The sequence below is a fragment of the Pseudonaja textilis genome, chromosome 3, assembly GCF_049901715.1.
Source record: "Pseudonaja textilis isolate UNSWEBS1 chromosome 3, rPseTex1.2, whole genome shotgun sequence".
Classification (NCBI taxonomy): Eukaryota; Metazoa; Chordata; class Lepidosauria; order Squamata; family Elapidae; genus Pseudonaja; species Pseudonaja textilis.
The window spans coordinates 16,898,450-17,042,628 of NC_141992.1; the positions used below are offsets into that span (position 1 = coordinate 16,898,450).

At 39.2% G+C, this 144,179-nt stretch overlaps 4 protein-coding genes across 9 annotated transcripts; 1 reads left to right on the plus strand and 3 right to left on the minus strand.

Moving 5' to 3' along the window:
• Nucleotides 1–3,901: 3,901 nt before the first annotated feature.
• Nucleotides 3,902–55,265, minus strand: CASS4 (Cas scaffold protein family member 4). Of its 3 annotated transcripts, none has more exons than XM_087928968.1 (7): nucleotides 54,986–55,265; nucleotides 21,940–22,365; nucleotides 16,516–16,620; nucleotides 12,288–12,437; nucleotides 9,348–10,679; nucleotides 7,384–7,452; nucleotides 3,902–4,557 (listed from the first exon to the last, which is right to left on the minus strand). In XM_087928968.1, exons 1-7 carry the CDS (start codon nucleotides 55,052–55,054, stop codon nucleotides 4,144–4,146), a joined length of 2,565 nt encoding a protein of 854 aa, XP_087785094.1. In that variant the 5' UTR covers nucleotides 55,055–55,265; the 3' UTR covers nucleotides 3,902–4,143. The 3 variants fall into 3 exon arrangements, with proteins under 3 accessions (XP_087785094.1, XP_087785095.1, XP_087785096.1); XM_087928969.1 differs by lacking the exon at nucleotides 54,986–55,265 and adding an exon at nucleotides 44,100–44,557; XM_087928970.1 differs by lacking the exon at nucleotides 7,384–7,452 and having other exon boundaries at nucleotides 54,986–55,226.
• A 4,339-nt stretch (nucleotides 55,266–59,604) lies between these two features.
• CSTF1 (cleavage stimulation factor subunit 1) lies at nucleotides 59,605–74,392 on the minus strand. Its single transcript, XM_026697466.2, has 8 exons — nucleotides 74,277–74,392; nucleotides 73,278–73,402; nucleotides 71,343–71,561; nucleotides 66,744–66,939; nucleotides 65,363–65,640; nucleotides 64,052–64,249; nucleotides 63,013–63,403; nucleotides 59,605–60,267 (listed from the first exon to the last, which is right to left on the minus strand). The coding sequence occupies exons 2-8, from the start codon at nucleotides 73,395–73,397 to the stop codon at nucleotides 60,008–60,010; spliced, it is 1,662 nt and encodes a 553-aa protein (XP_026553251.2). The 5' UTR covers nucleotides 73,398–73,402; nucleotides 74,277–74,392; the 3' UTR covers nucleotides 59,605–60,007.
• Nucleotides 74,393–74,596: 204 nt separating this feature from the next.
• On the plus strand, nucleotides 74,597–87,714 carry AURKA (aurora kinase A). Of its 3 annotated transcripts, none has more exons than XM_026697468.2 (9): nucleotides 74,597–74,901; nucleotides 76,428–76,480; nucleotides 77,528–77,783; nucleotides 80,325–80,430; nucleotides 80,927–81,118; nucleotides 81,697–81,835; nucleotides 85,098–85,246; nucleotides 86,339–86,513; nucleotides 86,862–87,714. In XM_026697468.2, the coding sequence occupies exons 2-9, from the start codon at nucleotides 76,430–76,432 to the stop codon at nucleotides 87,051–87,053; spliced, it is 1,260 nt and encodes a 419-aa protein (XP_026553253.1). In that variant the 5' UTR covers nucleotides 74,597–74,901; nucleotides 76,428–76,429; the 3' UTR covers nucleotides 87,054–87,714. The 3 variants fall into 3 exon arrangements, with proteins under 3 accessions (XP_026553253.1, XP_087785105.1, XP_087785104.1); XM_087928979.1 differs by having other exon boundaries at nucleotides 74,806–74,842; XM_087928978.1 differs by having other exon boundaries at nucleotides 74,877–74,960.
• Nucleotides 87,715–89,027: 1,313 nt separating this feature from the next.
• MIMS2 (mitochondrial inner membrane scaffold 2) lies at nucleotides 89,028–102,103 on the minus strand. 2 transcript variants are annotated; one of them, XM_026697469.2, is made up of 3 exons: nucleotides 101,300–102,103; nucleotides 92,561–92,733; nucleotides 89,028–89,696 (listed from the first exon to the last, which is right to left on the minus strand). In XM_026697469.2, exons 1-3 carry the CDS (start codon nucleotides 101,768–101,770, stop codon nucleotides 89,480–89,482), a joined length of 861 nt encoding a protein of 286 aa, XP_026553254.2. In that variant the 5' UTR covers nucleotides 101,771–102,103; the 3' UTR covers nucleotides 89,028–89,479. The 2 variants fall into 2 exon arrangements, with proteins under 2 accessions (XP_026553254.2, XP_026553255.2); XM_026697470.2 differs by having other exon boundaries at nucleotides 101,384–102,013.
• Between the last annotated feature and the right edge of the window lie 42,076 nt (nucleotides 102,104–144,179).

Consider the following 144,179-nt stretch of genomic DNA (forward strand, 5'->3'; position numbering starts at 1 on the left):
GATAGAACAGAAAAAAGAAATTGCCCGTAAGTATTTTGAAGAGTTATATAAAAAGGAAGAAGTTAACGAAGGTAGAATAAGAAACTATTTAGATGAAGTGAAGGATAAAGCAATTGGGGAAGAAATGGAAAAATTATTAAACAAAGACATTACTTGGTTTGAATTGAAATCAGCAATAGAGAACCAGAAAAACAATAAATCCCCAGGACCATATGGGATTCCAGGGGAGCTGTACAAGGCAATAGCAGAACAAATAGGACCTCTTATGGTGGAAGTTTTTGATGACATCTTATTGGCAGCCAGGATGCCGGACTCATGGAGGGGGGCATTGATTTCGCTGATCCCGAAGGAGGATTCGGATCCCCGATATATACATAATTATAGACCGATTTCACTGTTAAATACTGATTACAAAATATTCACTTCTATTATAGCAAGTAAACTAAAAAGAATGTTAAATGAGCATATATATGAAGATCAAAATGGATTTCCCCCGACCAGACAAATCAAGAACAACTTAAGAATAGTACTAGATGTCTTAGAATTTTACGAAGCCCACCCCAAAAAACAAATTGCACTTATGTTTTTAGATGCAGAGAAGGCCTTCAATAATTTAAATTGGCAATTTTTAATCCCAAAAATTTATAATATGAATTTAGGCACCAAATTTGAAAATAGTATAACAACCATTTATGATACACAACAAGCTAATATTATAATAAACGGGGAATATACCTGCCCAATAAAAATAGAAAAAGGAGTCAGACAGGGCTGCCCACTCTCACCCCTGCTCTTCATATTATCATTAGAAGCATTACTAATGCGAATTAGACAGAACCCAGACATAAAAGTATTAAAGGTTAAGAAAGAAGAATATAAGTTGCAAGCGTTTGCGGATGATATGATTTTTTTCATTGAGGAACCAATAGAAAGAGGACAAAAATTGATGAATGAATTAGAACAATCTGGAGCAATAGCAGGACTTAAAATTAATAGAAAGAAAACAAAATTAATGACTAAAAATTTAACAGAAAAACAGAAAATAGAACTAGAAGAAGTCATGGGAATACAAGTGATAAAGAAAGTTAAATACTTAGGAATATAGTTGACAGCACATTGTAAGACACTTAAGGAAAATAATTATGATAAATTGATGCAGCAGGTAAAGAAGGATTTAGAAACATGGGGCAAGCTGCAACTTTCATTATTAGGCAGGATTGCTGCCATTAAAATGAATATTCTTCCAAAATTCCTATATTTCAGACAATCCCAATCAAAGTACACAATTTTTTTTGAAGAACTTAATAAAATAACTGTAAAATTTATCTGGCAAGGGAAAAAAACTAGAATAAATGTAAAGGCAATGCAGGATATGAAGAGCAGGGGAGGGCTGGCACTTCCAAATGGGGAGTTGTATTATAGTGTAGCCTCTTTAATATGGTTGAAGGAATGGGTGAATTTAACCAGTAAAAGAATATTATTCTTAAAAGGCCATGACTTGCAAAGGGGATGGCATGCTTTTTTATGGGATGTATGGAAAACTAGCCAGAAATATTTTCACAGACACCTTATCAGTGATGCATTATTAACTAATTGGAAGAAAATACGGAAAAAACACTATTTAAAAATACCAATTTGGATTTCAACAATGGAGGCGATGATTCACCCAAATAATCTGGATATCACTAAAATGATTAAATATAAGGATCTATTGGATACACAAGGAAATTTGAAATTGCAGCAAGAACTTCAAGAGCGGGACTAAAGAGGGACTAAAAATTGATCAGAGGGCATATCTTCAAATTCAAAGTAGATATAAACAGGACAAGAAAGGGTTTGGAATTAACAATAAACTCCAGCAACTAGATAAAATTTTATTAGGATCAGGCAAAAAAAATATAACAAATTTTTATAATTATTTATTAGAAGTAGAATTAGAAGAAGAAATTGTAAAAGGGAACATGATAGCCTGGAGTAGGAATATAGGACGTAGCATCACCATAACAGAATGGGAAAAGGTCTGGGGTATAAATAATAAAATTACAAAATTGGTAGCATACAAAGAAAACGCCTATAAAATGTTTTATAGATGGCACCTTCTTCCTTCGAGATTAGCGAAGATGCACCCCAATATGAGTCCGAATTGCTGGAAATGCAAAAAAAAAGAGGGAATTTTTTTCCATATGTGGTGGTCCTGTACAGAAGCTCAAAAATATTGGCAGAAAATTAGAAATTGGCTGGAAGAAATGGCAGGAGAACAGATCGAATTCAAACCAGAGTCCTTTCTGTTAGGGATCTTTGATAAACAAATATAAAAAAGTGAAATATATAATAATATATATTTTGACAGCAGCCAGATTGGCTTTTGCACAATGTTGGAAGCAGCCTCGTGTTCCATCAGAGGAGATGATCATTCAAAAAATTTCAAGTTATGCAGAAATGGACAAATTAACTTTGGCATTAAAAAATAAAGACACTTCAATATACTACAACAGCTGGAACTGCTGGTACAAATGGATAGACCAAAGATAGACTTCACACTAAAAGGCAAAAGAGAATAGGATAAATCCATAGTAGTGATACACAGATATATGTAAGGATTAGGTGTGTGTATATGGCATAAAATAAGGATAAAAAAGAGGTCTTACAAACTGTTGAAGATGAGAATGTTTTTAATTGTTTTCTATTTTTTTCTTTCTATTTTCTTCTCCCTTCTTTTTCTCTCTTTCATTTATGTATGTGTTGTTGGTTTGTTTTAATTGTAAAATCAATAAAATTTATTTTTTAAAAAAGGAATAGTCATTTCATACTCAGAATATTCTGTGATGGAATATTTTTTTACAATTATGTGTTTAACCATTTCCAAGAAATTGTTTTTGTTATTAGGACTGAATATATAATAGAATATATACTTCTCCCTTGTATGCTTCACCTCATCTCTGTTTTTTTTTAAGTATATCTGATCTGTATCTCATTCCTGAAGTTGGACACCATAATGAGAAGGGGCTAATCATGATAATGATTCTGATCTTGGACTAAGCAACCTTACATGCACAAGGAATGATTAATTGTATCTAGTACCTTATTTTTAACATGTATACATACGCACAGACTCACTACACATGAGGCAGTCCCTTGTTGGTTGTAAGGGTCTGGAAGATTCCCTTTTACTTGTTGTTTGTTACTTTTCCTTTTTTTAAATCTCTCATTGTGTGATCACACAGAATGATGTCTTTTCTCCTATTTGTGAACTGTTTGTGAAATAGTTCCAGTTTGAACTGTAAGTAAAATGCATGTTTGTTGATATGAAGATAGTGTAATTCTTTAAAAAGAGTAATTATCTCAAGAAGGAAATGAGAAGGAAGAGAAATTAAAATAAATAACAGAGCTGAGACCAATCAGTCGAGACTGTTGAATAATTTCTATTCTTTACCATGCTTTTTGCTGGATAAATAATTCATACCATTACACCTGAAACCATGGTTAATCACAGTAGCATTTGCACCATTTTAAAGAGTCCATCAGAGTTTGTCCCACAAAGTGAATCATTGCAAGAATGGCTAGTAGCCTGAGCACTATTGGAACAGTTCATAACAAGCCCTCTGAATAGCCCTAATCTTGTCATATCAATTTACTGTCAGGTTTTTATTAAATGTATATATACTCACCACATCTCTATGGGTAGAATGCTACAGTACAGTTATCTTCAAGCAGACAGACACGCATGCTTTGTAATAATAAAAATCCTAACATGTCTAAAAATCGGACACAGTATGCCTCAACAGAATACACAATTTAAATGGAATTGTATAAACTGCACCTTGACCACAAGCTACCTGTGTTCAAGACTGATATCTGTATGGATGTTGAGGATAAATGTCAAGTTGGTACAAAGAGAAGCTTCTGCTCAGAAAATCTTTGTATCAGGATTATTGACAATGGGGAAAATTTAATCATGTTTAAATATTGAGAGAAGACACTTTTGCAGGCCTCTCGCTGGACATTGGCTGGAGTTGTATTAAGAGAAACAGAGAGGAGAGATGGCGTGTATCCCTACACACACACACACCCGCAACATGGATATACTTTATCCCATCCAAGCATTACGTCTAAATTTGTCTTTTGAATTGTTTCAGTGCTCCTTCATTCCATCGTATCTCGAAATTGCTGTGTGAATTGAGATAATTCATCGGCTTGATCCTGAAGTTCTTTAACTGCCTCAGGATTTGGATATTTCATTGCGGCATTTTTGGTTGCAATTGCCAGGTTTTTCAGCAAGCCACAAAACGTACTGCTGCCTCGCAAGACATCATTCCGGTTGGTCTTTTCAAGGGCTTCCTGACACAAGGTGTCCACCAACTTTTGACCTACCATAATGATTAGCTTGCTCTTGGTGATGAAGATTTCAGGAGTCCGATTATCACTAAGGGTTTTGTGGAAAACACCAATAGCTTTCTGAACAGCTCCAAAATACAGTCTGGAGAGGCTGGAGAGTATCATTCTGTTATCTGGATCTTGTTTGCTGAGAGTCCTTTCTTTCATTGTAGGTGGAGAACTCTAGAGAGAGAATGAAAACAAGAAAAAATGAGAGTTCCTACTATAAATGTTGTGTAGCTTTTTCCTGGAAATCCTTTCAGTGGTTGTGCTGGCTGTGGGAAGATCTTTTACTCTAGTATAAGGGCATCAAGATGAGAAAGGCTGTTTAAAATGCTTCCTCTCATCAGAAATATAAAGTACATGGAAATGCTGCAATTAAGAAGGTAGAAAAATGCCTTAGTGATAAGGCTATTTGTCCAACTAGTCCAGTGTGTTGGCAGCAGCTCTCCAAAATGTCAAGGAACTACCCCTTGCTTGTGTGGGAAGAAAAATTCAGGTCTAATTCTAAGCCAGGAGAAAGGCACTGGAGACAAAATGGAGGCCGGAGGCTGATTGGAAAGAGTGTCCATTTATTGATGAAGCACAACCACATTGGTTTGTGGTTCTGGGCAGCTGACAAAATGGAGTTGAAAGTGGGTAGCTTTTATATCTTCTTTTGGGCTTTGCACTTGAGCTTCCTGTTCCTGTGCAAGAATATGTCTTCTATTGGCTGTCATCAGATTCCCAGGGTGCCATGTAGGGGTTATGTAGGGGACATAGCTGACTCTAAAGCAGGGTTGTCAAACTCTCGCCCCGTGGGCCAGATGTGTCATGCCATGCCCATGCCCAGTTTAGCGAAGGGGAAAAAAGTCCTGATACATCACATGACGCCGCTGTGAAAACCTGAGTTAACATCCCTGCTGTATAGCCAAAGTACAAATCCTAGGTATTTGTCTGAGCTAAGTTTGGTTGAAGTTTGGACTGCTCTGAGGGTGATGCAATGAAGGGGCTTGTGTTCTGAAAGGGTGTTGGGTAATTCCTATTGTGGCTTAATGGCTTTCGTCCTGTTTTGGCTCTTGGGTGAGGGTATTTGCTTATTTATAGAGCTATCTAGATACTGGTCTTCTTTCAATAAGTTCTTTATCTCTTGTGGGCTATTAAGGAAAGTGGGGTTTGCTTTCCGCCTCTAAAAAACATGTATCTCCATTTCTCCCTTTGGGAAATATGATATTCCTCAAACTATTTCATTCTAAGGGTGGGTGGCTTCCCATACTTAAGTTTTTATTAAGTCTCTGTTGATGGAACATAGAAGCTTCTGCGTGCATAATGTGTGTTTTAACATAAAGATTATTTCCACAGTCTTTCCTTAAACCATGTAAAGCACATCTGATTGATTTCTTGCAGACCTCAGAATGTTGGGATTATTGAGATGAGAACACAAGGCACTGCAGATCTCAAAGCAGCCCAAATTTCCCTCATCTCTCTGCCATCCCAAAAGAGAATGACACCATCTGATAGAACCCTTCAATAGGCATATTTCTATCACTTGTAATGCACGCTTATTTAATGTTTGCAAAAGTAAAAATAAAGCTCTATCTGTAATGGAATGAAGCTATCTGATTCCCTCTCTGTGCTTCCTCTAATTGCAGAATCCCACTGAGAGCTTAATAAAACCAGTTTTACAGCCAGGGACTTTTCTCACCATCTGTAACTATAATTTTTGCTATGTTTGTAATGATCTGTTCCCAGGCTGATAAGGATTCAAGAGATGGCTGGGAAAGATGCCTGTGTGTTCTTAAGTTGTCTGGGAAATGGGCCAGCAGCCTGCTGATACAGTGAAGTTGTGAGTGAAAGAAGCTGAAGAAGACTCTGCACTAGCAAGATGAATGAGAAATTTAAGTTCTAACATTAAAGTAATCCAGTTGTTGGAATTTCTGTAATGGTATCCCTTTTCTCAATAAATCTCAATAAAAAAGAATTTGGTGGAAATCTTATTTTTAGCTACCAGAAGCCAGAGAGAAACTGTGGATTAAGTTTTGTATGTGTGATAACCTTGTTTACAACATGTAGACTTTTGAACTGGAATCCCTTGTAAGGGTACTTCTATACTGGCTCCAATTCAGCTCTGCTGAAGCAATCTTCCCTATGCAGTCTCCCATGCCACTCAAAAGGGAGAGGAAAAAACTGGAAAGCCTGAATGATCTTGCAAATAGAAAGCGGGAAATGGACAAAACTGCCAAATTTTTGTTTGGATACGTCCAAGTTTTTCCATTAAAGAGATGCATAAAGAGATTTACTGGAGCTCAGGAATTCCAGGAAGGGATAGAAGTAAAAATGACCTCCATTATGGATCACTTACAAGGTTTATAGAGCTTCACTTACAGACTACCCAGTGTTTTGCAATTAGGGTTACACCACAGCTGGGTGAAAATAAGTTGGTTCAGTTGCTAAATTCAGCCAGCAATGTAGAATCAGAGATCCTGTGTTGCTTTGGTCATACTCTCCTAAGTAGGACACCCCAGTATAGGTGGCTAAAATTCTGTTGCCGTTGAACTCAGATGTTACTGGCTTAACCCAGTGAGAATGCTTGTTTGAGCATGGGTGACATAGAATATATTATCAAAACACATTGATGTACAATATTGCATTCTATACTATTCAAAAACAAACAGCAGCATGACAAATGCTACACGAAGCAGCCTCTCTGTGGTTGAATTCAGATAGTTATCACACTATAGGCTGAGTGCATAAAGCAATTAGTCATTCCAGATGACTGTGGTGGGTTTAAAGGATTTTCAAAGTTTTTTACCATTCTTTTCCCAAATCAATGAGGGCCAAATGACAGACTGTAATCCTGTACCATGCCTATTCAAATGTAAGTACCAGTGAGTTCAATGAACAATTAGGAATACAAATAAACATGTCCACTGGCAGGTAGCTAATATGTCTTTTTGAAACAAAAATCTAATTTCCAAATTTTAGGTAATGATTAAATACTAATAATTTCACCGTTACAATATATTTTACCTTTAATTTAAATTCTTCATTTGTCTTTGTCTTGGACATTGGCTGTGTTTGTTCAATTTCTAATGGTTTCTGCAAAAGGGAAGACAGCTTTAATACTCAAAAAAATTAAAGGTTGGTCATCCTTAAACAGATAAAGATTATGGGTTATGATCCAAAACATTGGAAACGCTGCCCACTTCCTTTCCTAAGATTAGTCAGGTAAATTTTTAATTACTGTGGTTTGTTCTCAAGAACCTCAACAGTTTTTAACGGGGGGAAGGGGGGGCTGATATTTTCTGTGCATTTAAGAGTGACAAAATTCTCTGTCAACAAGGAAGTGACCCTAAGAAAATTTATGTAATTTCTTTGGCTGGGTTCCCCAACTACTCAGGTTCATCACCCTCCACCATCCCCTGCAGATTGGCTTTTCCATTCCCAAAGGGGCCTTGGAACTCTGGCAGATGGTGGGGTGGAAAAGAAGAGAAGCTATCCATGCTACTCTGGGTCCCACTCCAATTTGTTTTCAGGACACCTCAAGTAGCAAAGGCAACATTCATCTTAGTCATCAAGTCTATTGCTTCTCTGAGATTATGTTCCCAGTAGGACATCTAGAGAAGGGGTGGGATTCAACTGGTGTTACTACCGGTTTGGTACTTATGTTTTGCATGTAATACAACAAAAGCTGTGCCTCCTGGACAGCTGATAAGTGCCGTGCGTGGGTGCGCAGCATTTGAAAAAAGCCTTTTTTACTGATTTTTCAGCCTTAGCTGTGCCACGCAAAGCAGCTGAGGTTGAAAAAGCAGGAAATAAAGGTCAGGTAAGAGCCCGGACAGGTGGGTGGGCCAAACAGCAGCAGACACAGAACTGGTTCAGTGTCTGCTGCTCTTCAGAGCTACCAGTTCTACAGAGCCAGGCAGAACCGGTAGCATTCCACCCCTGATCTAGACACTGGTATTTGTGCAACTGTTGGTGTACTTGCATGGTCTTTGGCAATGCTTTAGAAGAGCCAAAATCAACATGTTGAATTGAATCCATAAACAATCCACATATTAAGATTGAACCGCTTTGCTTCTATCAAATCTTAATGCTTTTCAGCTTGGCAATGAACTGGTGGGAGGGAAGTGGGAAATGAAATGCCGAGAATGTATGCGGAGCTCATGAGAGCATGGAAACCATCAAGGTCACCACTGCAAGTGTTGGAGAAAAAGATGGACTGTTCCCATAACAAATGGACGTCTCATAATTGGACAACATGATCACCTAGGGGTAGGGAGAATGTCTTAACTAGACAAACATTTGCACAGGAAAAACCAGAGCTGGTTTTGTTTCTTCAGTACCAACTTGGTGTATCCAATAAAGTTTTACTTTTGGGAATGCAAAGCTCCCAAGAGTGTTTCCTTATTTTGGGTTCATTAATTGGACAGTTGACACCACGTACTACTGCAGCTGAAGAAACACTGCTAAAAATCAACTGTAAAGCTCAGCTATACAGTAAATTTCCCGGAACAATTTATTGGCCTTCCAAGCTATTGGTGTGGCCATGCTCAAACCGAGTACTTTCATAGTCTCAGAATACACAGAAGGGCTACAGGCAGATCAGCAATTTGTAATTGTCCTAGGCACTTAACCAGGTCCCATTACCATTACCTATTGCATTACTCCATCCCTAGCCATTGCAAGTATATGGATTCAGCCACCTTTTTTGTACCTTCAAGCTAATGCTGACTCCTGCCAAATGCCTGGACAAGTCCTTGCAGTTTTCTTGGCAAGGTTTTCAGAAGTGGCCTACTGTTACCTCCTTCCTGGGGTCGAGAAAGTGATTGGCCCAAGGTCACCCAGCTGGCTTTCTGCCTAAGGCAGGACTAGAACTCATGATCTCTCAGCTTCTAGTCTAGTGCCTTACCCTCTATACCAAACTGGGTCTCAACTACATATTAATTACATTAAAATATTGTTATTTGTATAGTAATTCCAACCGCACCAACCTGTAGATGAGTAGAGCACTCTTCAGGAACAGAAATACTTGTCTCTGTTGAATAGAGACCATTTTCTTTTGCTTTGTCCAAACTACTTATTAGAACAGAATTATTTTCTCCTTGCTTTTCATGATCAAATTTCTTCATTTTAAGCTCTACACCAGTTTTAGAATCCTTGCTATTTTTATCTTTGCAGCTCCTTTTGAAAAGCAGCTTCCCGTTAGCTATAATAATAGATGAAAATCTCTTAATGTCATCAGGAATGGTACGAGCCACCATAACAAACTGATCCAGATCATCTGGGTTATTCTGAGGTTTCTTAATAGCTAGAATCTCAAGTGACCACTTGCATTTGTTTAAGGCGTCTCTGGTTTGTACCAGAATCTGAAAGGAATCTGAGAGAACATTCAGCTGTTTTTTAATTCTTGCCTGAAGTTTACTGTCGGATCCCAAAACTGCATTTCTTTCAATTGTTTGAGCAAATTTCAAAAACTCCCCCAAAGAGACCTTTATGTGATCGATTGCTCGGTGGATTTCCTCAATGTTTCCTTCTAAATATTCTGGGTATCTCCACTTACTGCTCACAAAAATCATTAGACTTGCAATGGAACTGGATACGCCATGCTGCAGTTTAGTCAGGGTGTCTATAGCCAACTCAAGCTCCATAGTTGTCTCTTTTATGAGTTCTTCTGAAAATGTTGATGAAATTGAAGATGAAAAGGACTCAGTAGAAGAACTTGACAGTGTGGATATGGTGCTGGTCCTGCTATTTTCACTTGAAACAGACAGTCTATCTTGGTCCACATTGCATTCTGTGGATGATGGCAGAGGGATAATGTATGGGTTCTCTCCCATATTATAATTATGTTCTTTCTGTTGTGCCAAAGCAACAGGTATTCCTTTTGGAATGTCATAATGAGTCAATTTCTGGCTCTCCTTTTCAATCTTGGTAGACAAAACATTGGAAGGAACATCATAGTTGCTTGCTGGACGGTGCACAAATGTATCGCGGGTGGATGGTACATCATAAAGAGGAAGCTCCGGGCAAGTTAATTTCCTATGTATAGGTGGGATATTATATGATTTTGGATCTACTGATTTCCCTTTATTATTTATTGCAGATATTTGTGGGGTATCAGAATTGAACCTGCTTTGTGGTATATCATAAAGTGCATGACTCTGTGGGGCATGATTCTGAGAAGTTTGTATTAATTTGGCTTTATCTTGTGCCACAGGTACATCGTAGATCCATTCTGATTTCCAAAGATTTGGTAACGTTTTGTAATGCTTTTCTGCAGAATTAGGAATGGGTTTAGTTGATGGTGTTGGGATGACATATACCTGGAGAGGAGAACAAAGAACAATAGATTACTATTACTACTTCGTTTCTGTTCTCTTCTTCTGTAATATTTATATTCACATATATTGTAGAATAAAAAAATGGCACACTAATAATAAACCGACACATAAGAAATGTATAATACCTCAAGTATAGATAGCCCTCGACTTATGGCCACAATTGAATCCCAAATTTATGTTGCTAAGTAAGCCATTTGTTAAGTGAATTTGCCCCATTTTATGACATCTCTTGCCCCAGTTGTTAAGTGAACCACTGCAGTTTTTAAGTTAGTAACACAATTGTTAAGGGAATCTGGCTTCCCCATCGACTTCACTCATTAGAAGGTCACAAAAGTTGATTACATGACTCTGGGACACTGCAACCATCAGAAATACGAGTCAGTGCCCAAGTGACTGAATTTTGATCATGTGACATACAGATAATGCAATGGTCCTAAGTGTAAAAAATAGTCATACATCACTTTTTTTCAATGCTGTTGTAACTTCGAATGGTCACTAAATGAATTGTTGTAAGCCGAGGAGTTCCTGTAATCCTAAATTGGAGCAATTAGTAGTAGTATTCTCCCTCTTTGTTCATTGTGTGGAGGATCTCCCTGTACCAACCTCTATGTGATGGATTTGAACTCAAGAGAGAATTCTTGACTGCCAAAGTTTCTGTAACCTATATCCCATTATTTCACTTAAAAGTATGGTCAGGATTTTGACTTCTTCCAGGTCCATCCTGCTCACGGAGAACTAATAGGTATATCTTGTAGTTCCTGGTCAACAGCTAAGAATAGAAAAGTGCCAACCAATCATTGCTGAGTTATTGGCAAGTAAATGCTTCCTGCTCTTGACCTCTCAGTTTTGCACCTAAACATACCCATCCTAAAAAGTAACTACAGTGGATTGTTTCTACATAGCATGAAAACATTACTCCATTGCATTCAGATTGCCCTATTCTGGAATGGTTGCTTTTTGTTACTCAGGCATTACAGGATTAGATTGCTTGTTCAAGTATTCCCTTAGATGGCATCACAAATCTCAATGGAATTTAAGATTTTCACTCTTGCAGGAAACAAACGTTCCTTGTTGAAGATTTCATAGGGAAGAGAATTGTAGGATGTTAAACACTGAGTTGTGTGTTTATATGATCAGTGCGGAGTTAAGTTAATCAAATCTGCATCACTTCCTGGAAGAGCCCAAAGTCCAAAGAAAGTCCATATGCCACCATCTGTTTGCTTGTCTTTAAGATGAGAAGAGACTTCAAGTTTTGTTTTGAGAAAAACGGTTTTTTTTATCTTTTGTGTTATTGATGTTACACTTCACTTCTACAACCACAGTTGATGCTGTGATCAACTGGCACTAGGAAATGTTTGGATTTCCCAGACTTGATATAAATCCAAGCTTACACCCCAGAGTGTTGCAATTCAGATTTTAACTTCTTGCCCGTACTCCAAACTCTACCCCTTCAGAATTTGAAGAGCTACAATTACTATATAGATCTAAGTTCCCCATAGATGCCACAATATGCCACTTGAACAATTAACAGAGCTTTACATATCTCTATGATTCAGAACAACATGTTTATTTAAATATGATCCAACTTACATCTTCCACTGCAGAGTCTTGCCATGGGCAAGATCTTGGCTTTTCAGGGTTTGATGGGATATCGTAAAGTTGCTGCACCTTTTCTGGACACCATTCCATGAAAGGAAATGTTCTGGAGTCCTTTCTAGAAGACAGTGGAGTGGCAGGGTCCTAATGAAAGAGTTCAAAAAAAAATACGTTAAAAAAATATGTTACCACTAGCCATTTATTTATATGTTCCCTTTAGCTGATAAACAAAAGTTTCTTTGAATTAGCTCTCATTGGCATTCTTAGATGAATGCTGGGCCAAAGGAACGAGAGCATGGATAGCTACATCACCTACAAGAGTTTTCTCCAGCCTGACCTCTTCCTGATGGGTGAGTTTGCACATCTATCAGATCTAACCAGAGTTGAAAGCATCAAGTGATGAAAGATGATCCTATGTGGGACTTTTCCAAGCAAGTTAAGTTGGAACAGGATTTAGCAATCAAAGTATGAAGTTGACATTCACCAGGTAGTAACATAGGACAATTGGGGAGGTTAGAACTCAAGTAGGGGCTAATAATTGTGGCATTAATTTATTTCTATTTCACTTAACTATATTGCTTTGGGTCACTATGGAAACCTAAAATGTAAACCACTGTCATCAAATACAGTCAGAGCAGAAAGGCTGGCATAGAGGGACTAACCAGGGGCTACTGCCCTAGATACCACTTAAGCCTGGAAATAGCTTATTAGGGTCTGCTAAACTGTAGCTTAGAAGGTTAAACGAAGATTTAGTTTAGTGTTTACTTAAAATTTGGAATCAGAAATAAACAACACAGTGAAATATTAGCCTGCAAGATTGGCAGGTGGCGAATTGTCTCAATAATCTTGTTATACTGTACTTCACATTCCATGGTGGGTGAGTGGTGGGTTTTGTAGTTTAGTGAGCAACTTTGGAATTGTGTGAAAAGCATCATGTGAAGCATCTTTGTTCTAAAGTTAAGTAAAATCCAGCTCTTACTACAGTATATTTCAGGAAAATAACGTATTTAATCTTTAGGAGATTAAAAGTTTTCCCATTCCTAACTTAAAGAATGTGTACCAAAGACTCTTAATTCAGATATGCATGTCCAGTTATGGACTGGCACGTTTCAAGTTCCTCAATGTTCATCCTTTTGGAACTAAACATAAATGTGCGAACATACAAAAAATACCCGGATAAAAGCTAAATAGAGGTCTAAGCACATCTTAAGAAAAGAGCCCTGAGGCTTGCATGGCTCGTTAGTATATGACCGTCTTCTCTAACTTTGTCCCTTCCAGATACATGAACTGTACCTGTGTCATCTCCATCCATAATATAGGCTGGAGAAGGCTACTTAAAGATAAAAGGAGCTCTGTCACAGTGCACTGAAAGGATATGGGCACTAGATGGCAGAATATCTTTAAAAAAAAAACTTGAAGATTTAGATCCAAACAGATTTTGTAAGTAAAGTGTTCAAACTCTAAAATCAAAATATACAACTTTAAGAAGCTTGTCCAAAATTAGCTGAAATGTAACATGTTAACACGTGCTTCCCTGAAATAAGACCCTGTCTTTTTTTTTTTGACAGGAAAAAAGGCACCAGCTCTTATTTTCGGCGGATGTCATCCACTAAATAACCTCACTTGTGCACATCGCCCTCAGCCTCCATTCGCTGTCAGAGGTTTTCAGGAACTTCTCTGCAGCCGGCACGGCTTTCCTGAAGGCCTCTGCAGCCGATAACAGAGCTCCACATCGCCCCTAGCCTCCTTTTCGCTGTCAGAGGCTTTCAGGAACTTCTCTGCAGCCAGCACGGCTTTCCTGAAGGCCTCTGCAGCCGATAACAGAGCTCCAAATCGATCTGGACCTTTGTTATCAGATACAGAGGCATTCAGGAAAGCCTTGCCAGCTTACATGATATTAATTAAGAAAGTTGAAAGTGTAACTATGACTATGTATAAATATTGTAATCTGGAATTACGTTGCTCACGTGAAGAGATGTGTAGAAAAATAACAACACTTGGGGGGGGGAGAAAGCCTTGCCAGCTGCAACTATCCAAAGATAAGTAATAGGGTAGATCTACCTCTCATCCCCACCCTAGCTTAATTTTTACCTGTGCACTCTGGAGTGGGTGAGGTCTTAATTAATGCTTATTTTGGGGGGGTAGGGCACACATGTAAAAATCAAGCTAGGACTTACTTTTGGGGTAGGTTGTATTTTCAGAGAAACGGGGTATGTTACAGCACCAAAGATATCACAGGTTGTCATGAATAGGTATCCATGATCAAAACATAGAAAAACGGTTCCAGGAATTGGGTATGGCCAGTCTAGAGAAAAGAATGACTAGAGGGTGACATGATAGCATAATTCCGGTACTGAAGGGGTTGCCACAAAGAAAAGGGGCTCAACTTATTTTCCAAAGCATCAGAAGGCAAGAGAAGAAATAATGGATGGAAACTAAATCAAGGAGAGAAGCAACCTGGAATTAAGGAGAAACTTCCTAAAAGTGAGGTAAATAACCAGTGGAACAGCTTGCCTTCCGAAGTTGTGGGTACTTCATCACTGGAGGTTTTTAAGAAATGCCTGGAGAGCCACCTAACTGAAATGATATAGCCCAGGGTCTCCTGCTTGAACAGGGGGTTGGACTAGAATAGAGGTGTGAAACTCTTCGCATCACATTGCCGTCATGTGACATTTTGCAACATTTCCCCTTCACAGAGCTATGGTGGGTGTGACCTATGCATGATGCATCCGGCCCGTGGGCCGCCAGTTTGACACCCCAGACTAGAAGACCCCCAATGTCTCTTCCAGTTCTATTCTGATTGATGAATTGATCAGGCTACTTGTCCATAATATGTATCAGCTATTGTGGAGAGGCAGGAGTCTGTAAATTGTCATAAAGGCAGCAGTCTGTTGAATCCTGTAGCGTCATTTCCTTGTACTTGCTAGGGAACGGTGCTAGATATGCTTACACAATTTAGAAAGGACATATTCCAGTAAAAATAGGGTTGAGGTAGCAACCTACAGACAACCCAGGAAACAATTACACAGTAAGATTTGATTTCATGATTCTCATCTAAGAGTTTCAGCAATATTGAGCAAAACAATAGTTCAGACTAAAGAAGTAAGCAAGGAACAGGCTCGCACACCTTGGGGAATAGCAATAGCACTTAGACTTATATACCGCTCTGTAGTGCTTTACAGCACTTTCTGAGCAGTTTATAGAGTCAGCATATGGCTCCCAAAAGGCTCTTGATGTGAAGTTTTCCAGATGTTCAACATGGCATAGCTAGAGAAGAATCCCTGTGTCATTAGAATGAAGAAGCTTAACACTTAAACTGTGTCTAAATTGAATGGAAGGCTCTCAGGTCTGTATGCTAAACTAATAAAACAACTCAATAAATGGAAATAGGAAACTCTTGATACAGCCCTCTCTAATTGGTTTACAAAGCATATTTCTCCCCAAAATCTGGGTCCTCATTTTATCGACCTCAGAAGGATGGAAGGATGAGTAAACCTTGAGCCAGTGAGGATGGTGTAAGGCAGCCTTTATAGTGGCAGTAATAATGGTAGGGCTGAAGTGGTGCAGTTGCCTACAGGTGCAGCTCATGAGAATATATCTGCTGAAAAAAAGTCCACATTGGCGACAGGAAGGGCATCCAGCCAGTAAACACTCAGCTCCATTCAGCTGCCCAGACTTCATAATCTTGCAAGGGATTATGGGGGTCATTAAAAGAAGATGAATAAAACTAGGGCTGAAGTGAAAACCTGGGGCCTCTACTTCAGGCTCAGCCTTAGCAATGTTGCCAAGTGCCACTGTTCAGGATAGCCTAGATAGGGGGGACAGATAGAGAATTGGGTGGTTTTTTTTTGTTTTGTGTGTGTGTGTGAGAGAGAGAGAGAGAAATGTGTCTCTCTATGTGTGAGTGTGTGTCTGTCTGTCTCTCTGTCTGTGTGTGTGTGTGTGTGTGTGAGAGAGAGAGAGAGAGAGAGAGAGAGAATATGTGTCTGTCTGTCTGTGTGGGGTGGGGGGGGGAGATGCCAACATGCCAGCAGAGTCAAGTTAGGAATTTTCCAAATTTTAACACGCTGAGCTCAAAAAAGATTGCCATCCAGTTATAGAATAAATATAAATCGAAACCTACCCAATTTTTCAGATTTCCTCCATTTTCTTTTCTGATAAGTGACTTTAATACAACCTTGCCAATCAACCATCCGCTTGCCACGTCCACCATCATGCTCACCTGAGTCAGGAGGGATCCAGAATGCTGGGATGTTGGAATGTCGTAGACGTCATTTCTTTTCTCCAGAGCTGATGCCCATGCAGCTCTTGGAAGAGTGAAGAGGTGCTTGGGAGAAGAAGGGGGAAATTATGAAATCAAAATGACACCAATATTACCTCTGGACATATTATGAAATGTTGTTCATTCAAGTGATGCTGGATCAGTATTTGTTAACCAGTTAGTAAAAAGTTGTTTCTCCTACGGACAGCTATTAACCTTGAAAAATATGTGTTGTTTGCTCATGAAATTGCTGTTAATTTTTTAACTAACCTATTAATTGCTGGTGGATAAAACTAAGGACACACAAAGGAAGCAAAAAATCCTTTGTGATTATTGAATAGTGCTCAAATTAGAGAATTCAATCTAGTGAAAAAGTACCAATAATTTATGCTGCTTCATTTTTTCTGATCAGTCAAGGAAACTAGATAAACCTGAGATTTGTTTTACAATTAGGTTTGTTATTGATGGCTCAAGTTTGCTAGCTGTTTAGAGCAAAAACATAAAATCAATTTAAACTTTGTTAAAATTCAAATGATCAACAATTAAAGTCTCTATAAAATGATGCGTTGGAGTATTTTAAAAGGGTGGCTAATGGATCATTTTTATTAACTTTTGACCACAATTCAGCCCAGAATTTCTGTTGCTAAGTGGGATAATTATTAAGTGAGCTTTGCCCCATTTTGTGAACTTTCTTGCCACAGATATCAAGTGAATCAATGCAGTTGTTCAGTTAGTAACACACACACACACACACACATATGTATGTATGTATATAGTGTGTCTGTGTGCGTGTGTGTGTGTGTGTTTAATGATCTAAGTGCTAGAACCCACTGTAACTACATAGCCAAAAGGCATTAAGAGTTATTAACCTAATCCTGCATACCTTTTTCTCCGGTAATATGGCATTACTAACTACAGCATACAAAATATTTGCTAGACCAATACTTGAATACAGCTCATCAGTCTGGAACCTGCATTACATATCGGATATTAATACAGTCGAGAAAGTCCAGAAATATTTCATGAGAAGAGTTCTCCACTCCTCTACTCATAGCAGAATATCTGATGCCACCAGACTTGAAATTTTAGACCTCGACAACCTAGAACTATGATGCCTTCAGTCCAATCTAAGTGTATTACATAAAATTGTCTACTGCAATGTCCTACCTGTCAATGACTACTTCAGCTTCAACCACAATAATACAAGAGCACACAGATACAAATTCAAGGTAAACCACACCAAACTTGATTGAAGGAAATATGACTTCAGCAACAGAGTGGTCATTGTCTGGAATACTCTACCTGACTCTAGTTTCTTCCCCAAACCCCAAAAACTTTAACCTTAGACTGTCTACTATTGACCTCAACCCTTTCCTAAGAGGTTAACCATAAGCTCACCCAAGTGCCTACCATCCCTGTCCTATTGTTTCATTTTATTCGTATCCATTTCATGTATTCATAACCATGTTCATACTTATACCTGTTATTTAATATTTGCTTGACAAATAAAATACATAAAATAAATAAAAAATAAAATGTTAAGTGAATGTGGCTTCCCCCATTGACTTGGCTTAACAGAAGGTCGCAAAAGGGGATCATATGACCTCAGGATGCTGCAACAGACATAAATATGAATCAGTTGCTAAGCATCTGGATTTTGGTCATGTGACCATGGGGATGCTGCAATGGTCATAACTGTGGAAGACGATCATAAAGTGCAGCTTTCCAATACCACTGTAATTTTGAATGGTCACTAAAGGAACTATTGTAAGTTGAGGTCTACCTGTACACCAGATTTCTTAAATGACCTTTAGTAGGGTAGACATTCATAGAGAAAAAGGCATTTCTTTAACTAAGTGACATAAATAACCACTCATAGCCATCTTCCATGTTCAAAGTACAGTAGATCCATGCTTACTCGTGTAACTGTAGAAGTGCAGGTTTTACAATGAAAAAGACACAATTCCCAATTGAGTAAAGGTAAAAGTAAATGTATTCCGTGGGCAGTCGTTTCCAACTCTAGGGTGCGGTGCTATTTTTATTTGCAGGATCTAGCATGGTCCAAAGACATTTTCTATGGACATCAGAGGTGGTATTCAGCAGGTTCTGACCAGTTCTGGAGAACTGGTAGCAGAAATTTTGAGTAGTTTGGAGAACTGGCAAATACCACCTCTGACTGGCCCCACCTCCATCAATTCTCTGCCTCCCAAGTCCCAACTGATTGGCTGAGTCTTCTTTTATTGCCCTACACAGGAGAACGGAGCTGGAAAGCAGGTTAGTGGGGTGGGGAGGGAATGGGATTTTGCAGTAACCTTCCCCCAGGAGTGGGGAGGGATTGGAGATTTTGCAATATTCTTCCCCTGCCACGCCTACCAAGCCACGCCCACCAAATCACACCACACCCACCAAGCTATGCCCACAAAACCAGTAGTCAATTGTTTGAATCCCACCACTGGTGGACATGTGGCCAGCGTGACTATATGCCGAGGCACATGGAACACTGTTACCTTCCTACCGAAATGGTACCTATTTATCTACTTGCAATTTGCATGCTTTCGAACTGCTAGATGGGCAGGAGCTGGGGCAAGTAACAGAAGTAGATACTCATTAAAATGAATCTTTAGTCACTTTACCAATCTTTTTTAATTACAAAAAAAGGAAAGGAAGGAGAAATACAAATTTCTTGATTTTTAGTGTGCTCTTCCTTCTGCCCCATTCCAAATTAAAATTGAATGTGGGGAGATATTGAAGTTCTGAAACGTACTGTTGTTTGAGGATAACAATATCTATATAATTCAGTAATGCAGGAAAACCACAATAATCAGCCAAAAAAAACCTATCATGATGAAGATGGGAGGGGCAGTGACAAGAAAAATGATATAAAAATTGCAACACCGAGGAAAGAACCTTGGTCTAGACTAGCCTATCATTCATTTCATGAATGAACAGAGAGGTTTAAACCAAGATCTCCTTGAACCTATTCTAGTACTCTAATGAGTGTACGACTTTGGTATTAAATACTAGTGACTCTTCAAAGCTAGATTTTGAATAATTCTCAGATACTCCTCTTAAAATTTTGATTGGGCTAAGAAATCTGATTTAAACACATGCAAAGTTTACAATACACACTAGCACTTGCATTTCTTTCATCGCATATAAAAACAGATGCAAAGAAGATATCAAACATTTCATGCAAGGATCTGAAGAACAGATTAGATGTACAGATGTTAATTTTACAGGTGTTTAGTGGTTAAATTATAAAGAAGTGCATGGGTTTTTTGAGCACTGTGTTGTGAATTATCTGCTGCTTAGTAAAAAAAAATCAAAGAAGAAACACTAAGGATTGAGGCATATGCCAAATGTCATTTTAGACTCTAAAAGAGATGGATAGCAGTCTGGTTGGTTGTCAGCAACAGCTGATGCTACTACAGCTGACTCTGTGATTCTAGCCCACTGCTCTATTTCTGTTCCTGCACGAGCCAGGCATTTCACCACATGTGTTATTTAAGCATATGTGTTGTGGTGAAGAATTACCACAGGACATTTGTTCTCTGTGGAAACAACTGCAGTCATAAGCCAGATGTAGCCTGAAAAAACTTTTATGTTCACAGAATTAACATTGAAAGCTTGGTGGTTGTTTTTTTTTAAAAAACAACTTCTCTCACAGAACTGATAAAGCTAGTTATAATTACCATACTTTATCAGCCTTGTCAAGTGCTTAAGATTATGGACTTATCAGATCAGCCCCAAAAGGCCACCTAGCCTGCCATTCTACTTCCAATAGCGATTCAAAGAATACTTGAAAGCCAGGCTGATGACATTGTCACTCGAGGGTACCTGATTACAAGATGGGTGGTATACTACTACTGCTACTACTACTACTACTACTACTACTACTACTACTACTACTAATAATAATAATAACAACAATAATAACTACAATAATAAATTAATTATTATATATAAGCTTATATCCTCCAGCGCTACCTTAACAGTTCCTAGGTCCTTAATTAGGACTCAAGCTGTTGAGCTACCAACCAGCCCCAAAGGCTGTGAATCTCACCAAAGAATAACCACCATAATAAATAAAAAAAATTAAAAATTGTTAGGGCATTTCTTTTGTTCTTGGTTTGGTGTTTCCTGGTGTTCTTAAGTAATTTTTCATTGCAACTCTCATATCATTATATTGCCCAAAAAGTATATGGAGTTTATGGAAATTATATTCCAAAACATCTGGAAGAAATTGGTTTACATAATTCTGTGCTTTTTTTAAAACTCCCCAAGAACTCATAGCAGAGGGTACTCCAATTTCTGAATGTAGATATTAAATATTGGGCTCCCTTGATTTGAATTTCACAAAGATACTATCTAATATGTGAGGTGCTTCCTTTGTTATTATAAATTATTGCAAGAATTGTTATTATTGTAAACCAATTGTCCCCAGTTTGGCTTCTCCCTCTAGATTGAGCCTACCCCAGTTGGGAGGAGGGTTCAAGCAGACAATTAATTTGGATTCATGATGTAAACACAAGAAGTAAGGTCTGGCACACGCACACACTGACACATACCCTCATGCATTGGAGCCTTATCTAGTCTTTCTCAGGTGAAAGCTGCCAGTCTGTGAAGATTTCTCTATTATAGGCAGATAATAATAAAGTAGCTAGTTTGAACCCTACATTTGTGGGGCTGGCTATTTGCACCTGGCACCCAGACAACTACCGTAGTATGTCAGCCTTACCGACTAGGAATTTGGGAAAAACTAGTCCAAACAAAATTTGAAGAGTTCCAGGTTTTCAAGGGCGTTCCAAACTTATTGACTATAATTTTTACTGAATACTAAAGCAAATATTACTGATGTAACACAGAAACTGATTGTATTCTATTTATACTAACTTTAACCAGCTAAATTTATATTTAAATGTATATTAAATTTATATTAATAATTTTGTTTTTATTTTCCATTCTATCTAACTTTATTCATGCAACATTTTATTAATTTCTACAATTGATTCAACTATCATTAATTTTTGAAAAAACCCACCAATTTTCTGTAAAGTAGCTCAAAAAAAAATCAATGATCCATTGGAAATTATGAAGTAGTCTATCAGTGAACTGCAATTTCTGTATATAAGTAGATTGTTTATCTATCTAACATAGCCTTCTTCAAATTGGTGTCCTGTGGATATGTGGGAGCACAACTTCTTAGCCCTCCAAACTTCATGGGCAATGACAGTTAAAATTCAATATTTTTAATTCAAGCTATGTCTTTGTGTATTCTTATAAACTAATGGGAAACAGCTGGATAGTTAATGGAAAAGGAAGATTTAATCTATTTCCTCCTACTTTTATTACATTTTACATTTGACAGTTAGCATGCACCTTTACCAGATTTGATGAAGTCTCAGTCTTTTCACTGAACACCTTGGCAGCCAGAGCTGGTCCTTGGTACTCTTCTTGTGTTGACAATAATGAAGTAGAAGATGAAGATGACGGTGGATTAATCCAACCATCCATTTTTTCATAGACAGATAATGGCACAGAGGTTCCATGTACTGAAGGAACCTGGTAGGTAGTCCAAGGGTCGGTTGGCAGTCCTTGAAAATCTTGCTCAACGGAAGGAACCTGTGATGAAGTAAGAAGCTGGAGGCGATTGGCTGGTGCCAAGCCCTGCTTCCCATGAAGTGAACATTTCCACCAACCTTCACTCCCAAGGAGATTCTGTTCAACAACTATAAGGATGTCTCCTTTGCGAAAAGCCAGCTCATCTGGACACTCAGCTTTGTTGTCATATAAAGCCTTGGCCAAGGTATTCTGAAGAAAAACAAATTAAAAGTAAGGGAAGTTTCTTCTTCTCATAATTACTGCATTTATATTTAAGTCACAGTAAAGGTTTAAATGATACAGGGTTCAATTCCATATTGTTCTGGAAGTCCCCTATGCCCCATGATTTACTTAAAATTTAATCAACTAGCTTACATAAATTTTGGAGTTTCAAAGCTGATAATTATCATTCTTACTCAATCGCAGATACAAGGCTGATGGAGATGCTCTCACAAGTAAATGATCTTCTGTTACAAAAAAACACGTAGGCCTTTCTGTTTTAAAAGTACAGTAATGTCAATATTGTAATGTGTTTAAATAAATCTGTAGCACACACTGAGCCTGCACAACACATGTGATATGTGTGATCTATCAGATTTGGCCTGATCCACAAAGTTTTTTTTCAGCTGTGTTTTCTACTCCTATTTTTAAGAGGTAACTTCAAAGTATATGGAGATGTGAATATACATAAAAACGAATAGGCAATATCTGCATAAATCCTTAGGGATAATTTTGCATTATCCCATGTATAAATGTTTAAATCTAACTTTGTAAGAGATGCTCTAAAACAGGGGTGTCAAACTCAAGGCCCATGGGCTGCATCCAGCCCACTGGGTGCTTAGATCTGGCATGTGTGGCCACCCTGGAAACAGTGAAGGACTAGCCCATGGTGCCTCTGCCAATGAAAACGGAGCTTGGGAGGGCCGTGCACAGCCCTCCCAAGCTGTGTTTTCACTGGCAGAAAGTTACAAGAGGCCATTGCAGCCGAAAACAGAGATTGGGAGCCCATTTTTGCTGGCTGAGTGTTCTGGCCACCACAGGCTCCCCCAACACGAGTGATGTTGAGCTGGCCACGCCCACCCTGGCCCCACACCACAACCCCCCCAAAGTCAAACACAACCCTGAGGCGGCCTTCAGTGAAATCAAATTTGATACCCCTGCTCTAAAACCACATGTTTTCAGAGCCTTTGAGGCTTGCCAAATCTTGAGGCATATGCACAGTACCAGTTTGTAGAAGTGGTTCTTTTAGCTCAGTATTCTCTAGTTACCTGCATAAATGAGGAAATTTTTTCTTGGTTGGTTTCATACTGTCCATAAATACCTTGTCTTTCTTTTTAGGTGGGACCTTTTGAGAAGACCATGCCATTCAAAATAAAAGTTACTATGGCAATAAAAGAAACACAGGAAATGGAGACATTACCATCCAACATATCTGAAACTCATGTGGGAACCCCCAAAATTGATATAGATCAGACTCCCAGAAAGAAAGAAAAAAATATTAAGCTGTGAGAAATAGAATTTGTAACAGATAAAATTCATCAACCATATATAGATGTGAGAAATGAGTAATGGGAAATTACTATCATAGAATGTGAATGCCAATATATAACCTTTATTAGGTACTAAACTTAGTATTAAAATATACCAATGGGTAAACCAGTCAGCCTTCATACCTTTTCCACAAGGCTATTATGTCTTACCATTCTTAGGAAGTTTTCATGTGTATGTGTGATGACAACTCTAAGAAATGAATCAGGTGTGCAAGGTTACAGCTAGTTGAACAAGTTACACCTTACTCGTTTTTTCTAGAAACGTATGTATTCCTTGATTTAGAGAAAAACCTGTTCACTAGTTTTCAGTGTAATGAAAGAAATTTTATTTCTGAAATTGGTACAGTGTTGGTAGTGCAACCCTTACTTAGTTACCTCAGTTGTCAAAGAGCCCTCGTTTTCACTGAAAAGTTCTCTCTTGGTTTTCACCAGCTTTTTCCACTTTCATTGAATTCTATCAGAAAAGATCACGAAATAGCTCCTCCTCTGGGATTTTTTTTTTCAAAAGAAAAATATGGACATCTAGAAAGGCTTTAGAACAAGGGTCTTCAAACTTGGCAAGTTTAAGACTTGTGGACTTCAACTCCCAGAATTCCTGAGCTAAGATGACTGGAGGAGGAATTCTGGGAGTTAAAGTCCACAAGTCTTAAAGCTATCAAGTTTGAAGACCCTTGCTTTAGAAAAACAGAAAATATAAAACAGAAAAAAAATGTTGTGTATAGCAGGTGGAAAGCATTCCATCTCTGATGTTTGGTGTATAACAATTAAGTTAGATGTAATATTTCCTTGGGTTCTTCCTAGAAGATATTGTATTTTTATGTGTCATATCTGGCTGTCATTGAGAAAACTATCAATAGGAGTCTACAACAACTTGATGGCACTTAGTCAATTTCATGTCTTGTTTTTGAAGGAATGCTTATGCATATCCCTTCTTTGCTTTTCAGATAGAGAGGATAGCTCCAGGCTTCTTAACTGGGTGATTGAGAACTTCAGCAATGGAAAGATTACAAAGGACCAACCAGCCAAGTTTGTTTTCTATTGGAGACATCTTGCAATCTTGGTGGGCTATTGTAGAGCTAGAATGTCACCCTTGAGAAACAGTTGGAGAAATGTCCTTCCCCTGGAGAAATTCAAAGAAAGCTTCCAGCCAACCTTTTCCTCTCCACAAATTTGGGAGAAAATTTCAGATCTGCTACCTCCAGATTTTCTTTAGTCTGTGCTGTCCAAATGACAAGGCTGCCATAGACAGCAGGTGCTGATGGATGAGTCCTTTGAGCCAGCCAGCTGCTCTTAGGTTTTGCTGGGATTAAATAAGATTTAATTAGCAGACCGACTGGCTTCTATCAACAATAAAGAGAAGAAGATGGTCATCTTGCTATTGGCTTCACTCTGGGCCAGCTTAACCTATGAGTTATTTTTATTTTCAATTGGCAATGAAATCTACAATAACATAGTGGAAGATGTTGTTGACACAAGCAATAAAGTCAAGACTTTTTAATTTGGGATCTACTGTGGCAGCTCATGGCTGAAGGAATCACTGTTGATCTCTTTGGGAGCTGCATTTGGAATGGAAAGAATGCACTCTGCAGTTCACAATACTCAATGAAACCTTGAACCAATCTGATCAGCTCTGTATAATTATAAACCTAGGTCTGACTTCCCAACCTGAACTACTCATTGAGTTATCATGAAGATGATCTGACTTCGTTTCCCATCTTAAGCTTCAGATGTCTTTACTTAACAATATGAGCGCCTGCTCTCAAAAAAGATATGAACATGTACTAACCAGAATCATTGACTGGTGAAATGTGCTGTTTGCCACAAGTACTTATTAAAAATGTAAAAGCAAAACTTCAAAAACTGGTCAAGTTTATTTCATTTCCTCATCAAGTTTACTAAGTATTATTTCTTCCTAATCACAATATTTTCAAGAGCCATTACATCCATATCTTCCTGGGCTTTGAAAATTGAGGATGGAAATTCAAAATTTGGGGAACTCAAGCTTTCACCCATCCTTCCAGTTTATGGGCAAAAAAGAAAGGGTGGAAAGCAGAATTCGTGAAAAGATTTGAGTTCTTGCTCCATCATCAGCTTTTAATACGTCTTGACAGGAGAAGGACTGCAAAGAAAATGTCTAGCATAAGCATCTTGACTTAGAGTAGCAGGGCTTCAAATTCAAATCTCATGGGGATTAGAGATAAAGTAAAATAACAACTTCAAACCAAAATTTGATCGTTGTAAGAGGAAGTGAGAGTGTTGCTAAGTGGGAGCCTAATAACTTACTTAATGAAAAATCAGGAAGATCACTGACTCATAAAGTTCATGGCCTTGGCTGTCAATGCATTAATGCAGAGCCGAAGGGGGAAAAAGATGCACTTTAACTTTTAAGAAAGAATGCAAATATGCATTTATAGATGTAAGAGAGCGTTGATGGATATCGTAACTGAAAATTTATTAATAAGAATGGAAGCGATAGAAGGATAGTAATGGCACTATATATTAAAATATCTGCACCTATTTGGGTGCATTGAATGTGGTGTTATTGTTAACAAAATTAGATGTTTATTAAGCCAGCCCAAGGTTTGGGGGGGCTTTCTGTAACCCTGAACTTAGAATAACTTTATTGTCACTTTAAATGTACAGTAATCGGCATATGTTAAAATGAAATTTCATTGCATACAGCTCTCAAAGGTCACCATCTCTTAATATACACTACATAAACACGACAAAATAAATATGTATATATCTACACACCCACATATGTTATATGACATGGAGAAACAACACAGTCTAGTTCAGATGTATACATGTACATGGAGAGAAAAGCGAATCTTACAAGTTTACCAGACGGATGCCATAAGGGAACAAAGCTGTTCCAGAATCTGGTAGTCCTGCTAGAAATACTTGAAAACCTCCTCCCAGAACAACAGAAGCAGACCATAAAGTGGATGTGCGGGGTCTCTAACAATGCTTCGAGCTCTAAGAAAAGGATGAACTTAATTTTTGTTTAAGTAGATTAACAAGGACAGATGTACATTTATCCAACCAATCCTGACCTGAGGCTACTGGTGCCTTCTCATTCTGATATTTTTTTTCCAAGACATGCGGTTAGGTTTGAACAGAGTGTTCACAAGAATGGCAGAAACATGCTTTAAGCCCTGAGAAAGAGGACAGTATCAGGAAGAGATTCAAGCTGGCTCCTTTCTCATTCACTGTGGAGCAGGGCAGGGCGAGGCTGTGCTAAAATACAAAATGAAAGTTCTGTTATTGTAGCTATCTCAGTAAAGGAGGGGTGTCAAACTCAAGGACCGTGGGCTGGATCTGGACCATAGGACTGTCCTGGAAAATATAAGGAGCCGGCCCACGTCACTTTGGCCCGGTCTACCCAATGTGGCTTCAGCCCGGTCTATCAAGTGCAAAGAAAATGTCTAGCATAGTCATCTTGACTTAGAGTAGCAGGGCTTCAAATTGAATCTCATGGGAATTGGAGATGAAGAACCTAAAATAACAACTTCAAACCAAAATTTGATCGTTGTAAGAGGAAGTGAGAGTGTTGCTAAGTGGGAGCCTAATAACTTACTTAATGAAAAATCAGGAAGATCACTGACTCATAAAGTTCATGGCCTTGGCTGTCAATGCATTAATGCAGAGCCGAAGGGGAAAAAAGATGTACTTTAACTTTTAAGAAAGAATGCAAATATGCATTTATAGATGTAAGAGAGCGTTGATGGATATCGTAACTGAAAATTTATTAATAAGAATGGAAGCGATAGAAGGATAGTAATGGCACTATATATTAAAATATCTGCACCTATTTGGGTGCACCGAATATGGTGTTACTGTTAACAAAATTAGATGTTTATTAAGCCAGCCCAAGGTTTGGGGGGGCTTTCTATAACCCTGAACTTAGAATAACTTTATTGTCACTTTAAATGTACAGTAATTGGCATACGTTAAAATGAAATTTCATTGCATACAGCTCTTCAAAGGTCACCATCTCTTAATATACACTATATAAACACGACAAAATAAATATGCATATATCTACATACCCACATATCATATAACATGGAGAAACAACACATTCTAGTTCAAATGTATACATGTACATGGAGAGAAAAGCGAATCTTACAAGTTTACCAGACGGATGCCATAAGGGAACAAAGCTGTTCCAGAATCTGGTAGTCCTGCTAGAAATACTTGAAAAGCTCCTCCCAGAACAACAGAAACAGATCATAAAGTGGATGTGCGGAGTCTCTAACAATGCTTCGAGCTCTAAGAAAAGGATGAACTTAATTTTTGTTTAAGTAGATTAACAAGGACAGATGTACATTTATCCAACCAATTCTGACCTGAGCCTTCTTATTCTGATATTTTTTTTCTAAGACATGCGGTTAGGTTTGAACAGAGTGTTCACAAGAATGGCAGAAACATGCTTTAAGCCCTGAGAAAGAGGATAGTGCCAGGAAGAGATTCAAGCTGGCTCCTCTCTCATTCACTGTGGAGCAGGGTAGGGTGAGGCTGCGCTAAAATACAAAGTGAAAGTTCTGTTATTGTAGCCTATCTCAATAAAAGAGGGGTGTCAAACTCAAGGACCGTGGGCTGGATCTGGACCATAGGGCTGTCCTAGAAAATATAAGGAGCCGGCCCACGTCACTTTGGCCCGGTCTACCCAATGTGGCTTCAGCCCGGTCTTCCAAGTGCAAAGAAGAAACATGTCAGCAGTTTGGGGAGTGGTATCAAGCTGGCCACGCCCACCCAGTCAGCCACGCCCAGTAAGTGGTGACAAGCTGGCCTTACCCACCCAGTCGGCCACCCCCCACCCCCCTGAGATCAACTACAGCCCTGATGCGGCCCTCAACGAAATTGAGTTTGACACCCTTGAAATAAAGTATAGTTGTGGATTTCTTATGGAATTGGTATCTTGCTCTGGTCTATCTTCTAGGGCTGACACAGACTGAAAAAACAGGAGCTAGGAGACAAAGGCCATGGCAGGCAGCCTTTCCAATTCAATCAACAACAAACCCAGGCACTTTGAATAAACATCATGGAAACACATATTCCAGTTTCAAAAATAAGGGTGTGCATCAGTGAAAAACAACCTGCTTTGCTTGGAGTTTTCTTCAGTTTTCACTGGTTTGATAATAGCTTTTTGTGACTTACACTTTGACAGCCTCCTCTGGTGATATGGCTGAGCAAAACCTGCATCTTGATTTCCAGTATACTTGATTCTTTTTCCCATAAAGGAAATTGCTGCACATAATTTGCCTGTCTACCTACAAAGGATTGTCCAACGTAATCCATGCGAGTATTCCACCAGGATTAGAACTGCGTGCCTTCTTGAACTATTTGCCCTTTAGATATCTGTGGCAGAGGGTCATGACAAGAACATCAGTCCTAAAAGCAGTTCAAAGGGATACAACAGGACCTCGGGGCTCATCCAAATATTGTCCGCTCTCTTTTCCCCACAGAAGAATTAACAGGATATAAAGCATGGTATGACTTCTCAGAGGTTTGCTGAGGACAACTGGTTAGGGAATGTGGTATTGCTAGAACTTTTTATTGTTGCTGGGCCAAAGCCTAAGACAATAAAACATGTCAAAAGACTGAATATTGATGCAGAGAAGCAGAACATTGGAAGCAATGAAGCACTGCAGAGCTGCAACCAACCAGTTAATTGCACAACAATCAAAGCATTGGATTCATCATCCCCGTCCACCAAATTGATTCCTTCATGGTACAGAATCAAGGACTGAACACTTGGTATCCCGTCTGCTATCTCTATTCTGTAAGTTCTCAACTTAAAATCAAAAGTGGGATCAACATTTCTATTGCTAAACAAGGTTGTTAAGGGTGGGGGTCACACTCAGTTTTAAAACCATTTTTGCCCTGGTGGTTAAAACAAATCACTGCAATTGTTAAACCATCTGGGAAGGTCATAACTGAATGATCACATGAAGCCAGGACCCCGCATGCCATTTGCCAGGTGACCAAATTTTGATCATGTGACCATGGGAATATTGCCACAGACACTAGTGTGAGGGCTGTATTTCAAACAGTAACTAAATGAGTGGTTATAAATCAAGGACTACTGTAATGTTATACAGGATGCATAAAAGAGTTCAGGCTGTAGTATCCAAAAGCCATTCCGTCTGGGACAGTCCAAGCTAACTATCCACAGTATGGTTTCCAGTGTTTATGGGAAACTCTGTGGCTTTTGATAAAGGGGTGTGTGTGAATGTAAATAATGCAGATTCTTCCTGTAGTTCATCTCTTAGAAGAAAATATTTGCAGTTCAGTATGCTGTGCACTGATAGCATTACCTAGTTTGGTAATGAAAGTTCTGCAAAAAAGATCACCAACCTTGGAAAGCACCAAGAACCCCAGAGTTCATCTCTTCTTTGTACCTACCTCCCCGTTTTTGTCCACATTTGTCCCCCTTTTTGCCAGTTAACTATTTTATTTTTATGCTTGCTGATATTTAAGATATAAACATCAAATTATATTTTTTGCCAGCTCAGCTGAGTGGCATGTCTGCTTGCTCTGATCTGTGTGCTGCATATAAACTAAACTGGAAATTACTACCTACTTGCTCTTCCAATATCGCAGATTAGGAATGCCTGTCTTAGCGATTCTTAGCGGTTTGCAACCATTCTTAACTGCTTCCTCTACTGCTTCCTGGGGCAGTGAGATGGATGAGAGAGCTTGCTATAGATATAGGAGCTGCTGATTATGGCATCGTCTTTATGCCAATGTCCCCTTCCGAAATAAGAAAGTCTGTGTATATTAGGGCTGAATTCTAGGACTTTCTAAGAAAAATGTAGGGGAGCTTTCTACTAAACCAGTATTTAAATGAGATTAAAGCATCATGCAAGCTCTGTTGAGATAAGTAGCTTGCATCAGAAGCATACGGCTTATATTTTATCATCACATTTGCTGAATGGGAACAGCTGCTCTAGTGAATTAAGAGAAGAAATGCATTTGCCATCTCAGATTGTATCACTGTTCTGTTGTTAACATCCATTTCGTCTGCTGAGATGGCCCAGAAACAATGAGCTCCTTCTTCTCCCTGCTTGATCATCCTCTCCCTTTGCCTGTTGTAACAGCTGCCAGAGATGGACGACAAGCCTGTTGCCTCGTGGAACAATTATTTTAAACAAATTGAGATGTCCCAACAAATATGTCAGCCTAACGTTCTATTTTTCCAATTCCAAAAAAAAAAAAAAAAAGCCTTGATCTTCTATCCAAATAGCTCAATTGCTTTCTGACTAACCCTCCATGCACATTGCACCACGGAAATGAAAAGGTACATTTTTAATGTAAGAATTCATTTTTTACAAGGGTCAGGTGTTGTGTGAAGATATGACATTCTCTGGTTATTTGGATGGGTAATGAAATGTCTGCCAATGAAAAATCAAGCTTAGAGAATTTCTACAACCCCGCATGCCAATCCTGAGCTACATACAGAGGAGATAAGATAACTTTTATGGTCATTTTTTTTTTACCGTGAGCACACTGGCCACATTAAAAATGAATTCTGTTGCCGACTCTTAAGAGAAAGTATATATCTGCCCAAACACATACGTAACACACTTCTACACATGCTATATACATACATGAATATATACCTGCACCATACATATGGAATAGGATAGGATAGGATAGGATAGGATAGGATAGGATAGGATAGGATAGGATAGGATAGGATAGAATAGAATTCTTTGTTGGCCAAGTCTGATTGGACATGGAAGGAATTTGTCTTTGGTGCATATGTTCTCAGTGTACATAAAGGAAAATAAAATACATTCATCAAGAATCATAAGATGCAACACTTAGTGATAGTCACAGATTACTAATAAGCAATCAAGTCATACTAGGAAAGAAATAAAACAATATAAATTATAAAGATACAAGCAACATGGTTATAGTGATAAGTGGGAAGAGATAGGTACTAGGAAGGATGAGAGGAATAATGATAATACAGTCTTAGTAAATAAGTTGACAGTTTGTGGGAATTAGTTGTTTAACAGAGTGATTGCATTCGGATAAAACTGTCCTTATGTCTAATTGTTCTGGTGTGCAGTGCCCTATAGCATCATTTTGAGGGTAGAAGTTGAAACAATTTATGTCCAGGATGTGAGGGGTCCGTAGATATTTTCCCAGCCCTCTTTTTGACTCATGCAGTATACACTCCTCAATGGAAGGCAGGTTGGTAACAATGTTTTTTTTTCTGCAGTCCTAATTATCCGTTGAAGTCTGTGTCTGTCCTGTTGGGTTGCAGAACCAAACCAGACAGTTATAGAGATGCAGATGACAGACTCAATAATTCCTCTGTAGAACTGTATCAGCAGCTCCTTGGGCAGTTTGAGCTTTCTTTTTTTTTTGAGTTGGCGCAGAAAGAAACTTCTTTGTTGTGCTTTTTTGATGACATTTTTGATGTTAGGTGTCCAATTTAGGTCTTGAGATATGATAGAGCCTAGAAATTTGAAGGTCTCTACTGTTGATATGGTGTTGTCTAGTATTGTAAGAGATGGTTGTATAGGAGGGCTTCTCCTGAAATCTACCACTATTTCTACGGTATATATGTACATACATACATATATATGTACATACACACACACACATATCTGTCCATTTTGAACATGTAGTGGAAAGAGGAAATTTGAGAATTCACAAGGTTGATGCTACATGGAACAAAACCGAATCTGGATGTTCTGCTTTGGATACCATGAAGCCTCCTCCCAGAAGGAAACAAAGAAAACAGGTTATGAAAAGGATGTGCAGTGTCCCAGACAATCCTGTGGACTCTGCTGAAGCATCACTTAATATGCCATGTCCTGGACAGAAGGAAGTGAACTGCCAATTTCCTTTTCTGCCATCCTCACCACTCTTCACCGCCTTCACTGTCTGAAACAGTAATGCTTCCAAGCCAGACAGTAATGCAATATGACAGAATGCTCTCAATTGTCCCTCTATCGTAGGGGTGTCAAACTTGATGGAGCTGCAGGCCAGATCATGACGTATCATGACTTTTTTGCCTTTGTAGAGACAGGGCAGCTTTGGCCTGTGTGGGCCATATCAAGCCTGTGGGCCACCAGTTTGACAGGCCTGCTCTATAGAAAATGGTAAGGACAGGGGAAGGAAGATGAATTTTTCTCATGCAATGCATAAAATTCAGGTGTTTTCTTTCACTTTCCTATATTTTCTCTTTTTTTTTTTGGTCTAAATGATCCTGTATCCTGTAAACATTTTCTTTAATAAAAAAAATAACTAAAAGAATTTTTTTTTTTACAGAGATCATTGTTCCAGCATTTTTACTAAAGTTTTGAAAAGCTGTATTCAGTTATAGTCAGTTATAGTCACTGGAGTGTATAAAAACAATTTGGAGAAGCAGATGCCAAAAGGGAATGGGCATTTTATAAAAGGTTTTACTTAGGACAGACTTAAGACCTTGTTCCAGATATGCTCTCAATAGAAGTTAATAGCACCAGATCTCCGCAAGGCCAAATCATTATGCTGCCTGAAAAGACATTCAAGTTGGCTTTTCTCCCATTCCCCTTTCCATAAAACGAAACAAAAGAAAACACTGTGACAATTATACAGACCCCTCAACCACACCAATGACAATTGCAATCCAGAGATAGGACACACTGAATGCATCTTTACTACCTTCTCATTTTTCCAGATATTGCTTGTTTCCATCTCTTGTGACAACCAGTTTCTTTTACCTAACAGGTCTGGGATGAGTCATCTATTTCTGCCAGAGCATAATCTGTTTTCCCCTCATGCTCAGACTTCCTATCCAACACCAGCCTATTATCTTATGAAAATATAACTTCCTCCCTGCTGCCAGAGAGTTCAGTTTTTAGAATCTGCAAAAAACAGACCCATCGCTGAGTCCTGCAGGGAAAAAACAAAACTAGACTTATTAAGCTGTAAACCCGCTAGCTTATCGTGGTTGAATTCCTCTCTACCTGCAATGAATCCTGAATAGTTGATGCTTTGACTACCTACAAGGTTTCAACAACTGTAAGCATGGAAGGCAGAAGATTTGCCTTTTGAGCCATCATCCCCATCAACTGGCTGGGGAATTCTTCAAGTTGCCAAGGTTGAGAAACACTGCTGTGGACATTGGCATATTATCACCTTCTCCAATTCTCTCTCCAGCCAATTGCCGCCAGAAAATGCACTTGTGCTTACAGCTATTTAAAATAAATATGAAAGCCAACGTACATTCAAATGCTACAGAAAGCATTTAGATTCCACAGAAATATAGTGTCCTCTCAGCTTACTTTCTTTTTGGTAAATGACGCAACATGCATGCATACAGCTTGAATATGGATACATATTCATATGTACAGAATACAGCTGAAAATATAGATACTTGTCACTAAGCATTTTATTTGTTGTTTCTGTGGAATCCAGCATGAGAGTTTTCTTGCCTGAGGATTTAGTTAGAGAGAAAGTTATTGCTTGGGTGACTTTCTGGCATTTTACTCTTGGTCAGCTTTTCTACGGTTCTCTCAAACCCGTAGAAATCATGTTCATTGAATGAGCATTTCAAGAGTCTTCAAAAGTATCAAGGCAGAATTTGCTGCTTCAAGAGTGGTTGGGAGACCCACCAACTAAGATCACTCTAAATTAAATTAAATCATATGAAATGAAGAATTAAATGAAGGATTTATTTATTTAGCGTATGGCATGTGTTAGCCAGGGATTACTGAGGTGGCTGGCTGCCTCTATGAAAGGAATTTTTTCAGGTGGTGTTATTTTTACCCACAGGACACCTGAGTGCCAGTAGACTATCAGGGGAAGCTCCTTTCTTGTCCCTCCATGGTTTATTCGCTCATGGGAATTGAGCCGCCGAGCTGCCAGCCTCAGCGATGCGCAGGCCTAGCATCTTACCATGTGAGCCACTGCGGCCCCCTAAATGAAGGAAACTTCATAGCATATGCTGGAAAATGTTAAGTGCTGATTTTGTTGTTCTCTTGAAAAATCATCATTAAGATTCCTCCTCTAATAACCCTGGGAAAGGACTCAAACCGAGTCTATAAGAAAATATTTTAATAAAATATTCCATCAAGATAAAAGTAACAGGTTGTAATGACCTACTGGAGCCTTAAGACAGATGTCTATTGGATTCTCTTCTCAGAAATAATTAAGCATTAATGTTCTTCTTTCTAAAATCTTCATAAAATGATACAAGGAGTCTTTTCCCTTCCCTTCCTTTTCCTTCCCTTTCTGAAGTATCAATTAATCTAAGGGGTGGATTGATAGAGTCATGTTCAGAAGTAGCCAGGGCAACAAGGTACAGGTACAACTGACTGCTTGAAAAGCTTGAAAGGTGACTGACACTTTCATCCTGAGCATCTACTCATATCCATCCAAGCCTACTTTACCACACTGGAGATTAGTGAGGGTGACAGTGGTTTTTCTCACTGGCGAATGTTGATTGGGAAGAGAAGCAAAACCAGAAGGAACTACCAATGGCTGTCCTTAAATTACCCCCACAACAAAGCTGTAAGGGTAGAGTCAAAAGTCTGTAGAGATTCTCAGTCATCCAGGTCATGGTTGTCCCAAAGGTGCTTTTTCACGAAGCAACTGGACTTCCTTGTTTTTTCTTTGAAGGCATTTCACTTCTCACCTAAGAAGCTTTTTCAGCTCTGACAGGATAGTGGGGAATGGGAGGATTTATATTCCTTGCAGGCAACTGGTCATTTGCACCCTGTTAGAGGGTTGTTGAAGCACCTCCAAGTGTCTACAAGGAATATGAATCCTTCCATTCCCCACTATCCTGCTGAAGAAGCTTCTTGGATGAGAAGCGAAACATCTTCAAAAGAAAAAAAAGAAAGAAAGTCCAGTTGCCTCCTGGAAAAGCAACTTTGGGACAATGATAGGGTCACTCACAAGCCTTATTACCAGAGGTGTCAAAGACTACAAAGTCCAGCTGGTGGTTGTGAGAGTGCAACTGGAACTCCATCTGTTTTTAAATGTTTTGATTGCACTGATGTGGCCACCAATAACTTTTTTTTTACTGCATCCTGAGGACATCCCTGCTCATTCTGGGATAGATTAGAACTTGGTGGCTGGAGAAGTAGAAATTGCACAGATTGAATGAAGGCAAGCAGGAATGCCCACCAATATGGCTAGGAGAAAAAGTCCAAAACTGATGTTTGCAGGTCATGATATATGGAAAAATGTATACCATGCAATGCTTTTGTGCTTTGGTTAGAAGAACATTAATGGGAGCACAGAGGTGTTTTTACCACATTATCAGCGAAGCTTTTTTGTGGTGTACAGCTATCACACCTGTAAAGGAAATGGCAATGTTGTTGCATTCTGGAAAGGAAGACTTGGTTTCACAACCTACCTGTGGAACACAAACATCTTCCACATTGTCATTCTATTAATAAGAATGTCAAGTTAGGCCTTTTTTCTTCCTTCCTCTCCCTAACCCCATTTCCTATTCCGCTTGATAAAATGACTCATAAGAGGGTGACCAGAAAGAAGGAAGGCAAGAACAAGAAATAGGTTCATCCTTCGGAGTACAGATCTTCTGCAACAGACTGATTCAGCTGTGGAACACAATTAAGATGCAGCTTCAGCAATGTCATCTGTTTGGCAAAAGTTATTTAAAACCCACTTTTCTTTTCTGGTTTAAGCAGGATTAAGTCTGTTAATGCACAAATGGGGGCTAATTTCTGGGCTATATAGTAGACTTGAAAATCAAAGAAAAATTCCAGAGGAAGATCATTCCCTAATGCTCTCAAGAAAATTGTATGGATGTGTTTACCTAGTCACAAAGAGTTGAGCCAAACTTAAGGGTGTGTTTTGTCTTTCTTTATTCCCCTCCCCCTGGAAACAGGCAATAGACCATAAGAGGGGCTCCTATGGGCTCTCACCAGTATTCTTAATGTCCCTAGGCTTTGACCAAGCAAAGCAAATAATAATCAATAGAATGAAGGACATGGAGTTCCAAGAAGAACTAAATAGGTTGGCTCGCCACAGCAGGGATAGAATCAAACAGGGAGTGTGGGAATCAGCAAGATATCTAAATGATCTGATCTTCCCAAAACAAAGAATAGCATTCTTCAGAGCCAGATTTAATATTCTTCCATCAGCACTCCTTCAGGGCAGGTATAAGAAAACACCAGTAGCAGAACGGGTATGTATATGTGGTAAAGGAGAAGTTGAAGATATGTCACATGTTTTATTGTACTGTGAGATATACAGAGTTTATAGGTCATTGTATATTCTCCCCTTACTAGAAAGATTGCCAGGGAGGGCAGACAATTTTTATGTAGACTTTCTCCTCCAGGATTCAAACCCAGCTATTATGTGTGTAGTGGCAAAATTCTGTGTTGCTGCAATGTCTACTAGAAAAATATTGGTTACAGAATTATAGCTGTCAATTTGTGACAATTTTGGGAAATAGAACAATCTTTGGAAAATGATATTTACACATATACTTATTGGCTCTCCACTCATATAAACCAGGGAGTGCCCCTAACTGTATTTTCTTAACAGATGGTTTTTTACCCACTATTAATGTATTATGATGTGTGTGTGTGTGTGTGTGTGTGTGTGTGTATGTATGTGTGTGTATATATATATATATATATATATATATATATATATATATATATATATATATGTATATGTATATGTATATGTATATGTATATATGTATATATGTATATATATATATATATATATATATATATATATATATATATATATATATATATATATATATATATATATATATATATTAGTGATGTCTATTGCTGGTCTAAGTTATATTCTATTCTTCTTCTATTCTTGTCTTTCTTTAATCACAGACTATATATCTACTGATATATTCCTTGCTTACTTCCTCCCCCCTCCATCCCAAAACATGGAAATTGATTTGCAAAATTATAAATTAGGTCTTTAACCTCATCAACTGAAAGATGGTTTTATTTGTTATTTTGTATGTTATAAAAATCTTTTTAAAAAAACTTTTAGTTATTTAAAAGGTCCAATCAAATGGCTTTTTAAATGTTTCAAAGTATATAAAATACAACTGAACACAGATAGAATACTCTAACCTTACAGGTATATTTAATATAATGAACAGTTCTTATAAACTATTTAGTTATTAATGTATTCTATTAGTAAGTACAGTAAATTTCAAAATCATGCAGGAAATTGTGAACTTATTTTGCCTGTTATCATTGATTTTATCTACTATAATAATATAAAATCAGAAACAGGCCAGAATTGGAACAAAAAATTCATGCATATAAATCCTTTGGCTAGAATTATTACATCTAATTCCAAACATTTGAAATTCGAGTTTTCCAAAGAATTTTGAGTAGTCTAGGTTCAATGCTCAAGGAAAGCCACTATGAGCCAGCAATGTGCAGCAGCAGCAGCCAAAAAAGCCAATCCTGGGTTGTATAAACAGAGGCATAGTATCAAGATCCTGTGAGGTATTGGCACTGTTTTACAAACTCTAGTAAGACCAGGGGTGGGCTGCTACTGGTTTTCCCCGTTTTGGGTGAACCGGTAGATAACCAGTAGCTAATTTTATGGCTGGTTCAGCAAACCAGCAAATCCCACCCCTGGCTGGGCCTGCCCCTCCCAGGAGTCCCCACGTGGCCCATTTTGGATCCCAGGTAAGTACAGGACCTGTGCAGAGGCTCAGGGAGGGCAAAAAACAGGCTTCCCAGAGGCTCTGGAAGGCCAGAAATGGGCCCATTTTCAGACTCCAGATGGCCTCTGGAGTCTGGGAAAGCCATTTTTGCCCTTCCAGAGGCTCAAGAAAAGCCTCTGGAGCCCCAGGAGGGCAAAAAAAGGGCCTCTCAGAAGTTTGGGAAGATCAGAAATGGACCTGTTTCCGGCCCCCGGAGGGCCTCTGGAAGGTGGGGAGGGTGGAAACTAAACAAAGAGAGAAACGACCTGGAATTGAGGAGAAACTTCCTAACAGTGAGGACAATTAACCAGTGGAACAGCTTTGCCTTCAGACATTGTGAGTTCTTCATCACTGGAGGTTTTTAAGAAGAGACTGGATGGTCACCTGTCTGAACTGGTATAGGTCCTCCTGCTTGAGCAGGGGGCTGGACTAGAAGACCTCCAAGGTCTCTTCCAGATTCTATTCTATTCTATTCTATTCTATTCTATTCTATTCTATTCTATTCTATTCCATTCTACTTGTCCAGTGGTACCTTTTCAGATTGAGAAGCTTCAGAATGAACCAAAAACATGCATACAAACCAGTCATGGTAGCATCTTCTAGCAGTTCCAGTAACAAAGTTAGTAGAACAGGTATATTAAAGCATGAATCTTACTAATAGCATATCATATAACGCTTTAGAGTCATCCAGCCATTCCTGAGCCAAAATAACAATAACGAGAATAGATTTTCTGTCACCTCAAGAATATACTGGCTGAAGCTGCTATGGTCATTGGAGAGAAATGACCATCAATGAGAAATTAATTTAGAACATAGATATTTTATATCAGTTTAAAAACCTGAGTTGCGTAAGGAGAAAATAGGATTAGGGCAGGGGTGGGATGCAAATCTTTTTACTACTGGTTCTGTGGGCATGGCTCGGTGGGCATGGCCATGTGACTGGGTGGGTATGGCTTTTTTTGCAGCACCACCTCCCCACACTCATTTTTTTGCCTCCTGGGCCTCAGGGAAACCTCTTAGGAGGCCATTTTTGCTCCCAGGAGGCTTCCTTGAGGCCCAGGAGGCCGCAACACCCCCCTTCCCCCATGCTTTTTTTTTTTTTTGCCTCCTGGGCCTCAGGGAAGCCTCCTGGTCAAAGCAGTAAGGCAGTAAGGGGGATCCCAGCACAGCTGATTGTAGGAACAGCTGATTGTCGGGAGAAAAAAAAAAGAAATGCCGATTCAGCTGAACCGGTAGCTGTTTTTTTACTACCAGTTCAACTGAACAGTAACATTTTTTACTACTGGTTTGGCCGAACGGTAACATTTTTTACTACCGGTTTGCCTAAACTGGGCCGAACCAGTCGAATACCACCACTGGATTAGGGAACATGAAGAGTAGATTTCGGAACATAACTTAGAAAAATGGAGCTCAAAGATTAAAGAAAACGATTTCTGATAATTCCATACTATTTTGGGCCAATAAATATGGTATGTCCTTGAGTACTTCAGATCATTACAGAGACAGCTGGTGAGAGCTGGTGATTCCTACTTCAGCCTGGTGGTGTTTGTGTGTGTGTGTTGTGCCCACCCTGTCAGCTTTCCAAGTATTGACCCCATTTCAAATTAGAACTTCGAGGCAGAGTCTCAAAGAATTTTTTTTTAATTTCAGAGACATCATCTTGGCATTAACTAGTGGAAAGCCAACTCTGAATTTTCCCGGGATTTCCACCCCAAAATAACCAACAGTTTTCCACTTTTCCCCAAAACAATGAGTCCCATTATCCAATCCTGGCACTGGCTCAGTTGCCTGGTAACTCTTTCCCACACCTCCAGCCAGCTGGCAGTTGGAATGTCCTTGACCGAGGAATGAACTGGCTTGTTCCACTAAACAAATCCCTCCCTTCGAACATTCTTAATCAGAAAGCCTTCTTATTAGAGCACAGGGCATGTGAAATAATTCAACTACTGAACAACCCCCACAACACAAAACAAGGTGTTAGCTTAAACAATTTAAAAGGACCTTTTTTTAAAAAAAAGATGGTGGGAAACCATACAACAATTCAACCAGAAGTGTGAACTAGCATGATGTTAAGAATGTAGAGAGGGGTTTTTATTTAATCTGAAAGTCTTCTAACATTCCAAATGTTTATTTAATGGTTATGATCTCAGAAAGTTTGAAAAACCCTGGTAGAATTTGTTGGGTTATGTCCTCCATTACTACCTACTCCAATGACTGTGTTGACTTGGAACAGGGAAAACAAGAGGTGGAAGGACATTGGCAATGGGGGCAGCAAATTTCATACCAAAATAATTTCTGCTGATGAAGAATGGATGAATAACAGTACAACTCACTCCCAAGGAAAATCCCTAAATCTAATTACACCAAATAAAAACAGTATCTTAAATGCTTATTATGGCTTATTATGAGTTTCCTGACAAGTTTAGGAGTGACATAATAGCAGTGTTTCAATATCTCAGGAGCTGCCACAAAGAAGAGGGAGCCAAGCTATTCTCCAAAGCACCTGAAGGCAGGACAAGAAGCAATGGGTGGAAACTAATCAAGCAGAGAAGCAACCTAGAACTAACTGACAATCAGAATACTTAATCAGTGAAATGACTTGTCTCCAGAACTTGTAGGTGCTCCAGCACTGGAGGTTTTTAAGAAAAGAATGAACAACCATTTGTCTGAAAAGGTGTAGGGTCTTTTGCTTGAGCATGGCCACTAGAAGACCTCCAAGGTCCCTTCCAACTCTTTATTCTGTTATTCTGATTAATGCTTAATGATGATTGCTGTGTTTTGTACCTTCCTTTCTAACACATTTAGGTCCACAACTTCTCATGTAATCTTTTAAAAAGCAGTAAAAATAATAAAGTATTTTTCAAATAACTAAAATTAAAAAAGAAAACATAACTAGTGTGGCTCTGAGACCTAAAAATATGACTTCTTCCAACAGAGCTAAGATTATGATCTTCCAACAGAGCTAAGATTTTGCCTAGTTGACCAATTCAGAATGAGAATTTAGTGTAACTTCCTTAATTTTTTTCCCCCTGAAATAATAGTTGAAATATTCATTCAGCAAAAAGAGATTAGAGATAGGTCTCCTTGCTACTGTAATTAATACAATGTTTACAGGATTACTGTTAAAGTGACTGAATGCATCTTTTTGCCAAAAGAATTGGATGTAATGGGCTAATTTGAGAAAACTAAATGGGTTAGTATTAGAATAACAATGCTAATTAGATATTTTCTGAAATGCAACTCTATCTTGCCATCAAGATCTTATTTTGAAATACATATTGGGCTTTATCAAAAAAAAAAATGACTAAAGAGTCATTTGACTACACCGATTTGTTTTAGCTTTAGTGAGGAATCTAATCTCCTCCAATGTCACCAAAAAGAGAAGAGTATTACTATTAATTGAATGTAAAGCTTCTCAATAAAAGAAATTTCTCTTTCAATAGTGGAATTCAGATTAATACCATAGAATCAATTAGTGACCTGCATATCCGATCAGGGACTCTTTGTTCCTTCTGGGAAAGGCTGCAGATTTGTTTGAATTGTATAAAACACATGAGCCTATATTTGCCTAGGAATATATCACTGTTTGCTGAATTAAATATGCCTCCATGCATAAATAATATCATAGAGGATATATATCTGTGGCTAAAATTACCTTTGAGTGCTGTGGAGGCAATATAAATAAAATGAATAACAGTACCTAGAACTGATTTGTATTTTAATATGAATTCTGGTGTTACTAGAAATTTTATACAAGCAAATTGCTGAGAAAATGTTTGTGACAATCAAGGTTCCTTGATATTCTTTGCCAAACCGTAGTTTTAATCTATCAGATTTTCAACTTTATGACTGGAATGTTAGCAACCATTTTTGTGGAATGGGAATTTTTGTGAGTATCATTCTCTTTGGGCTTATTTACAGAACCATTGTCTGACCTCTTCCTGGGGTCAATTTATAGGGGTTGCCTTTCTCAGTCTTGAAAGCTGCTAGATATACTTGCACATTAATAGACTAGGAGACAAATTCTGAATTGAGCACAAATGAGAAATTGTAGTTGTAAATTAATGAAAATTTGGAGAAAGTGGGGAAATATTTATTGGGAGTTCTGTGTCAGCAAAACCAGTTATTATACCTTGAATTAACTGATTTATAATGCCCAGTTTAAGGCTTTTGAGATGATGTGTTCTGAATATGAATCATCTGCTGAACAGTATATACAATGAAATCATGTACTGATCAAACAATGTCTTGGATCTTTTGGCAAGTTTCAGAGACACCCCAAATTTAAGACATGTTATGTTTGAAGTAAAACCAACACTGAAATTTTACACCATTTTTTTTTAAACCAAACCAAAACAGGATGAAGGTTAATATTGGTAATACAAAATGTGAAGTGAGGTACTGGAATATCCAGTTTTGAAAAAAAGCAACTTATCTAAATTTTAAGGAATGGAAGATATACATCTTATGATTTAGAGATAAAGTTAGTTCAACAAAAAATCTTCTTCTGCATTTATTGTATTTATCAAAGATTGCTTTTAAAAAGTTGGACATCAGATTTCCTGCATTGGTATATTGCAAAAATAATTGAGGGAATATGGATTTAGTCATATCCTCCAATGGATCTTGTTTGGCTTTTGTTTGGCTTCCAATGATTACATGCCAATTTAACTTAAAAAGAGCAAAAAGATACAGTAATAATGAGAGATGTAAATATGATTATTTATCCCCTTAAATTATGGGACGCAAGATTTTATGAAGAACTCTTGTCTCTCCCAAACATGGGAATCAATAAGAATTACTCTATAAAGATTGGGGAAAAATTCCTCTTGAGGTTGAGTAGATTGAAGAGAGGTGTTCCTATCAATTTTTGAATTACTTTTATATTGCGAAAATGAGATGATAAAGCAATGTTTTTCTATCATCTGATTTAATAATATGGTATAAGAATCAAGGTAGCTTTAGAGTAATATTATACAGAACCTTTCCCCCCCACCCCCTTCACTTTCAGTTCATTTCAACTGCTGTTAGGTATTTCTTTACTGATGGCATAATCACACTGGTATCATTTATCCCTGTTATGTAGCTGTATTTCATCAATTAAAAAGGACATTTGGGATTGGTGCATTCTGCATAGAATCTATTTTATTTTTACAAGAGGGCAAATGAACAGCAGCCTTCTGCCCCACTTCCCGATACATAAGCTTGTTGCCTTTACAATGACTTCCAGAGGAAAGGTAGAGAACAATGGAAAACATTTATACTTCAACAATATTCACATCCACTAATAAGAGCATGCATTTAAGACAACTTCAAATGAGATCTCCCTTTCTCCTATACTGCTTATTCAGATTAACCCATCCAACAGATCAGACCTCCAGGTAAGGTGCACATGGAAGAATTGTTCTAGTGGTATAAATGTTGAGGCAGTTGATTACACTTATATGACTATCAATGAATATTTTCGGGAAGGCTTATCAATTCAATCAAGCAAAGCAAAAGGTGAAAAGTATAAAATACCGTAAGGAAAAACACTAAAGAATAAAAAAATGCAATCTAAATGGGTTCTTTTAATCCATGCTCTTTATGTCAAAATAAATGCATGTACACCCAAACGCGCATGTACCATAAACCTACAGATCGTCTCTAATGAATAAATAAAATAAATGCTTTTTAATAAAACACATCCAGAGCTGCAAGAAATGCCCAATACTCACATTGACTCTCATCTTGCTTGTATTACTTTGCACCACTGTCTCCCATCACTTCAAAGTCCATACTAAAACCTGCTTCCAGCAGTTTCTGCTGCAAGGCAGTGGAGCCAGGCACACCATTTAAAAGTCTTCTGGCGAGCCTCAGCTGTTTAATTCTGCCCTCCTTCTGCAGCACCAATAAGTCACTTATTTATTTATTTATTTTTCCTGAGTGAAATGAACAGCCTTCCTTGGGGTGGGCGGAGGGAGGAAGGATTGCGGGGTGGTGGTGGTGGTGTGGTGTGTCCAAATCACATCACCCACTGAAATTCTCCCCCAGGATTGCAACCGGCTCGCAGTTTTCTTTCATGCAGATGGAGGTCTCGCCAGGAGGTGCTTGGGGTCTCCAACATGGGAGGCTCCCACTCTAAGGCTCCGTAAGTGGGGGGTGCTAAAAGCCACACAGAAAGGCAGAACATGGCTAGGGAACAGGGTCTTGGAGCCGTACTTCAGAACAGCCTTTCTAACACTGCAGTCAAAGTTGCTGGTTTTCTGGTGGGTGTTTTTACTGCCTTTTTTTTCCCCCCAGCGCTGCTGCCCCAGGAGTTCCCATTCAAATTCCAAGTAGAGGCTGAATAAGAACATCTTTAAACAGGGCAGGGAGGTGGGGTGGAGAGAGAATATATATCAAAAGGAACAAAGCCATGACAGAGCCATTAAACAAAATACTTTTGCTGAGGCCTGCCTATTCAAATGGGCCATCTGTCCTGGGCTGGCATCTGATATGTAAATCACTTTTAAAAAAAAGAAAGAAAGAAAGAACCTCAGCCACATCATGTGGGCTGGAGGGACTTTCATAGATCTTTAGAAGAACTGGAAAGTCCTTTCATGATATCACCCATTTTCAAAAACACGACTGTCTGGGCAAGGAAAAAAGATCTCTCCTATGTAGGTTCCAAGCTGTGGATGATGATGATGATGATTCATGATAATGATAATGATGATAATGTTATTCATTCAGTCGTGTCTGACTCTTGGTGATTTTATGGACCAGGTCTTTCCACATTTTCTGATCTTGCACTATTTCTTTGAAGCTATGGGATGAACCTTCAAAGGGGGGCATTTGGGGTTCCCTTCTCCTGGTATTTGGGAAAAATTCCAAAACCACATCTCTTTCTCTTTTATTAATTGATATAATATTTTCTTGATACTGATTTTACATTTTAAAACACCTGTACGGCTCCCTAGCTAGAATAATGTGGCTCTGGTTGGCATATAACCTCTTTAGAATAGAATGGAATGGAATGGAATAGAACAGAACAGAACAGAACAGAACAGAACAGAACAGAATAGAATAGAATAGAATAGAATAGAATAGAATAGAATAGAATAGAATAGAATAACAGAGTTCAAAGGGACCTTGGAGGTGTTCTAGTCCAAGCCCCTGCCTAGGCAGGAAACGCTATACCACTTCAGACAAATGGTTATCTAACATCTTTTTAAAAACTTCCAGTGTTGGAACATTCACAACTTCTTGAGGCAAGTTGTTCCACTGATTAATTGTTCAAACTGTCAGGAAATTTCTCCTTACTTCTAGGTTGCTTCTCTCCTTGATTAGTTTCCATCCATTGCTTCTTGTCCTGCCTTCAGGTGCTTTGGAGAATAGTTTGACTCCCTCTTCTTTGTGGCAGCCCCTGAGATATTGGAACGCTGCAATCATGTCTCCCCTAGTCCTTCTTTTCATCAGACTAGACATACCCAGTTCCAACAACTGTTCTTTAGATGGTTTAGCCTCCTAATCATCTTTGTTGCTCTTCTCTGAATTCTTGCTAGAGTCTCCACATCTTTTTTACATCGTGCGACCAAAACTGAATGCAGTATTCCAACTGTGGCCTTACCAAGGCATTATAAAGTGGTATTTACACTTCATGTAATATTGATGTAATGATGTAAATTGATGTAATATTTTCTTGATACTGATTTTTCCTTTTAAAAAAATGGTATGGCTCCCTAACTAGAATAGTGTGACTCTGGTTGGCATATAACCTCTTTGGTTTCTTGACTTAAAGGACCCAAAACCTACAACCATTTGGTCTTGGTAGAGTTGAGCCATGTCCTGTTCTTCCTCATCTAGTTCTCCACAGCTTCCAAACTGTCATGCCCCTGTTGGAATCTGATTCCAAGCGGGAGGACTAGCAGCTGAAAGGGAGCCGGAGTGTGGCTCCGTTAGCTGTGGAAGAAACTGGGGAAGGGCACAGTCTGGCTGGGCAGAGCAGGGGAGAGGTAGAGCAAGACAAAGTGAACTCAGAAGAAGATCCAGGCCCACTCCCTCTTCATCCTAGGACATGCAGGGAGGAACAGAGAATGGAGCAATGTGAGTTGCATGGCTTATGGGGGAGGGAAGGGCCCTGATTCCCTTCATTAGCTGCAGCTGGGAACACAGTGTTTAAAAAGGGAGTTTGCACGCAGCAACTTGTTGAAAGCAAATTGTGACTTATCTTTTATGGTCGAGGCTTATCTGGGTTCCTGGTGTCTTCCCAACTGTGTGTGTTTTGTTGGCCTTTGAATTCTGCAATTCATTATCCTGCCGTGTCCAGTTAATTGTTGCAGCGTGGTTTGTGTGGATTTTTATTTACAGTTTATATGTACTTAGTTTTCAGACTGAATTTCTTCCACTTAAAGACTGTTCTGGGGAGAATTTTTTTCTCCAATTGAAGGTAACTGGACATTGGGGGCAAAGTTGGAGCTATTAAAGGGACTTTTCTTATGTGACTGTGTTGCCTTTGTGCCTCACCTCGGGTCATCATACAGACATTGGACAGAACCATGACAGCCTCATTTGATCACAAGAGCTAGAGAGATATAATTGAGCATCATCAGCATACCCTATCTTAGCAGCTTCTTATAGATGTTAAAAATAATCTTATTATACTAAGACTTCTACTAAGTCTTATAAATTTAGGGGAAAGATATAAAGGCGTCATACTCCAATCAGTGATTACAGGAGAAATTTTGCTTAATGAGAAAAGATAATAGACAGCTGGAAACAGGACAGACAAAGAATATAAGTATAATGATCTGAATTGAGATGAAATAAATAAAATAAAACTAAGAAAGTTAAAAGAGGGGAGAAGCTATATAGAAAATGTAGAATGGTAATAAGATATGGAATGGTATATAAAATGAACATGAATTTGAATTTGTGTCTGTATGAAGAGATGTAACCCGGGATCAAGCTGCTTTCAAAAAAGATGTTTTATGTTTTTATGTTTTATGTTTTGTTTGTTTATGTTTGTTTTTAAAAATCAATAAAAATTTTATTAAAATAATAATAATAATAATCTAGGAGAAGGTAAAGAAGGGGTCTATGGTTGGCCAGCTTCCCACTACCACAACTGACTAGAACTGGTCTAGAGGAAGGAGGAGAACCACCAGAACTAACACTACGTCTTTCTCTCCCAAACTCATGAGTCCATTTTCTGAACTCACTCAGCCTGCAAAGATACCATACTTGATGGAATGGAAGTCCACCAAGAGATTAAGAAGATCCACAATGGATGCATTGCCTTCATCTCGAATCTGTCTCCTCCAGCACAAAACAATGAAAAACCATCCCTTCTTATGGTTTCTGGCATTTTGCCTGTTGTGCATCTTTCCATCATAAAATTAGCAGGAATCTATTTTCAGTGGGAGTAGTCCTTTGCCATATCTTTCTTTCCTTTGGAAGAAAGACAGGGTTTGGACAAAGTGGAGGTGTTCTGGCTAGCACTCCTGCCCATGGACAAGAGAAGGCTTTAGGAACAGTAGAAAAAAATGTTGTTGAAAGTCTGCATGCTAGATTCCTTGACTCTTTGGACCAGGTTAAGTTTACAGGTGAAAGTTTCCCATTCCAGGAACAAAATGGTTCCAGAACAGGGAATGGCTGACAGCAGAATAATTACAGGTCACACATGTGTCTAGAAGAGTAGTGCTTTAGAACAGGGGTCTCCAATACCTAGGCACTCACGAGCTGTTCAGAATCGGGCTGTGGAATTGCTGGACAAGTGTGGGGGCACACGTGCGAATCCCCACTTCAGTGGGCAAGTGCATGCCCAGTGCTTGTGCAAATGGAGCTGTGCGCGTGCATGCATGTGCTTGCCTGCCACTTGTGTGGAACCATTCCCTGCCCCATTCACATTTTCAAAGAACCTGATTCCCGCTACAAAAGAACTCCCACCCCCACTTTTTCCAAGAAAGATATCAGCTAAGCTTAAAATGTTTGCAATGCTTAATTCCTATCCTTTCAAATTCAAGAAATGCGATTCTGTACTTCATGTCTTGCAAATCTACTCTAGAGGACTACTGTGATGATGAGAACAAGCAAAATGTCCGTGTGTACCATCTTGAACTACCAAAGTAAAAATGTAGCAGAAGTAATAGTGAGACTTGCAGCTCAAAATAACATAGGTAGCTTAATCTTTCAGTTTGGTCTAGTGCAGGGAATGTCAAACTCAAGGCCTGGGGGCTGGATCCAGCCCATGGGGTGCTTAGATCTGGCCTGAAGGACCAACCCGTGGTGCCTCTGCCAGTGAAAGCAGAGCCCAGGAGGGCCTCCATAGGCTCCCCCGACACAAGTAACATCAAGCTGGCTATACCCACCCTGACCACACCCATCCCAGCTCCCCCCACCCGAGGTCAAACACAACCCTGATGTGGCCCTCAGGGAGTTTGACACCCCTGGTCTAGTGGTTAAGGCACTAGGCTAGGAGACAGTGAGTTCTAATCCTGCCTTAGCCATGAAGTCCCATTTGCGTGACTTTGGGCTCCCTCTCTTAGTCCAACTTACCTCACAGCAGTGGTGGTATCCTACTGGTTCAGACCGGTTCTGCTGAACCAATAGTAAAACAAAGCCTCCCACCATCAGCTGGAGGAGGAAAAAAACCCCTCTGAAAATCAGCTGAGAGGACAAAGAAGAGGAAAGCACAGGATCGGCCCTTCCACCCACCCTCTGTGCTTTTCTCTTCTTTATCCTCTCAGCCGATTGGCGCTGCAGGCCTCAGCTGGTGTGGGGAAAGCTGTGTTTGCATGTTAGGTATGCGTGCATGTGAGCGCGATCCCCAAACTGGTACCGGAACAGGTATCCCACTGTTGCCTCACAAGGTTGTTGTGGGGAAATGAGGAGAAGAAAGGACTGTGAGTTAACTGCCTTGAAAATAATAAAAGCAGGGTCAAAAAAAAACCCTAAAAAAATATTGGAGTGCCAACATAATCAGCTTTCTGGGAAATCACAGATAGAAACCCAGAACTAGAAAAGGAGGTTCAAGCCAGCTTTGAATAAGCTAAGTTCCTGTGCTTCAAATGAGGAAACCATACCGAGCTCTCATAGTGGAAGAAGGCGACAAAAGAGGAAACATGGTAAAAGCACATAGCCTCTTGAAAGTGCTACACAGTTGTTACTTATATTTTCTATGGCCAATTCCCAAAATAAAATACTAAACAAATAAAAATGAGAAGTCTTCAAGGAAACCTTCGGAGTAGATGTAGCAGGAACTACTGTTGAATGGAAATAAAGAGAATCCTATCGCGTCTGATATGCAAACAAATATAGGTTCTGCAGTTAAGTGACTTAATAGGCATGAAGGACTAAACCCAGGTAAGGTTTAGGTTAAGGTTGTACAGATTGATTGTGTGCATACAGTTAGTCCTTTACTTGCAACCATAAGGGAGCCTGCCCTTTATGATTGTAAGTCGTGATGGTCGTAAAAGCAGGTCACCACATGATGGATCCAATTTTATGACCTTTTTTGCAGTGGTTGTTAAGGGAACCACCATGGTTTTTAAGTGAATTCATGATCGTTAAGCAAACCCATTGCTTGCTATAGGGCAAACTGGTTTCCAGAAAAAAAACACATAAATCATGGTGGTATGATTTACATGCAAATGGCTGTGAATGTGGACCAGCTGCTGAGCAGCCAGACTGTGGTTATTTGACTGGGGGGGGGGAGGGCAACAGTTAGTAAGTACCTTTTGTGGAATCTGTTGCAGGGGTGGGATTCTACCTGATCAGACCAGTTCTATAGAACTGGTTGTTATGATTCTGCCCAGATCGGAGCACCGGCAAATCACGCCACTGGCCCCGCTCCTCCCTTCCCCGCTTACTCACTCCAAACTTGCCTGCTAAGTTGCTATTTTTCCTTCCACCCCCAACCATCAGCTGTTTTGCTGTGCCAGGAGATTTAGATTACCTAGATAGCAGGAAATAGTTGGATTTCTTGCTTTTTAGCTAATCTAAAAGCAGAGCTGAACCTTCCTTAGGACTGAAGTTTCTATTTTTCAGTGCAGGTAGCAGACTGCAGAAAGATAGATCTCTAACTGAATCTGTGATTCTGTGAGCAACTCAATCTGCTTGCCTGCTTTGCCTGATTTTGGGTAAAAGTTGCTCTTTTTTATAGAAAATTCAATATTTACATACATGGTGTGTTGCGAGTTAATTTTTTGTTAACAAATTTTATGAGTTTGCTTGCAAGCAAATTTTATGTGACGCACTCAGGTAGCAGATTGCAGAAAAATAGATCTCTAAGTGAATCTGTGATTCTGTGAACAACTCAATCTGCCTGCCTGCTTTGCCTGATTTTGGGTAAAAGTTGCTCTTTTTTAATTAAAAAAAAACATTATTTACACATACAAGCCATGCCCAGCCAGTCACATGACCACCAAGCCACACCCAGTCAACAAGCCATGCCCACCCAGTCACATGACCACCAAGCCACACCCACAAATTAGGCCATGCCCACAGAACCGGTTATTCAGACATCTGAATCCCACCCCTGGTCTGTTGTTACCAGTCGTAAGTCCAAGACTACCTGTCATTATTCAGCTATAAAATCCATCATATTTTTTTTCTTTTTCCGACCCTATAATCCTTTAATTTGGGTTCAATCAGGCTGACTGAATAGAGCAGAGTGTTTACTGGCTGGGTGCCCTCCCTGATACCTATGTTGAGTTCACAGCAGATATTTTCTCTTTGCATCCTGATAAAGAAATATCTGCTGCTGCCTAGGATCGAACTCTCAACCTTCCAAGTGGGAGGCGAGTGTCTTCATCATTAGATCACCACACAACTCCATACATCATATAGGTTTACTTATGACAAATCAGCCTCCCAGTTAGAAAAAAAACATTTTAACAACTTACATACCTCGGCATCTCAGAAGAGCTTTTTCTAGAGCTAGATTCGAACAACTGGACTCCATGGTAAGACAAGGGAGGTTTCATGGAGTCCCAATGGGAGGAAGATTGTCCACCTGTGGAGCTCCAATCACTGAAAATACTGGACACATTCTTGTTGACTACACATTGTACTCTGCAGAAAGGGCCACTTATTTAGGCCCGTAATTTAAAAACTAAAAAATATTGGGAGGTATCTGGGAGAAATAATCTTACTTAATGCAGGGAACAAACCTGCCCATCATCAATAAGACCACAGTCTTCATTTCAAAGTGTTTTTTGCATTTCCAAGGTCATCTCAAAGAGGACAAAATACCATGATCAGATCAGAGTTAACCATAGGGGTGACAATCTGTTATGAAGTTTTGTTTTACCTATTTTCATTTTTGTATCAGTTTTATATATTTAATACAGTCAGTTGACTTAATTAGTAAAGTTTTCTTCTACCATATTTTACCTTCTACTACCATGTTTCTCATATAATAAGGCTGGGTCTTATTCTTTTTTGAGCCCCAAAAAAATGGCTAGGTCATCTTTTCGGGGGTGACTTAATTCCCCCCCCCTTGCATCTTCGGGCAGGTGGCGACAGCTTGGATGTTGACCTCGGCGTTGGTGGGGCAGTTCGTATCGGGGTCAACACAGGCAGCACTATATCCGGGTGTGCAACAAAAGTACTTCCTAACAGCAAGCCCCCCCACCATTCCCCCCCATTTCGCATGTTTTAATATAGGCCTTAATTTGGGGGGAGGGGCTTAATTTCATTTCATGCCTATAAAACATGCTGGGACTTCCTATTGGGGGAGGCCATATTGTTGGAGAAACACGGTATTTTATCTTGTATTATATTTTTTATTCTGCAGCTATTTTATCCAACTTCATTGGATTTTATCTCATTTTATTGTATTTCACTGTGGCTGATGTCTCAGGTTTCATATGGTCAATTGATTAATCAATTAAGTATATCATATCATATCATGGCTTACTAGATACATACTGTATTAAGGTTTACTGCCAGGTAAGTGGTTATAGGACTGCAGTCTTAAGCACCTAACACACTGTTCCTATTCTTTTCCCACAACAGCTGATCAGAAAAATATTGGACAGGTCACAAAAGTTGAAGAGGTATAAAACAAGCACCTTATTGTTACTAAGAGGTTTTCTGTCTCTAATACTGGACATAATATATAGGTATCGTCACTTGAGTAGGAGCAATTGATATTTTTACAGTATGCTATACTGGACAACCCTGTTACTAGTTAGTTCTTCCTTTGGAAAAAAAGTGGTGTAGTCTGATATAGGAGGCTTGGTGGCTCAGTAGTTAAGACGCTGAGTTTGTCAGCTGGAAAGCCAGCAGCCCAGGTATGAAAACCAAGTGCCACACGACAGGGTAAACTCCTGTCCTCGCTCCAGCTCCTGCCAACCTAGCGGTTCGAAACCATGCAAATGCAAGTAGATAGAACATTAAATTTTAAGCTGATCATATTTTTTTTACTTCAATGCTGGACAGTCTTATGATCAATAGTTGTATATATCATACATCGAAAGACAATTGTAGTGTCAACTTCGAACTGAACCTGGCAGAAGCCATTTTTTTATTCCTCAGTTGCCACACGGATGGGGGAGGGGGGAAGAGGATGAAATACGTTGCTAGACAAAACACATAACTTTCTGGTGGAAACCAAGGTAATCTCTACAGTTGGTGGATAGAGACAGGGAGGAGTGCCTGGAGGGCGTGTAAATTAACCTAATTGGTCAACATGACCTGTAACTTTTAGGGAGGGACTTATTTCCTATTTTAATTATACTGAAACCACAGGAAACATTTAGAGTTGGTTTTCCATTTGATTGTGCTGATATGATGTACCCAATAAAGAAGTTCCTAGAAGAAGGCCTCAGCCTCAGAGTTTTGATTTGCTTGGGTTCATTAGTCAGGATCATGACACGTAGTGGCAAATGAACTTCAATAATAAATCAATATTTTACTACCTAAACAAATAAACAGGATGACCATGAGCAGACAAAAAAACCCAGGGAGAATGGGAGAAACTCCAATTTCCCGCTGGACTCCCCAATGACTTTACTTGTGGAAAGCTATGTAATGGAAGATATGACTGATCTTGGGGAAAAGGGAAAAGAGATGCTGTCTAGGAAACAATCAGGCAAGAGAGGGAAAAGCCTGCAGTTGCATCAGGGAAAGAAACTTAGGAAGGGCCCATCCTAATGGAGTAAGCAGTTAAAAATGGAGGTGGGAAGTTTGTGGTTTCAGACTTGCAAGATTCTTTTAACAAAGCCTTACAATAAAGTAGAATTAGTTCATCTTGTTGTGTTAGTTGTCTGGGATACTGGGTGGATGAAGAAACTGGTAGGGAGCTACCATTAACTGAGCTATTGATTGGTTGACTGGTTGAGCTTTTATACCATGGAATAACACCTAGTCATATCTACCCCAGTCATTATAATATAAAACCATGGTTAGAAATCATGCACAAACTAGCCTCAGTTTCAGGAAACCCAACTGGATGCAGGAGTTCTATAGTTAGACAAGAGATCCAACACCAAGCTTTAACAAAACAAAAAGCTGATTTAGAAATTACTCCCGTATCAACCTTTGGATTCTAGCAATAGGTAATTCTGGTCATTTGTGTGAAATCCAACTCCTCAAAAGTCCTTTTCTTCAGCTGGGTATGCCCCAAAGTGTTTTGCCACACTCCGGTTTCATCAGGCAAGCGTCGTTCAGTCAAGTGGACTCATGAAATGTGATTTTGGAGAGTGCTACCTCTAGCAATGGCTCTGTGGTTAAAGACGCTGAACTTGTCAGCTGGACAACTGACAATCTGAGTTTCAGATCCAGGCGCTGCACAATGGGGTGAGCTTCCTTTCCTTGTCCCAGCTCCTGCCCACCTAGCAGTTTGAAAGCATGCAACTGTGAGTAGATGAATAGGTACCACTTCGGTAGGAAGATAACAAGTGTTCTGTGTGCCTTTGGCATATAGCCATGCCTGCCACATGACCACTGATAAAGTCTTTGAACAATGCTGTCTCTTTCAGCTAAGAAACAGCGGTGAGCACCATGCCCTAGAGTCGGATATGATTGGACAGGGAAACATTTGCCTCCAGCTTAAGACTTGATGAAGCCATGTCTCCTAAAACATCTAAATCAACATACAGTAGGATGGTGAGACTTAATTTATCTTCTGAGGATAACCTCCACAATAAAAACTTATCATCAGCTTAGAAGCATCTACATCATCCATTTAAAACATCCATACCAAACCAAACCAAACCAAACCAAACAATATCATCCTTTTCTTAACCATTCAAAAATACATAGTTATATCCTGTTTCCAGCTCAGGTCAGAATTTTATCATTATTAAGTTTTTAGTTCTCCATTGGTTCTTCAATAATATTTTAAATTTTTCCAAAATATCCTTATAATGTTTATAGTGCAAGCCTGTAAATAAGCATAGAAGTGCTATAGAAGAATTTTAGTGCCTGTGGATTTATAGATAAACCACTCTAATTATGTCCAACAAAACTTACTGAAAGTTTAAGTTCCCTTAAACTGTTGTCATATAGACACGCTTCTCTAGAATTAAGTCCCAGTGATCTCTATGATTTTTTGGATATCTGTAGAAGACTGGAACACCACCTCTCTTAACTCACGTTTCAAAGATTTCTGCTATCAAAATCCCCCTGAATTTACCTTTGCAAATGTACCGAATCCAATGTTTCTATCCATAGTTGTAAGAGATACCACTTCCTGAATCATCATCAATCATCAAAGCAGGACAGCAGAGTTTTGCAAGAAGGCTGAGGTCAGAAGTGTTTTGAGAAAAAGGATCTGAAATCATATCCCTCTAACGGCGTCCCGGTTGGGGGAATTTCTATCTCTTTCAGCTAAGTTGAACACCATCAGTGGAAGACGATCCAAACAGAGGTGGGAGTCTAATTTTAAAATGAGTTGAATTCTCATGACTGATTGCAGCTTTATTTCAAATAACCACACACAGGAAAAAAAAAAACTTTTTTGCTTTTGCTTCATCTTCCTGTAGTTCCTATTTTAGACAAGTAGGAAGAACTGTAAGGCTTGCTAGCTGTAAACATATTGCACGAAGCCGTTTGTTTGCTTTCCTAGTGGGAATAATGCTTTTAAGAACCATCAAGATGAAATGTCATTGATATTGCCGATCCAGCTCTGAAATTATCCAAAGCTGTATTAAGACTTGAAAGATGGAGTTTAAGATTTCATGCTTTGGATTTAAAGAGGGCTGTTAAAGGCAGGGGATTAGGATTGTGTAAAATGTAACACCATCATCATGATTATGTCTATGCACAGGAAAATCCTAGTGCAATTCAATGGAATCAGTTTTCTCGGAAAAAAGGCATCTTATCTTACCAAATTTGTTTTTATTTCAAAAATGCCTATGCACCCTTCAAGTCAAAACTTTCACCGAGTGCCTAAAATAAATTTAAAAATTAACATATAAACAAATAAAGTTTTTGTTTCAAAACATGCAGGTAAAATCTTAACATATGTAAAGACTCAGAATGGTGGAAAGAACCGTTTTGTTCTGGAAAGACAATAAAATCCATGCCAGACAAACCTCACTTCAGATGAGGGGTTAATTATTCAGGAAACCTCAGCAGGGGAAGCTGTTTGGAGCATGTCTCCGAGATCTTTTGGAAATATGTAAGAATGTACCGTATTGAAAGCGACATTTCTTCAGATCCTTTAGACCAGTTTTTCCACACTTGTTGAAGATGTGTGGACTTCAATTTCCCCATGCTGGGTGGGGGATTTAGAGGTGAAATCCACAGGTATTAAAAGTTGCCACGCTTGGCAAAAGCTTTAGATATTAAGACTGCAACTGTAAAAGCAAAAAGTTCGCCAAAGACTTGGTTCCAGTGAAAGAGCCTGTGTGGTTAAGGAGTTGGGCAAGGATGGGGGAGGCATAGGTTCAAGTCCTGTTCAGCCACGGTAACTCATTGGATGACTTTGATTCAGTCTAAACTTCTCTGAAGGTTTGTTATAGAACTGAAGTGAAGGTCCAGTATAATAAGCTTTTAGAACAGTTTCTTGACCTCAGCAACTTGAAGTTGTATGGACCTCAGCTTCCAAAATTGAATGGGGAGCTGGGGAATTTGGGAAGCTGAAATGGACATATCGTAATGTTTTTGAGGTTGCCAAACACTGCTTTAGTGAAAAAGTTGAGCATAAGGAAAATGTCTTTGATGGAGATATATAAGATCAAGGAGAAGGAGATAAAGCTTACTTGAAGTCCATAAAGACAGATAACATTCAGAAGTAGATTAGACAGAAGCCTCACTAATTTACTGAACCAGAAGAAGTACAATACTGTAAGAAGCTAATTTATGAAACTATAAGTAGGACACAGACTTAACAAATTCTGTTACTATAGCCCATCTCAATAAAAGTAGTTTTGGTCTTCCTGTGGAGTTGATTTCTTGCTCTACTCTATTGGACAGAAATCAAGATATAAATCTAGCAAATAAAAATGTATGCTTCCTTCTGTATTTTATACTAACTGAAGCTGTTGAATTGTCATTAAGGGCAACCCCATGCAGAATGCATTGCAGTAATCTAAATGGTACATTACCAGGCCCTGTGGAGGCTATTTTTAAGTAAGACTGCTTGTAAAAAGCTTTTGGTATGAGAAAAGACACATGTGTTTTAATGACAGAGATAAAATCATAGAGTAAAAGAGATGGAAGGAAACTTGAAAGTTTTTTAGTCTAACTCACTGCTTTATCAGGAGACTCCATAACATCCTAGACAAATGGTTGTCCAATCTCCTTTTGAAAACCTCCAGTGGTAGAGCATCCACAACTTGCAGAGGCAAGCTGTTCCACTGACAAGAAATTTCTCCTTAATTCTAGGTTGGAGATCTCTGCAATAATCTTCCACCCATTATTTCTTGGCTTGCCTTCAGATGCTTAGGAGAACAGATTGACCCACTCTTCTCTGTGATAACCCCATAAAGCATTGGAAGCTGCTATCATGTCCCCCTGGTCCTTCTCTTTGCTAGACTAGACATACCTAGTTCCTGCAAACGTTCTTCATATGCTTTAGCCTCCAGTCCCCTGATCAACTTTGTTGTTCTTCTCTGCACTCTTCCTAGAGTCTCAACATCTTTTTTGCAACATGATGACCTGAACTGGACACAGTATTTTAAGTGTCTTACTAGTGTAGTATAAAACAGTATTAATTTGACCCTTTAGAACGAGCACAACCTTTCCCAAGGACAAAATGATAACTTATCTGATCTGATAAATCATCTATTAATACTTCTTTTGTCCCCCCACCCCCTGAACTCTGCTTCAGTTCTATGACACAGGAACTCAGCCATATTATAACAGTCCACCTCTATGGAGTTTTCTCAATAAGCATTGTCAGTAAATCCACTAATCCCATCCAAATGTGCCAAGGACTGCAGCACTTGGCAATTGTTTTTGTATTATCCACCTCAGACTACAAAGTCATCCTCTACCACCAGGCCATTCTCATCGAGACAAGGCCAAGAGTGGGTGATCAATCAAGAAGAACTTCAAGCCAATTCCCACAGGCTCCATCAAATCTTCCCCCTTCTGGAAAGTTCCCCTCCAAATATTCTGTAAAGCTCACAGTTCGCCCAGGGCAGCTGATCCCTCTGTCTCACACTTGGGCTTGAATGGTAGAAATGGAGGGTGTGATTGTGTATCACTTTTGTTTAATTATTAATCGCATTTTTAACTTTCCCTACCTCTTCAACTCAATCTGTGCTTATTTTTCCCTAGGCTTTTTTTCTTCTTCTCGGTCTCCACATCTGTTGGGTACACACTGAAAATAAAGAGTGAGCAGGTAAAGGGAAAGCAAATCAGCTGCAGATGGTCCCCTCCTCATCTTTAATTTATACCCAACAGGGGCACTTAGAGCTGTCATCTAGGGCTGTTTCTGGAACAAAGGGTTTTTTAGAAAGGACTTCTGATCCACGGATTTTTTTCTTCTGCTCCCTTCCTTGGTGATGATTTAAATATTATTTCCTGATTGCTACTCACTCTGAGTTGCCTAGTCAGATTTCTGGGAACAGCCAATTCCAGGCCCTGGAATAAGGTACCCTTAAAAGGGCATGTTTGCACACCATTGCCATTGCTCAGTCCCCTGTTTCTATGTCCAATTTAGAATATTCTCCAACAGGGGAAAAAAAAGCATTTAGAACAGGGGTGTCAAACTGGCAGCCTGTGGGCCAGCTGCATCATACAGAAGCTTCACCCATCCCAGCTCTGCAAAGGGGAATCGCAATACGATGTGACATCACATGACGTGATCAAGTGACACCCGTGATCTAGCAGGTATTGCTTCTCCTTGTTGCAGTATTCATACATTAATTTAATCCTGATTTATTCAACACTTTCCCTGGTTTTCATGAAATGATGAAATACAAATTAACCGCACGTTTGAACTAAGTTAAAATAGGGCTGGTTTGTGATTCAGATGTCATGCAAACACAGCCATCTGAAGGCAGGCAATCAGGTCCTTCAACTCCCCTTGGAACTAGCCAGCAGTCCTTAGGATGTGACAGTTTTAACCCCAAGTATGAGAATTGTAACCCCAAATATTCATAGGCCTGACAGTCCCTTCCTCTTTCTGAATTGTTTACACAACATTCAACAGGTTTACTTCCTGTTAGAAATAAGTCTATTTTAGTGCTTCTCAGGAATAAAATTACTTTTTTCAAGACAGTTTTAAAAGCAAGAGGTTGCGAAGTTGAGAATGGTATTGGTGGTTTCACTGCCCATTTTCAAATGTTATTTTGCACTAAGCCAACTGTATAATTTAGCACCTTCTGTGAACTTAGCCATTGTGGTTTATAAAATGTGTTTATTGTTGAAATCTAATTGCATCTTACTAAACTATGTCCTAGTATATACTACTGAGCAAAATTTCATACCATACAAATATTTCTCAATGGATAGAAATGCCTTATTGCAGCCTATTCACCCATTTATGGTGCCTGAACAGCTTATCTATAAATGGAGATGATGATGGATATGTTTAATAGGTTTTTAATTATCCATACTGTTTTTCCTAGCATATCATTCATTTCAAGTCTTAGAAGAGATTAAATTCCAATTTGCAGTTTGTCCATTATGTATAGTTTAGTGATGAAATTTCACCTACAAACCAATCTTAGCTCAGAGAAGGCACGTGATTAACCAGAACTTCTTAGATGTATTTTGTAGTCATAATATGTGTTCCTTATTTGGGATTATGACGTAGAAACAGGAAATGGTTAATTCTGAGAAAACAAAGCCACACTGTTATAAGAATCAGTTTTAATAAGAGAACTGTAGGCTAGCAGATGTAAATCATCTAAAGAGTAACAAACATTAAAGTATAGTATAAAATTACATGTCAGGACTAGGCAATTATATCCAAGGAAATAAAGATTATTAAATGTTTTGTTAAAAACACAAAAACAAAAGACCAACTTTAAGTAGTAAAAATGGGCAGACTTGTACATTTAAGGAAAAAAAAAAGGTTTACAGGTTCTTTTTTTAAAAAAAAATATAAGACCACAACTTTAAAAAATTCCCTTAAGGTAGAGCTTGTTTCTTTCTTACAGGTGATTCAATTTCAAATGTTTTAAATAAATCATAATAAAAACAGACTTATCTGTAAAAGAAAATGGAATAAAATTTGAGCAAGCATTTCAGAACTGCTGTTTTAATCTGTGGTTGATCTTCGGTACCAAAATCGAGCTCTATAGTCATCACTGCAAGTCATGAATCCAGGATTTGTAGGTGAATGGACAATGCAGCGAACGATGCTATTATGCCCCAAGGAAAGAAGATTTCTTCGCTCCGCCGTTCGTGAATCCCAGCAGCAAAGGCTAATGGTCCTTTCATCGGGAAGGAGCACATAGTCTTCGGTGTGATTAAAAACAGCCTGTGTCCTATGAACCTGGCGTCCACTCAGGCCAGCTCCTGCAGGTTTAACAGCATATTGTATACAATTAATTATATTTCTAAGTATTAAAGCCTAACAATAAGAATGTCAAATCACCTAAAATAAACAACAACATATTCATTAGTAAGGTTAGCAAGCATGTTCACAGAAAAGAAAATTCTCAGTGTTTCCCGAAGTCCAGACTAGTTCATAGCAGGTGTATATGCTCCTCCAAATTCATAGTACTTAGAAAAAGGACTTCATTTCTCATATGACCATCACTGAATCCAGAAGCCAAACAGAATCAGGCCTGGATGGTACCTGATGGGAAGACTGTTCTAAATACTAAAGCTGTAGGCCAGACTGGGAGACTGACATAATAATCCAGAAAGCAATAGTAAGCCACTTATCTATTGCTGCCATGAAAACTACCTTGGCATATCCATGAAGGCATCAGCAGTCAAGCTCAATTTAATCTTTCAAACCTTCTCCTGAGTGTAAAAGGATGCAAATTTCCTGTATTATAAACATTTTATCACAAACAATGGAGAACAGCTATAATTCCAAGTCAGCTGTTATTCCAAGACTGGAATGAAACAAGGCCGTTGGAGGTATAGTTTAACTCCCCAAAGAAGATAATACAAAAGGAACATCATACTGACTTAGCTTTTGAAAAATAGCCAGAATTTGGCTTTTGTTTTTAACTGATTAAGGAAATTGGTATTGTTAAGGGAAGATTATATGCTACTTTTCATCTATATCTGATTTTGTTTTAAAAAGAAAAAACTGGATTGCTTTCTGTGCAAAAAACCCCCCTGTGAAATCCATGAATATATATGAGATGGGAAAGAGAACAATATATATTTCCCAAATGTTCAATTTTGTAAGGCATATACCAAAATATTAGCACCTATTTATAGACTATGGTGCTGTAATTTTTCCCCCGTAGGATTCTTAATTTAATAGTTTAATATATAAGTATTCAAAAACATTTCTAGTTTATATCAGTAAAACAATGAACTAACATGTAATTTTATCATTCAATTTTAATTCATGTTTAATTAAATAAGGCTTAGTTCATTGAATTAGACCTAAAAGAAAGGATTAGACTTAAATGAACTAATTACAAAAAATGGAGAGACAACACACAACATATAGTTTTGTTTACTCAGTGGTCGACTTCATTACAATAGAGTATGGCATCAGTCCTTAAATTTCTATTAACAACTTTCAATATTCCAGAGAACTAAAAGAGCCAAAATATGCTTCTTTGAATTTAAACACTACCAATGTTACATATATGAGTCATTTATCAGATGGCTTTATAAGTCTAAATAAAAATAATCACTATATAAGGAACCTATAGATTTTTAGACTATAATACATTAGATACATTATGTTCTAATTACTAATGCATACAAAGGAATTTTCTGGGGTGGGGAGTAGTGGTTTCCACTCAATTCATGACAGTGTATACTGGGATGGCCTTAAGCCCAGTTTAGCCTTAGTGAGAGTGGGTTTAGAATGGGGTAGGGTCGTGTTTCTTATGCATCTTCTGTTAGGCAGCTGGCTTGTCTGGATCTATGGCAAATAGAGCATGTATAATAAAGGAAGTTCTTCAGTTTTATTTGTTAAAAGAAGTATAGCAACACCCAACAATTCAGCATGTCAACTCTTTGCTGCACCCTGCTGGCTTGATATATTATAAACTGAAATTTGAAATGGTAAGATAATCTCAAAAGATGGATCTGTTTAAATGACGTCTGATTATTCTTTCAGGAGTTTTACATTTTTAAAAAATATTTCACAATGAAGGTGAAGGGAAAAAAAGCATTGAGCAGAGCAATGCCAAGCTTACATTTTGTATTGCATTTAATGACAAACTATGAAAAAGCAACCTCGTTTTAATATCAAGTATTATTTGAAGCATATGTGTTAATGCATGAACCTATCCAGGATTTTTTCTTAAAAATATTTGCCCTCGAAGGAAATAGTAATTCAGAAATACAAAGTACACTCCTGGAAGGTTTGCAAATTTTCCCAATCTCCTAATTAATTTATGGTTTACTTCAGGGGTGTCAAACTGGATTTCGAGGGCCAGATCAGCATTGTAGTTCTCCTCTGCAGGCCAGTGGCAGGGGTGGGGCGGATGCTTCCTGCAGCATCCTGCTGGCCGAAAACAGGCTGTGTTGCCCATTTTTGGGCCGTTTTCCAGCCTGTTTTCCGGCTGGCAGAGTGCTGCAGAAAGCCATGGAGGGTGAAAATGAGGCACCGGGGTGTGCGCACATGGCCCATTTTAGCCACCCGAGGCATCGTGGGCCGTCCCTTGATATTTCCAGGCTGGCCCCATGGGCCAGATTTAAGCACCCTGAGGCCTGGATCCAGCCCGTGGGCCTTGAGTTTGACACCCCTGGTTTACTTAATAAATTATTGTACTTATGTATATATAATAGCATTAACTCATACAATTCTAGAACAGGAAAAAATGTTTGAAGTCATTTATAAAATACTTTCTGGACTAGATTGTTCAGTTACTTAGAATAAACAAAGAAAATTTCACTGCACTACTGAATTTTTTTTCTGATGTAAAACAAAATGCTCCAGATTCACGAAGTAATTTAATTTTACACATATTGGGCAAGTGAAAAATTGTGATTACCAAACAAGGCTTGTATTGTGCATTGCTAAAATCCAGGTATGTCCACACAACTACTTACAGGATTCATGACAAAAGTCAAACCAGAGAAAATCAGATTATATTGTTCAGAAATGTTTTCACCCACCTGTATATTTGACTAGTGTCCTTCCTGTTGATATCTCCCACAGTTTAGCCACAGAATCCTTTCCACTTGAAAGTATGTACTTGGAGTTCTTAGAGAAAATGGCAGAACAGACTTCAGCACCATCATGCGCCTTCTCAAAAGTGGTGATACAACGATTTGAAACTCCATCCCACAATTTGATGCATCCATCTTTGCTGCCTGTTACATACATGTTAGCACTTGCATTGTAATTAACTGAGCATATAGCATCTGTATGTTGATCTTGGGGATTGCAGGATACAAAGCACTGGAAAGTATTTACATCATAGAGCCGCAGGGTAGGATGCTGTGTCCCAACAAGTATGAAATCCCCAGAAGGATGGAAAGATATAGAGCGCAGCATTTCTGCTTCCTGTTTAATTGGAAATTCAAAAATTAACATTAGAGTGCGCTATCCTACAACCGTAATATATCTAAATATCAAACCATTATGCTAATAGATATATCTATTTTAAAATGAATTCATATCTAGAGGAGGACACTGCTATCTGAAGAAGTCAAACATAATATAAGACAGAATACAAGTACGCATTTGATAGAGATTTGGGGGGAAAAAGGAGGGGGGAGAGAATCTTATTTTTCTCTTTAAAAATACATGATTATTATTTTTTAAAAAAATCTTTTTTAAGGTTTCAAACAAAAGGATACTGATTATAGAAAACAGACATTTTCCCACCAAGCAGCTTGGATGGTAATGATAAGCTTTCAGTAGAAAAAAAGTTTGAGAGAAAAACATTAACATAGTCTTTGCCAATTATCTCACTGTTTTCTTTCATTAATTTTCAATGTTCCAAGTATTAAAATAAATTACAGTTTAGAACTTGTTATCATGCTTGACCCAACATTTAAGAACTAAAAAAAACTGTCTGGAAAGCTGCATCATTAAGCATGATTTATGTCCTTCTACCTAAAAATTATATGCAGTATCACCAGCAAGACAAATCTTTTTTAAGTTTCTTATGATGATATTTCTTAGAAATGTATGATTAGAGAACCTGACCTGAATATATTTGAAAGCTCTCTTGGCAGATGGTTTTGAGTAGTCAAACAATTTAAGAGTGTAGTCTCTTGATCCAGATGCAAGGATTTGTTCAGTTGGATGAAAAGCTAAACAGGTGACCTCATCTACATGATCGTAAAGAGTCCTAATAACTGGATGGTTCTCCATGTTCTGCTGAGCTGTTTCATTCATCATAACCTGTAAAAATTAAAAGTACAGCATTTAAATGTATGAAATAAAATATCTGTAAACACACAAGTTATTTGTTTTGCAAGAGTTTAAAAAACAACAGCAACATAGTGGATCAGCACTTTTTCACAGAGCCTAACAATTATTTAAAGTAAGCTGTTACAAACCTGTTATAGGAAAAGAAATTGAAACATACGTTTAAACTCTCACATGGCAGATTGTAAAATCTTGGCAGCCCACCTACTACCATGTGCAAATGGTTTATATGCTAAATAATACAAAATACGATTATTTCACACATTCAGAAATGCACTTTGTCTAAAATGCATTTCAATAAAACATATGGGGTTTATTTTCCTTAAGAAATTATTTTTGGGGAGATTTTCTCTGTTATTCCCAGAGCATAAGCTATAATATTTATCAAATTAATCTTGACACATCCATTCAGCTTTTTTGACAGTGTTATTCAGGCATTTTATTATTGCTTTCTTCCAGGGTATCTTTCAATTTTCCAGTCAAGTCAACAGTCCTGGAATTCCCAGATCTAAATACCATTATGGCCAATTCTGCCTAGATTCTGAAATCAGCCAAAAGCTATTAGATGCTACCATTTGGGTAAGTTCAGAGCATATTTTAAGTAATTTCAAAACAAGCTTTGTAAATCAAAATTCTCCATTTTGGAGAATCCAAATGGAGAATCCAATCCAATTCTGACAAAGAATTTTTGGTGATAAACAAAACTGGATGGCAATAAGGTGAAAGGAACAAGGGAATGGATAAAAAATAAGACTCTGTTTATACATTACCAAAAGGATTAAAATTCAGAAAGCGAACAGAGGTGAGCTCCTTCCTACCCACCCCCAGCAAAAGTGACACTCTAAACAAAGACAATCCACACAATCCATTCACAATTATGTGTACCTCCTGCTATAGTTTTTATATAAACTTATAGACTTTTTCACTGAATTCTAAGGAAAATATGTATTTTTAAATTAAATAACTGGAGCCTGAATTCTGAAAAACAGTCTCTCCATGTAGAATTCACTTTCTCTTTATGAGAACAGCAGATGATCAAATAAGAGATGAAGCAACAATATGGATTGATACTATTTCAATATTTACCTCAATGGGCATAGCACTTTTTGCTAACATTCTTTCGGTATCAAGTATTTTTATCGATGCATCAGCGGATCCTGTAGCAATTAACTGTCCATCTCTGCTGTACGTAGCTACACGACATGGTCCTTTGTGAGATGTGACATAACATGTCTCATATTCAGATGCTTCTGGGGACATAGTCTGTACATCTGCATCAAACTCCAAGTCAATTCCTGTTCCAGGAGCTACTGTATCAGAGCGTCCAATTGCATACTGAACTGCACTATCGTCATTTTCCATTCCTGGAGGAGAGAACACACCAAACCTTTTTTTTAAAAAAATATAAATAGAAGCTGACTCAATAATGTACCACATATGGCTGTACAAGAAGCAAATGCAGTTTTAGGCTGCATCAAAATAACTGTAGATTACAAATTACAGAAAGTTTATAAAATACATAGTAAGTATAAAGTTAATGCATAGAATTTTAATGTCTATAGACAAGCTGATTACAGAATGCTTATCAAATAAAAAGGATTTGCCTCCCAGCATTGATTTGATTCAAACATAAAGCTAAGTCTTGCTTTAGAATATACCAGCACAATGTGCTTTGTGTGCTCTTTCCTTCCCACAAGTCAATTACTTTCTTCTCTTTATTGTACAAATCACGGCATGTCATTCATTTCCACGCAAATCAACATTTTAAACCAATAAAAGAGGAAGTCTGGGAATGTGCCAAACTGTAGGAAAAAGGAAAGTACCTTTATAGTGATATCAATGTATAGTTTTGAACACTACAGCTAGACAGCTCGACCGGCAACCATTTAAAGTCAGAAGGCTATTAACACCTCAGAAAATGCTCTAAAAGTCAATTAGAATTACACCATTACTGGACAATTGACTGGAATGTTGCTCAACTTTATTTTAGAAGGCAGAACCAAAGATTTGCTTCAGTCCGGTGCCCTGGGTGTCTGACAGTGCCAATCTTTTGCTTAAATTAATGGTGGGCTTTAGGATTCCTGGCTGCTTTGAGTTTTAACTTTTTGCATTGCTTTTGTTTTGTCTATTTTATTGTAAGCTGCCCAGAATCACGTGAGATGGTGGATTAGTCAGTCAATCAATCAAATAAGCAAGCTAGCTGTTCAGATTCATATGAATGCAGAGTGTATATATAGAACCATTGGGAAGTATCTTAAGCAGCTGCATCTTTTTCTGACACCTACAAGTGAATTACATTTTGCTCTTTGGCTCCAAATCTCTGCATAGCCATGACGTTTAATTAATGGTATGTGGGAGAGGCCATATTAAAACAATGGCTTTCAGTGTGGAAGTAACTATAACCAAATTTAGGATCACATAAAATGATATTACTGTAACTTTTTTGTTTACTGATGTTTCAACTTACCTAGTTTAATAAGATGCAACAGTTGTTCAGAGGGTGCACAGACAGACTGTGGCTTCACTTCATTTATCAGACCATTAGCAATATTGATATATCCATCATATAACAGCTGACTAATAATAAGCCTGTAAAGTTGTTGTCGGTCTTTAAGGCTTACTTTTGGTCTATACATTGTGAACAAGGGTTGCCTTCCAGGTGTCTAGAGCAAAAATAAAATTATTTACATGTGTGACAAAATGAAAAAAAAAAAAAGACCCACCATGTATCTAATTTTCTGTTTTTCAGGAAAAAAATATCTCCAAACAGAATGATAAAGTACATATAAAAACACTTTTATATGAACAAGTATAAAATATATGAGTAATGATAGAACATTACAAAGGAAAAGGAAATATTGATTTTTCTAATCAGAGAGGAGTTAAGACTGCAACCACAAAACTCTCCTCCCTTTTTTACACATTAGGTACTGAAGACAAGACAGATTTCTATTAATGATTCAAGCAGGGGAACTTACCTAGTGTAGAAAATGCAGTAGGCCTTTAGGCAACCTTACCTACAAGCTATTTGCACTCAAGTCTAATAATAAACTGATATTTATTTTTTTAAATTGGACACAGTGGCAGGAAAAAGATGCTTGGATATAAGAATTATATTAATAAGAACTCTTTAAAAAGAATTTACATAGTTAAAACTATCTCCCAGCACCTACTTTAGAGTATTTAGAAACCTCGTTGACAATTAAATAAAGGAAAGAGAAGGAATTATTTGTAAAACATACCATTAATGTCCCAAAGATACCTTTTTTTTTCCCAAGAGGCAGCTGAACTTTCTAGTTTTTCTTCGAATATGTTTTGCTTTTCATACAGAAACTTCTTCCACTCTGACTGGATGGTGGGGAATGGAAGGATTTTTACTCTTTGCAGGCAACTGGAGGTTTGCATTCTTTTAGCGGGTCGTTAAGGTCACATTGTTTATCTATCACCTGAGTGGTGCAAACTGGTATGCAGCCTTCTTGGGTCTGTTGAAAGGACGGTATTGTAGATTGAAGATAGATAAGCTCATTTCCCTCCCCCTCTGTTGGGAGGGCTGTTCAATTTTGACTTAGATGGCCTCTTTAATCCCTCTTTCAAACCAGGAATCCTCTCTGTGCAAATATGGACTTTGTTGTCTTCAAAAGCCCACTTCCTGTGTCTTTTAAATGCAGATAGATTGCTGAATCTAGTCCTGATGTGTTTGTTCTCCATGTTGTGCCATGCATTTCTGAAGTGATTGTTTCATTTCTCCAGTGTACAGATCTGCACATGGCTCACTGCATTGTATTTCATATATACACACACACACACACCACGTTGCTTAGCTTCTGTCTGGGTGTTTTATCCTTGGGGTGGACAAGCTTCTGTCTTAGTGTATTCTTGGGTTTGAAGTGTGCACAGTCCAGGAAGGCTTGACTATTTTCCTTAACATCTTCCAGTGGGGATTTGATATATCTGTACAAAGAGTTGATATGTTTGTACCAAGATACATCAAACTGACATGGGAAGATGTTAAGGAAAATAGTCTAGCCTTCCTGGACTGTGCAGTACACATTAAGAAGCCTTAACAATGAAGTTTACAGAAAACCCACTAACACAGATCAATATTTACATTTTGATACCCACCACCCACTGGAGCACAAAATGGGAGTCGTCAGTACCTTACATCACCAAGCTGAAGGCCTGCCTACCAGCAAAGGTGGGAAAAAAAAAGAATGTAAACACATCAAGGAAGCACATGCACATTTCAAACCCAAGAATACATTAAAGCAGAAGCTTGTCCATCCCAAGGATAAAAACACCCAGACAGAAACTGAGCAACGTGTTATATGCAGTAAAATGCAATGAGCCATGTGCAAGTCTGTACATTGGGGAAATGAAAAAAACACTTCATAAATGCTTTGGACAACATGGAGAACAAACACATCAGGACTAGATTCAGCAGTCCATCTGCATTTAAAAGACATAGGCTACTCTTTTGAAGACAACAAAGTCCATATTTTGGACAGTTGGCTTGAAAGCTGGGTTAAAAAGGCCATGAACAGCCCTCTCTCAACAGAGGGGGAAGGATAAGACACTATTTATCTTCAATCTACAACAGTCTTTTCAACAGTTCCAAGGACATCAATTTGCACTACTCAGGTGACTCTGAGAACACAGATAAACCTCCAAGTAACCTTAATGATCCGCTAAAAGAATGCAAATGTCCAGTTATCTGCAGAGAATAAATCCTTCCATTTCTCACCATCCAGTCAGAGCTGGAGAAGTTTCTAGGATGAGAAGAAAAATGTCTTCAAAGAAAAACCAGGAAGTCCAATTGCCTCTTGAAAAAAAAAAAGCACCTTTGGGACAACCATGACCTGGATGACCGAGAATCTCCATAAACATATAACATTAATGTAAGAGCAGAAAGTAGATACTACATATTGTCTAAAAACAAGGCAATATATTTGCTTAAGTCCTTGTTCCAAGATGTAATACTAGTCACTTCTCAAAATGGATTCTAACAATTGAACTAAAGAACCATAGCAGCTATATGGAAAGTTCAGAGATGGAATGTCTTAGTTTATGGCTTGCTAGGCTAAACCAAGGGTCTTCAAACTTGGCAAGTTTAAGACTTGTGGACTTCAACTCCCAGAATTCCTGAGCTAACATGACTAGAGGAGGAATTCTGGGAGTTGTAAGTCCACAAGTCTAAAAGCTGTCAAGCTTGAAGACCCCTGGGCTAAACTATATTACTGACTTTGTGGTTTGGTTACTGTATTATTATAATATGCTAAATTTGGTTGGCTTTTGGAGTGTTAGTATGCTATGATAATCCAGACAGTGGATTGTTGTTAATTTCTCATTCAGTGTGCTGTGTGAACAGTCAACAGGGTTGAGTCTATAATTGATATTTAATAAACTATGGGGTTAGCCTATTGTGCAAATACATTTTATGTCAGCACTCAAACAATGTTAACTTTTGTTGTGCAATTTTTGCCAAAGAAAGGAGCACAATGTAGAGGAAAAATTGCCAAACTTTATTCAACAATCGATCACTGGGTGCCTGATTTGCAAGAAAGAGGGACACTGAACAATAGAATGACAGAGATTCTTATACATTTTGGGATTCAAAGGTGAAAAATCCATGAGATTTTATTAATGTTTTTGAGGGAGTGAGATCCAACAGCTGATAGGGGAAAAGTTTTTCTACTGTAAAACAAGTGTCACACCTCTGTGACAAATGGAATTTTGAGAGAGTCAGGTGCTCATGCTTAATTATGAGATTATTATGATTATTGATGAACCTTTCTTGAAAAATGAAAACTTCTTTTCAAATGCAAGTGAGGGAAACAAAAATAGCAGAGATAAAGAGTTTGTAACAGGAGAGGCAGAGGGGGGACAGAAAGAAAAAAAGGTGGCAGGGAAAGCCTGAAAAGCTTGTAACTTTATTATTTTTCTGTCACACCTTCTACAACCTGCAAAAACAGCCACTATCATTACTTAATAATTTAGCGTATTTTGTAACTCTGAGGAATTCCATTATTTCAGAAAATTAAGATTAGAACTAGAGAAGTTTGGTGTGCTGAGTTAAGTGCCTGAATATTAGTTACACATATCCACACAGCAAAGGCTGCACACAGTTCTCATGAACTGTACAGGTAGTCTTTGATTTACGATCACAAATGAGCCCAACAGTTTGGTTGTTAAGTCAGGCTTTTGTTAAGTGAGTTTTGCCCCATTTTATGACCTTTTTTGCCACAGTTGTTAAGCAAATGGCTGCTGTTGATAAATTAGTAACATGATTGTTGAAGTGAATCTGGCTTCCCCACCGATTAAGTTGTAGTGGTGCAGGGGTTAGAATGCCGCATTAATGGCTAATCCTGCTGACTCCTGCTGATAGCCAGCAGTTCGATTCTCACCAGTTCAACGTTGATTCATCCTTCTGAGGCCGTTAAAAGGAGGACCCAGATTGTTGGGGGAAATAAGCTGACTCTGTAAACAGTATATAAGCCTAAGGACTATTGCTATTTTGCTTGTCAGAAGATTGCAAAAGGTGTTCACGTGACTTTAGGACACAGCAACCACCATAAGTACTAGTCAGTTGCCAAGCATCTGAGTTTTGATCCCATGATCACGAGGATATTACAAAGGTCGTAAGTTTAAAAAAACACACAGGATCATGTCATATTATTTGGCGCCGTTGTAACTTTGAACGGTCGCTGAACCAACTATTGCAAATGGAGGACTACCTGTATAGCCTAGTCTATACAACTGCATAGTAATTAAATCCTGGCCTAGATAAGTAATATACTGCAAGGATGGATGGAGTTCACTTTAGGCAGGATCGGAGATCTTTCGATCAAAATCTTTTTTCGTCTTTTAGGATCTGCCCTTATCGCAGCAACCAAACTATTCCACTCCTTCTGGTCCCATCGCGCTCCACCTTCCTTCAGAGCGACGGCCTTAATAGCCACGGGGATAGGACAAGAGGCTTATCCGTCGTAGGAGAGGCACCACCTTCTCCCGCCTTCCATGTGCGAGAAAACGAATGGCTGACGCGGGAACTATCGGATCCGACACTTACGAGCCCGTCCTTCGTCCGCGATCGATCTCCGCTCAGAACGGCTGCCGGGGGCCCCACGGCGTCAAGGGGCGACTGGGCGGGCAGGTGAAGCGGAGCGGGCGGCGGCGGCGGAGGCAGAGGGGGCGGCGGTTGCGGCGGCTGTAGCAGCAGTCTGGCCCGAGGACCGCTCCGTCGAACAGGCTGCTGCATCGAAGCCCCGCACATCGATTGAAGCCGCAGCTGGAAAGGAGGCAAAAGCAATCAATCCCCCAGCAAGGGCCAGAGATCGCCGTACGTAAAATACGCAACGTGCCGATTCTTGAAATAAAAAGAGCCCAGCAGAACTTGGATTTTCTTTGCTGAAATCGAGCCCGGCATCCCAGAAGGCAAGGGAGCAAAACAGGAGGGCTTCCTTGTGGCCTTTCGAAAACGATACCCTAACCCTTTGCTCTGGCTTTTTTTTTTAAAGAGCAACTAAGCCCGTGAGAAATGTTTTAACTGGCAGAAACTTAACGTTTCTGCATCGCTTCCTTGTGCCTGGAAAAATTCTTTAAATTTCTGTTCGAGTGACAAGATTTGACCAAAAAACAAAACAGCAACAACAACAACAAAAATCCCCTAGCAATCCTGTTAAATATCGAGGAGCAGCATCCAAAAGAAGGTGAAAAATGTTGGATCCAGGATTTTTACCTGGATTGAATTCAGTCTGCACAATATAAACACAAGTTAAAAATTTTAGGCACCACTGAGTCCAAACTGTCAAGGTTTGAGGTGGATTTCATATGAAAAAAATAATGGTGTGTACTTGGACAACCTGTTCCCTAGTAAAAGGTTACGTCAAACAATTATTTCCTTTTTAGTCCAAGATTTTTAATTCAGGATATAAGCTTGAAATCTATCATAATACAATAAAATTTGACATGCACTGTTGTATATTTTGCTCAGGGAGTTTGTATGCCAAAAACCAGAGTCATGTTGCTTGAACAGGGCAGCTACATAAATTATATAAATATCATTGTAAAGGTCTTTAAGCCAACAATATGTATGGTATACACGGGAGGTTTTATTTCCAGCAGGAATGCTGGAAATTGTCTGTCCAATACATCTGATAGGCACCAGCTTTGGACTTACTGTACTTTATGAAATACTATGATTCTGTGTAATATTTATAATGTACAATGAAAAGTAAAGGGTGAGGAATAAATTCCATCCTCTTAAATAAGGCACTAATCCAATCAGTTTAATCTGAATTTGAGAGAAAAATGAAAACTTAAGTCTAGCGGTGAATCCTCAATTCTCTACCTATTTAAATGTAGATAAATTCAAGCAAGTCACTCCAGAGGTTTGCAGTCTTGGAAAATTTCAGGGATGTGCATGGATTAGGCTTTATATTCATTATACCGCTTCTGTTAAACAGCATACTTTTCACTATAATTTGCTGAAAAAGAGAAGATCCTATTAGAAACATGACTTGCTGAAAGCTTTTCAGAGGTTATCTGTAGAATAACAGTAAGGGAATATATAAGCCTTTGGTTTGACCATTGACCTACTCTGTGGTGGCCCCCTTTTTATGCAACATCATTCCCCCTAACATATTGTTGGCCCCCACCCTGTTGGTTTTACGAAAAGTGCTAAAAAAAAACCCATGGTTTTTCAGCAGACCTGGGGACCAAGAATGGAGACGAAGTGAATCAAGTGGCTGATTTCTGTTGTTGCTCCCATGGGAATGGGAAGTTTTTATTTTTAAATGGGCATTTATTATATGGTGGATTTTTAGAATTGTGTACGCTTCCTGGAGCTGCCTGTGTGTGAACTGGGTAGCTATATAAATTTGTTTTAGAAATAAATCTAGCAGGCTTTTTCTTACATTCAATCTTCAGTATCTTATTCGATATTTAGGGTGTTTACACATCAGCATGCCCCATTACACTAATCCAAAAGAACAATGCTACTTACATCGGCTTCAAGAAATGGTAATCTCATTGGCCGCAGTTCACCAGTGGGTGAGCCCATGCCAGTCATATTCCATGGAAGCTGCCGCCTGTCACATGGCGGAGTGATACGACGACTTGACATTCTTTCTGAGAGAATAATATATCACACAATGTTCACACTTCTGAAATTTGTCCCTTACTGTCCTCATAAATGAACACATCAATCTACACTTTCAATATGTTGCCATTACAGAGCATAAGGACTGGAGAATCTTTTTTGTTTTTGTTAAGTTTATGGGTACTTCTTTTAAAAATTGTTTTAGAGTATAGTGAAAAACTGCTAACTTGATATGATAAAACAATGGCAATATTCACTGTACTGGAGGCACTTATTTTGGAAAATCCAACATAGTTCAATTTTTCCCCTCTCTTTTTGCTTTCAGAGGGAAGGTTCCTTGGTAGCAAAGTGTCTCTTGCTTGTCTCAGAAATTATACAATTTCACTGTGTGTTAATATTCAAATAAACAGGAAAAATACTTCATGCATACCCTTCTTATTCCTTAACTTGTAAGGCTGGCCTTAACACTGGTGACAAAGCATAAAATTGCAGTCTTTAAGCCCACCGGCTCTTTGTATTGTTCCTGTTGAGGCATATAGAGGAAAAACACATAGGATTATAAAATGCAGAACAATCACAAGCATCTTTTTTAAAAAAAAATTGCAGCGTGTTATAAAGTGTCACACTGCACCCTTCTACCTTTATTCTTGCTGCATTTTGGGGAGATCACACAGTGAGCACAAAAGTCCTCTGACAATTGCAAAACTGGTGACAAATTCCAAAACGGACCTTCAGCAACGCTCATGCGTTGATCTCATCCATCCATGGCTTGTTTGGCTCTCCTTGTGCTCAAAGGCAGCCCATATTTTTTATTAAGTAGTAAAAAATAACGCAAACCTGCTGCTTTTCTGTCTATAATTAAAGGTCTGCACCAGACTAATGATATCGATCCATTATACACACCCAAACTGTCCTAATCATGGCTGTGTCAATGGCTGATATGTAACCCGCAGCAGCTCTCAAGAGTATCCACTCATGTAAAGGAACTGCCTCATTCAAACTTTGCGGCAGGGGCTTTCGTCTAAAAGTGTGTCCGAGAGCGGGCAGGTAAGCAGCCTTCAGCCCTCTTCAGCCACGGCTTGACTGCAGCTGCAGAGGCGCCGCCGTCAGAAGCCGCCTGCCGTTGCTTGAGAAACTACGCAATTTGCGTTGAGGAAAAGCGAGGCCGAACGCCCCCCGGCGGAGTCATGACAAACTTAACGCATGCGCCTGTTTCGGTAATTAGCGCAGTGTACGCCTTTAACTTAAAAATGCCCGATACGCTCCTTCTCCCCTCCACCGCCTTTCTAAAGCAGCTAAAGCGATAGCGAGCTTGCTTGGAAATGGGAACTGGTGTCCTCACTCAGCTCAAACGGTTAGGAAGGGGCGGGTGTTGTTGACGGAGTTAGCCAATGAGAGATCGAGAGTCTTGAAGTGAAGGGGAAAGACTCGCCAATCGGAACGCGCAGGCGGTTTAAAGGGCGTTGAAGGTAGGCGGGCGGGCATTTGAATTCAAACGGCGGTGGAGGCTGCCAGACGGACTGCGGAGGTGAGCGGGCCGTCAAAGAAGGGCGAACTGGTGGATGGCGGGGCTGCGGAGGGTGCCTTGTAAAGTGCTGGTGGGGAGAAGCTTTTTCCTAAGCGCTCGAGCCCACCCGTTTGGTAGCTTCCATGAGTTTTCTCATAAAATAGGTGTAATGGCCGAGGAGGGTGGTAGTTGTATTCTAACCGGTATAGGGACTAGTATTTTGGAACATCGTGGGATGTAGGCATTTCGTTATTAAACCATTACAAGGTGAAAAATATGGCGAGGATGGGGTCATGTCCTAAATCAGTCCTGCAAATGATTTGCCAATGATAAAAAGTTGCTTCCGTTGGAATAAGTATCATTTCAATTCCTTTAAAATGTTACCTGAGACTTGGTTTTCGTTTTTCTGGCCTGCCCTTTAGCCTTAACTGCTTTTAACTCTAAAGGCAGGGGAGCTAATCCTTATTTAAATTTTCTTGGGAGTTGCTTTAAAAAAAAGAAAAAAGAACCAGCACTGCAAAGGAGGGAATAATAAGGAAATAGACTGCTAATGCATGTTTTTATATAAATAAAAAAAGCTCTTTGGAAAAACGATGGATTCTAATGCCTATGTTTCTCTGAAGAGTACTGCATTTAGTGCAACAGGCTCTTCAGACAGACTGGTTTATCAAAGCATTGTTAGTTTTCTAAGAATTCCTCTGAAGTCTTTGTGGAACCCAGAGGTATTCTTGGGGGGTGGGATGCAGAGGTGGTGTTCAGCAGATTCTGACCAGTTCTGGAGAACCAGTAGCAGAAATTTTGAGTAGTTCGGAAAACAGGCAAATACAACCTCTGACTGGAGATTTTACAATATCCTTCTCCTGCCATGCCCACAGAACGGTAGTAAAAAAAAAAAGGAATCCCACCACTGGTGGGATGGTGTTTTATTTTGCAGCAAATTTCTTTTTAAAAAATGCTGAGTTCCAACTGAGAGTCAACTGGTACTATATCGTGGTTCCATGATTTAAAATATCTGCGAGACAGACAAGATGGCTTTTCTGAAAAGTATATTTAATAAAAGTTATGAAACTATTCATCCAGACAAACCAACATGAGCTGAGGCTTGTGTTTTTCAAAACTTTGGTAATTTTATGTCTCTTCATCTATTCTTTCTTGTTCCAGAAGAAAATCTAAACATTTATGACAGGTATATACATTGCCATGAATAAGCATCTGCCTTCGTAGCTTTCAGAGAGAGCACAATTATAAAGCTTTTTTAAACTGTTCAGTTTATGCTATTGAAATGCTTTTATAACTCTAAGAAATAAACTGCATTTCTTTGCCTGTTTGATGTATATTGTACTGTGCATCACATAAATTAATGTGTTCTTCCTTAAATTAATGTGTTCATGCAGTATGATGACTTAATTTTTCCAAGGGTTTATTAATATGAATAGGTTGAAAATATTGAAGTGACAGTTTCAAATAGCGTGATGGCATATGAGAGACAAAACATTTTAGTTACGTTATATATGACAAATGCCTGGATTTTTTGTTCCCCAATATAGTAATGGACAAAACGAGTAAAGAAAACCAGAATGGACACCTACATAACAGTAAGGTAAAGTGACCCTTTGTGTGTAATAGTGTAATTCTTGCCATTTTAGATTTCACCATTGCACTGCCCCTCGCAGTCATGTAATCACAATTTGGACACTTGTCAATGAACTTGAATTTACAGTCCATTGCAGCATCCAGTATTCAAGTGATTGCCATTGGTTAAGTTGGATTTGCACTTATGACCATATTATTCACTTACTGACTACATCATTTTTTTAATTATCACAGAAGCTGGACTTACAACCTTCATAAAAATGATTGTAAAATCTGGTCTTGTGACATGGTCTGACCCCCAATGATTTATGACCGAAATTCTGTTCATAATTGTAGTTGTGAGTTAAGTAGTAAAATTTTGCTATTTTAGACTATGAACTTCCAAAACTATAGGGCAAAACCAGTGCCCTATAATCTATATATATAAAAGTGAAATACCACTCACGCATCATCACAAAATCTCCAGAACGTAAAGCCTACAAACTTGAAATTTGACATGTATGTTCCTCTTGGCTTCTAGTTGCTCACTAAGAAAGGATTTTTCAAAATGACCACCAGAGCATTAGTATTTTGTATATTTTTATTAACATGCTCTGATGCTAAGGAGTTCTCCCCCTCCCCGCTTGATAATAAATCTGTTCCAACTGCAAAACACAAGCAGAGGAGAGGACTTTCAGTTTTAGTTTCACAGCAGCAACTAGTTTTAGTACAGAACAGTTGAGCTAAGCCACGCCCAGGCGCCTTGCTGTCTCCTTGCTTACACAGCAAATACTGTTTCAGTTTCCAAACAGCCCTCAACTCCCTCACACACTGACAGGACAATAGATGAATGATTAGAAATGGATGGATGCTGGTAGGCAGAATTCCCCCCCCCCTCCCCTTCTATTTTCCTCCCCCAAAACTAAGCCCGATCACATAGTTTCGTAGTGAAGCACATAAAACTACTGGTTTTATGTTGGAGAAAACTGAATTCTAAGAAATGTTGCAACTTCTGTTTTTTCTTAGGTGCCTAAAATTGTTCAAAGCTGTGTATTTATTTTTTTTAAAAAATCAGGTAGATGGTCCAAAGCGGATTCCGATGACTCAGAATCGGGCACTGAGGACTGGAATTCAATCACAGCGTGTTCTTTCTGCTTCAAATGTACCCCAGAGAGTGCCTATTCAGTCTCAGGCACAGAAACCTGCTGTTACCTATCCAAAATGTTCCAGCTACACAAGTCAGCAGCGACCAACATCTGCAGTTCAACCAATATCTCGGAACTCCGGTCCAAATAAACCTGGTATAATCTCTCAGCAGCCTTCTGCATCTGGTAAGTGCTACTGTTTCACTTATTTTTAACTTTATAACAGCAAGTACTCCTGTTCAAGCTATTTCTAATCATCATCATCTGAAAAATCTACTGATGGTTACAATACATGTAGACCTTCAGTTAAGACCACTAATTCGGTGACTGTTAGTAGTTGAATGAAGGAACTTGTAATTGGTCACTGAAATTACTGACATTGCAATGTCCTCATGGTCACGTAATCACTATCTATGCACTTGGTGACATATTTCAGATTACAACTGATTTCCAAGCACTCTACAATCGTGGGATCTCCTTTGGAATCTTTCCTGATAGCTTCCTTAGAAAGCCAATGGGGAAGCCAGCATGGAAGATCACAGCTTACTGGGATAAGGTTCTGCCCATGCAGTTCCCCAGGTCTTCTGCACTTATGCCATACTGGCCACAGACACCCTTCCTGAGCTGCACAGTGCCTCTAGACATCTTGCATCCCACTCTCTCTATCACCTGACAGCAGCCACTTGCCTGTCAATCAGCCTGGGACTTATAACTTCCTGCTGGCTTTCCTAGTGACTGGTTCATGCCTCACGTAAAGACTGGCACTCATTTAATTACAGCAAATGGGTCTTCAAGGATTCACTTTGCTAAGCAATGTGATTGTGTTTATAACTATATCACTTAGCAATGAAAATTCCAGTCCCAATTGTCCTAAATCGAGGACTATCTATATATGACAAAGAACAAAAAGTGAAGCTTTAAAACAGTATTGGAAAATATAGGGAATTGCTGTATGCATTCAAATGAAAATCTACAAAAAATTGATTAGTATGAGTTGGTGCAGGTAGTCCTCAATTTATGATTTTGCTTAGCGACCTTTTCAGGTTACAGCATTGCTGCCAAATATCTGGTCCTCACACTGAAAACTGTTGCAGGGTCCCTGCAGTCATGTATTCAAAATCTGGGGAGCAGCATATATTTACAATGTTTGCAGTGATCCCTGGATACTGCACCTGATCAACATTTGCAACCTTTCCAGCTGGCTTCCAACAAAGTCAATGGGGAAAGTTATAGTTGCTTGATGACCATGTGATTCACTTAACAAACACAATACAAGTAGTCCTGGACTTACAACAGTTTGCTTAGTGACTATTCAAAGTTACAACAACACTGAAAAAAGTGACTTGTGACCATTTTTCAGACTTATGACTGTTGCAGCATTCCATGGTCATGTGATTTACATTCAGATGCTTGACAACTGACTCAGATTTATGACGGTTTGCAGTGTACCGGGGTCATGGGATCACTTTTTGCAACCTTTTGAGAAGCAAAGGCAATGGGGAAGCCAGATTCCCTTGACAACTGGGTTACTAATTTAACAATTGCAGTGATTCACTTAACAACTGTGGCAAGAAAGTAAAATCGGGCAAAACTCACTTAACAAATTTCTCACTTTGCAACATGAATGTTGGGCTCAATTGTCATAAGTTGAGGATCACCTGTATTTAAATGTTTAACCATGAAGTTAGATAGTCTTAAAACAAGCTGCATTCTCTTTACTAAATATTTGTAAATACACAGAAATATGAATAATGCTATCTTGGTAATGTATCTACTCATGTTGCAATATTGATTCATTTTTAAATGTTGATATTTGCAAAATCATTAGTTAAAAGATTGTTAAAACTGCATGGATCGTGAAAACTGAATCTATGTAAGATCTTTGCATAAATGTTGAACGGAAGGTTAGAGATGGCTTCTTGAATTACTTAGTAGGGAAATATTCCTCCTGCTGGTGCTGAAAACTTCTTCCAAAGTGTCAAAATTTTGGCTATGAGCACATTTGAAATTGGCATTTTCTTATTTAGAGGCAGAAAATGTTACAACCCTTATCCACAAGAGACATAAATACTAAAAGGGGAATAACTTATTCAGAAAAAGTAATACACCTCAAGTACATCCATATGTAATAAGATCCTATCTAGTCTTTCTCATCCAATGGTAGCCTTGGACACACACAGATTATTTAATGCAGGGGTCCTATCTTTTAAACATAGAGTACTTTCTTCATATATCTAGAGCAGATGGAATATCTTAAATATGACTGGTGGGCTAGCAAGAAACCCTTAATTCTAAATAATTAAGGGTTTCTTGCTAGCCTGCCAGTCATATTTGAAATATTCCATCTGTTCTAGATATTCATCCACAGCTATTTTGATTATGTATGGTATTACATAATTTCTAAAGATAAGTAGAATAGAGATAAAATTGCCAGGCAAGAGTGTTAATTTAAAAGTGTTAATCCTTACATAAAGTATGTGTGTGTGTATGAGATAACAACAGCCAAGCGATTTTCAGTGTCTTTGGTCACAAGATTTGCTTAGCAACTATATTTCTAGAATGGTTTGCTGTGGCTAAACACAAAGAGATGATACATCTTTAATTTCTGCATCATCTATAAAGTATGCACGCCCCCAAATCTGCCACTGAGAGGAACAATTTAAATAAACTGCTCAATTTTTTCAACTTCAGAGCTTGCTTTAGAAAATTTAACTTTCCTATGCATAGGAAAAAAGCCTGAAACTGAAGATGTATCAGCTGCAACAACTGAGGCAAAAGGAGCTTCCGATTCAAAAAGTGAGAGCAAAGGGGCATCAAAAAGTGAAACTAAAAGGTAAGTTCTTATTTTGTTTCTGTAGGTGGATATATACAAAGGTATGCACACTTCTTACTGGGAAATTCAGATGGATCCAAGTCTGTTAGCCTTATGTAAAGGATTGAAGATCTAGCTGTTTCCCCAGACATTTTAGTCAGATGGTTAGATGAGCTCCACTCTTGTTAATGTGTATAAGTTTTTTTCTTGTCAGTGGGGTGATTATCTTTGGGCACCTGTGATTTTATGTGATTTTTGTGTTGTTTTTTTCAAGTCAGAACATTTGCAGACCTATAGATATTTATGTAAATGCAGTCTTACCTAAAATGGTTTTTGAAGAGAGCATTTTCTTCTATATTCCTCAGGAAGCTAAGTGCTTTTACCTATCCTACTGTGTCTCTAACCTATCCCCACAAAAAGTTTGTTCTTTATAAGAATGTCCTATACAAATTGCAAGTTTTGAGGAGAGAACAAAGTGTTCTTATTTTATATACTAAACCTTTTTTTAAAAACATAGAAAACAGTGGTTCCTTGAAGACTTTGAAATTGGCCGCCCTTTGGGAAAAGGAAAATTTGGAAATGTATACCTGGCTCGAGAGAAACGGAGCAGATTCATTTTGGCACTGAAGGTCTTGTTTAAAGCACAGTTGGAAAAAGCAGGTGTAGAACATCAGCTGCGGCGAGAAGTAGAAATACAGTCTCATCTTCGGTAAGGTTGAATAAAAATACAGAGGGGTAGTCTGGAGGTCATATACAGCAAACAAGGCTTACATTGCCAAAATAGGACAGTAAAAGAGTAAACATTTAGTAGTACAATTATTGTTCAGAATTAAAGATAAAGTGAGAAGGGGAGACCTCTGGGAAGGGATTCTAATTCTCTGCTTTCTCTTACCTATACAGAGATGGCTTCGGAGGGAGGTTTTTGATCCATTTATCAGGTTTTGAAGGTAGAAATAAAATAAAGGCCTTTAGGAAGCCAACTGCTTTCATTCCTAGACCAACTCAAAGGCTCTAACTCAACCTGCAAGGTGGCCATTTCTGACCAATGGAGAAGGTGATGAGAATAGCTAGTATTGCAGAGGCATTCCAGAGGTTTCTAGTCTTGTCAAAACTTTTTCAAATACCGTAGCTGGAAAAACATGACCCAACTTTTTTTTGGAACACATTGAACAGCTTGCTTGGCTTCAGTCTGTTTATCGCTTGTATATAAAAAGGAGGGAGTTATAGACGTGTTTACCTTATTAAGAACAACAGTCTTGTTTCAAAATACATATGCCTCTTTTGTAGGCACCCCAATATTCTTCGGCTGTATGGTTATTTCCATGATGCAACAAGAGTGTACTTAATTTTGGAACATGCACCTCGTGGAGAAGTCTACAAAGAACTTCAGAAGCTTACAAAGTTTGATGAGCAACGAACAGCTACTGTACGGTTTGCAAATGGCAATGCATGCTTTTTGTATGAAATACTATGGCTATTTCCCCCCAACCCCTCTTTGGAAATGGGTGCTCTATTATGGTTATTCCTCTAGCAATTTGAATCTGAGAATACTGAATAGCTTTGGTTTAAGAGATAAGTTTTTAAAAAAATAGTCAGGTAGAAAAGTTCATAGCTTCTCCCTCTGAAGCAGATCACCACTAAGAGGCCAAGTGGGATAATTTAACTGAAGCTGTTTTGTAAATGAAGGGAAATATATACACTGCTCAAAAAAATAAAGGGAACACAAAAATAAGACATCCTAGATCTGAATGAATGAAATATTAAATACTTTGTTCATTACATAGTTGGATGTGCTGACAAAAAAATCAAACAAAAATTATCAATGGAAATCAAATTTAGCAACCCATGGAGGTCTGGATTTGGAGTTACACTCAAAATTAAAGTGGAAAAAAACACTACAGGCTGATCCAACTTTGATGTAATGTCCTTAAAACAAGTCAAAATGAGGCTCAGTAGTGTGTGTGGCCTCCACATGCCTGTATGACCTCCCTACAATGCCTGGACATGCTCCTGATGAGGTGGCAGATGGTCTCCTGAGGGGTCTCCTCCCACTTGGACTAAAGCATCCCCCAACTCCTGGACATTCTGTGGTGCAACGTGGCGTTGGTGGATGGAGCGAGACATGATGTCCCAGATGTGCTCAATTGGATTCAGGTCTGGGAAACGGGCGGGCCAGTCCATAGCATCAATGCCTTCGTCTTGCAGGAACTGCTGACACATTCCAGCCACATAAGGTCTAGCATTGTCGTGCTTTAGGAGGAACCCAGGGCCAACCGTACCAGCATATGGTCTCACAAGGGGTCTGAGGATCTCATCTCGGTACCTAATGGCAGTCAGGCTACCTCTGGTGAGCACATGGAGGGCTGTGCAGCCCCCTAAAGAAATGCCACCCCACACCTTTACTGACCCACTGCCAAACCGATCATGCTGGAGGATGTTGCAGGCAGCAGAACGTTCTCCACGGTGTCTCCAGACCCTGTCACATCTGTCACATGTGCTCAGTGTGAACCTGCTTTCATCTGAAGAGCACAGGGCACCAGTGGCAAATTTGCCAATCTTGGTGTTCTCTGGCAAGTGCCAAACGTCCTGCACAGTGTTGGGCTGTAAGCACAACCCCCACCTGTGGACATCGGGCCCTCATACCACCCTCATGGAGTCTGTTTCTGACCGTTTGAGCAGCCACATGCACATTTGTGGCTCGTTGGAGGTCATTTTGCAGGGCTCTGGCACTGCTCCTCCTGTCCCTCCTTGCACAAAGGCTGAGGTAGTGGTCCTGATGCTGGGTTGTTGCCCTCCTACGGCCTCCTCCACATCTCCTGATGTACTGGCCTGTCTCCTGGTAGCGCCTCCATGCTCTGGACACTATGCTGACAGACACAGCAAACCTTCTTGCCACAGCTCGCATTGATGTGCCATCCTGGATGAGCTGTACTTCCTGAGCCCCTTGTGTGGATTGTAGACTCCGTCTCATGCTACCACTAGAGTGAAAGCACCGCCAGCATTCAAAAGTGACCAAATTATCAGCCGGAATAATTGGAACTGAGAAGTGGTCTGTGGTCACCACCTGTAGAACCATTCCTTTACTGGGGATGTCTTGCTAACTGCCTATGCTTTCCACCTGTTGTCTATTCCATTTGTGAAATTGATTGTCAATCAGTGTTGCTACCTAAGTGGACAGTTTGATTTCACAGAAGTGTGATTGACTTGGAGTTACATTGTGTTGGGAACCAGCGTTCCCTTTATTTTTTTGAGCAGTGTATTTCTCAGGATAAAGTTGCAGGATCCAATCCAAATCTGTCACTGGGACCAGGATTTATTCTTCCAAACTTTTGGACTCATGATGGAGCCCATCCTCAGGGAACTTCTCTCTCAACAGAATGTGTGCCTGTTTTGTTTAAAACTTCTGAAATTAACAGGGAAAATAAGTTAAATGTGCTAAGCTTTTATAGAAAAGAATGGAAGTTCACAATAAAATGACTGTTGTATTTAAATTACGAAGAATTCATCTGGTACCCTGTGAGTGTTTTGGGTTAGAAGTTGATTACCAATGGCTGTGGATTCAAGATTTTTGTGCCATATTGTATTTTTTTTCCTGACTTAAATTATATCTAGGCAACTTTACAGGCTCATTCTTGAGCTGATTTAATTTGACCTCTGCATTTCCAATTAATTGGCAATCCTGTTGTTGCTTTCAGTGTAAACCTCACTATCTTCATGTAATGTTGGGAATACTATGTTTCTGTTGCAAATTTTTCAACTGGTCGTCTGATTTGTATATGCAAAGGGAGTACTGCTTTTCTTGTCCCTTTATGGCATGGTTAGGGTTTTTTTCTTAGTGAAAGACCTTTCACATAGGGTTTCTAAAAATGTATTAGTTTTTAAAATGGAAAGTGGAAATATAGCTTTGGAGACTTGGCATTTTTTGAATTTCTCTTAAAAATTAGCAAAAGAAAAAAAAGAGTAAGTCAAGTTCTTCTACAAAGAACTTGAGTTAAGTGGCAATGAGTGGAGGAATGGATTAATGCTAATTTGAGAAGGATGTTGACCAATTTTCAGTAGCTTAAGGGAGAACAGATATTACGCTTTCAGAAACTGCTTGTCAAAGATTCCAGAAGTGCATTCCAGACATACATGCATCTTAGTCATTGATAGAACATTCAGTATTGGAGAGGTCTTCAATGTACCTTCTATGGTCTTATCAAATTTTGTTTAATGTGCAAATACTTGCTTGCCAGAAAAGTACAAAATAAGTACATTAATTTATTTTTAGTCTTTTGGGACAAGGTTACAAACATTTTATGTGATGAAGGCCAATAGTTATGTAGTAAGCATGAGAAACCACAGTAATTTTTGGAGTAAGTTTGGAGCAACTTTGAATTAAAGCAAACTTCTGTAATTAAACTAACGCAGGCAGAGCCTTCCTGAAATTATGGTGACATTTCAGGTACCTGACTACTAAGAGGATGGTCACATCCATAATGATTAAGGGAAACTTTACATTTCATAGTAGAGACCTGCTGATTAACCCAATAATGTAGTACTTTTCCTGTTCTTTTTGGTAGTTATTTTTATTATTGTCTTATCATTGTGGCTATAGTAGTATAAGAAATGCTCATTGGCCATATCAGCTTCCATTGCATTAATTGAAATTGGTAAACCATATTTGCAAATGTTGGTTTCTTTTACAGTATGTGACTGAACTCGCAGATGCATTGTTATATTGTCATTCAAAAAGAGTAATTCATAGGGATATCAAACCTGAAAATCTGTTGCTGGGATCAAATGGAGAGCTCAAGATTGCTGACTTTGGATGGTCTGTGCATGCCCCATCTTCTAGGTAGGAGACTCTTTAATGTTCAAGCTTGAGAGTAGAATTGCCTTAGAATTATTTGAATAGACAATGTACTTTTCTAGAAGTAGTAAAATTTACCAAAATAGCTCAATCTTTCTGATTCTTTTAGTTGAGGATAGAACTCTTAACTGAAAATCTGTTTAAAGTAGGGTTCGTACTATAATGCTGGCAACCATATTTTCCAGATGAATACCAAAGTAAATTGGCAAGAGTCAGTTCGGTGTAGTGGTTAAGGCATCAGAGTAGAAATCAGGAAACCGAGTTCTATTCCTGCCTTAAGCATGAAAACTAGCAGGGTGATTTGGGTCACTTATTTTCAGCCAAACTCACAAGGTGGTTGTGGGAAAAGTAGGAGGGATGAGTATGAACATTCAGTGCCTTGAGTTATTTATAAAAATAATAAAGGGATAAAAATATTCTAAAAATATAATCTCCATTCCTATGCCATTCTGTTCCTTTTGCAATTGAAATACTATTCAATGGCTATAAAATTTTAGAGTTGTTACTGTGTGAAACATCTCAGAATGTATATTTTTGAAATATTGAGTGTCTCTGGTCACCTGATACTTAGATGAAATATAATCATCTAAAGAAAATAATGTAATAATTGCATATATAAAAAAGTGGAACATTTTAACTCAGAATTCAAGCCAAAATATCACACCAGCATGCCTAGCTAGTTATGAAGGATAAATCAACAGCAAGATAGTTATGAATGCAATAAACAAGATAATACTGATAAGATCCTGGAATCCAAGAAGGTAGATGGGAAATGAGGTCCAATAAAAAGGAAGTCAGGATTATATGTAGAGAAGTGCGAGCAGTGAAGGGCTTCATGTTCTACAAAACAACTTTGAATTTGAGTTTGAAAAAGGAATGGCTTCTTGTGACATTCAAAAATGTCAAGCATTTTGGAATAGAGATAGCAGAAAAATTTAGGATTTGGTAACATTCATAAAATGTCTTAAAACATGGTATTAATAAGCAGAGTAGCTTATTATTAGTATTAATAGCATCCATTGTGGCTTTTAGATAAATAACATGGTTTGCTGACTGATCTATACTTTGCTATCCTAGGAGATCAACAATATGTGGCACCCTTGATTACTTACCTCCTGAAATGATCGAAGGGAGGACACATGATGAAACGGTAGACCTGTGGAGTCTTGGTGTCTTATGTTATGAATTTTTAGTAGGAAAGCCTCCTTTTGAAGCAGAAACTTATCAGGATACATATAGAGCCATTTCCAGGGTAAGTTGAATTTATCTAGCTCTACGTATCCTATATTTTTGTTTTCTTGTAATCCATTACTCACTCTATATAGAGAGTAACCTTTGAGATTTTGAGAAACCTAAAATTGCCTTAACAATTCCCTGATATTATTCAGGGATTAGAATTTTATTTACTTACCAAGCATATTAGTACCTTTTTGTCAGCTGGCAAATTCAGGTTCAGTTCCTGCACTAGTAACAATTGTTTGGATAGTGTCTTATATTGATATGCTACTGCCAAACTAAATGTTTTTTCCACCTGGATTCTACAATGGGAAGAAGTGAATGCAGTGCTTTGTGTGTAATTGTAATGTTCTTTGGTTTAAAGGTGGAGTACAGATTTCCTCCTTTTGTAACAGAGGGAGCTCGGGATCTGATTTCAAAGCTCTTGAAGCATAACCCAAAGCAGAGATTACCACTGGAACATGTGCTTAAACATCCATGGGTTACATCAAACTCTACTAAATCTCCCAAGCGTAACATGGTGGAAACCACTGTTGCTAATACTACTCAGTCATAGCATAATAAGTATTGCTGACTGCATTTCCCAAGAAGCAGGGATGGCAACAATTGGAAGACAGCTGATATAGGAAGCATACAATTGGTCTCAAACAGACGTCAGTTTCCTGCACAACGAACCTCTATGAACACAATGAAGTCTGAGCTGCAGTTTTCACAGGCATGCTGCAATGCTTGTAGTTCCTCCATTCAAAGCAGTTTGAATATTTGGAACACATACTTGAACTCTTTGTGCATTTGATTCAAAGCTGCTGGGGCACATCTTGTTCAGAACTTTCTCAGACACATAGCTCCTATTCTGTTGATCCTCCTTGCTGCTTGATAGCCACATGAAATTGTTGGAATGGTGCAATAACACCCTAAGGTTATATAACCTGTGCAGTGATGTGACATGGATGGCGTCTGTTTCTGTATGAGCTACTGATACAGTCATTGTCCTGTCTTCAGTTAGGAAATTCTTTAAAGTCTAAACAATAACCCAGTACTTTCAGACATACTGTTTTTGGATACCTAACTGCTTTATTTAGCGGCCAGAGATATTCTGTTTGTAAGATATCCTTGATAGTGAGCAATTATTCAATGTAAGTTCTCACAATTACTTTTGATCATCAATTTTTAAATAATGTATTCGTTTAAGCACTAGTAAAACTATTACAAAATCATGATGATTCTGCAGCACTTTTACTTGCATCTAATGGTACTTCATTTTTAGAATTCACAATTATACAAATGTATAACACATTTTATCTCAAGCTATCTGTATAGTTCAGATAAACAGAATGATGCTTGATCCTGAAAATACAAGCCCTCTTTTGGCATGTGGTGGTTTCAGGAAATTCTCAAAGTTATCCTGTTGTTATGATGAAAATTGGCGTCAGGATTGCTGAAACTAACTATTGCAGTCATAAAGTGTACTTTTGTATGACAGCATCATTTTGTGATGGCAATCCCAGCATGTCCCCAGGGCTGTGTGGGTTATTAAGCAGGGAGATGTAGGAATGTGTGATTTTTGTAGCTTCTGGAAGCTTCTTCTGACTATAATGGTTACAAATCAAGAGCAGCCATTTTGCAGTAGGAAATATATAAATAGGCACAATATCATTTAAAGAATAAAACATTCCACATCAAAGCATACCAAACTCAAGAAAAATGGTAAATTCTAGCTTCTAACTGCCCCCTCCCGTATTCTCAAATTGACCACTTGCCTGCCCTATTATGTTTGCTAATACTATTATCCACTGTCATTACTCAACCATTTCACTGTTTGGAAATCCCCCCCCCCTCCCCATTGCCTGTAAACTATTATGAGTACCTGATCCAGGTACTCCTTGACTTAACAACTGGTCACTTAGTGTTTGAAGTCACTACAGACCCTGAAAAAGGGACAAGACTCAAATTCAAAGTTCTGATATGCCCTACCCCCTGCAGTCACATAACTATGTTTTTTGGCACTCAGCAACATTTTTACTGCTGTTTGCAGCATTTTGAAGTTACGTAACTGATTTACTATGTTTTTTCTGAAAACTAGCATTTCCAGTTTCCAGGGGGAAAACCCCCCCCAAAACAATGGGTTCATTTAACATCTGCAGCATTTGCTCAATGGTGCCTGTAAAAAAAGGTTGAAAAATCAAGTTGGGTTACGTGATAACCTGCTTTAGAACAATCTCAACTTATAACCAAAATCGCGGGCTCAATTATGGTGGTAAGTCAAGGGCTACCTTTAGCTCATGTCATCTAAAAACTAGTTACCACAATGCTATCTTTTGAAATACAAGAAATATAACTCCTTAGGATTGAGTACCATACTTACATATTTGTTTCTAGTCTCGTTTAAATTTGCTTTAACTTATTTACAAAATCCCTATATGTGAAAGGAAACAAAATTTAGTGGTATAATGCCTAATCTGCATCCTAAACTCAATCAACTGATTTAAAATGAGTTTGTAGAAGGCTTAGAATCAGAACTGAAAGGACATTTAGTCTACAGTTTACAGCTTTATTCAGTTCAGAAATCAAAATATGCTTGAAAGCATCCCAGAAAAAGGAAACCTGAAATTGGTTTCATTGTCAAATGGTTCTTAGGAAGTGTTTCTAGTCCTCAACTTGAACCTCCACCATGGGACAATTCTGAATAGGCCCATTGTTTAAAAAGTCTTCCTGCTCCATACAGATAACAGGCTCTAGTGGTGTGATCTGACATGTTTATCAGCGTACTCAATCCATAATTTTTCAGCGCCTCAGTAAGCAAGCAATGTAGCTGAGCAACATAGTCTTTTCGAAGTAGTTACTGATTTAAGACAAAGCACATTCCCATTCTTTTGAAAAAAGATCGGGAGGATTGCAAACAGAAAAGCCAGAGTGCATTAGCTATCGAATGTTTCTAAGAAGAAACGATGTAGTATCCTTTTTTAATTCCAGGGAATAATTTCATGGGTTTGGAGCTGGAGGCTTGAAAATTCCTATCTTCCGAAAATAGCGAACAAGAAAGGGCACTGAGACTACGGTGATGCTGATCCGGACAGGAGCAAACAGTTTGTGAATAGCATAGGCCAATACAAAAGTGCTTGTTCCAGCGGCTAGTTTGGATCGCACAAGGGCTTCATCAAAACCCAGCTTGAAGAGAATAGTGGTCATGTCCACTCCGCTAAAAGGGAGAAGAGGGAGAAACAGACAATATATTAATAGCATGAAAGTGCCACAGGTGGGCCATGAGAAAATTTTGGTGGGCTGCAGAGAAATTTCACCCCCAGAGCACCCCCACAAAGCAATTAATCCAGGCTGTGCAGAAACACAAGGCTATTCAGACCACATGGACCACGGGAACCTTCCCCCGCCCACTCATTCCTTACCCGGCAAACTTGTCTGCTAAGTTGCTATTTTTCCTTTTTCCGACCATCATCTGTTCTGCTGTGCCGGGAGATTTAGATTAGCTAGAAAGCAGGAAATGGTTGGATTTCTTGCTTTCTAGCTAGTCTTTAGATCTTTGGCTCAGCATAGCGGAACTTCCCTTAGGACTGAAGGTTTGCTTGCAAGCAAATTCAGTGCAGACTCACGGCAAGCAAATTTGAGAGACTGAGCTAGCCGATGGCAGATAGATAGATCACTGAATGATTCTGTGAGCAACTCAATCTGCCTGCTTTGCCTGATTTTGGGTAAAAATTGCTCTTTTTTATTAAAAAAATCAATATTTACATGCATGGTGTGTTGTGAGTTAATTTTATTAGTTTTCTTGCAAGCAAATTTTATTTCATTGAGCTAGCAGATAGATCTCTGAATGAATCTATTATTCTGTGAGCAACTCAATCTGCCTGTTTTGCCTGATTTTGGGTAAAAGTTGCTCTTTTTTAAATAAAAAATTCAATATTTATAATATTTACATAACAAGCCATGCCCAGCCAGTCACATGAACAGCAAACCACACCCACAAATTAGGCCACACTCACAGAACCTGATAGTGGTCCCTGGAATCTAAAATTATGAGTTTGATGGTCCCTGAGGTCCAAAAGGTTGGTGACCCCTGTTGTACAGGCACTATTCAACAACCATTTGCTTGGTGATTGTTCAAAGTTTACAATGAAATTTGAAAAGTGACTTACAAGTGGTACTTATGACTGCAACCCACGGTCCTATAATTAAAATTTGGATACTTGGCAACTGGGCACATGTTTACAAAGATAGCAGCATTCTGGGATCATGTGATCACCATTTACGACCTTCCTGGCTGGCTTCGACCAGCAAAGTCAATGGATTCACTTAATGACTCTGATTCACTCAACGGCAGTAATTCTAACAACCATGGCAAAAGAGATCATAAAATCAGGCATGACTCTGTACAACCACCTTGCTTAGCAACAAATAATTCCAGTCCCAATTGTGGTTGTAAAGGAAATCTTGGCTGTGTTCCTGTTCAAGTTCATCCAATCTGAAACACTTTGTAGATATTGGAGAAAACAAAGTATTTAGTGTATCCCTCAGGCCTGGAGAAGCCTATTCCATAGATCAGATGACATTAGAAAAAGCCAGAGTGAGCCTTGCCTTTATTTTCATGTACCTACTTGGGGAAAATAGGAGAAATAAGTCTGCTCTATCTGTGATTGAATTGTGGAATTTGATGTCCTGGTTTGTTAAATAACTTGAATGAGAAGAAAACTGGTGCTGTGGAGTAGGGTTGTACCATGTTTCAAAGAGCTGACATAGCCACTCAGTCTATCTAGAAGTGTTTCTCAATATTCGCAACTGGGGCATTCTGGGAATTGTAGTCCACACATCTTAAAGTTTCTGAGATTGGAAAATACTCCTCTCTAGAGCCTCTTGTGAGTCACCTATCAAACTAGGCAAGGGCTGCAGAGGTAAGTATTGTGTTTGCAGTCTTTATTATCATTAGTAACTTGAATTTATTAGCTACCCAACTTCAATGGTCCTTGCCAAAGGCATAAGTTGAATGATTTTGGTATGAGCTACCATAAAGGGATTCCTGGATGGACAAAACTGGCTTGGGTTAAAAGACCTCCAAATTGGGTGGTTCTAGCTTGTGCTTTAGGCCCTACAACGGCTATCCAATCTGGTAGCAGTCAGGGATGGAAGAGAAAATGGGATTCTCAATAGCCTAAAGTAATTTAGATAAATGTAAAGGTTCCCCTCGCACATACATGCTAATTGTTTCTGGCTCTAGGAGGTGGTGTTCATCTCCATTACAAAGCCGAAGAGTCAGCGCTGTCCAAAGACGTCTCTGTGGTCATGTGGCCGGTATGACTAAATGCCGAAGGCGCACGGAACATTGTTACCTTCCCGCCAAAGTGGTCCCTATTTTGCTACTTGCATTTTTACATGCTTTTGAACTGCTAGGTTGGCAGAAGCTGGGACAAGTAATGGGAGCTCACTCCATTATGCAGTGCTAGGGATTCGAACCGCCAAACTGCCGACCTTTCTGATTGACAAGCTCAGCATCTTAGCCACTGAGCCACTGCGTCCCTGGCAAAGTAATTTGGAGCTGCCCAAATTCCAGCAGGCCTAAATAACTGACCCTTTTTTCACAGTTATAACTTTTGTAGCATCCCCATGGCCATGTGATCAAAATTCAGATGTTTGACAACTGGTTCATATTTATGACCATTGCTGTGTTCCAAGGTCATGTGATCCTTTTTGTGACCTTCTGATAAGCGAAGTCAATGGGGAAGCCAGATTCACTTAACAACTGGGTTACTAACTTATCAGCTGCAGTGATTCGCTTAACAACTGTGGCAAGAAATGTAAGATGAGGCAAAACTCACTTAACAAATATCTTGCTTAACAACAGAAATTTCGGACTCAGTTGTGGTCATAAGTTGAGGATGACCTGTATACTGATGATAAATTCAGCTTAGCAGTTTTTAAATGAAAAAAAGAAAGACTTCTCATTTTCATTTTGTAAATGCGGGAAGATCAGAAAGGGAGAACATGCAAATCTGATTTACAGTATAGTGGTCAAACTTCTAATGCACCCATAACAGCAACAATAATAGTGCTTACCTTGACACAACCAGATAAAACATTCCCAGAGATACCAAAGAAATCCCAATATGAAATGTTACTCCAACAGCTCCGTATTCCTTAAAAATTTTCTTTAACTGATGAGATTTATTTGGTTTCTTCCCATTTTCCTGGTTGGGATCTGTGCGATTTTCTGGAGATGTACCTGTAGTCTGAATATTGGGGGTAAGTAAGAGAGAGAGAAGGCTGATTGTTATTACCATGCAAATAAGCCATTTTGTTTCTAGAGTAACACTTATTTTAGAACATGTTTATTTCATCATTTGGATCCTGTAATTTATGGTGCAGTTTATTCAAACAATTCCATCAATTGGGGAACAGTGACCTTCAGAAAGATTGCTGTGAAAGGATACAAATAGAGATTTAAGGTCATAGAAAGGAATACTTTATGCCTACTCCAATTGAAGACTTTAATGGGTTGTTGGTGTTCCTCATTTCCCAAACTCATTGACCACCAGTTTAATTAATTTTTGTGTTGACTTGAAGTTAACTTGTTTTATTCTATTTTTATGATTTTGTAACTCATCTGTAACTTCATCTTTATCTTACAAAAGGTTGGCTTCTGCAGGAAGTCCTCGACTTACGATCACAATTAAGCCCAAAATTTATGTTGCTAAGTGAAACATTGTTAAGTGAGTTTTGCTCCATTTTATGCCTTTTCTGGCCAAAGCTGTTAAGTGAATCATTTGCAATTGTTAAATTACATAACATAAATGGACATAAACTGTTTCAACTCCTACCCTCAAAACACTATAGAGCACTGCACACCAGAACTAGACACAAGAACAGTTTTTTCCTGAACGCCAACACTTTGCTAAACAATTTCCTCAACACTGTCCAACTATTTACAAATTCTGCACTACTATTACTATTAAACTTCTCACCACTCCTTAGCACCCATCCCCTCCCACTTGTGACTGTATGACTGTAACTTTGTCGCTTGTATCCTTACGATTTATATAGACTGTTTCCTAGTATGATTTGATTGCTTATTGTACCCTATGACTATCATTAACTGATGTACCTTAGGATTCTTGACTCTTGGCAAATGTATCTTTTCTTTCTATGTATACTGAGAGCATTTGCACCAAGACAATTTCCTTGTGTGTCCAGTCACACTTGGCCAATAAAGAATTCTATTCTTATTCTTATTCTTATTCTATTCTATTCTATTCTAAACCTGGTTATTAAGTGAATCTAGTTTCCCCATTGACTTTGCTTGTTGGAATGTCGCAAAAGTTGATTACATGACCCTGGGACTCTGCAGACATCATAAATATGGGTCAGGGACCAAGCATCTAAATTTTGATCACATAACCATGGGAATGCTGCAACAGTCGTCAGTGTGAAAAGCAATCATAAGTCACTTTTTTCAGTGCTGTTGTCATTAAACTGTTGCTGAGGACTAACTATATATGTGTGTGTACTGTATATACCTTTGTAAATGTATTTCCTCTGCATGTACATGTAAAGCACCAAAATAGTGGAATATTAGAATGCAGGATTCCAGGCTTCTTTCCTGATTATTCAAGAGCTGATTGCAAGTAGGCAGCTAAGAAGTCTCAAGTCTTAGGTCTAGATCAAAACAGTGTTTCTCCCCCCCCGCCCCCCGAAGATTCTGCAAATCCTGGGAGAAGAAAGGGATTTCAGTACTGTTGCAGGCAATGTGTACAATAATGCTTTTCACCACTTAGAGGATGCTGATGTAAAATAACTCATCTGGGAACAAAGCTTTTGCTTTCCTGCTCCTGCTGCGTAATGCGGTATTGTAGGCTCGTAACAAAACATGGCAGATTGCGGAAAGGAAATGGTTGGCGATTGCTTGCTGACAACACTTTGCTAGGCCGGCTGAAGAAATAATACGTTACATGGATTTTACAACAGCTCGCTGGGGTCAGAGAGACAGCAAAGGTAGCATTCATCCCAGCTTTTAAATGAGAAGTTTGCAAATCACCCAAGCTGCTGTTTTAACATTAACACTGAGTCAAGTACTCTGGGAGCCTGCAGATTTGAATAAATTCCTCCAAAGGTGATGCCTACTTTGCAAAGTCAATTAAATGGACTCAATAGTAAATATTGTGTGTGTGTGTTTTAAGAAATGGGAGAAGCATGGAAGAGCAAAGAGGAATCTGGGAAAACAGGAAATCTAGCAGACCTGGCGATTATCGTCCTCCAATAGTTCCTCCAAAGATTTCAATTTTTTTAAAAAAAAGCTTAGAGAGATTTGAGCCATTATCATGGATAGTAAGGAAATACGTTTTAAAGAAATATTTCAAATGTGTTACACAGCAGGTTTGAAAACTATTGTTTTGCATTACTTATTTTAATACTGTATTTTAAAGTATTTTTAAAATCCTGATATTCATATGCTATAAAACGTGATGTTCAGGGGTTGCATGGACCTTTTAAAATTATAATCATTTATTTAAAAAATGGTTGCACAGTAATATACACCTCAGTCTTTCTTATCTTCCATCACAACTGAAGCTTCACAAATTTCCCAGCTACAGCAGCCAAGCATCACACTGACTGGAAATGTGAAAATTAAAGCCTCACATATATGGAGGGCAGTGAATTGGAAAAAGCTGTTAGACCTGCCTGATTGGCACAACTTACAATCCATAAAAGAAGTCAGCTAAGCAGAAGAAGTGATAGGCATAACTCTCTTTTAATGATGCATAAAGATAGGTCCCCCTCTGTGCTACCTAAGTGGCTGCAGACACGGATAACCTGAGACCATCAGAAAGCTTTGGTATACAGAAAGCAATTGAATGTGGACTTTTCTTGATATTTGACAAGAAAATTCCCTGTTGTGCTGCAGGAAATAGTAACATAAACAGTTACACTAGTGTGTTTCTAATTAAGATCAGCATAGGATCACTGACTCATTTTCCACATCACAACAGATTGTAAATTTAACTTTAGTGCATTTTATTTTATTTGTTAGATTTTTATCACACCTTTATTACTTTATTTGTAACTCAAGGCGGTGAACATATCTAATGCTTCTTCCTCCTCTTTTTTCCCCACAACAACCCTGTGAGGTGGGTTGGACTGAGAGACAGTGACTGACCCAAAGTCACCCAACTAGCTTTTATGCCTAAAGCAGGACTAGAACTCCTGGTTTCTAGACCAGCACCTTAACCACTACACCAAAATAGCTGTTATTTTGCTATTATCCCATGTTCAGGCACAGTGTCATAGACCTCTGAACATCCTTTTTATTCCTTTTTTTTTGAAAGTTTTATTTGGGTTTTCAAAAAAACAAAATACAAATAAAACATATTTTTTGAAAATAGCATGGTCCCAGGTTATCACTTCTTCATACAGACACCAAACTCAATTTCATGCTCATTTTTATATTCTATTCCATATCTTATTACCGTTTTATATTTTCTACATAGTTTTCCCCCTCTTTTAATTTTCTCAACTTTATTTTAATTATCTCATCTCAATCAAATCATATTTATACTTTTGTCTGTCCCATTTCAATTTCATATTATCTTTTCTTATTAAACAAATTTTTCCCTGTAGTTACCAATTGGAGTACGACACCTTTATATCTTTTAATTTTATCCATTCAAACTCTTATTTAAGCTTCAATGTATACCTTTAAGATTATAGCATTCAATATAATACATAACTTCCAATCGAATTCTGCTTGGTACATTCTTAAAATACACACTATATTCTTAAAAAGAAATTATATATATAAAACCCGAACAACCAAAGATCCACATATAAATACCCGCGAGAACCTCAGAAAACATATAATTATATATATATATATTTCTCTTCAATTTCCAAAGTTTCAGCCAGTATTTCTATCATTATCTGAGCTAGGTTTTGTCCTTTTTCTTCCTCTACGTTTTGGAATCTAAGATAGAATTCTGATCTATCCATCTCCCATCTCAACATACCACTTTTATCTTGTTCAACCACCGTTAATCTATTATCAATATCTCCAATCTTCTTGTCTCTTTGTTTATCTTCTTCTTCAATTTTTTTGGAATCTCTCATCATACTTCAACATCATTTGTTGGATGTTCTCCACTTTTTCATTGGTTTTCACTGTTCTTTGTTCAATGTTCTCTGTTCTTTGTTCAATGTTCTCTGTTCTTTGTTCAATGGTCTCTGTTCTTTGTTCAATATTCTCTGATCTTGCTTGAATATTTTGAATTCCTTGCATAATCATCTGCAGTCACTTTTTCTTGTTCTTTTTCTTGCTTTAACATTGTCTGTATTGAACGTTGTCCTCCAGATGGTGGAGAGGAAGTAGAAGTTGAAGAACCAGGAGCTGTAAATTTCCTACTCATTTTAAGCAATTCAAAATCTTCAGGAACTTCTAAACCTTAATCCAATTGTGAAGTAGCCAATTATAGTTCAAAATAAAAATAGTAGAAAAAAGAAGCCCAATAATAATAATAAAAAAAGAAAAAAAAGGGAGGACAAAATTTCTTCAGGTTCTTGTATACCTTAATCCAATCAATAGTTAGATAAAGAAAAATACTTAAGAAAAAAAAAAAGGAAAAGGAAAAATTCTTCAGGTTCTTCAACACCTTAATCCAATTGAAAGGTCTCAAATAGAAAAAAGTGCATAAGAATAAACCAGAAAGGTAGATGAAAAAACAAAAATACCAGGAAAGGGAAAAAAAAGGCTTTTAAGGCTTTCCCTTTAAAATAAAAAGCAAATGTAGAGATTGGACTTCCAAAAAAAAAAAAAAAAAAAGTTGTAGATTTTTGATATGGAACAATATTGTCCTTTAAATCATCTGTCAATTGACTACTTGCTGAGAGGCATTTCTGGTCTCAGAAATTCTCTCATGTAATCTAATTTGTAAAATAGCACAACTGATGAGAACTAAATTGCACTTTTATCATTCTACTAGCTCAATACCTATGCTTCACTATGAAAGGATGTGATCGGGTTTAGTTTTGGGGGAGGAAATAAGGGGGAAAAATTGTGCCTCTGCCTACCAGCATCCATCAGTATTCATCTGGCTAGCGTCCTTTCAGTTTGTGAGAGAGTTGAGGGCTGTTTGGAAACTGAAACATGGGAACTGAAACAGTATTTGCTGTGTGAGCAAGGAGACAGCAAGGAGCGTGGGCGTGGCTTAGCTCAACTTTTCTGTACTAAAGCTGGTTGCTGCTGTGAAACTGAAACTCTTCTGATTGTGTTTTGTATTTGGAACAGATTTCTTTTCAGGTGGGGAGGGGGAGTAGAACTCCTTAGCATCAGAGCATGTTAATAATGATATACAAAATACTAATGCTCCGATGGTCATCTCGAAAAATCCTTTCTTAGTGAACACCTAGAAGCCAAGAGGAACATATGTGCCATAAGTTAAATCACCAGATTCCTCTTTAATATTTTCTTCAATATATTTGATTTTCTTTTTTCTTTTTTTGCATGACATAACCCCAATACAAAAGTTGTGATTTTAAGCTAAGGAAAGCTCAGTCTTGAGCTCTTCCAAAATAGATTGTTTTTTTCATCAGGCAATCTAGGGCAGGGGTCTCCAACCTTCAACTCCCAGTCTTAAAGCTGTCATGCTTGAAGACCCCTGCTGTAAACTCTTAGCAGCTACCTAGATTCTCTCCAATGTCCCTTTCCCCTGAGAATGGGGACAGAATAGTGGTAGAGTTAGTCTCCTTGAATTTTCTCAATGTCTTAGATGACTCCAATTTTCTGCATTATATCAGGCAGGAGAAAGACAATTGTCCAGCTGGAGATGTGCTTACTACTTTGGGGTGAATGTTTTTCAAAAGTAGATATTCCTCATTGTAACAACTTTGCAGAAATATATATTTTTTTACTGTTTGCTTCCAGATTAGATTCTGAAGGTTCTCCAGACAAGGCCACCCTTTAGGTATTCAAAGGTCCTAAATCAGTGACTTGTGTAACACAAGCCCAAAAGAGGAAAGGTCAGAGCAAGGCAAATAGCCTGTGACATTGCTAGCCAAAAGGCAGCTCAGTGCTTTGGGGAAGAGGTTGTAATTCAGTGGCAGAAAATACCTATACTTTCTAGAACAGTGATGGAGAAACTATATATGACACTTTGGATGACAAGCCAGCATTTCTCAATACCCAATAATTTTTCTCAAAAGCGTGACTTGTTCTTGCACATCTGTCCCAAAGGTGTTTTTTCAAGAGGCAACTGGACTTTCTGGCTTTCCTTTGAAGACTGTCTTGCCCCTGGTGGAGAGTGACTCTGTTTTGGGATTTGTTATATTTCTGATATACTCTGGGTCATCACAAAGACATTTCGTTTCTCAGCTTCTTCAGCTCTGGCTTGATGGTGGGGAATGAAAAAGCACCTTTGAGACAACGATGACCTGGATGGCTGAGAATCTCCATAGACATTGTTCTTGAACAATTTTCAGAGTCTCTGAAGGCTGCGTGAAAATGGACATGCTCTGGAAGTCGCACAGGAATGGGGCATGTTTTTTTCTGGTTTTTGGAGGCTACAGAGGCCATGGGAGAGCATTCTCCCAAGACCTTGTACGACCCAGAGCAGCCTCATGTAGGCTGCAGGAGCCTGTCAACAGAGAGAACATTATCTGAAGGTAAGCAGTGTGTGGCAGATCCTGGGGAATGCCAGCCTGTAGGGGCAATCACGCCATTCCCCAAGACTCACATGTCTTGGGGAATGTGTGAGGCAGCCATTTTGGAAGAGCAGTGGTGGTGCTAAAGCTGAGGTCAAATTCTAGGCCTCTACCACAGGCCCAGCCTCGTTGCTGCCGCCAAATGCTGCTCTTCAGGGTGGCTTAGATGGGGTGTGTGTGTAGAGAATTGTTTCTCTTTTGTTCAGGTTTTGTGTGCATGTCATGCTAGCAGAATCAAATTTGGGCACTTTCTGAATTTTTGGCATGTCAAGCCAAAAGGTTTGCCACCACTGTTTCAGAGCCAGAACTTAAGGTAGCTTGCACAGCAATTCCTCCTCCAATTTAGCCTGTGTCTGGGCTCAGTGAGTTTCAATGGCTGAGAGTTGTTTAGAATGGAGTCTCTTCCATCCTAAGCCTGAGCTACTACAGCATACTGTACTGCCTCTCTGTTGGGATACACAAGGTCTCAGGTTCAAGAAGTGGTTTTCTAGAGCTGAAAGGATAAGAAAATGGTAACCTTGGCCCAAGATCCTGAAAAGGGAAAAGACTCAGCAAAGCGAGTTCCTTTCTATAAGTTCACATTTCTTACAAGGGAAGCCAAACAGCTAAAAAAACCATCTCTCATGTAAAATAGATCTCTGACCAACTTTATTTAACCAATCAATCCCTGGATATCTCCAGAAGGTAAATACCAGCTCTGCTTCTTCCATTGCTTCTCATGCATAAAGGGATTTAAATTAATTAAATTGAATCTGACTTTTTCATAACAAATAGTGCTCAGAAAGGCTGGCATTAAGATACACGAAAATAGTAAATTACAATTAAAGCCCAGGAGTTACTCCAGTCTTCTAATATTGCTTTATTGAATTTTTATGCTGTCAAATCCATTTAGATTTCAGCATTAGCTGAAAAAGCCAAAACTCTATTTGAATAAAAACATTTTTCTCCAAGTTTCTGTGGTGCTAGATTGCTTTATTATGTCTGTTGTAAACCACCTTGGATATCATTTCAACAGAAAAGCAGGTACTTAAAAAAAATCAAACTGGTTGCATCCCATAGTATTCTTAACCTGGTTTCTGAATTACTCCGTGTTTACCCAATCCAATGAATTATAAATTCAGTGGGTTGATTGGTAGGTACAGCATGTTTCCAAAATGCAAATCAAAGTTATTACCAAAGTAGCTTATGGTGTTACTGCAAATCACTTTTCTAAATCTTTATCCACTTGCTTAAACATGCTGTATGTAAAGTAAGACAGAAGGTATTTGTTGTTCTTTCTGGAACATACATATTTGTAAGATGACTGCAAAAATTAAGCCAACAAACACAAAAGTCTTATTGTGTAGCAATTTCGAGAACCTGGCCCCACACTGATAATTGTGGCCTATAAACCTAAATACATAACATGATGATGGAACTGTAATTCTATCTCTTTCTGGCAGGCACTAGATAATAAAAATTGGTGTAAAGTGTGAGTTCAAGGCAGATAAGTGACAACTGCTCCTTCCCCAACTCTAATCTCACTCTTTTATCTGTAGCATGCACACAAGACAAACCTCTCCCAAAGGATAGCTGAGCAGACTAGGGAGACACAGAGAATTCTTCAGTTCAAACCTGCTAAATATTATTAAAGAGAAGGGGAGTTAAGTGCTAAAGCACGTTTTACAAACGTCCAAATCTACTAACTTAAAAAAAAAAGTTGTTTAGAAACCTGCTGTCCAATATTTTCTGAAGGTGCTCAGAAAAAAATCTTCCTGTTTCACCTTCTGGGCAATTTTCTTCAATGGGACATTATTAATATATTATTATCCCTTATTATGAAATCACAAGACACACCAACCAATTGTTGTGAGTGAACTCACAAGACACGCCAACCAATTGTTGACACTGAAGTCAGTCCAAGTCCCCAACGGGGTAGACACCCCGAACCCCGAACTACACAGGCCACGTACGGACCACTCTCCGGTCTTAAAAAGTGGCCGCTTCACTCGTACCGGGCGAAGGCAGCAGTGTGGGTCACCTGATCTCCAGCCCTAATGCACCGCCGGGACCCCTTTCTGCCAATCCAAGCGCGCATTCCCACGCACACGTGCGGCCCCGTCATTCACCCACTTTGGGAGGTGCGAGGTTGCCGCGGGGTCCGCCGCGGCTCTCCTCTCCGCCGGCATAGTCGCTCTTCGCTGCACGCTGGCCTACCTCGGGGCGCAGCCGTTTGGGATCCACCGCCGGCGTTTCCAGCTGACTGTACGGGCGGCGCAGCGGCTCGCTTCCACCAGCCGCCGCCAGGAGCGCAAAGTCGGCGGGGTGCCCCACCAGCAGCCCCGATCCCCGCAAGAGGCGGCGCAGGAGCCGGGGCCCGCTTCTCTGGTGCCCTCGGCCGGGAAGCGGACTCTCCACTGCCCAGTTGAGCTGTGCCTGGCCCGGCAGGAACCCCGGCGCAGCGCCGCCGGCCCCAACTGCCCCCGTTCGGCTGCCCCCGCCAGTGCCAGCTGCTTGGTTCAAAGCAACGCGCCCGCCGATCGTCAGGAAAGCTCCCCTGGGCAAAAACGGAGCCAGGGCGCAAGGCTGGCCTAGCCAACGCATGGCAGCCAGAGGTGTTGACCCGGCGCAGCCTTCCCTGCGCGGCGCTTCTGGAGCAAGGAAGGCGGCACCTCGGCCCCGAGAGAGAGAGAAGGGAAACAGCCACCCACGGCCCTCCCTCCTTAAAGGGCCAGCGGCTTCCCGGACGGATTTCGCCTCCCAAAGCAATCCACCACCAAGGAGACGCCGGCTTTCTGGCTTGGTTCTTGCTCTTTTTCCGCTGCTTGCCGGCCGCGTTCTCACCTTAGGCTCTTTACCCGAAAGGGGTTGGCTCGATTTTTGCCTTGGCGAACTGGGTGAACGGAGCTAATGGATGATAGCAAAGCTTGGAAGCCCATCCTCCTTCGTTATTTATTACGAACTCCAATAAGCAAATCCTGGCTGATCATAATAAGGGGACAAGCGTGTTTCTTTTCCTCCCCTGAAAGGGTGTGAATCATGTCCCGGTTCAGGAGAGAGAGCCTTGTGCATTTGGGGACCCTGAGAAATTCCAGGGTCAACACAACCCCCGGAGCAATTGACAAGTTTACTGCTAATTATTCCTCGCTATCTATTCATCTGTTTTATGAACACACAAACCATAAATATTCCCAAGAAGTTAATCACTAGTTCAAGGAATAGTGTTTCATTTCTTACGTGATATCTGACATTTGATAATGCTGACCACAACTGACCATTGGAAATGGTTGACAGATTTCTGTTTATTTCAAGGCCCTTCCTCCCTCCCTCCCTCCCTTCCTTCCTACTTACCTACCTACCTACCTGGCCCTCACTCCATCCTGTGGCTATCCTTTCAATATCTGATCAAGTTTGGATTGTTTGGTGGCAATACAAGAAATTAAAATAGTAACTCTTTGAATGCCAGCAGCCAAAGAAAGTTATCTGGCCAGGTGAAGATAATATGACCATGAAGCTTTCCCCCTCCTAGCCCTATATATTAAAAACATAAATAATTCACTGTAGATTGGATTGTATTCCTATGGGCAGTCCCAAACCTAGGGCAATCTGGGGTGGAGGGTAGACCTTTCCTGGACTTCAGACTATGGGAAGACACCCAGTGGTGGGATTCAATTTTTTTTTTACTACCCGTTCTGTGGGTGTGGCTTGGTGGGTGTGGAAGGGGAAGGTTACTGCAAAATCCCATTCCGTCCCCACCCCACTAACCTGCTTTTCAGCTCCGTTCTCCTGTGCAGGGCAACAAAAGAAGACCCAGCTGATCAGCTGGGACACAGGAGGCAGAGAATAGATGGGGGCGGGGCAGTCAGAGGTGGTATTTGCTGGTTCTCTGAACTACTCAAAATTTCCACTACCAATTTTCCAGAACAGGTCAGAACCTGCTGAATACACCCTCTACACAGAATTATACACATAGATAAGTGTACTGTTACTATGAATGATTGCCAAATGAATGTTTGTAAGTTGACTACCTTTATCATGTTTTGGACCAAGGAGAGGGTGAAGACCTCAATAAAGTTTCTGGTTTTTATCATAAGGCTGACCTTATGTGTTGGAGCTTCAAGGAGCTCCACTGCCTTGCTTGATGTTGAGACTCCAGAAAAAGTACAGAGAAGAGCAACCAGAATGATTATGGGACTGGAGACTAAAACATACGAAGAACAGTTACAGGAACTGGGCTTGGCTAGTCTAGTAAAGAGAAGGACCAGGGGAGACATGATAGCAGTCTTCCAATATTTGATGGGCTGCCACAGAGAGGAAGGGGTCAAGCTATATTCTAAAGTGCCTGTAGGCCAGACAAGGAATAATGGATGGAAGCTGAACAAGGAGAGATTTAACCTGGAAATAAGGAGAAACTTTCTGACAGTGAGAACAATCAACCAATGGAACAGAAGTTGCCCTCGGAAGTTGTGGGAGCACCATCACTTGAGACTTTCAAGAAGAGATTGGACTGCCATTTGTCAGAAATGGTGTAGGATCTCCCGCTTGGGTGGGGGGTTGGACTAGATGACCTACAAGGTCCCTTCCAACTCTGATTATCTGTTATCTGCTTAACAACAGCAGTTCCAGTTGTGTCATGAGTTCAGAACTACCTGTGTGGTTAATGTCTACGGAGATTCTCAGTCATCTCTAGGTCATTGTTGTCCCAAAGATGCTTTTTCAAGAGGCAATTGGACTTTGATTTTCTTTGAAGATGTTTTGCTTCTCATCCAAGAAGCTTCTGCAGCTGAGCTGAAGAAGCCTCTTGGATGAGAAGCGAAACCAGTGGGGGGATTCAAAAACTTTTACCACCGGTTCGGTGGGTGTTGCTTAGTGGGCAAGCTTTGTGTGCATGCGCACACTTTGTGTGCACCCACGTGCCAAACATGCACTTTGCGCAGGCAAATCACCTCCTGGAAGCCTGCACTCTCCCAGTCGCTTCAGCAGCGGCCGCGCAGCCCTATTCTGTGCAATGCAAAGCAGCTGCGCTTCAAAAGCAGAAGATAAAGTTGAATATGGGAGCCCGGGTGGGTGGGCCCAACAGCAGAGTGGCAGAGAGAACCGGTTTGGTCTCTGCTGCTCATCACTGCTACCGGCTCGGCTGAACCGGGCTGAACCAGTAGCATACCACCACTGAGCAAAACCTTCAAAGAAAAACAAGAAAGTCTAGTTGCCTCTTGAAAAAGCACCTTTTGGATATGCTTATTCAAAGACATGCTTATTCGGCATGCCTGAAGAACATGGGCTTCTTAAAACCCATGGAAATCTTTCTATATGTGGTGAGATCATGAACTTCTTCCTGTAATTCTACTCAGGTTATACATACATACATACATACATACATACATACATACATACATACATACATATGCTGCACTCTCGTTTGGTCTCTGATTACTCTTTCTTAGAGATGTTTTGTATACCAGGCATCTTTACTTAAAAAAAATATGTGTTAATCTACAAGGCTTCCCTACTGCTTCAGATTATAATAGGGTTATAGTGATCAGGGCAGTCATTTGTCCAGCCAATATGGCCAAACATATGATATCTGTATGCTTTTGGCACATTAAGAGTATAAATGCATCCCAGAACAGAGATTTCCTCAAGAGGGACTTCAAGGAAGCTTTATATTCATTAAATGGGATGTTGAGTGCACTGAATGAAGGCTTTGTGCTTTGGGTGTAATTCTAGCTTTCAAAATCCAGATTCTTTATAAAGAACACGGGAGAGTTCCAAAGATGGTTTCACTGCTTGCATTCTCTACATTTTATTTGTTAAAAGACTTCTCATTCATACATATTCCCCCAACTTAATGTGCCTCATTAATAGACATGATTCTACAGTAATCATGCCCTAGTTTCCAAATTTAGAGCATTATGTAATTGATGAAAAAGCTACAGTTGTGACGTTTTTTTGTTTTTTTTTCATTTACTAGTGGTTGATGGAGTTTTGCCTGGCTGTAGGATATCTAAACTCACTGCATTGGAACAAGTGAGCATTTTGTGTGATAACAAACATGCTGAGTGCATAGATCCTTTTGGCTTTAAATATTGCTGGCAAATGTGTATAAAACAAAGACATCTCATTGCTGTGTATACAGTTGCAGATGCTTAATAACGTAGATAAATGCTGCAAATGTTTATCCCAGCCACAAACTGAGCCATTTATAAGTTACATCTACAGCTGAGATATATCTGAGTCAGAGGTGGTATTCAGCAGGTTCTGATCAGTTCTGGAGAACTGGTAGCGGAAATTTTGAGTAGTTCTGAGAACCGGCAAATACCATCTCTGACTGGCCCTGCCCTCATCTATTCTCTGCCTTCCAAGTCCCAACTGATCGGCTGGGTCTTCTTTTGTTGCCCTGCACAGGAGAATGGAGCTGGAAAGCAGGTTAGTGGGGTGGGGAGGGAATGGGGGTTTTACAGTAACCTTCCCCTGCCTCGCCCACCAAGCCACGCCATGCTATGCCACGCCATGCCACGCCACATCCACAGAACCGGTAGTAAACATTTTTGAATCCCACCGCTGATCTGAGTAGTCAGTCTTTTAATATCCCCTAATGGCATTTGAAATCCATTGGGTAAAATGTTAAAACTGGGGTAGAGCTATAACATTTACAGTAGACTGACATATTATGCTAACCTAAGCCATAGGGTTATGTTTCACTTTGAAGCAATGTGCAGTGTGGAACCAGTTACTGTAGTCCTTAAAATGATTTATGAGTTACTAGGAGATATAAACTTGTCAAAAAAAGGATGAAACAAACCAGGGCCAAATATCATATGGAGGGAAAAAAAGAAAAAATTAAATTTGTCCTAAGACTGATGCAACTGTTTTTGGAAAATAGTTGCTAATTATATAAATACCTTGCCTCTCACAGGCAAAATACAGGTACTCTTCAACTTACAACCGGTTGCATAATAGACCCCCCAAAGGCTATTTGTGACCTGGATTTTAATTCTCAATGACTGGGACTTCCTACGATCACGTGACAGCATTTGGGATGCTTGGGAACTGTCCTACATTTATTGTTTTTTTGTAGCAATCTACAATCACGTGACCAGAATTTATGATCGTTTTGCTGAACTTCAAGCATTTACTTCTGCTTTCTGGCAAAACCTGCCCTATAGCAAACAATGAGTTTGTTTAACAACATCAATATTTGCTTAATGACCATAGGAATTTTTTAATTGTCCCAGAAATTTTTAGGGAAATTTGCCTTTTCCTTCATAATGACTAGCACAAAAAAAAAAAAGGTTGTAAAAATTGGGCACAGTTATGTGATCACTTTATGACCATCATGACTTACGACCAAAATTGTGGACTCAACTCAGGTGCTTAGAAACTACCTGTAAAAAGCTTTAAAGGAGTCCCTTTAAAATAATTGTAGGAATCTTCTCAAAGTTGTCAGTAAGGTAAAGGAAAAGGTTCCCCTCGCACATATGTGCTAGTCATTTTCAGCTCTAGGGGGCGGTACTCATCTCTGTTACAAAGCTGAAGAGCCAGTGCTGTCCGAAGACGTCTCCATGGTCATGTGGCCAGCATGACTAAATGCCAAAGGTGCACGGAATACTGTTATCTTCCCACCAAAGTGGTCCCTATTTTTCTATTTGCATTTTTTACATGGTTTCAAACTGCTATGTTTGGCAGAAGCTGGGACAAATAATGGGAGCTCACTCCATTATGTGGCGCAGGGATTCAAACCACTGAACTGCTGACCTTTCTGATCGACAAGCTCAGCATCTTAGCCACTGACCCACCGCGTCCCTAAAAGTTGTCAGTATTTTATACTGATTTTGAGCTGGTCTCTGTGTGTGCCTTAAGCCTTGGTTTTCAAATTGCTTTCTGCAAGCAGGCATACATAATCAAGGTTCCTAATGAATTCGTTTTCTAACAACAACCCACAAAACCAACGTTTTATGTCACAACAACATTTTAAAAGCATTTCACAGAAGCTTGGTCTCACACCTCCTCAACAGCTGAAATACTTGCAGAACAAGATGCTCAGGTTACTTCTACCAGATACCGAAAAGAAAACTGCACCTCATTAAGCGACAAAGAGCAATATCTTACTCTTCAATGAGGCAGCTAAAACCATTCATATTTAATTTATGTTTAGTTTTTGATGTGGCTGCCTTGTGTCCAAAGACTGTCTCAGACTTGTAAAGCATTTAATGGGCTTAGTGCAACCATTCCCAGAGGGAAACATGGAATTTAAAATTCATAGTGTTAAATGTTGTAGCTGACTGGTAAATATTCATTAAGGCATAATCTGTGGGGCATGCCTCAATCAGTTTTGAAGCTCTGTGCAGCAATTGCCATGAGACATTTGCTGGCTCTATTATTCAGGCTCAACTTCAGTATTGATAGGAAACAATGATTTCACAGAGGTTTCTCTTAGCTTTTGTTGAAATGTGAGTGGTGTGCATGGTCACTCATCATCTCTTTTATTCATTAAATATGAAACTCAGTCAACTGAACATTTAAAAATGTATCACAAATATCAGTGACTGGTGCTAATGGTTGATATGGGTTGCTGCCATCATCCTAGGTATCAACGAAGTACCTTCTTAAAATATACAATGTTCTGAGTAGCACATTTCCGCTGGCATTATTGCAGGAAGCTGCAATTTCTTGATGTGTTTTGTAAAATTCTTGGACATGGTACCAATGACAATGGGTATCACTGTTACATGTTTCATTCAAAGGTGATGTTCAGCAGGTTCTGACCAGTTCTGGAGAACAAGTAGCAGAAATTTTGAGTAGTTCAGAGAACCAGCAAATACCACCTCTGCCTGGCCCCGCCCCCATCTATTCTCTGCCTCCCAAGTCCCAGTTGATCGGCTGGGTCTTCTTTTGTTGCCCTGCACTGGAGAACAGAGCTGGAAAGCTGGTTAGTGGGGTGGGGAGGTAATGGTGATATCTCTGGCTGGCCATTTTCCTTATCAATATGTAGTGCTTTTCAGCTGTCCGGGCAGCACAGCTTAAGGTTTTTTACATGGGTGCACAGCAAAACATAGTCACTGAACCAGTAGTAACACTGGTTGAATCCCACCCCTGGGCAGTTTCCATTGCATTTGTAACTCAAGGGCTATCTGTATTCTGTAACTCTTATTACAGCCCCAATTCTTTGTGAGCCAGAACTTCCTTCTTTGCCAGAGCTGTGGAACCAGCCAAGAGCAAGCAGGCTTTGAAAAGTTCAGGGTGGAAAAGATGTCCTAGCCCTCTTATACATTTAAAAAATAAATAAACCATAAAATTTACCTGGTCTCAGTTTTTTTCAGAATAATGAGAACCATTACTGTCCATAATAATTATTTTCATATTTGTAGAACCATGAATAAATTAGGACATCATTTTTCATTTTTTTAAAAGATGATGCATATTTTCCTTTTCATTGACATGCTAATTAGCACCCTAAACTACACTCTGTCAAGAGTGTTCTGGTAATTCTACTAATCATATGCTGGTAAAAATTGCCAGTTTTGTTTCTGATGTTTTCTCAGAAATATGTTGCATTCAGTACAGTTGCTCCAAAGAACAAATCCAGGACTACGTGTGTGTGTGCATCAGTGAGAAACTGATTGAAGAAGGGAAGTTAGGGAGAAATGAATTACATTAAAGGAATCAAAGCAGAAGACAGGTGGTTGCCAGAAAAGTATAAAACTCAATAGGCAGTGTATCTTATTATATTTTCAGCTGGCATTTCAGCAAAGAAAACTGGATGAAAAATTGATGGGAGCTTTGGGTCACCTTCAAAGCCTTCAGACCAACAATATAAATAACTGAGAAATCACCTGAAGATGAACCAAAAACTTGTTTCAAGGTGCATCTGAGATGATTCCACAGCTCAATTAAAAAAAAAGAAGTTGCCAGAATGGTTGCAATAAAACCACAATTCCTAGGGTTTTATTTAATTGATTTGATTTGTCAATCATTTACAAGATGATAGATATATAAGAAGCATGAGTATGAATACAGGAAATAGGTATGAATAAATGGGGACAATAGGACAGGGACGGTAGGCACGATGGTGCACTTATGCACGCCCCTTACTGACTTCTTAGGAATGGGGTGAGGTCAATAGTGGATGGTTTGAGGTTAAAGGAGTTGGGGTTGGAGGATGTAACAACAGAGTCAGGTAGTGCATTCCAGGCATTGACCACTCTATTGCTGGAGCAAGGCTATCTGAAAGGGGTGGGTCAAAGTGTCAAAGGGGATGTATGAGCATGTGACAGAAGTCCCCATCTTATTTTACAAGTGTGGTGGATATGACATGCCTAAGAAAAGGGTGGGGCTTTTTTGACGCCCTCTGTGGGGTAAAACAAGAAGTTGCAATTCCAGCATATGTAGAAGAATCCAAAACGGGAAACATAATCTTCCTTGCATTACAATCACAATTGAGACCAGAATTTGCCAAGCACCCCAATTTTTATCACATGGCCATATGAATGCAATGATAGTTGTAAGGGCAAGGACTGATTGTAACTCACTTATTTTTTTCAGTGCCATTGTACTGGATGGTGGCTAAACAAATGAAGAAGTGAGGAAAATTGTCAGGGATGATTCACAGCCCGGTCAGCACTTCTTCACTCTCCTACCATTGGGTAGGAGATATAGAAGTATAGCCAGCCGCACCAACTTTCTGAAGAACAGTTTCTACCCATGGCGCTGTCAGACTTCTGAATGGAAAATAACTTCATGTCAACATGATAGACTTACAGGGCTGGTGCATTGTGCAACAAGGTCACATAGTGTAATAAGATTGGGTCTGGGTTAGGGACTTCTGTCCTCACTGTGAATTGTGTTGGGGGTCGGGGTACATGAAGGGAGGCTCAGCCAATCTCATTGTACACATGTTTTACTCTGACAATAAAGGTAATAGTGATTGTAAGTCAAGAACTACCTGTATTAAAAATGCAGTTATTGTTGAACAGGTAGGTATCATTCTAGTCCTCACTCTTCTAACAAGGCAAATGAAGGTTGGGATGTGCTTTTAATTACTTTTAGTTTAGAAATGTGAAAGCAGGGCAGATCAAATCAAAACAAGGTCTTCCCAAGAAGAGATGCAAAACAATTCTTGGATGGAACTGTTTATTGTGTACATTTTCTCAATTGGGGAGAAGAACACGAACATCTGTCCTTCCCCAATTCTCATCTCTCATTTTCAGAAATCTAATATCTGAAGCAAGATGTTAACAAAATAACGTACGTCATTGAGATTTGTTCATCCTGATGTCTTTTATTCCTAGTGTTCTTTCTAGTTAAAATTCTTTGTATATGCCATTTTTTTAGTAAAAAATTGCTTTCATTCTACTAGTCTCGCTAGAAAAATATAGTTACTTTCATTTTCTGATTTGGTTTGTGCTGGTTGATTACCATAATAAAGATTGATGTTGACAATCAAAGTAGCTAATCCTTCCTTATCTTTCAGAGATTTAGAAATATATCATCTTTGGGTTCTCGTTGCTTGATTATCTTCTTTTTATAATCCGAGGCAGAAAACTAATCAGGCTGGAGGAATTCTGGTGAGTCACACACAATTTGTACCCGGCCTAAAGATGCAAAACTGGGACTATCTAATTGCTTTTCATTATTGCTCTTTCAAAGCTGAAATGTTGTCATCTTATTCATCCCTGGGTTTCTAGTAATTACCTGGACCCCTACATCTGTTAACGAAATGCAAATTAGTATTCATACTGCCTCCGTATAATTGGCACTAGGGTTGACAGGCTTAATTCACACGTGCGTATCTCTCTCCAATTCTTTCTTAGAGCGTAAAATATGCAAAAATGTACAATAATAAAGTAAAATAATCGATTTGTCTCTGGAATTGTGGGGCTGGGAGGAAGTAAATGGTAGTCTTCACAGCTTGGTGCCTTGCAGAAGTTAAAAGGGTGCGGTTCTAATCGCAGCCAACAGATGGCAGGACAGCCTCTTATTTAGGCAAACAATTGACAGCTGGAAAAATTAGCAGTACCGTACCGGTTGCTTAGTTTTGAACAAAAACCCTGTTCAGTTCTGCAAATTGTGCAAACAGATTAGAGGATTTAAAATAATAATTTGTCTTTGTGTTACAAATATATGCCAGAAGACATTCAGTTAGTCAAAGGCAATTTTAGTTCTAAAAATCAAGGGCCACAGTGAAAAATGAGTCTAAAATTAAATATAGACTAAACTAATGATAACAGATAGAACAATCAGCCTTAAAACTTATAAAGAAGGTATTGAAGTAGTTGTTGTCTTCAGCCTTTTAGGATCAACCATTAGTAGTAAAGGAACAAGCAGGGAGGAAATATGCCATAGACTAGCATTGGAAAAGATATTCAAGGTGTCTACCTTACAAGATAAGATTTGGGCAAGGCATGGTATCCCCTGTGATGCTCTATGGTAGTGAGGGTTGGACTTTGAAGAAGCAAAATTGGAAGAGTATTGAGACATTTGAAGTGTGATGTTGGGAAACACTATGGACTATCAAGAAAACAAACTGAGTCAAACAAATGAACCCACAGTTCTCATTCAACGCACAAATGGCCGGGCTCAAATTATCCTACTTTCGACACATTGTGCAAAGACCCAAATCTGTGGAAAGGACTCTAATGCTGGGAAAAGTGAAAGGAAAGAGAACAAGAGGATGTCTGACAGCAACCTTAATAGCCTCCGCAGCAATGAGTGACCATTGGGAGGCTTGAAAGAACAGGTTAGGAATACATCATCAATCAATGGCAATCAACAATTCCTGTTCCACTCAGGAAGACTCCCCTAAAGGCTTTTCAAACAATCAGAATAGAGCTGGAAGGGACCTTGGAAGTCTTCTATTCCAACCCCTTGGTCAAGTAGGAGACCCTATACCATTTCAGACAAGTGACTGTCCAGTCTTTTCTTAACCTCCAGTGATGAAGCACCTACAACTTCCGATGGCAAGCTCACCCACTGGTTAATTGTCCTCACTGTTCAGAAGTTTCTCCTTAATTCCAGGTTGCATCTCTCCTTGATTAGTTTCCATCCATTGTTTCTTGTCCTGCCTACAGGAGCTTTATTAAATAAGTTGACCCCCCTCCTCTTTGGGACAACATCTCAAATACTGGAATACTGCTATCATGTCACCCCTAGTCCTTTTTTCTAGACTAGCCAAACCCAAATCTCGTAACTGTTCTTCATATATTTTAGTCTCTAGCCCTTTAGTAATCTTTTGTTCTTCTTTGTGCTTTTTCCAAAATCTCAACATCTTTTTTGAAATGTGGTGATCAAAACTGTATGCAGTATTCCAGATGTGGCCTTACTATGGCTTTATAAAGCGGTACTAATATTTCAAGTGATTCTGATTCTATGCCTCTGCTTATACAACCAAGGATTGTATTAGGGTTTTTTGGTTGCTGCCATACACTGCTGGCTCATATTTAAGTGATTGTCCACGAGGACTCCAAGGTCCCTCTCACAGTTACTGTTTTTGAGCCAGGTTTCACCTAATTTTGTGCCAAGCCATATATATAGATTTGGGGGAGCATATGATTAGATTCCAATATTCATTTAGAGGCAGTAGTCCGGGGAAATATTTTATAGTAGATATTTAGTCCCATTCTTGTGGAAGTTTAGAGCCAAGGCTAGCATGTCAACCATATTCTGTGATTGCCTCAAATTAAAAAAAGTTTCCCGAAGATTTTTTTAAGAAAAATACCTCTTCAAATGTTCATGTTTGCAAATTTGGATGTTCAGTTTTTGTCCAGATAAGAATAAATACCCATAGATTGGTTCCAGGATGCTTGAAATAAGCAGGGGGAGCAGGGAAGCTACAGTGTGATAGAGAACTCTGTAAATTAGCAGCGAATAACTGGCAGCCAAATGCTATTTTTAAAGGGCAATAATACTACACTTTCTGAAAGATTTCCATTCTCATTTCCGTCTTTAATCTAAGTTTCCCAAGTATGTCAGAAAGTAGTGACCTCCCCATGAGTTGGCCACATGTGATGTGATGTTCTGGATATTTGGGAGCTCAGTGCAGCCCTTAACCAGAGGTGGTATTTAGCAGGTACTGACCAGTTCTGGAGAACCAGTAGCAGATACTTTAAGTAGTTCAGAAAACTTGCAAATACTACCTCTGACTGGCCCCGCCCCCATCTATTCTCTGCCTCCCAGCTGATCAGCTGGGTCTTCTTTTGTTATCCTGCACAAGAGAATGGAGCTGCAAAACAGGTTAGTGGGATGGGGAGGGAATGGAGATTTTACAGTATCCTTCCCCTGCCACACCCACCAAGGCACACCACGCCCACCAGAACTGGTAGTAAAAAAATGTGAATCCCACCACTACCCTTAACTCATCAAAAATTACTCAGTCTTGTTGATACTGTTATCAACTGGGAACAAGAAACAGTAAAACTAGGGAATCTGAACATTTTTCAAGTATCCTGAGAAAGAAAACATTCAGGAATTTTGGAAGAAACATTTTGGTATGGTATTGTTTAAATCTGATATGATTGTTCAATTTCAGACCCCCATTTTGGATCTTTATGTAACTTACATACCCGAGTAATGGTTTATAATTGCAATAGTCCCAAGATAGGAGCTCTAGGAAGAAAAAAAACACTAACTTATCTAGATTTTCCTCATCTTTCCAGTTCAGTGCTGAGCCTTATAGGCACATAATGAGTAAAGGCAGCCTTCCATTATTCACAGGCACAGCTTCTTATTTACAGCTGTATATGTCCCTCACCTTGGGAACTCTGAGTCAAAGCTCTAGAAGAACAGAATTTGTAAACATTATTACCCAAGGTGGGAAGATGGCTAGAAGGGCCCATGAGGGTAGATTTTCTTTTTCTTTTCAAAAAGCCACACTCTAAAGTTTAAATATAAAAAAGCCTGCATTTTTATTTGCTGCTTGCTTTAATACACAATACAATGGGATATTGGAAGAAGAGATTATTTGTTCTATAGCAAGAGAAGAGTTACCAAAATGGTTTATACTTGTGATTTTTAATATATTTATTTCCTTGATTCTCCTTTTCTTTTTCTATTTTTCCTTTTCTGCACTTTTTGTTTAAGTTCCTTTTTTTAGTTTGTATTACTTTTCATGTTTCATGAAATTTTTAATAAAACCATTATTAAAACAAAAATCTCAAATTCTTGTGAGTTTTGGTGATTGGAGAGAATACTGATTGTTAAAAAATTAAACACACCTATATTGCTTTTTAAGGGACGTGGTGGCTCAGTCGCTAAGATGCTGAGTTTGTCAGTCAGAAAGGTTGGCAGCTGGTGGCTCAAATCCCTAGTACTGTGTAACTGAGTGAGCTCCTGTTACTTGTCCTAGCTTCTGCCAACCTAGCAGTTCGAAAGCATGTAAAAATGGCAAGTAGAAAAATAGGGACCACTTTGGTGGGAAGGTAACAGCATTCCATGTGCCTTCAGTGTTTAGTCTTGCCGGCCACAGTGCTGGCTCTTCGGCTTTGTAACGGAGATGAGCACTGCCCCCTAGAGCTGGAAATGACTAGCATGTATGTGTGAAGGGAAACTTTACCTTTACTATATTACTTTTTAAGAAATTTTCAGATTCCATTGATACCATCTGGGGACAGGCCATCCCTGCCCCTATGCCCCCAAATACTGTATTGCTAATGTGACAGTCCTTGAAAAGTTTTGCTGAGCAGCTTAAATTAAAAAAAAAAACTCATCCAAAAAATGAAAGAGAGAGGAAGCAGAAATACATAATAAATGAGGATGGAAGCGTACCCAAGAATCATAAAATAAAATGAAATAACACCAGCAATTCAAATGTTAGAGTTAACCTTCAGCTGGGATGGATAATAAAATTGTGATTCACTAACAGATAACAAATTCCCTTGAAATGGTAGAGAGGAACAAAACTGAAGAAGAATGCTGTAAAAAATTAATAGTGCGCTATCTCAGTTTTGAAGGAAACATGATGAAAATTTCAAAATCAAAAGAGGAGGCTTGTGAAAGTAGGTGCATTTCAAGTCCCATTAATCAAACATTGTCATCTTGAGGATGATGAAATCCGCCTTCTTTGTCACAGCTTTTGCTGTCTGGAACACCATTTCCCAGAAGATATGCACAACACTTGGTCTGTGAAGGTTGTGGAAGTCTTTTAGGACCTAGTTTTGTTTCCAAGCCTGGGACTAGGGAGTTGGTGGACCCTTGTTGAGTCTTTCTCACATGCCAATGAGTTTTGTTGTAGACTGGACAGGCATAAGGTTTTTATGTTCAGCTGTGCTTATGTATTGAATATACCTGTCCAGACTCTCTTAGATTTGGGTGGACCTAACAATTGCAATACATCAATAAACAATACAAATAGAAGAACTTTCAATGGAAGAAAGGAGGGATCAAGAAAGAAAGATAAAGGAAGGAAGGAAGGAAAAGAAAGAAAGATAAAGGAAGGAAGGTAAAGAAAGAAGGAAGGAAGGAAAGAAAGAAGGAAGGAAGGAAAGAAAGAAAAGAAATACAACATTGTTTCCTTTTGATACCTCTGCTCTGTGAACTCCAATGGCTCTTGGTGGGCTTCCAGATGCAATTCAATAGAATAATAATATAATAATAATACAGTTGGAAGGGACCTTGGAGGTCATCTAGGCAAACTGCCTGCTCAAGCAGGAGACCCTATACTATTTCAGACAAATGGTTGTCCAGTCTCTATTTGAAAACCTTTAGTGATTGAAAAACAGTCCACCTGTCTGCAAGGAGTATGTATGCTGGGTGTCACATTATTTGCACAGTGTCTCTCCCCAATTGTTTTTATTCTACCATTGGGCCTGATGAGAGAGTCATACTCAGGGGTGCGATTCAAATTTTTTAACAACCAATTCTGTGGGCGTGACTTAGTTGGTGGGCATGGCTTGGTGGTCATGTGACTGACTGGGCATGGCCAACTCAATATCACTCACATCAAGGCACACATCTCCTCGCCTGGCCTCTCATGACTATGGGGATGCTGCAACAGTCGTAAGTGTGAAAAATGGTCATAAGTCACTTTTTCAGTGCCATTGTAACTTTGAATGGTCACTCCACACAAGCAAAGTACCAGCAAAGGAAGGGGAAAAATCTTCAGAGACGTTCCTGAGACAGGAAGTCTAGTCCTGCCAAGAATGTAATAAGGGACAACGGAGAGGCAGTTTCTGTAAGCAACACCAGAATGTTTCCTTCCTGCCTTCCTTACAGGATTAGGCCAGTAATTTCTTCTAACAACTGGTTCTCTGAACTGTTTACCATGTTAACAACCAGTTATAGTGAATAGGTGCGAACTGGTAGAATCCCACCCCTGCCCTCTGCCTAGTGGGTTTTTTGGAAACTAACAACTTGGCTGTGTTCTTGGGCAGGGGATCAGGGAGCTATGTGGTATCTATGAAGTGAATTGTAGATGAAGTTACTTTAGTTGCCATTGTTGGCTTTGATGTTTATTTTGATCTGTGATTTTATATGTTGTTAGGCATCCAGAGTCCCTATGGCTACATGGGTAGCCATATTGAATCAAATGCATTTATTTATTTGTTAAATTTCTACATTGCCCATCTCATCCAAATGATTCTGGGCAGCTCATAACAACATAATAAAACCAGATGTGGTATTCAGCAGGTTCTGACCAGTTCTGGAGAACCGGTAGCAGAAATTTTGAGTAGTTTGGAGAACCAACAAATACTACCTTTGACTGGAGATTTTACAGTCTCCTTCTGATGCCACACCCACCAAGCCACGCCTACAGAACCGGTAGTAAAAAGTTTTGAATCCCACCACTGAATAAAACCACATAAACACATGCACAGATTAAAAACAGAGTAAAGAATAGGCTAAAATGTACAAGTAAGAATAAAAATAAAAGTTCAAAGTTCAGAAGCTAAAAGGTTAGCAGGGCACCAGAAGTGCCTTCAAGCCACCAACCATTCCCAAGTGTGCATCGTGCTCTTAGATTTCCAGGCACATTGACAAAGTCAGGTCTGAACACTCCTCTGGAAAAGCAGCAGAGTTAAGGATTGTCTCACCTTTAAGGGTAGGATGTCCCAATGAGCAGGCAGAATAGCAGAGCAGGCCCTCTTCCTGGATCCTGCCAATCAAAATACCTTGATCAATGGAATCACAGCATATCTTCCCTGTTGGACTCAGATGGGTAGAAGTAATTGGGACAAGACCAGAGCAGTGGTGGTATTCCACCGGTTTGACCTGATTCTGCTGGTTCCTTCTGACAGTCAGCTATTGGGCCCACCCGCCCGCCTGGGCTCCCATACTGACCTTTATTCCCTGCTTTTGAAGTGCAGCTGCTTTGCGCGGCACATCAGATTGCCACATGGTGAAGCGAGAGGGAGAGTGCAGGATTGCAGGAGGCAAGTCGGAAAGCCTCTGTGCCTGCGCAAAATGCACGTTTGACACATGTGCGTGTACAAAGTGTGTGAACATGTGCAAAGCATGCCCAACAAACCACACCCACTGAACAGGTGGTAAAAATATTTGAAACACACCACTGGACTAGAGTTGTCAAACTTGATTTCAATGAGGGCTGCATCAGGATTGTGTTTGACCTTGAGTGGGGGTGGGGATGGGGGTGTGGACAGGTCAAGATTACTTGTGTTGGGGATGCCTGTGGCGACCCGAGTGCTCTGCCAATGAAAATGGGCTCCTGAGCTCTGTTTTTGGCCATGATAGCTTCCTGCAACCCTCTGCCAGTGAAAAAGGAGCTAAGGAGGGCCACATGCGGCCCTTCTGAGCTCCATTTTCGCTGGCAGAGGCCCCATTGGCCAGTCCTTTGCTGTTTCCTGGTCAACCCCACAGGCCTGATCTAAGCACCCTATGGGCTGGCCTTGAATTTGACACCCCTGGACAAGATGGTTCCTCATGTATTCTGGTCTCATGTAGATGACTAACCCTGAACTGGATTTGGAAGCAAAATGGTATACAGAGCAGCTCAGATAGCAGAGGTACTACACGTGCCATTTTAGGGCACCCAAAACAGTTCACACAGCTGCTGCATTCCAGACACTCTTCAAGGGAAGCCCTGTGTACATTTCAGTAGACCAAAGTAATGAAATAAATAAGACTGTGAAGCTATTTTCTATTTCTTGAAAGAAAGAAAGAAATATAAGGTAAATAAACATTTAAATAAATATTTTTAAAACCCAACCATAGGTATAAAAACCTATTTTTAAAGGCAAAAAAATCCAAAGGAAAAGAATCTAAATCACTAGGAATAAGATTTATAATGTTTTCCTTTTTAAAAAAAGTTCCAAAACAAAACAAACAAACAAACAAACCAAAACCTTTGGGACTTGAAGATCACTTCCATATATATGATTCAGCAAAATGAATGTAATAACATTTTGGCAATTATACAGTTAGATTCAGACCTTTGTATGACCTTTGCAAGAAGGTTGAAGCAGCCCTAGGGTATTTCTAGTTTTTGAAGTCCTTAGCCATAATGAAAATAAAATCTGACAATAGATAAAAAGCTGACTGGAGCATAAATGTTTTAAGTTAAAAATCTGCTCCAGAATAAAAGAAAGGGAAGAAAATAAAAAGCTAGTCTGGTAGGGCAATCAGAAAAATGAAGATTTAGTGAAAACAAAAATGTACCTTTTTTATAAATATGAGTTTGTCTTTTGAAACTGAAGCCCTTGTTTCATTCTGTTCTTTTTGAATAGGGTTTATGAAGAACTGTTTCAGGAACTGGGCATGGATAGTCTAGTGAACAGAAGGACCAGGTGGGACTTGGTAGCACTGTTCCAATATTTGAGGGGCTGCCACAGAGAGGAAGGGGTCAAGCTATTCTCCAAAGCAGGGGTCCCCAACCACCGGTCCGTGGACCGGTACTGGTCCGTGGAACATTTCCTACCGGGCCGCCGGTTTGCTGGGCGCTGCCATCTTGTTTGATGAGAAAGTGCTTCTGGGTGAGCTTTTCCAGTTGGAAAGCCGCGTTTAGGTCCTGAAGGAATCCTCGCGCCTTAGTTTCATCGAGGGGGGGGGCTTCGAACGAAACTAAGGCGCGAGGATTTTTTCAGCACCCAAGGCAAGGCGAGCCGAGCGACCGTCCTGAAGCCGTCCCGAAGTGAAGCCCATCAACAAAGGTACAAAGGAGAAGTTGAAGGTGGCGGGGAGAAGCGGGGGATGGCTGGCTGACCGGTCGCTCGGCACGCCTTGCCTTGTCATGCGTGCTAATGCTGGTACCAGGCCGCGGATCATTTTGTGATGCCGGTACTGGGCCATGGCACAAAAAAGGTTGGGGGCCACTGCTCCAAAGCACCCAAAGGCCAGACAAGGAATAATGGATGAAAACTGATCAAAGAGAAATTCAACCTAGAAATAGGGAGAAATATTCTGACAGTGAGAACAATCAATCAGCGGAACAGCTTGCTTTCAGAAGTTGTGGGTGCTCCATCACTGGAAGCTTTTAAGAAGAGATTGGAGAGCCACTTGTCAGGAATAGTATAGGGCAGGGGTGTCAAACTAGCATCATCACAGAATTGACTTGTGACGCATCACAACTTTCCCCCCTCTTTGCTAAACTGGGCATGGGCGTGGCCAACACGTGATGCACCCGGCCCATGGGCTGTGAGTTTGATAGCCCTGGTATAGGATCTCCTGCTTGAGCAGGGGGTTGGATTAGATGACATCTAAGCTCCTTTTCAAACATCATTCTGTTTATTCCACAGTGAGTGCTATAAATAAGCTGTGCTGAGCCATTGTACTAGAGCTGCAGAGCCCACCCTTCTGTTAGCATCCATACCTGTCAGATCTATGATATTCATCTTCCTGCTCCTGAATCCCCATTAGGATGAAGGGATGAACTTTTGAGTCTAAAAAATTGTCAGTTTGCAGCTGACAAATGTCTTGGGAATCTGCTGGAACTGCAAACGCCGAAGGAGAATTATTCACTGCAGTACTGTGGCATATTCAATCACAGGACTGCTGCTACCGTATGTCCCTGGCTCCATGTCCTCCCCATCCGAAATTGTTCTCCAGCATGGCTGGAACAGCAGTATAAGTAATCCTCAACTTATAACCATTCGTTTAGTGACCAAAGTTACAACAGCACTGAAAAAAAATAATTTATAAATCATTTTTCACATTTACTACCATTTTAGATCACCATGGTCACATGATCAACATTCAGATGTGAATTAAAGTAAATATATGTGGCCCAGGATAATGTTGCAGGATGCGGTTTGTCAGTCACTGGGTTTTCCCCCCTCTTCTCTTTCTTCTCTCTCTCTCTGTCTCTACTTCCCACTCTCCCTCTCCTTCTCTCCCTTCCTCTCTTCCCCTCCTTCTCTCTGCCCTCCCCTCTCCAGAATACATGTACTGGGATGTTCTACATGTTGTATTTATATGGTGCCTGGCTGTATGTAGTTTTTAGTTATTAATTATGGGGTGGGTGGGTGGCTATGATGTCATTGATTGTTGTTTCCTTGTGCTGGTCTGCCATCCTTCTTGGCTCCTAAGTACCTGATAAGCTGATGGTGAGTCAACACTGACTGAATAATCAACAAGAAGCCATTTCTCAGGTTTCAATCATTTCAATCAGAAAAATGATTGAAGCCTGGGAAACAGGCCCTTTGTCAATCAACAGGAGTGCTGATTTACCATCAGGTACTTGGGAGCAGAAGAAAACAATAGTCAATGACTTAATAGCCAGTCATCAACAACTAAAAGCTACGCACAAGCAGGTAACATATAAATGCACAGGTAGAGTAGCCCAGTGCACGTATTTTGAAAGCTTGAAAGAATATACGTTGGTCCCAATGATTGACTCATAATTGGATCCTGCAAAATTCAGATACTTGGCAATCGGCGTGCATTTATGACAGATTCAGTGTCTTGAAATTGTGTGATCATCTTTTGCAAACTTCTGACAAGTAAAGTCAACAGGGAAGCCATTTTAATAATCATGTTACTAACTAAATAAGTGCAATAATACTCTTAACAGCTATGGCAAGAAAAATGTTCATAAAGTGCGGCGAAACACACTTAATATCTTGTATGGAATGGAAATTTTACGCTCGATTATGGTTGTAAATTGAGGACTACCTGTACTGTTTATATGCCCATGTCTTGTATTACTATCCTTGCATGATGAAGCTGCAGCAGAGAAAAAGCATTGATCTAACGGGACTTAAAGATCCTTAACTGGATTTTGGGCTGGGCTTTTAGCTTTGTAGATCATATGCAGGTTATTGCTATTTTCAAACATTACAGGTGAAGTACTGATTGTACTCACAAGGATGCTTATGGAAGATTCAGCAAGAAACCTCATATATTCTTGAACTATTTCTAGGAAAGAACAAATGTTCTTGTGTCTCCAGGCTGCCCTCAGTATATGAACATTATGATTCCTTGTACTCTTCTTTTTATGACTTCCCTCATAAAATAATATTCCGTTCTTCACTTGGGACAATATATGGTAGTTAAGTTGTTAGCCTAGACCAGGGGTCTTCAAACTTGACAGTTTAAGACTTCTGGACTTCAACTCCCAGACTTCCTCCTCCAGTCACATGTTAGCTCAGGAATTCTGGGAGTTGAAGTCTACAAGCCTTAAACTTGCCAAGTTTGAAGACCCTTGGCCTAGACTTTATATGCTTATACCATGCCTTTATGATTGATATCACTTACAGATGCTGAAATATCTGTTATACTTCAAGAGGTATTCATAGTTTTGAAAATCATAGATGCACTTTGCTGAGATGGTCAGATCTAAAAGTTCATTGACCTCATCACGGTGATGCTATTCTACCGGTTTGGCCCAGTTCTGGTGTACCGGTAGCGCTGAAGATCAGCAGAAACCAAACCGGTTCTCTCTGAGGACCTGCTGTTGGGGCCCATCCTCCCACCCATACTGACCTTTATTCCCTGATTTTGAAGTGGAGCTGCTTTGTGTGGCATAACAGATTGCCATGAGTCAGTTGCTGAAGCTACAGGGAGAGTGCAGGATTGCAGGAGGTGAATAGGAAAGCCTCTGTTCATGCGCAAAGTGCATGTTCGGCATGTGCACGCAAAGTGTGTGAGCACGTGCAAACCGTGCCCACCAACCACACCCACTGAACCACTGGTAACCTATGTTGCAACCCACCACTGCCTCAAGAAGTATCTTGATTTCATGAGCCACAGTGCCACAGTGGTTGAAATGCAATATTGTAGGCTAATTCTGCTGACTGCTCACAGTTCAGCTGTTTGATTCTCACCAGGCTCAAGGTTGGCTCAAGGTTGTCTCCACCTTCTATTCTTCCAAGGACAATAAAACGAGAGCATACACACCAAGTCAAAGTCCTTGTGTCCAATCACACTTGGCCAATAAAGAATAATATTCTATTCTATTCTAAAATGAGGACTCGGATTGTTGAGGGCAATATGCTGACTTGGTAAACTGCTTAGAGAAGGCTGTAAAGCACCATGAAGCAGTATATAAGTCTAAGTTCTATTGTTATTGCTATCTCAAGCAAGATTTTACTGCATTTAATATGACAACACCCAAACATTAGAGTCTTATGAAGTTTCAGTTGATTTTATTTGGGGGAAGTGTATAGGCCACTATGTTAGATTGCACAATGGTGGTTAGGGTCAGAAATACTTCTTGACTTGCAGTATAAGTTTCCACACAGACATGGTTGGATTGCAGTTTCCAGCACCCTTCGTCATTGATTATGTTTGAAAGGTGAGGGCAATGTCTGCCAAGGTCAGAGAAAAATAACTTGAGCTAGATTGACTAATTGACAAGGCATCAGGGGTAGGATTCAAATTTTTTAACAATTGGTTCTGTGGGCATGGCTTAGTTGGTGGGTGTGGCTTGGTGGTCATGTTATTGGCTGGGTGTGCCCAACTCAATATCACTCACATCGAGGCAGGCATCTCCTCGCCTGGCCTCTCATGACTGTGGGGATGCTGCAACAGTTGTAAGTGTGAAAAATGGTCATAAGTCACTTTTTTCAGTGCCATTGTAACTTTAAATGGTCACTCCACACAAGCAAAGTACCAGCAAAGGAGGGGAAAAAAACTCCAGAGACATTCCTGAGACAGGAAGTCTAGTCCTGCCAAGAATGTAATAAGAGTTAACGGAAAGGCAGCACCAGAATGTTTCCTTCCTGCCTTCCTTACAGGATTAGCCCAGTAATTTCTTTTAACAACCGGTTCTCCGAACTGCTTAGAATGTTAACAACCAGTTCTAGCGAATAGGTGCGAACTGGTAGAATCCCACCCCTGCAAGGCATGAATGTTCATCATTCCTCCTGCCCATTGTGGTGTAGCCACCAGTCTATTATATCAGCAAGGCAGAAAAAATAAGATACAAAAAATAACCCTTGCTTTTACTATAAATAGGTCTTGTATTTTATACTTGGCAGGAATTCTCTACTGGCTTTCTTAGTTCCTCCAATAAGTCTACTTAATCTCTGTTTATATCAGAGGTGGTATTCAGCAGGTTCTGACCAATTCTGGAGAACCGGTAGTGGAAATTTTGAGTTAGTGGAGTGGGAAGGGAATGCGATTTTGCAGTAACCTTCCCCCAGGAGTGGGGAGGGAATGGAGATTTTATAGTATCCTTCCCCTGCCACGCCCACCAAGCCACGTCCACAAAGCCATACCCACAGAAACGGTAGTAAATTATTTTGAATCCCACCATTGGTTTATATGGTTTTAATCCAGTTTAAGGTACGAAAAAGCTGACCTTGAAGACTAATGGAAGTTTGGATATCCCTTTCCTTGAAATCATAAATGGCTTAATGCCTGGCTATCTGTTGAACCATCCATTGTAAACCTGCTATCTATAGAACATCCCATAGAGCATCCTTGAGTACAAATGCCTACTTACCAGGCATGTGAGAAATGGTCTTTTCTGGCTTCATTTTCATTTTCAATTTGTTGAATGTTTATCCTCTGAGATTTCATTGAACCTGACTCTGTTTTTTTTTTTAATGAACACTGTCTAAAAAGCAGAATTACATTTTTAAATATATTACAAATTTTATGTTTGCCATTATTATATTGCCTCTAAATTGTAGATTTGACTAATTTGTAGTATTTTATATAGATTTTCTGTTGCTACTCGATATTACTACTTTTAAAAAACTCACTGAAATTATTTAGTTTTTTTTTATTTATTTGCAGGCATTTTTATGCCATTTCAATAAAGAATGAACCGTATCTAATATGTTCTTTCATGCTTGTTTTCTCCCAAACAGTCAAACAAATTTTTCCATATTTCATGAAATGTATCTGCCTCCTATGTAACTGTACTTGGATATGAACTTTCTGATTATAGAATAGTTTTGCCAGATCTACCATCCTGCCGAGCAATAAAGACATTTTTGCTACCCATTCAAAGAGCAGCATAAGACCAGAGCTGGGTTTAGGGTTCCCTTTATAATTGACTGGGCTAGAATTTATGCATACTAGTTTGCTGGTTCAGTTTTATTCATTATAAGTTGTCCTCTGCATATGACTATAACTGAGTCCAAAATTATTGTTACAGATCATGGCAGTTGTTAGGTGGGTCACTATGTCATAGAATCAAAGAATAACAGAGTTGGAAGAGACCTTAGAGGTCTTCTAGTCCAACCCCCTGCTTAGGGAGGAAACCCTACACCACTTCAGACAAATAGTTATCCAATCTCTTCCTAAAATTTCCAGTGTTGGACAGTGATGGGATTGAAATTTTTTTAGTGCCGGTTCTATGGGCATGGCTTGGTGGGTGTGACAGGGGAAGGATACTGTAAAATCTCCAGTCAGAGGTGGTATTGGCCAGTTCTCCAAACTACTCAAAATTTCCGCTACCGGTTCTCCAGAACTGGTCAGAACCTTCTGAATACCACCTCTGATTGTAGATATATAAGTAGTCCTCTGCTTACAACCACAATTGTGACTGGGATTTGTGTCACTAAGTAATGTGGTCATTGAGTGAGTAATCATGTTACCAGATCCAATTTATGAGCATTATTTTACCACAGTCATTATACAAATCACCACAATCTTTGAGCATATCGCATGGTTGTTAAGTGAATCATGTAGTCGTTAAGCAAATCTGTCTTCCCCAATTGAATTTGCTTGTTGGGAGCTGGCTGGGAAGGTTGCAAATTTGATCACACGACTGCAAGACTCTGCAACCATTGTAAATGTAAGCCAGTTGCCAAGCACCCAAACTGCAATCATGTGACCATGGGGTTTGGTATCACAATTGCAAATTCAAGAATGGGCTAAAGTCAAGCACTACCTGTACTATATAGGTGTAAAATTTAAAGTTAACATCCCTGATCAGTCAATTCCCTTGTTCTACCTCCTCCCTGCTCTGCCCAGCCAGACTTTGCCCTTCCTCAGTTTCTTCCACAGCCAACGGAGCCACAGTCCCACTCCCTGTCAGCTGTTTGTCTTCCTCTTTGGATTCAGACTCCAACAGGGGCCTGACAGTTGCTAGGCCAATTGCTTCCAAGTGCAATGCTGTACCAGAAAATACTTGGCAAGGAGTCACGAACAAATCTTCACCCTAATTAAATGAAATAATTGTCTCCTGCAAACACCACTCCCCTTTCACTCCTTGTTATTCTCTATTTGAGGGCCCATTCACTGTCTACCTGTGCTTTTACTCCCAAGTCGATCCTTGTTCCTTAACTGTTGCCTTCTCCTGGCAGCTCTGTGCATGCACACATTGGGAACAGGCTCCAGCTGTTCTTCTGCCCCACTGATGTCCAACTCCAAAGGCAGCTGATAACTCTTGGATGGCCCTGGCCCCATCTCTGCCTCCGACGCAGAGTACTTGTCAGAGCTTTCCCCAGACTTCAGGACTGGCCCATGGTCCTCCCCAATCTCCTCATTGTCCAAGTCGGCTGCCAACTCTGCTGGCCGCTGGTGGGCCACAACACTACCCCCGGGTTAGTGAAGGGAGAAAAAGTCGTGACACGTCACAGGGCAACAACATAATGATGCGAGTTTGACACCCCTGAAATACAACGTAATAAAATGAAATGGCATGGAAGGAAAAAAGATCAAGCAATCCTATGCAGAAAAGCAAGAAGGGCGAAAAGCTTATAAAAGACAAATAACAGAATGAATAGAGGTTGATGGAGAATCTTAAAAAAGCCATCATCCAGTCCTTAAGCCAGTTATTATGCTATGAAGAACAACTGATAGAAGTACACAAGGTAGAATGCTTCCCATCTACAGGCAGTCACTGATGACGTTTGGGCAGCCTACATAGTCCCCAGCCTGCTCTTTAAAATGAAATCCTTTCTGAGCACTTTTTAATCTTCCCCATTCCTGTTTTCAACTCTGAAGAAGTCAGCCCACTTCAGTTCAGCCAAGAGGGTACTGGCACTTTAAGATATAAATGTAAGATTCCCCACTCAGATCAACAGAGTCTCTGCTAGGGACAAAAACTAAGCAAACAACTTGCACAATCCACAGCAATAATGAATCTCTAGAGGAATGCTTGATTAACTCTTTTAGTCAAATAATAAATTAATAAAATAATAGCCCCCCACCCAGGGGTGGGAATTCAATTCTTTTAAACAACTGGTTCTGTGGGCATGGCTTAGTTGGTGGGCATGGCTTGGTGGTTATGTGACTGGGTGGACATGGCTTGGTGGTCATGTTATTGGCTGGGTGTGGCCAACTCAATATCACTCACATCGAGGCATGCATCTCCTCGCCTGGCCTCTCATGACCATGGGGATGCTGCAACAGTCGTTAGTGTGAAAAATGGTCATAAGTCACTTTTTTCAGTGCTATTGTAACTTTGAATGGTCACTCCACACAAGCAAAGTACCAGCAAAGGAGGAAAAAAAAAAACTCCAAAGAAGTTTCAAGGACAGGAAGTCTAATCCTACCAAGAATGTAATAAGGGTTAACGGAGAGGCAATTTCTGTAAGCAACACCAGAATGTTTCCTTCCTGCCTTCCTTACAGGATTAGCTCAGTAATTTCTTCTAACAACCAGTTCTCCGAACTGCTTAGAATGTTAACAGCTGGTTCTAGTGAATAGGTGCGAACTCATAGAATCCCACCCCTGGTGTTGGAGCATTCACAACTTCTGGAGGCAAATTGTTCCACTGATTAATTGTTCTGTCAGGAAATTTCTCCTTAGTTCCAGGTTGCTTCTCTCCCTATTTAGCTTCCATCCATTGTTTCTTGTCCTGCCCTCAGGTGCTTTGAAGAATAGGCTAACTCCCTCTTCTTTTTGGCAGCCTGAGTTATTGGAACATTGCTATCATCTCTCCCCTAGTCCTTCTTTTCATTAAACTAGACATACCCAGCTCCAGCAACCCTTCTTCATACGTTTTAGCCTCCAGTCCCCTAATCATCTTTGTTGTTCTTCTCTGCACTCTTTCTGGAGTCTTTACATCTTTTTTATATCGTGGCAACCAAAACTGGATGCAGTATTCCAAGTGTGGCCTTACCAAGGCATTATGAAGTGGTATGTCATTGTACCCCAATTTTATGCTATTTTTGGCATAATCATTGAGCGAACATCATAGTCATTCATTAAATGAACACCACAGTTGTTAAGCAAACACAACAATTGTTTAAGGAAACCCATTGTACCAAAATCACAGTTGCAACTGTGGTCACGTGACCACGGGATTCTGCAAATGACCATAAAACATATGACCACTGGGTGTGCATCTGGAACTTCAAAGCTGGGTCAAAGTAGCATTGGGGAGGACTACCTGTATAACATGTGTGGAAGGCACTATGCTTCCTGTTGCTATGCTTCAATGGTAGGTGGATTCCTAACTGTCCATCCATCCAATCTGCTGCCCATTTCATGGGATGTTAGGTAAGCAAGGAAAAGCAGAGCTGTTCTGTTCTGAATGCACCAGTCTATTTTGAATTAGGCAACCTCATCTTCCTGTGCTATACTAATACACCAGAGATTAATGTACCAGGAAAATGCCTTGATGTCTCTGCATGAAGGAGAATTATTCACAATGTCAGTCAATGATATGATGTGATCTAGGTTTTTGAGCAGCTCAGCTAAGCTTTGAATTTAGAAAGTGTCAGAATGTGATGAGAGCTCTTGTAAAATGTAATATGATAAGTAAAAATACATTATATATTATGTGTCCTGTTGGAAGATCTGAAATATCACGTTAAGGACAGATCATCATGGAGAAACATATCGGTGGATGCTATGAGTCAACAACAACTTGATGGCAAATCAATCAATCAATAAAAAAAAGCAACACTACAGATAATGTCTGAAAAATGTAACTGAGTTGACAGCTTAAAAACAACCACCCAGGGAAGCTTCAGATAACTTGGGGTAAGGAGGATCCACTGTCTATAGAAGATGAAAGTTTTACTACTTTTCCCCTCCATCCTTCCAGTGACAGTAAAATAACCATTCATTCTCCTGTTGCCATAGATACCATTCTGAAAGGTCATTAGAGAGAAGTATTAGAAACAATAATGAGGGACATTGGTAAGATCATGGGTGGCAGTGAATTGTTCTCCAGGAAAAAATCAACCTAGGACTAAGGAGAAATGTCATGACAGAACAATTAATCCATGGAATGATTTGTTCCAGAAGTTGGGGCTGCTCCAACACTGGAAGTTTTTAAGGAGAGATTGGACAACCATTTGTCTGAAATGGTAAAAGGTTTCCTGCTTGAGCAGAGAGTTGGACTAAGTCCCTTCCAACTCTGTTATTCTGTCATTCTGATTATTCCCTTAGCTTGCCTAGTTCTCAAAACTTAGCATACAATCCCTTTGGATATGAATCTGGCTCCTTAAGTAAAATATTTATATGGCTTACATCATTACTACTCTCTTCAGCTTTTCTCTCTTTATAGTTTTATTTTTACTGCAAACCAGAATAATAATTCCTTGATTAGAGGTAATAGTAAGTTTGAGCAGTCAATCCACACTGCCACTAATTCTCAAAGCAGAGCGGTGTGCATGGACAGAGGTGAGCAACATTCGACTTGTTTGTAATCAATGTCATTTACTTTAATTGCAATGAATAGATTGTATCCCTTTATTAGAAAAGAAGCCTTGTATTCCAAAGACACGGCCCTTCTTTGATTTTTATACAAGGCAAGATCCTTAATAGTCCCATTTAGAATCATAGTTAAGTGACTTGTACATGTGTGTAAAAAATATGTTGTTCAAACAGTCCAAACCATGATAAGGCTGCTATGAAACATTTTTTAACCCACCAGCAAAGTTTTCTTTGTAGTGAACGCAAAGACCTCAGAAATTGTTGCTTTCCCTTTGTCTAGGACAGTGATTGCAAACCTTTTGGGCACTCAGTGCCCAAAGCATGTGTGTGCGCACATACCCAAAATGAAAGGTGCGGTCCCATGTGCATGTGCATGCCCCATGCATGCATGCATCCCTCTATGCATGCATGCCCGCACACATGTGCCCCATGCACCGCACATGTGTAGCAGAGACCTGAAGGCCAGCTGGCCGGTGGGAGGTGCATGTGCATGCGCGATGGAGCTGAGCTGGGACAGCGGCATTCATGCCCATAGAGAGGGCTTTGTATGCCACCTGTGGCACACATACCATAGGTTTTCCACCACTGGTCTAGGACCTTAACAATCATGTGCCATACATTTGGAAAATAAATTTGTACCTTGGGGAGTGACTGATTCATTCCCCAATTCTGTGCAAATAGGGCCCACAGTTTTAGGCTAGAAGGTCCTGCTTTCAATTCTGAGAAAGTTTCATGGTTCCAACACTAAATGGAGCAGCAATGTATTAAAGTTGTCCAAATAGTCTTTCATCTGAAGTGAGTCAGGATCTCTGGTGGTGTATTCTCAGTATTGGTGGCAGTATTGGCAGAAGAGGCTTTAGACCAGGGCAGGGGTGGGATTCAAATTTTTAACAATTGATTCTATGGGCGTGGCTTAGGTGGTAGGCATGGCTTGGTGGTCATGTGACTGGGTGGACATGGCTTGGTGGTCATGTTATTGGCTGGGTGTGGCCAACTCAATATCACTCACATCGAGACATGCATCTCCTTGCCTGGCCTCTCATGACTATGGGGATGCTGCAACAGTTTTAAGTGTGAAAAATGGTCATAAATCAATTTTTTCAGTGTCATTGTAACTTTAAATGATCATTCCACACAAGCAAAGTACCAAAAAATGAGGGGAGGGGGGAAACTCCAGAGACGTTCCAGAGACAGGAAGTCTAGTCCTGTCAAGAATGTAATAAGGGTTAACAGAAAGGCAGTTTCTGTAAGCAACACCAGAATGTTTCCTTCCTGCCTTCCTTACAGGATTAGGCCAGTAATTTCTTCTAACAACTGGTTCTCCAAACTACTTAGAATGTTAACAACCAGTTCTAGAGAATAGGTGCCAACTGGTAGAATTGCACCCCTGGACCAGGAGTATCCAACCTTGGCAATTTTAAAGCTTGTGGATTTCAACTCCTGGCTGACTGGGTAATTTTGGGAGCTGAAGTCCATAAGTTTTAAAGTTGCCAAGGTTAGACAACCCTGCTGAAAAGTGATGAGTAGTCCTAGTAGATGAAAGCTGGGGATGGCTAATGGAATAAACAGTCCTATTTCATTCAGAATATAAATAGAGGAGTCTTGAGTTTGTTTAGATTAGTGGAAACTTAGGCAGAACGAGCAGGCTTGGGTTGAGTTACCAAGAATAAAGTGCTCTTCTTTATTTGTTTGATTTCCTTATCTGCCCAGTGACTCTATTGAAGGACGTTGGACCACAAATACAAGTAGAATAGCTATTTCTCATGTTACCATAAGAGATTTCTATCTTCACTGAGCTGGTATACTGATCTCTTTCTCTTTCTCTTACTTTGAATATATTGTTATTCTTAGCGTTCTCCGCTAGTCTCATCTCATTCTGGGCTTTTGTGTTCCTGAAACCAGTACCATGGTTCTGAAGAACAAGAAATATCTCTACTGGTTTTTTCAATAGATGATAGAGCAACATGCAAAAATGCCAATGAGCAGGAAGCTGAAATGCCCTTTGGTCATTGATATCTGCTTGGGCAAGAATTCTTAATGGACTTGAACTGTGCTGTATGGATAAATTAACTGACATCTTTTGGATGAGCCTGGAAATGATGGGAAAATGGTTGGTAAGTCTCAGCCTTATTGAGTTTCTGGGCTTTGACAGTTTTTGCTTTCTCAATTTCCTTCTCTCTTTGAGAAAAGCTGAGAAGGAAATGTCTCTGAGTGAACATAATGCAATAATTTCCTTTGTATAAATGCATAGACTAGGTAGGAGAACAAACTGTAAGACATTCCAGGGGCATCAAACAAGAGACTGATTTTCTTTGAAAGAGAGAATTCTAGATTTTCAATGGATCATTGAAAAAGGTTGCTTCATTTCCTAATATATAAAGCATTAGGGGAGGAAAACAGCAGGCACTGACATATTATGTGCCATCCAATTGGTGTCAACTTTCAGCAGGCACACAGATTTTCCCCATGGTCATCTGTCCCTAATATGATCTTTCAGTTCTTCCAAGAGTGCAGAAATCACCACTCTAAGTGGAGAAATCTCTTCCTGTCTAGACGGACTGCACTGGAAGCTGGCCATTTATCACAGTGGACAAATGGAAGTGTTGCTGGGAATAACATCTTTGTTTCCAAGCTGTGTGTTTTCTGGTCATCGTGATTCCTGACTCACTCTGGATCGTGCCTTGAAAATGCTGGCCTTTTCTTGCCTCATGAGCTCTCTTGTGTGTGAATTTAACTTTGCCTGGTGGATATAAGTTTGTCTGATGGAGTTGTTTAGTTTGAGAAATCTTCAAGTGCTTTGTGGACTCTTTGGCTATTGCTCTGTGGACTAACCTTGGTCTGCTCATGGCTGGACTTAATTGGGACAGTTCTGGGTTTTGGGTGAATGGAATTGTTGGGTAATATTAATAAACTCATTAAACCACAGTTATGTGTATGTATGAGTGAGCAGGACAGCTAATGATGTTGCCTAGTTTGGGTAATGAAAGATCTGCTAGAAAAAAACCAAGCTCAGAGAGCACCAAAAACCTCTTTGTGAGAACTTGGGCTTGATTTGTTCAATATCCAGTTTGTTTTATTGACTGTCATGGTCTTCTCAGAAGTCTTCTTTAATACCAAATTTTAAAACCATCAATACTCTATTCTGCTTCTACAAAGTTCAACTTCAGTCCATAGAGTGTCATGGGGAATATCATGCTTGCATGATTCTGGACTTTTTAGATATAGATATATCATAGCAATTGCACTTAGATTTATATACTGTTTCACAGTGCTTTGCAGCCCTCTCTAAGCGGTTTACAGAGTCAGCATATTGCCCCCAACAATCTGGGTCTTCATCTTACCAATCTCGGAAGGATGGAAGGCTGAGTCAACCTTGAGCCAGTGGCCTTGAACTGCTGAACTGCAGAAGTAGCCTGCAGTACTGTGTTCTAATCATTGCGCCATCACAGCAGAATACCTTTTGTAAGGCCTTCATGGCTACTCAAGTTCTAGTTTGTGATGTATTTCTTGCCTGCTTTTTTCTTTGCTGTTGCATATTCCTTTGTTGCTAAAAAAAAAGAAAGTTGGGAGAAATGCTTATATGTCACTATGCTTATACATCTCACAATGCTTCTACATATGAATCAGTATATGAATTTACCAAGTGAATAAATAATCAATATTGAGGAGGGAACAATCCTAAATGAAAAGATTGGTGCTGGTTAGTAAGCAAGATTGGTTTCCCCTGCATGGATGGGAAGGGGAAGAAAATCCATCAAGTCTTGTTATGGCCGCGTTGTCATCCAGAGAGATTTTCGATCAGAATATCTTAGAAGTCAATAGCTTAATTCTGCAGTGCAGGATTGCCCAGCAACAGGTAAAGGTGTTTGCTTCACTGAACAAATAAAATAGATTTGTTTGGATAAAGTTTTTTGCAAGTTTCTTAAAACTTCTTTCATATACAAATAGTATGTTATTTTTACATACTATTCATACTGCGGTGCAAAGTGATTCCCCAGAAGGGGTGGGATGCAAATTTTTTAACTACTGGTTCTGTGGGTATGGATAGGTGAGGGTGGCTAAGTGGGTGTGGCCAGGTGGTCATGTCCCTGGGTGGGCGTGTTTTTTTTTTTCTTTGCCTACTGGGCCTCAGGGAAGCTTCCTGGGAGCAAAAATGGGATGGGTGTGTGTGCTGTGCAGCCCCCCCCCCCCACATCCTGTTTTTGCTTCTAGGAGGCTTCCCTGAGGCCTAATAGGGAAAAAATAAAAATAAATTATTCTTTTTGCCTCCTGGGCTTCAGGGAAGCCTACTGGGCAAAGCAGTACAACAGTGAGGGTGGGGATCAGCTGTGCCATGCAATTTAGATTAGCTAGAAAACAAGAAATCTAATAACTTCCTGTTTTCTAGCTAATCTAAACCACATGGCACAGCTGATCTTCAGAAAACAGCTGATCAGTGGGGGAAAAAAAGGAATGAAGGCAAACTGGTTCACTTTCAGGTGATCTTTGGAGCTACTGGTTCACCTGAACCAGGCTGAACAGGTAGAATCCCACCCCTGTTCCCCAGGTGTTATTTATTAATTTTAGCTGAGAAAAGTAGAACTGTTTTGGGACTGGGGAGCAATGGGAAGGATACAGATAATCTTCAGCTTACAACCATTCATTCAGCAATCAGTGGCTAAATTAGTAGACCAGCAAAATACTGTGGACATAATATATTTAGATTTCAGCAAGGCATTCGACAAAGTAGACCACAACCTACTTCTTAGTAAGCTAGAAAAAGGTGGAATAGATAGCACCACCACTTGATGGACTCGCAACTGGCTGGGAAACCGTACTCAATGAGTAGTCCTTAATGGGTCTAAGTCTACATGGAGGGAAGTAAGCAGTGGGCTATCACAAGGTTCCTTCTTAGGCCCAGTACTCTTCAATATCTTCATTAACGACTTATATGAGGGAATCTACCAAGGGGAACTTACCAAATTTGCAGATGATACTAAGCTGGCAGGAATAGCTAACACCCAGGAAGATAGGCTCAAGATCCACATGGATTTTGACAGACTAGAACACTGGGCCATAACTAACAAAATGAAATTCAATGTAGAGAAAAGTAAAGTCCTACACTTAGGCAAGAAAACCAAAGTACACATATAGATTGGGTGAAATCAGACTCAATAGCAGTAACTGCAAGAGGGACCTTGGAGTCTTAGTGGACAACCAGCTAAATATGAGCCAGCAGTGTGCAGCAGCAGCCAAAAAAGCTAATGTATTAACAGAGGGATAAAATCAAGATCAAGGGAAGAAGTACAATCATTTGAAGTTGTGATGGCAATGAATGGTAGTTATGACAGGTGTTTTTGTGATTCCCTTCCCAGTGGTGCCTCCTACACATTCCTACACACTCTCACTTTATAACCCCATCACTGAGCAATGGAAATTTAGGTCTAAATTGCCACTGTGTGTTGAAGGCTACCTAGATTGCAGAATTTTATTTGAGAAAGTTGTAAATGTTCCATCAACTTTTGTATTGTAGGTAGAACGTTTTGTGTGGGTGCAAAGATAACATTCTTGACGAGGTGTGTGCATTCATCTGCACTATTGTCACATTTTGTCCTGGCAAGTAAATCAATTACTTATGAAGGATGATAATAAGAACATAAAAAATATAACATTGTCACAATGGGAGAATACTAATTTAAATGTTTTCTTTCCTTCTATTCTTGCATTATTCTTTGCTTTGTTACATTATTTTTTCCTGTTTGTAAGGTTTATTTGAATAATTCATTTCTACATTGCCACAATCAAAACAACGCTTGATGACTTACACAGAAGACCTCCAAATCACAGAAGACCTCCAAATCAAAGCATTCATTGATAAAGATAAAAACAACAAGAATACAACACCACAGAAATAAAACTGTAGAAAATACAAAAGAAATCAAGATAAAGGCAGAGATGATGTTTTCAAATTAAAGTTCTACAGATCAGCTTGGTCTTCAAAAGCTTCAAATGTTTCTAAAACATCATCAGAAAAGCAGTGCTGTCTTGTTTTGAACCCCTAAAACAGAGGTGTCAACCTTGTGTCATCACGGCGTTGTCATGTGATGTATCTCTTCAAAAGCTTCAAATGTTTCTAAAACATCATCAGAAAAGCAGTGCTATCTTGTTTTGATTCCCTAAAACAGAGGTGTCAACCTTGTGTAATCAGTATAGTATTCTTCCAATGCCAGGAAATTGGAAGTATGAAGGTTGCTGCAATTTGAAACAGCTATAGTTTTTGAATGCTTCTTAAGGGCAATTCCAAGAGGAGCACATTATGGTAATCTGTATCAGGTCCCAAGAATCAAGATCAATATATGGAGTTACTTCTGAGTAGTTTTCCTTTATTGGTCTTCTCCTATAGTGCAGAGAAGAACAACAAAGATGATTAGGGGACTGGAGGCTAAAACATATAAAGAATGGTAGCTGGGATTTGGTATGTTTAATTTAATGGAAAGGACTAGGGGTGATATGATAGCAGCATTTCAATATCTAATGGGTTGCCAAAAAGAAGAGGGAGTCAACCTATTTTTCCAAAGCATCTGAAGGCAGGTCAAGAAGCAATGGATAGAAACTAATCAAGGAGGGAAGCAACCTGGAATTAAGGAGAAATGTGTGGGTGCTCTAACACTGGACATTTTGAAGAAGACATTAGATAATTATTTGTCTGAAAAGGTATAGAGTTTCCTGGACCAGAAGACCTCCAATATCCCTTCCAACTCTGTTATTCTGTTTTTCTTTAGACAAAAGCTTGCCAGACTAAAGCAACTATCTGCATAACTATAGATATAAAGCCATTTTAACCTTCTTCCTGTTGATCAAACTTTCAAAACTCTGTTGCCTCTTTGACCTCTGGAAAACAGCCCTTCTTTCCTGGAAATCCAGACGTCATTCTGCCACAATCTGTCAGGCTAATGATACGGGCATGAATTAATGTTGCCAAGTTATCCTGATTCCTGCCCTAGGTAATGCCACAACTGGTACATCAGCTGCAACTGAGCACAGTCTCCCTGGAATCAGCATCTATTTGCTTATCTCACAGGAGTCCTGTGAGTCCTGAAGAATCCCCAAGTCACAATATTGTTCCTTGATGTCCAGGACAGGACATCACGGTATAACTTTGACATTGACAGAAGACAATAACAACTCCAACTTGCCAGATTTCAATGTCAGTCTATTTCCTTCCATTCAAACCTTGACAACCTCCAAGCGCTACAAAAGCATATCCATAAAAAATTCTCCACAGCCTGGGATAGCAATGTGCAATAGGATATCATTGATAAATTCTGCAGCTTTGTGTTGTGATATCAGCTTGTACAAAAAAGGAGTCACTTCCATCATGACAGCATAATGTTGTTTCTGTCATTTTAACAAAACAACTTTGGATTTTGTGGACACACATTCAATGCTCTAGCCTATTCAAAAACACTTCCAAACTGCATTTCTGTCCAAACTGATTATGCCTGCTTTACTAAATCAAACTCATCTATTTATTTATTCATATATTCTTGTTTTACTTCAGGGAAACCAGATTTTACAATAAAGCTCTAATTTTAAAAAATACAAATCTCTGTTACCTGTACTCAGACTCCTATAAAATTAAATTGATCAGCAGCATTTTGTCAGTTTCACAAAAACATGTAGAGAAAAAAAAGCCCCTTGGGTCTCTACTTGGAACAATTCCATCCCTCTCAGTAGATGCTGACTTAGAATGTGATACATATGTAGGCTAGAGGAAAGTGAGGGACTTGGGTCTCCTGATATTTCCTTTCATTTCCAAACCTTCTGGGGGGTTGCTCACCCCAGCTTGAAAACTCCGCATAAAAACAAGATTGCATTCAAATCCTTGAATTCCCCCCTAAGGATTTAAAGATTGTACAAACAGGTTAAAATGTAACATGTGTTAGGGTCCTCTCACTTAATATTAGTTCCTTTTGCCATGTTTGATAGAGTTTTTAAGACCTGAATGTTATAATCATAATAAAATCAGTATATGAATTTATCTCTCTGAGCTTGGTTATTTTCTTTAGCATTTCATTACCCAACTATGTAATATCTTCAGTGCTAAAAAGGAATAAGATCTGCTCTCATTTTATATATAGGGATTTGCCCTGACTATTAGGAAAAGTATTGTTTTCTTCTTGGTAGTTCCTTGATTAGGCTGTTTTTTATTCTTATAATTTTTTTTGTCTAAGTTTGTGGTTTCTTAATTGGGATATTGTTTACTGCTTGGTTGTTGGTTGATATTCATCCTGGTTTTATCCCTGCTTATTCGGGAGTTGATTGCTAGTGAGGAGGTGTTTTGATCTTCTTGCTTCCCTTTTAGCTTTTTGATTGTCTCTTTTGAATGGTACGTAAATATCGTTTATCTCTGTGTGCATGTTGATGGCTGATTTGTCTGACTGCCAGAGCTTCCTCACAGGGACTAGCTGCTCATGGTTTCGCAGCTGAAGCTATGTTGAGTCTATGTGTTGTGAGATTAAGGAGTTTTCATCATGTATATTACTGACTGCTAGTTGGTTTTATGGATGTGCTCTGAGAGTCTAGAATAGATTAATGGAAATTGTCACTCTGAAAAAATCAGAAAAACCCTTCTTGTGGAGAGACAATGGCAAAAGAGCAGTAAATTTCCATCTCCTGCTTAAAAATGCTCAGAGGTATCTGCTTCACCACTATCAGAAACAAAATTCTGGTCTAAGATGGCCTTTGGCTTAATCCAGCAGTTGATTTATTCATATATTCTTATCACGCTCTGAGAGGTTGATCCATGGCTTTCAACTTACAGAATCATCTTTCTCCTCTAATTTCTTCCCAGTCAGAAATGTTTGGCCAAGTCAGTTTGATGTAGACCCCATCTATAAAACCTGTACAATAATGTCATCTTATTGGTGGCTGAATCAACAAGGAACTGATACCAACCAAAGATAATTCTTTTGCACTGTAGCACATATGGTGCAAGTATTTTCCTTGCCTACTTGGGCAAAGGGACCTAATGCTGTATGTTGATAATGCAGTAAAACTGTTTATGAAGCCAAGCACAAGAACAAAACATGGCATATAAATAACCCGCTTCCCTCCCTCTTAACACAGGACTATCCAGCACAACATCCGCTGGTAAATTGCCAATTAGTCTTGTTGACCAAAAGCCATATTGAGATGAGATGATTTTAAATTGATTATCCACTTTGAACACAGGCAGATTCACGATTATTTATTGATGAAGCTTCTTACCATTGCATTCAATAAAATACACAGAAAAACAAGAAAGCCAAATAAAGAAACCAGCAGCAAAACATTATAGAGTACATTATCTTTACTATCAGAGGTGGTATTCAGCAGGTTCTGACTAGTTCTGGAGAACCAGTAGTGGAAATTTTGAGTAGTTCAGAGAACCAGCAAACACCACCTCTGACTGGAGATTTTACGATATCCTTCCCTGCCATGCCCACCAAGCCACGCCCACAGAACCGGTAGTAAAAATGTTTGAATCCCACCACTGTTTACCATGTTCATTATCCTCCTCCACATGGCTTTCTCAATAGGTTCTTTTCTACCAGCTGTACCTCCTCCTCTTCCTCCTTTCTGACCATGAGAACTAATTCTGCAGCAAAGTGGAAGCAGAAGTGAGTTCATCAACTGAAAGAAAACTTTTATTTAAGATAGTTGTTTGTATTTTTATAGATTGAGAGGTCTTTCCTCATATTCTTCTGCCTGCCTTTATTTTCAGCAACTTATCAAAATTCTGCTCTGTAAGTCAGATCTTCCCCCCCAAAAAAGTTACAGTGGATCCTCCCCAGAGATGCTTACCTATTTCCAGGAATTTCAGTCCCTTTGCTATCCCCCCATCTCAGTTGTCAATTGGCATTCATTTTTTTAAAAAAATCCATTCAATTGTATGTGATTGTCAGAGACTACCTGAACAAGCCCTTGCAGTTTTCCTAGCAGAAGTGTTTTGCCATTGTCTTCTTCCTAGAGTTGAGAGAAAGTGACTGGTCCAGGGTCATCCAGCTGGCTTTGTGCCTAGGGTGGGACTAAAACTCATAATCTCTCAGTTTCTCTCAGTTCCTGATGCCTTAACCGCTACACTACAGTGGCTCTCCAGCATTTCTTAAGAATGAGCATATTCAATCTGCATTAAACTGTTCAGGGCTTATAACCTCTCTTGAGATGTGAGGGGTAATAATGGTGGTGATGGTGGTATTTTCCTAAATATATTTTGTACTTTTACAGACCTTGGATTCCCCACCCCAGAACTACTAATACCTTTTATAAGGATGGTTCCAGAAATGAACAATTTAACAATTTGTAACTTCTGAAGTATTGGGTGTGATCTTTCCAGCCTCTCTCAAAATTGCCAGTTTGAATTTTTAATGTGATGGAACCATAATGACCTCCTATGCATTTCATATTAACTGCTGTTAATTTGACTTGTCTTCAGTTACATTTCCATTTCATTAAGCTGAATTTGGTTTTGGTCCTTAGCCAACACAGTTCTTTATCCTGCTTCTTCTTTTTGTAATAGAGCCACTGATCCCTATAGTCGAGCATTTCTGGTTTCAGTGATTTCTATTGTATTCTTCCACTGAAACCCTTTCTACATAGTTAGGTCAAAGACTGTTGAACAAATCTCATTGCCTAATAACTATGTGAAAATGTCAATGTTTTTTTCTTACCAAGAAGGACTTAATTTTCCATTATTTTCTTCCAGGATGTTGCTTGTTTTCAAATTTCCACTGTAGCATATATTATTTTTCAAAGACAGTAAAAAAAAAGAAGAAAAAGAAATATTCTGTTTTTAAGAGAACAATGGACACTTCTAGCATTCCAACAAACAGGGGAATAACCTAAAAGCACTACATGAAGAAGAAGTCCATATGAGTCATGGTGGCACAGTGCTTAGAATGCATTACTGCAGGCTATTGCTGACTGCCAGCTGCCAGCAGTTCAACAGTTCGAGTCTCACTGGCTCAAGCTTGACTCATCCTTTCATCCTTCCAAGGTTGGTAAAACGAGAACCCAGATTGTTGGGGAACATATGTTGACTCTGTAAACCACTGTGAAGTGGTAATTAAGTCTAAGTGCTATTGCTATTGGCCTTGATGGGAGAAAGTCCATCCACTTTCCCCCTTACACTTCATCCCATGGAGTTTTCCTCAGAACGAAAGCAGCATCTATGGGCATCACTCAAATGATTTGCATGGCTACTTTGACAACTGAAGTTCTACACATACATAAACTAATTACTCATATACCCAGCAGGCTTTAACCTGAGAGAAGCAACTCTGTGAAAGTTTCTGAAATTTTAGCAGGATTGGGACATACAGGCTGTTCCACAAACCAAAACAAGTCTGCTAGAATGTTAGATGGAAAATCAGGTGCTGCCCTATCTTGATTTTGCAAAGTGATGATTTTGCACTAGATGGTATTTTGCAGGAAAATGCCTACAATTAGATGAGAACAGATGCTCCAGGATTCATCACATGACATAGCAATGATGTGAATTGTCCTTTCATTTGGGACAGGTCCTTCTTGCTGGAAGTTTTCAAGCTGCATATAGATCCAGTATTACTCTGGATTTCCTAAAGCAAGGGGGTTAAGACATCTAGCTGAGTTCCATGTGACTTTAACATATGCTTTCTAAAGTCTTATAAAAATAAAATCTCATTTAATATGAGGGTAAGTTGGGTTGACAACTGTCATGTACACTAGTACAAATTTTACACAGGCAAAGAACCATCAAATGGCAGCTGGTACTGAGCAGTTCTAACAAGGACTGAAATTATATTCAAAAAGGATCTACAATACATGTGAAGTGAGTAAATTTGCAGCTGCCTTGCCTCATTTATAGAATCCATTAGCAACATTTTATCATAAGTTGTGCATCGTGCATAAAACAAAATTCTCTTTGGTTCTGAAATTGCAGTAATGGTTATTTGTCATTATCTGGGAAACAAACACCATATAAAAGCCAACTAATTATGGACAGCATGATTTTATTTTTACTCTTCCACCCATCATCATACATGGGACAAGAAGATGTTGCACAATTGTAGATTCTTGTATGAAACTTACAGGCTCAAATTCTACTCTCTGTAATAGTGGCAAACATCTGTAGCTCAGGTATAGGATGAGGGTGAAGGTTCATTCTCCATACTTGTGGGTTGGTTTCTGAAAATTTCATTACCAGGCTAGGTAACATCTGCAGAGCAGTTTCGGAAATGTCAGTGTCAGTGCTCTGTTTATAAGGACTTTAGATGTGGATGTGTCAAGTGAAGGTCTTGTGATGGGTCAGCTGTGAGTCATCAGTGAGAGTTTTGTGATGGGTCTTGTGAATTGCTGGTAGGGGGATTGTGTGGGTTCATTGAGTTGTTGGTGCTGTCTCTGGTTGGCTCTGATTTGGATTCTTTTTTAAAAAAATACATTTTTTATTTTTTATTTCTACAAACATCATTGTGCGAACAGTGTGGTTCCAGCTTATATTACATTTTAACAACAAATATGACAATAGTTTCATATTGATACTATTAGCTTTCTTATCTAGTTTGATATTAATACATATTATCAATTTTTAACATCCAATATTCCCATGTATTATTTTATGTTAATCTCTATATGCTTAACATCGCTCTTATTGTAACTATTATATAAATTATCATATTTGCAATGTTTAACAAATTATAATATAATTCAACTAATCATTCATAAATTCATATTAATTTATATTACCCATTTGTCCCCTTTTTTAGTTTTTAATTATGCCACCTTTATGTTTTTTTAAAAAACAAAGTCCCTTTCTAATTTCATTATAATACACACATCATAATTTCCATTCTATTTTCATTTAACAAATTGTACAATTCTACTAATAATATTATCACTTTTATCTGTTACCATATACTATATTTATTTTCTATCTGTCAGATTCCATATGTCATTTCTTTCCCTCCCATACAATATTATGTATATTATAAATTTATGTATATTACATTTAACAGTTATATAACTTACATAATAATTGTATAATAAGATCTTAGTTTCATGCTTCTTACAATTACCATATTAAATCATTGCTTGTTACAGTTTACAATTTGATTGATTTGGATTCTGAGGGGTTTGTAGGCTGGTTGTAGGTCAATGTCTCCATTGCTGGAATTGCTTGTAGAGTGCCAGACTTTGATGAACTCATGAATGTGTTGAGTGGTAGCATGGCTGATGATTTTTGTATTTCTCCAATGAAACTGGTACTGTTTGGCATCATTGTGGATAAAGATTAAGGATTTGGGATCATGGCAAGACTCCCACTGATGTCTCACAGCTGTCCCATCACAAGATCCTCACTCAACACAACCATACCTGAAGCACTTATAAATATTTCAACCTCTTCGAGGGTACCCCCTTCTACAATTTTTTTTACCCACACTATTAAATCAGAAACTGAAACCTCCATCTAATGGACAATTTGGAAGGAAGGGTCTATTTCCATTAAATCAAACAGTATACCACTATTGCAGGTGTAATCATTATTATGGTTTGCTACATAAGCAAATGTGTAGACTGGATTTGGCATTTTTATCCACCTAACAGAGTCCTTCCCAAGGAGCCAGGATAGACAGATGGTTACTTGACGGTATTAAAGGTAATGCCCCAGGATGTAAGCTGTTCCAAATAAAACTGCCTTTTGCAATTGACTGGTGAGGATTTTATTAATGCGGCTGGTATCCATGTAGAGCTGCAGATATTTTGTGGTTGCATCCAGGCTCCTTATAATTGCTTGTATTATCTTTGCTTTCTTTTACTTTGTTTGCTCTATTTTTATTTGCAGGTCTTTGTATTTTGGTTTTCTCTTGTTCTTTTTCTCCTCCAAATACTGCCATGTCCGCTATCCAGAATATTTTGTCTTTATTATCAACAATTGTCAAGTCTGAGGTGTAAGGTCAGTTTGAAATGCTTGTCTGTTTGAATTCAGAAGACCCAGAGCACTTTAGGTTCTTCATTTTTCTATTCCTTTGTCTATTTTGTGGTCCTGCCAGTTCTTACTTGCAGGAAAGTGGTATTTCTTGCAGATTTTCCAAAGTTGCTACTTTGCCATGCCTTTGCTTGTAGTCAGTCGTGTGGCATCTTCTCACTAGGAAGTCCACATTTGCTGTCTGTTGCTGTCTTCTTAATTCTGGCTTTTCAGGTATAAAATTTCTGGTGGCGTGGGGATTGGCAGCACTGTCATGTTGCTATCAGACAACCATACTTGCAGTAGATCTACCTTAACTACTAGATATCAATGAAAAGTCAACCTTTTCTGTATCTCTTTGCTATTTAATGATTGTTTGAGTTTTAGCAACTTAACTATGATAGATGTTGAATGGAGGGAAAAGAATACGTATAAGCTTTATGCAGTTGCTCTAAAGTGGAAGCAAACTTTACTAGTTATTTCTGAGAAACATATAAATACAAAGACAACTAAAAAAAATGCCCCTCCCCCCATGATTAAAATGTATCTTTTAGGATCAAATAAATGAAACACAAGGATGAATTTTTTTTTCAGACTACCAGGTTTGGAGGTAGAGCAAACACCTGCCAGTCACAGCTATATAGTCCAAAACTGTCAGTCCTCATTTTCTTTAAAGAAGATACTGTATTTGAAATCTTACTTTGTCCTGGAAGGCAAGTGTATTCTCATTTTACATCAGAAAGTTTTTATTTGGCTCATCCACTAAAAAACACAATTAGAGAGATAGCAGTGAAAGCCTTACATATCTTTCTCTCTCTCATCTCCTATCTTTCTCTCTGTCTGTCTATCATCTATCTATCTATCTATCTATCTATCTATCTATCTATCTATCTATCTATCTATCTATCTATCTATCATCCATCCATCATCTAACTAATCTCAGTCCTTAAAATCACCTCTAATATATTGAGCTCATGAAATCTTAGATTTAATGCATAGAGTTTAAACCAAGTGCTATTTTACCGAGATCTTGTAATCAGGCAATAGCTATTGTCTGTAGAATACTTTACAGTATTTGAAGGCATGCTATTCCATTTGATA

Excerpts from the sequence above, each read along its gene's own strand:
- MIMS2 (XM_026697469.2), bottom strand. The coding sequence starts at position 101,770 with ATGCGTTGGCTAGGCCAGCCTTGCGCCCTGGCTCCGTTTTTGCCCAGG. Across the intron at positions 92,734-101,299 it reads GCAACCTCGCACCTCCCAAA|ACTACAGGTACATCTCCAGA; the intron begins GTGGGTGAATGA and ends CCCAATATTCAG. Across the intron at positions 89,697-92,560 it reads TTTTATCTGGTTGTGTCAAG|CGGAGTGGACATGACCACTA; the intron begins GTAAGCACTATT and ends TCTCCCTTTTAG.
- AURKA (XM_087928978.1), top strand. The coding sequence starts at position 74,936 with ATGGCGGGGCTGCGGAGGGTGCCTT. Across the intron at positions 80,431-80,926 it reads TCAAAAAGTGAAACTAAAAG|AAAACAGTGGTTCCTTGAAG; the intron begins GTAAGTTCTTAT and ends TTAAAAACATAG. Across the intron at positions 81,836-85,097 it reads ATGAGCAACGAACAGCTACT|TATGTGACTGAACTCGCAGA; the intron begins GTACGGTTTGCA and ends TTTCTTTTACAG.
- CASS4 (XM_087928968.1), bottom strand. The coding sequence starts at position 55,054 with ATGATGATTCAGGAAGTGGTATCTCTTACAACTATGGATAGAAACATT. Across the intron at positions 22,366-54,985 it reads GATTCGGTACATTTGCAAAG|AATACCTTGGCCAAGGCTTT; the intron begins GTAAATTCAGGG and ends GTTTTTCTTCAG. Across the intron at positions 10,680-12,287 it reads AAGACTCTGCAGTGGAAGAT|GTATATGTCATCCCAACACC; the intron begins GTAAGTTGGATC and ends TCTCCTCTCCAG.
- CSTF1 (XM_026697466.2), bottom strand. The coding sequence starts at position 73,397 with ATGTCAAGTCGTCGTATCACTCCGCCATGTGACAGGCGGCAGCTTCCA. Across the intron at positions 64,250-65,362 it reads AAAGTGCTATGCCCATTGAG|GTTATGATGAATGAAACAGC; the intron begins GTAAATATTGAA and ends TAATTTTTACAG. Across the intron at positions 60,268-63,012 it reads GACACTAGTCAAATATACAG|GAGCTGGCCTGAGTGGACGC; the intron begins GTGGGTGAAAAC and ends TTAAACCTGCAG.